Source organism: Hibiscus syriacus, unplaced genomic scaffold, assembly GCF_006381635.1.
Source record: "Hibiscus syriacus cultivar Baekdansim isolate YM2019G1 unplaced genomic scaffold, ASM638163v2 tig00018833_pilon, whole genome shotgun sequence".
Classification (NCBI taxonomy): Eukaryota; Viridiplantae; Streptophyta; class Magnoliopsida; order Malvales; family Malvaceae; genus Hibiscus; species Hibiscus syriacus.
In genome coordinates, this window is record NW_024062449.1 from 3,756 (window position 1) to 129,687 (window position 125,932).

General features: G+C 35.7%; 14 protein-coding genes, 1 non-coding gene and 10 pseudogenes across 17 annotated transcripts; 13 read left to right on the forward strand and 12 right to left on the reverse strand.

Moving 5' to 3' along the window:
- Positions 1 to 1,418: 1,418 nt before the first annotated feature.
- Positions 1,419 to 2,389, reverse strand: LOC120209397 (O-fucosyltransferase 29-like). The gene is made up of 3 exons (XM_039208424.1): positions 2,300 to 2,389; positions 1,883 to 2,211; positions 1,419 to 1,797 (listed from the first exon to the last, which is right to left on the reverse strand). The coding sequence occupies exons 1-3, from the start codon at positions 2,387 to 2,389 to the stop codon at positions 1,419 to 1,421; spliced, it is 798 nt and encodes a 265-aa protein (XP_039064355.1).
- Positions 2,390 to 3,452: 1,063 nt separating this feature from the next.
- LOC120209398 (metalloendoproteinase 1-MMP-like) lies at positions 3,453 to 4,550 on the forward strand. The gene has a single exon (XM_039208425.1). It carries the CDS (start codon positions 3,465 to 3,467, stop codon positions 4,548 to 4,550), a length of 1,086 nt encoding a protein of 361 aa, XP_039064356.1. The 5' UTR covers positions 3,453 to 3,464.
- A 906-nt stretch (positions 4,551 to 5,456) lies between these two features.
- LOC120209399 lies at positions 5,457 to 11,463 on the reverse strand (annotated as a pseudogene).
- Positions 11,464 to 11,826: 363 nt separating this feature from the next.
- On the reverse strand, positions 11,827 to 16,382 carry LOC120209403 (3-oxoacyl-[acyl-carrier-protein] synthase 3 A, chloroplastic-like). Its single transcript, XM_039208427.1, has 8 exons — positions 15,868 to 16,382; positions 14,664 to 14,812; positions 14,303 to 14,439; positions 13,374 to 13,479; positions 13,170 to 13,288; positions 12,892 to 12,956; positions 12,582 to 12,804; positions 11,827 to 12,247 (listed from the first exon to the last, which is right to left on the reverse strand). The coding sequence occupies exons 1-8, from the start codon at positions 16,050 to 16,052 to the stop codon at positions 12,026 to 12,028; spliced, it is 1,206 nt and encodes a 401-aa protein (XP_039064358.1). The 5' UTR covers positions 16,053 to 16,382; the 3' UTR covers positions 11,827 to 12,025.
- Positions 16,383 to 21,463: 5,081 nt separating this feature from the next.
- LOC120209392 lies at positions 21,464 to 22,332 on the reverse strand. The gene has a single exon (XM_039208419.1). It carries the CDS (start codon positions 22,211 to 22,213, stop codon positions 21,464 to 21,466), a length of 750 nt encoding a protein of 249 aa, XP_039064350.1. The 5' UTR covers positions 22,214 to 22,332.
- A 12,640-nt stretch (positions 22,333 to 34,972) lies between these two features.
- LOC120209405 lies at positions 34,973 to 35,497 on the forward strand (annotated as a pseudogene).
- A 1,330-nt stretch (positions 35,498 to 36,827) lies between these two features.
- Positions 36,828 to 40,002, forward strand: LOC120209406 (14 kDa proline-rich protein DC2.15-like). The gene is made up of 2 exons (XM_039208428.1): positions 36,828 to 36,875; positions 39,343 to 40,002. Exon 2 carries the CDS (start codon positions 39,377 to 39,379, stop codon positions 39,764 to 39,766), a length of 390 nt encoding a protein of 129 aa, XP_039064359.1. The 5' UTR covers positions 36,828 to 36,875; positions 39,343 to 39,376; the 3' UTR covers positions 39,767 to 40,002.
- On the forward strand, positions 36,911 to 37,433 carry LOC120209407 (annotated as a pseudogene).
- Positions 40,003 to 41,424: 1,422 nt separating the features above from the next.
- Positions 41,425 to 41,543, forward strand: LOC120209419 (annotated as a pseudogene).
- A 2,728-nt stretch (positions 41,544 to 44,271) lies between these two features.
- LOC120209408 (14 kDa proline-rich protein DC2.15-like) lies at positions 44,272 to 44,944 on the reverse strand. Its single transcript, XM_039208430.1, has one exon. It carries the CDS (start codon positions 44,893 to 44,895, stop codon positions 44,482 to 44,484), a length of 414 nt encoding a protein of 137 aa, XP_039064361.1. The 5' UTR covers positions 44,896 to 44,944; the 3' UTR covers positions 44,272 to 44,481.
- A 2,225-nt stretch (positions 44,945 to 47,169) lies between these two features.
- On the reverse strand, positions 47,170 to 47,619 carry LOC120209409 (annotated as a pseudogene).
- Positions 47,620 to 49,901: 2,282 nt separating this feature from the next.
- Positions 49,902 to 53,798, reverse strand: LOC120209410 (annotated as a pseudogene).
- Positions 53,799 to 58,657: 4,859 nt separating this feature from the next.
- TRNAA-CGC lies at positions 58,658 to 58,730 on the reverse strand. Its single transcript has one exon. It is a non-coding gene; the product is annotated as a tRNA-Ala (tRNA).
- A 627-nt stretch (positions 58,731 to 59,357) lies between these two features.
- LOC120209400 lies at positions 59,358 to 75,773 on the forward strand (annotated as a pseudogene).
- A 1,931-nt stretch (positions 75,774 to 77,704) lies between these two features.
- LOC120209411 (abscisic acid receptor PYL8-like) lies at positions 77,705 to 80,277 on the forward strand. Its single transcript, XM_039208431.1, has 3 exons — positions 77,705 to 77,965; positions 78,746 to 78,961; positions 79,807 to 80,277. The coding sequence occupies exons 1-3, from the start codon at positions 77,819 to 77,821 to the stop codon at positions 80,023 to 80,025; spliced, it is 582 nt and encodes a 193-aa protein (XP_039064362.1). The 5' UTR covers positions 77,705 to 77,818; the 3' UTR covers positions 80,026 to 80,277.
- Positions 80,278 to 84,074: 3,797 nt separating this feature from the next.
- On the forward strand, positions 84,075 to 86,389 carry LOC120209395 (KAT8 regulatory NSL complex subunit 3-like). Of its 2 annotated transcripts, none has more exons than XM_039208421.1 (6): positions 84,075 to 84,579; positions 84,652 to 84,713; positions 84,789 to 84,924; positions 85,152 to 85,218; positions 85,631 to 85,696; positions 86,010 to 86,389. In XM_039208421.1, the coding sequence occupies exons 1-6, from the start codon at positions 84,425 to 84,427 to the stop codon at positions 86,214 to 86,216; spliced, it is 693 nt and encodes a 230-aa protein (XP_039064352.1). In that variant the 5' UTR covers positions 84,075 to 84,424; the 3' UTR covers positions 86,217 to 86,389. The 2 variants fall into 2 exon arrangements, with proteins under 2 accessions (XP_039064352.1, XP_039064351.1); XM_039208420.1 differs by having other exon boundaries at positions 84,090 to 84,579; positions 85,146 to 85,218.
- Positions 86,390 to 87,034: 645 nt separating this feature from the next.
- On the forward strand, positions 87,035 to 88,702 carry LOC120209412 (pectinesterase 2-like). Its single transcript, XM_039208432.1, has 2 exons — positions 87,035 to 87,902; positions 88,009 to 88,702. The coding sequence occupies exons 1-2, from the start codon at positions 87,035 to 87,037 to the stop codon at positions 88,689 to 88,691; spliced, it is 1,551 nt and encodes a 516-aa protein (XP_039064363.1). The 3' UTR covers positions 88,692 to 88,702.
- Positions 88,703 to 92,309: 3,607 nt separating this feature from the next.
- LOC120209414 lies at positions 92,310 to 92,847 on the forward strand (annotated as a pseudogene).
- A 608-nt stretch (positions 92,848 to 93,455) lies between these two features.
- Positions 93,456 to 96,117, reverse strand: LOC120209413 (ubiquitin-conjugating enzyme E2-17 kDa). Of its 2 annotated transcripts, none has more exons than XM_039208433.1 (5): positions 95,997 to 96,117; positions 95,805 to 95,884; positions 95,216 to 95,343; positions 94,051 to 94,155; positions 93,456 to 93,792 (listed from the first exon to the last, which is right to left on the reverse strand). In XM_039208433.1, the coding sequence occupies exons 2-5, from the start codon at positions 95,872 to 95,874 to the stop codon at positions 93,649 to 93,651; spliced, it is 447 nt and encodes a 148-aa protein (XP_039064364.1). In that variant the 5' UTR covers positions 95,875 to 95,884; positions 95,997 to 96,117; the 3' UTR covers positions 93,456 to 93,648. The 2 variants fall into 2 exon arrangements, with proteins under 2 accessions (XP_039064364.1, XP_039064365.1); XM_039208434.1 differs by having other exon boundaries at positions 95,805 to 95,877; positions 95,997 to 96,064.
- A 682-nt stretch (positions 96,118 to 96,799) lies between these two features.
- On the reverse strand, positions 96,800 to 99,319 carry LOC120209416 (BTB/POZ domain-containing protein POB1-like). The gene is made up of 6 exons (XM_039208435.1): positions 99,082 to 99,319; positions 98,839 to 98,985; positions 98,450 to 98,571; positions 98,299 to 98,362; positions 97,793 to 98,072; positions 96,800 to 97,627 (listed from the first exon to the last, which is right to left on the reverse strand). The coding sequence occupies exons 1-6, from the start codon at positions 99,302 to 99,304 to the stop codon at positions 96,814 to 96,816; spliced, it is 1,650 nt and encodes a 549-aa protein (XP_039064366.1). The 5' UTR covers positions 99,305 to 99,319; the 3' UTR covers positions 96,800 to 96,813.
- Positions 99,320 to 102,760: 3,441 nt separating this feature from the next.
- On the forward strand, positions 102,761 to 105,722 carry LOC120209393 (annotated as a pseudogene).
- A 537-nt stretch (positions 105,723 to 106,259) lies between these two features.
- Positions 106,260 to 108,900, forward strand: LOC120209417. The gene is made up of 4 exons (XM_039208436.1): positions 106,260 to 106,555; positions 107,006 to 107,158; positions 107,584 to 107,655; positions 107,867 to 108,900. Exons 1-4 carry the CDS (start codon positions 106,409 to 106,411, stop codon positions 108,533 to 108,535), a joined length of 1,041 nt encoding a protein of 346 aa, XP_039064367.1. The 5' UTR covers positions 106,260 to 106,408; the 3' UTR covers positions 108,536 to 108,900.
- Positions 108,901 to 109,880: 980 nt separating this feature from the next.
- LOC120209401 (reticulon-like protein B3) lies at positions 109,881 to 111,449 on the reverse strand. The gene is made up of 5 exons (XM_039208426.1): positions 111,346 to 111,449; positions 110,650 to 110,829; positions 110,419 to 110,563; positions 110,169 to 110,238; positions 109,881 to 110,067 (listed from the first exon to the last, which is right to left on the reverse strand). The coding sequence occupies exons 1-5, from the start codon at positions 111,447 to 111,449 to the stop codon at positions 109,901 to 109,903; spliced, it is 666 nt and encodes a 221-aa protein (XP_039064357.1). The 3' UTR covers positions 109,881 to 109,900.
- Positions 111,450 to 113,682: 2,233 nt separating this feature from the next.
- LOC120209402 lies at positions 113,683 to 114,365 on the forward strand (annotated as a pseudogene).
- Positions 114,366 to 116,610: 2,245 nt separating this feature from the next.
- LOC120209418 lies at positions 116,611 to 121,647 on the reverse strand. Its single transcript, XM_039208437.1, has 7 exons — positions 121,454 to 121,647; positions 120,239 to 120,280; positions 119,951 to 120,150; positions 119,518 to 119,673; positions 118,984 to 119,324; positions 117,600 to 118,110; positions 116,611 to 117,379 (listed from the first exon to the last, which is right to left on the reverse strand). Exons 2-7 carry the CDS (start codon positions 120,241 to 120,243, stop codon positions 116,880 to 116,882), a joined length of 1,713 nt encoding a protein of 570 aa, XP_039064368.1. The 5' UTR covers positions 120,244 to 120,280; positions 121,454 to 121,647; the 3' UTR covers positions 116,611 to 116,879.
- Positions 121,648 to 125,932: the final 4,285 nt, after the last annotated feature.

Sequence of the window (125,932 nt, forward strand, 5' to 3'; positions counted from 1 at the left end):
GGGGACCTGAGCCTGGTGGAACAAAAACTAAAACTGAACCAAAGGGTAAACGAATGGTTGTATCCAAGCCAAAGGTTCTCAGGTCTCGAAAAGCACCCAGGGTTTCTAGTAGAACTGTTCCTCAGAAGGACAGCTTGTCAAGCAATGTGGGTTCTGAACCTGATGATGCTGAGAATATATCAGGAGAGCATAACACGGAGTTCATATCGATTTCAAGTTCTAATGGAGCACCAGAGGACCGGGCATTATTTTCTTCTATGGCTGTCTCATCAGATGCACCCCCCAAGAAAGCTTCTGTCTCAAATGCTAAATCTGAACCTATTAGTAAAGGGAAACTTGCACCGGCTTCTGGGAAGTTGCCCAAAGTTGAGGAGGAAACTAAAACCGTCTCTGAAGCTGTTGAACCTCGTAGATCTAATAGGAGGATTCAGCCGACATCAAGAGTAAGTAAATAGATGTATTCCTTTGTTCTCTATCTTTGTGCCGCTTACTGATCTTGTTTGTCGTCCACAGCTCTTGGAAGGACTGCAAAGCTCGTTGCTCCTCTCGAAAGTTCCGGTTTCACATGACAAAGGTCAAAGCAAGACTACTAGAGGTGAAGTTTAAATTTCTTATCACTCGGTATTCTTCAATCAGTGTACTCTTTTCCGTTCCTTCCGTCTTGCTTCTCGTTGAATGTTCACCGACCATGCGTGTAATGTATCCTATATAACAGGAAATAACCAAGGTTGAGAGGAAGGCAACTGTTTTGCGACATGGGAATCCAGTCTCTTGGGAAATTGGATGAGCAACAGGCAACATTAAAGAGTGTAATTTATGACATGGCAGATAGAGCTAGGAACCATAATTGCTTCTTCAGTTATTTGGATTTTGAGATGTAGCAGTATATTATATAATATTTATTTTCAATTGTTTTTACCCTTAATTTTGTTTATAATTATAATCTGAGCTCTCATTATCGTCTCGACTCCTATTTGCACCAGCTCTAGTCTCAGCCCGACTTGAACTGACCCAACCCGACTAATTATTTTATTATTTTCATTCAACAAGATAAAAAGATAATTGAAAAGATAAATATAAAGAAAAATATCATAACAATTATCTTTAAATATATATAGATATTATAATAACTATTTCGAGTCAAGTTAGGTAAAAAAATTGTTTTAAATGCAACTCCGTTCTTAACTATTTTAATATGTTTTGAAATAGAATATTTTCTATTTCAATATGTTTGAATTAAAATATTTTGAAATATTGATCTTATAGAGTTGGATCAAGTTATAAATATTAATTTTAAATATTTCGATAATCTCTAATTACAAGTGATAAGAGATCTGAGAATAAATTCCCTATTTAACCAGAAAAAAAAGAGTCAAAATCATGTATCATTGTAGAGCATTTTTTAATAAATTAATCATTCAAATAACATAAATGTAGTTCACTTGGTCAGGAAACACTTCTTCATGCTCATCCTCCTTGGCTCCTACAACTGCCTCTTTTTCCTCCTCGTTGCTTCTCTTCCTGGATCCTTGATTTTCTTTAAACTGTTGAAACCGATGATCTCTGCTCTCGTTGCCGCCGATATCACTTGCCGGCTTCTCGCATATACAAGAATATGGATACTCATGGAATTCACCACGTCCGGCTCTCATCTCATCCGGTTCTCCCATGAATCCTCTTTGAACCTCTCTCACCTTTTCGGCAAAGGTATCCCAATCCATTTGATCCCTTTCCATCAACAATGGACTGAGCCTCTTGGCATTTGGTCTTATGGTCCTCTTGTGCCCCATGTACCTCCTTCCAATCCAAAAACAACAGAGAAATTACACAGAGAAATATAATAAGCTGCTTAAGATGTGACGGGAACAACTAGATTTCTCACCTTCGACCGGCGAGAATCTTGGCCATGTTTCCGTTATTATTGGTGACGAATGCATTGCTTTCGTAGCAAACAATGAAGTCGATGGCTGCAAGGGAAGAAGAGTGAGGAAGAAAAGGCTTCAGCTCTTCATGTGCAAGCGTCTCTTTTGTATACAAGTTTGGAAAGAGATGTCTTAGTGGTGCCAGAGTCTCTTCTCCACCATATATTTCTCCTGATGCAACGTAGATGTATGTGTCGTTTTGGAAACCAAGTGCCCTCAACATCAACCCTACTTCATGGGGAGTAAGCGGACATTTACCTCGCCTTCCCTCTGCAACTGCATCGCTGTCCTGCACGAATACGAGGACAAGTGCAATTTAAGTAAATGCAGGGCAATGTTTATAAATGGTTCAAAAATCGTAAAGGGCGGTATCTCACCGGCAATGTTTCCCATCGTTTTCGTATCTCTCCGAGCTTGTGTCTCTCCTTGTCTCCTCCTCCGAAGTAACAACCGGAAAATGCTAGCATATCTTGTCGTTTTCACGCTCTCAAAGCTTGTTTGAAATGCTGCTGGCTTCCGATATTGTTTATAGATACCTCAATATCAAAAACTGTTAAGTATAACTCATAAATATACCAATAAAGAAGACAGGAGATGGAGCGGGGTGAGCGAAACGAATATCAACTGTCCTTACAAAGAAAGTCTCGTTGTGGGTTACGAATTATGTGGGTTGTGGGTACGGGGCATAGCTCCCGCGGTATGATACAGGGTTGATCTTGTAATTATGTACAGGATTTTATTATAAATGAAGATGTAACTAGACCTAAAATATCATTGAATAAAACTTTAACGCCGCTAACACCGAGGACGTAACACATTGTCGAACTCATAAAATTCTCGTGTTCTTTTTTTTCTTTACTCGTTTTCGTCAACAAAAACTAAAACACAAAAAGAACATGAAAAATTAGAGATTAGAGGGAGAGATGCGTGAGATTCCGCGTGTTTATGGGGAAGTTGATGAACGAGGAAGAAGACAAACGGTTTTTTAAAATATGCCATAATTACGAGGGAAAGTTTAGTTAATGCCAGGGTCAACTTAGTAATATCACTAAAAGCTAATATCATACATTATGTTAAAATGATTTTTTAATCATTAAACTTTTAAATATTATAAAACAGTTATCAAAATTTTTAAATGATTTTTAAATTTTTTAAATTATTATAAAAGATTCATTAAATTTATTAACATATTATAAAAAGATTATTAAACTTATCAAAATTTATTATTATCTATAAAACTATTTTTAACATTTTGATAAATTTAATGTTTTTTATATTATTTGAAAGTTGATGACTAAAGTGACTATTTCATCCTAGTTTAATTTATAGTTTATTTACCCTAAAAACTAGTTTGAATTCGATACATAATATATTTATATTAAATGAATTAATTTTATGTTAGTTGTTAATTTTATTGAAGGTAACTATCCTAAAATTTTATTTGTATATATCTTATATAAATATTTTTTTTATAATTAATATATATGTATTGACCGAGAAAAATAAGTTTAAGTTATCTTGACACAACTAACGACCGAAACTATGCAGTTTTCGTTATTTCGTTACGATTTCATCCTCCTCTTGTTCCTTTTCCTCTGTTTTTTCCCACGTGCTTGTTTTCCCGCCAGAATCACACCGGAGCAAATAACTGTCACAACTACCGACGACACACATACGCACAGGGCCGCGTGGTTTAACTTCACTCGCTTTAAGGACGCCGAAAACGGTAGCCACGTCATCTCCGGCATGTCGGAACTCAAGAAATACTTCCAACGTTTCGGGTACCTCTCGGTCCGAAACGAAAGTTTCACTGGCGCTTACGACACCCAATTTGAATCCGCCGTTATCTTGTACCAGAGAAAACTCGGCTTACCGGTCACCGGGAAGCTCGATTCCGACACGACATCGACGATCATAGCGCCGAGGTGCTGCGTCTCCGATTCCTCCCCCGCGAAGATCCATGCAACGAAACACATTGCCTATTTCAACGGAATGCCCAGATGGAACAACGATTCGGTTTCGACGACGACGACCATGACGTTAACCGCCTTCTCCCCTTCGAACATGATAAACTACATAACCTTACCGGAAATCCGAACAGTTTTCAAACGTTCGTTCTCGAGATGGGCTTCGGTGATTCCCATAAACTTCACGGAAGTTCAAGAACACGAGGAAGCCGATATAACAATCGGGTTTTACGGCGGCGACCACGGCGACGGGGCCTTAGGAGTGTTAGCTCATTCATTTGCGCCGGAGAACGGAAGGATTCACTTCGATGAAGATGAAACGTGGGCCGTAGATTTCAAGAAAGCGAAATCTAAGTCGGCTGTTGACTTGGAGTCGGTAGCGACTCACGAGATCGGTCATATTCTAGGGTTGGGTCATAGCTCGGTCCAGGACGCCGTGATGTACCCGAGCTTGAGTCCTCTAAGAAGAAGAAGGGAACTGAAACTTGACGATGTCGAAGGTGTTCAAGCTTTGTATGGGTCGAACCCTAACTTCGAGATCAGCTCTTTGTTAGAATTCGATAATGTTTCTAACAAAGGAACTGGACTTGTCTGTAGATCGTCAAACTGGACTCTTTCTTTGGTAGTGCTACTGTTCTTCATTCTCTTGGTGATAGTTTAGGTTCTATTTTTAGGGTTATTTATGGGTGAAGAAAGAAAAAAAGTTCACACCCAAACAATTTTTTTGAAAACAATTCTTTGGTCCTTTAAGTAAATAAATTTGTAATTTTATTAATTTATTTATTAAATTGAAGATTTTAAAAAAAATAATACGAGGTGATTATAAGGTATATTTTCTTAATTATTGACAACACCTACGCAATTGCAAATGGAACTGCTTGAATTAATACCTCTAGAAATAACATCTTCCCTTTGATCACATAAAAATGAGATAGCCTTTGATAAAAAGATAAATCAAATGTTAAATCTTTTCTAACTTTTATTCAGTTTAATCTCTAAATTTTTTATGTAATCCTGAATTGATTTTCATTTATTTTTAAATTTTATAATTAATCTAATATGAATATTTATAGTATAGTTAATTTAAACGTAATTAACTATTATTTCTTTCGCTATATGATTCTTATTAAGTTAAAACATAAATTTTATAGTTTTTTGGTTAAAGATAACATTTAATCATGTTAAAAACACGATTTTTTTCATATCGATAATTATAGTGATTTGGAAGTCTAATAATTTATTGACACAACTGGCAATGTTTAAGATTTTTATCCATTTATTAATTACAAAACGGGTCGGTCCAACATTTATTCTTAACAAATACACATGAATTTGATTTGTATTAAACTCATGAATATCAATAAACGCATCAAGTGACCATGGTAAAAGGAGACAATCACAAACCACGCAGCTTCTTTTATCACTCGACATTTTCCATTTCGATCCAACTACAAGCAGTTTCTTTTATTACTCTTTGGTCCCTCGTGAGCTTTCTCATTGCACTCATCTCCCTCCATTTTTGATGGTATGCAAAAACGTTAGACATCATTACATAAACATAATTAATTCAATCAACTTTGATTGAAGCGGCATCTCGTTGTGTGACCCAGTCGGGTTCCAAGTCCCTTTGAGTTTTGAGCTGCTCGAACTGCTGGATCTCTTTCGTCAAATCGCCGTTGTGAGCATAACCGGAGATCATAGCATTCCAAGTCACCAAATTCTTTCTCGGTAATGATCGGAACATAGACTCCGCGTTCTTAGCGTGCCCGCATTTGGAGTACATGTCAATGAGAGCACTTCCCACAACAACAGATGTATCCAAACCACGCTTTATTGAAAATGAGAGACCTGCAATTCCGCTTAGGATGATTGAAAATGAGAATTGTCCATTTGAACATCATTGGAGTGCATTTTATTGAAAAACCGGAGAGCATCCCGTGGTCGGTTTCGATTAACATATCCGGTCAGAATCGAAGACCATGTAGCTGAATTTGGACTCAGTGTATCGAGTAAAATACCGATCGCATCATCTATGTTTCCGAACTGAGCAATGCCACTGATCAATTCATTGTAAGATATAGTATCACGGACCGGCATTTCACTCCATACACTAAAGGCTTGCTCAAGGTTTCCATTATTAGCACAGGCCGCTAAAACCGAATTCCACGAAATAATATCCTTATCATCATGCTGTCAAAAACCAAATTGGCGTCGCCCACAGCCCCGCATTTTACATACGAATCAATCAAGCAATTCCCAACAACAATTGCACATTCAAAGCCAAACTTCAAAACGCTGGAGTGAATTGACTTGCCTAAATGCAAAAATCCAGCTGACCACAAAACGAGTACTCATTGCAACAAATTTCGGACCTATGAAGCTCAAGAAACAAACCCAAAGCTTTACGGAACTTCCCAGTTTGAACATGCGCATAAATTATAGAGTTCCAAGAAATGACACTCCGTCGAGCATTTCAACAAACAGTTTACCCGCTTCATGTTAGGAAATAAACCGAGTACGAGTAATTTCCCTATAACCAAATTAGTGAGAATGCGAAATAAAAGCGGAAAAATAATACCCAAAATTGATAACGGAGTTCAACCAATTGTGCTTACGTCTCCGGGCTGTTGCAGATCTTTTACTAAGAGAAAATTTACAGGTGTTTACACAACACACTTGAGAGAGAACTAGAAGATTTTGGGATGATTTTGAAGCTAAATGAGCTAGGGTATTTATAGTTGAAACTTAAGGGCTAATCTTGTAAATACCATAAATTGCAAAGGACTAAAAAATGCACTTTCCCATTCTTTTTCAAGGCAGCCGGCTGCTAATTCATTAGCAGCCCATGTGCCTTTATAATTTTCAACAATCTCCCACTTGAAGACTGATTTTAATCTGTCTTCAGACCTCGATCGATGCAGCATCATTTCTAGTTTTGTTACTCTAGCATGCCAACTGAAGCTGAACACAACTTCAGTTTTTCCGTGGTCACCGTCTTTGTCAACATGTCTGCCGGATTTTGAGCTCCACTGATCTTTTCAAGTTTCAAAATCTCATCTTCCGGAAGAGACCAGATAAAATGATATCGCAATTGTATGTGCTTCGTCCTGAAATGAAAAGACGGATTCTTCGCTAGATGGATAACACTTTGACTGTCGCAATACAAGACATTGTTTTCTTGTTTCTTGCCTAACTCTTCCAAGAAACTTTGGAGCCAGACCATCTCCTTGCTGGCTTCCGTAACAGCGACATATTATGCTTCGGTTGTGGAGAGAGCAACTATCTTCTGTAGTTGAGAAACCCAACTCACTGGCGGTTCCTCCTAGAGTATAGGCATACCCTGTAGTGCTCCTTCTGATGTCAACATTTCTGGCTAAGTCAGCATCTACATAGCCTGTCAGTATCGTATCTCCACCTTTGAAACAAAGTGCTTTGTTTGTGGTACCTCGCAGATATCTGAGGATCCATTTGACTGTTTCCCAGTGTATTTTGCCTGGATTATTCATGTACCTGCTAACAACTCTCACTGCTCGAGCAATATCTGGTCTGGTACAAACCATGGCATACATCATACTTCCAATTGCTGAGGCATATGGCACCTTCACCATGTGTGCACGTTCTTCCTCCGTCTTTGGTGACTATTCTTTGGAGAGTCTGAAATGAAAACCTAAAGGTGTACTTACTGGTTTAGCATCTTGCATGTTGAACCTGGAGAGTACTTTGTTGATGTACTCAGCCTGTGATAACATCAAAGTCCCCGAATTTGTGTCTCTCTTGATCGTCATCCCAAGAATCTGCTTTGCAGCGCCCAGATCTTTCATAGCAAACTGCTTCGACAATTTTTGCTTCAAGTGTATAATCTCTTGCATGTCTGAGCCTGCAACGAGCATGTCATCAACGTACAATAATAAAATAATGAAGCTGTTGTCGAACCTCTTGATGTAGCAACAATGATGCTTGCATCTGGTAAAACCACTGCTACCCATGAAACTATCGAACTTCTTGTACCACTGTCTAGGAGCTTGTTTTAAACCATACAAGCTCTTCTTCAACCTGCATACCAGGTTTTTCTTACCTGCCTCTATGAAGCCTTTTGGCTGCCTCATATAGATTTCTTCCTCCAAATCACCACGAAGGAAAGCTGTCTTTACATCTAACTGCTCAAGATGTAAATTCTCTGCAGCTACAATTTTCAACATCAGTCTGATTGTAGACAGTTTTACGACTGGAGAGAAAATTTCATTGTAGTCAATACCTTCTTTTTGCTGAAAGCCTTTGACAACCAATCTTGTTTTGTAGCGTTTTCTCCCATCGTGCTCTTCTTTGATCCTGTAAATCCACTTGTTATGGAGCGGTTTCTTTCCTGGAGGTAATTCAGCTAATTCCCACGTCTGATTTGACATAAGCGAGTCCATCTCATCTTTCATGGAAAACTCCCACTTGATTGAATCATCCACCTGTATCGCTTCATCATAGCACTCTGGTCCACCATTGTCAGTCAGTAACAAGTAGTGCAAAGAAGGCGAATACCGTTGGGTTAGTTTAGGAATTCTGGAGGAGCGTCTCAGTTCTGGTGTGCCTGGTTCTTCCTCTTGAACTGCTTCAGGACTGATCTGAACATCATTTCCAGAAATCTCCTCGAACTCAGCAAATTCCTTTGTTTCAGCTTCGGTATTACTTGATTCTGCGGTTGACCTGTCTTTGTACATCACATTTTCATTGAAAATGACATCTCTGCTTCTGATGATCTTTCGATTTTCGTAGTCCCAAAACCGGTAACCGAACTCATCACCACCGTAACCAACAAAGACGCATTTGTTGGACTTGGCATCAAGTTTACTTCTTTCAGCAGAGTTTATGTGTACATAAGAAATACAACCAAACACTCTTAAGTGTGAAAGGTTTATTTCTTTCTTGCTCCAAGCTTCCTCTGGTATTCCGCCATCCAAAGGAACTGAGGGTCCACGGTTGATCAGGTAAGCTGCAGTGTTGATAGCTTCAGCCTATAGAAATTTGGGCAATCCGGCATGTATCCTCATGCTTCTGGCACGTTCATTCAGAGTTATGTTCATGCGCTCTGCTACGCCATTCTGCTGCGGTGTTATGGGAACTGTTGTCTCCATCTTGATCCCATTGTTTGCGCAGAAATCTCTGAATCTACTGTCTCTATATTCTCCTCCATTATCAGACCTCAACCGCTTGACTTTCAAACCAGTCTCATTTTCCACCATGGCCTTCCATTTTCTGAAGATATCGAAGACTTCTGATTTCTTCTTCAGAAAATAAACCCACACCTTCCTTGTTGAATCATCGATGAAGGTGACATAATATAGTGAGCCTGCAAGAGATGGAACTGGGGATGGTTCCCATACATCAGTATGAACCAATTCTAACCTTTCTGCCTTGGGTGTCTTGCCAATCTTTGCAAAACTGACTTTCTTTTGTTTGCCAAAGATGCAATCCTCGCATAGTCCGACATCTACATTCTTTAGATCCCGGCAGCTTCCCTTTTGACAAAAGTGTATTCATCCCTTTCTCACTCATATGGCCAAGCCTTTGGTGCCATAGGTTTGATTTTCCATTAGCATCTGCTGCAGCAATGATATTCTCTAAATTTGAGGTTACATAGAGAGTACCAGTCTTCTTACCACGAGCAATGACGAGTGCTCCTTTGGTAATCTTCCATTCACAGCCTGAAAAAGTTGTGCTATATCCTTCTCCATCAAGCTGTCTTACATAAATCAGATTTCTTTTGAGGCCAGGAATATGTCTTACTCCTTTCAGCGTCCAGGTGGTCTGGTTTGGCAACTTTAGTCGGATGTCTCCTTTTCCGACGATCTTCAAGGTTTCATCATCAACTAGATGAACCTTCCCAAAATCACCACTGACATAGTTCTCCATGATTTCTTGGTACGGGGTGGAGTGGAAAGATGCTCCTGAATCCAAGATCCATGATTCAATCGGACTGTTGACACTAAGAATCATGGCATCACCTGTCTCCTCTGTCACGTTGGTAGATTCCTGTGCACCGGTATCTTTCTTCAGTACTCGGCAATCTCTTTTAAAGTGACCTTTCTTGCCACAATTATAACAGGTAAAATCTTTCTTTCCTGTTCTTGATTTGCCCATTCTGGATTTTGATCTGCCATGATTTGAATTTCTTTATGAAGTTCTTCCTCTAGACTCCGTGTGCAAGGCTAAGGAGGTTGATGCTTCACCCGATTCTCTCCGTCGAATTTCTTCACTCAATACCAGATCCCGAACATCGTCGAATTTCAATTTGCTGTTTCCCGACGAGCTGCTGACTGCTGTAACAGTAGCATTCCAACTGTTTGGTAGAGATGATAAGAGAAATAAAGCTCGAACTTCATCATCGAATTCAATTTCCACTAAACTCAACTGGGTTGTGATTGTGTTTAGTTCATTTAGGTGTTGTGCCACCGATGCCCCTTCCGTCATCCGCAAATTGAATAATCGCCTCATCAAATGAACTTTGTTTGAGGCTGATGGCTTCTCATACATACTGGAAAGAGCCATCATAAGACCGCCGTGGTCTTTTCCTTTGCTATGTTGAAAGCAACATTGCGGGATAACGTCAGTCGGATAACTCCGAGGGCTTGTCTGTCGAGAAGAGCCCAGTCTTCATTCTTCATGCCCTCTGGTTGCTTTCCTGAAAGAGGTTGATATAGATTTTTCTGGTAAAGAAAATCTTCAATCTGCATCTTCCAAAAGCCAAAGTCCGCACCATTGAACTTTTCAATTTTCACCTTCCTTTCGTCTGCAGCCATCGCTCCCACTCGAATATGGCTTCGTTTGGATCGTTTCTGACAATTTCTGCGAACCGCCGTGTATTAGAACACCTCCGTCTACAAACTCGTATCGCCGACTGAATTTCACTATTCACGAAATTCACTATTCATATGAATAGTAACCTCGCAGAAAATTGACAAAATTCACAACCAAAAGCTCTGATTACCAGTTGTTAGAAAATAAACCGAGTACGAGTAATTTCCCTATAACCAGATTAGTGAGAATGCGAAATAAAAGCGGAAAAATAATACCCGAAATTGATAACGGAGTTCAGCCAATTGTACTTACGTCTCCGGGCTGCTGCAGATCTTTTACTAAGAGAAAATTTATAGGTGTTTACACAACACACTTGAGAGAGAACTAGAAGATTTTAGGATGATTTTGAAGCTAAATGAGCTAGGGTATTTATAGTTAAAACTTAATGGCTAATCTTGTAAATACCATAAATTGCAAATGACTAAAAAATGCACTTTCCCATTTTTTTTCAAGGCAGCTGGCTGCTAATTCATTAGCAGCCCATGTGTCTTTATAATTTTCAACACTTCACATAGAGAGTCGATTCGCCAATAATACCTCATCAAAGCGTTACAAACAAACGCATTGGTGGCGACAAACCCAGATTTTAAAACGTAGTAATGAAGCTGTGAGCAGTAAGAGTCAAGACCCAGATCAGTCGAGACCCGAACCAAGTGAACTAGGGAGTAGTCGTCTGGTTTAATGCCGGAGTGGAGCATCTTGGAAGCCTCGTGTAACGTAAGGTCCATGTCGGTGGTGATTTGATAAGAGATTATATGATTGCTGCTGTTGTTTTAGCTGGTAAGGGTAGTTATTGACTCTCCCCAAGAGTGTTCTTCTCATAGCTTTGAATTTATGGCTTGGAAATATTAACAATCTTTTGGATGCTCCAAACCATTTGAATATATCCAACTAATAGAAACATATCCAAAAAAAGAAAAGCACTTTATGATGAAGACATTTTCATACTGTTTCTGATTTAAAAAACTCAAGCAAATGCTGCTGTTTTACACTCAAGCCTATGTTTTGAGTCTAGGGATTTACTAGTACAATGCTCATTATGGTGTCATAAAAGAGGAATTTAAATTATGAGATAAAAAAAAACACGAATTAAAAAGAGAATTTATTTGCAGTGCCAACTACAATAAACCAATTTCGTCCGGACAAAATGGAGCCGGTCGATATTATGCAGGCACAAAATCGCATTATCGGCGAGAGTTTTCGATTGGGGAGCCAGGACCTCGATTGCAGCTCTTTGCGAGAACTTAGTCTTTTCTTTCTAATTGGTTAATGTAGCAGCAAGGCAGTTTTTCATCCCCATCTGATAACGGCAGAACCCCAAGTTAGACCTGCACCGAAACCTGAAGCCGCAATCGTGTGGCCTGTCTTCACCTTCCCGTTTCGAACAGCTTCGTCCAATGCCAAAGGAATGGATGCAGCACTTGTATTGCCATAATTAGCCAGATTTGATATGACCTTTTCCGGTGGGAATTCTAGACGTGTTGCAACTGCATCGATAATCCTCTGGTTTGCCTGCATTACACAAATTCTAGTTAGATTTTTCTGGTCTCTAAATCAAAGGAAGATATTATTCAGATACTGTCCTCGGCTATCATATATGTGAACCAGTAGGCCACAGTTTATCGAAATTCCAATCGCTATGGCTTTATTTGTCACGGTTCATGGCATGATCAACATTTAATATTTTTCCCAACTGTAATGAAGGACAAATCTTGGCACCAGTAATATTGGAGTGTTCGGGGACCCGGTTAGGCCAGCAGGCCAAGTAAATGGCACGACACATTTTAATGAAACTAAAATGTATACCATCTTTGTACATCTAAATGATATATATATATATATATACCTGATGGAGCAGTAACCAGTCAACGTCCGATGCTTTGAGGTCTGCTTTTTCCAAGGCAGACTCAATTGATTGCGGCACACATCGGACAGCAAAGCGAAAGACTTCTTTACCATTCATCTGTACGCAGGTATAAGAGGACCTTTTTGGAGGGAATTCTAATGCCGAACCATTAGAACCCAACAGATCATTGATTTCGTTGTCATTTATGGGGGCACCGAGATGTCTGAAACATCGTGCGACAGCTCAGTCAAATTGCTCAAAAGAAGCAATATAATATTTTTAAAAAATCCGCAAAAAGAGAAGCACATACCTTGCACCTTCACCATCACTATGCAAATCAAAGCTTAATAAACCATCCTCCTCAGAATCACAGGCCTGCAGAATCGTTTGTATCTGGATCAGTGAATGATATCACATTCCATAGCAGAAGAGATGTACATGGTAACTATTTCTTCGGAAGAAACCATTTACCAAATCTCATAGAGCTTAATAAATAAGCTAACTTGAGAAAGAGTGAACTGGTAAAAACTCGACATTGCCTCGTATAGACAAGAGTGGACTTATAAAAAGATGGTATTAGTGTGTTACCTGAACTACGACAGCACCAGCAGCATCCCCAAAGAGAATGCATGTTCCTCTGTCGGCCCAATCAACAAATCGAGAAAGAACATCAGCTCCAATTACTAAAACATTACGCAAGCCACCTCCTGTAATTCACAAAGGTAAAAGTTTTATTCCAAACCACATTAACGGCTTGGTTTAAGAGTTCGATAAAGTGAACAAATTCATTACCCCGAATGTAGCAAGAAGCTGAGAACAGACCCAGCACAAATCCACTACATGCCGCAGTAATATCATGCGCTAGTTGAGATTTTGTGCAGCCGAGCTCTCTTTGGACCTTACGACATAAATAAAGGTTGCCAAAACACAAACAAATTAGTGATCCGTAAACATACACAACCACTGTCTAAATAAGCACGTAGCAGCATCAAGACCCACATACAAAACTGAAGACAAGTGAAGCTCATGGAAAATCAACATCTTCTTGAATTATGCTAACCAAACAGTTATCTAAAGACTCCAAACCAAACCATGTTCTAAAAGTGGTATTTTCAGCAACACTTGATAAAATCAGCTACAACGTTCATGAAAATCACTAGAACATCAGTTACTTCCCTCTCAAAGGGAATGCCTAAACATAAAATCAAAATCTCAGGTCAAATCCCTATTCTTCAACCATAATTCATGTATGTTACTAAGTTTGTAATCTTCATGTAGTTATACTACTTCGCATGAGTTCCCACCACACAAAAAATTCACGGAAACCCCTAATGAAACCCAAAAAGGTGAACCAAAAGAAGTTTTGAGACCAATATAGAATCTACTAATATCAACAAATTTTCTCGAATACAGTGAAGCACAAAAAGCATGCATGCACGTACTCAAAGTTTCTTATAATACAAAAAACACGTATGATCATATGTGGTAATCAAAACAAACAAGTTTGTGAAGATAAATCCGAGACATCTCACTTTTCAATTCTCTCTTTATGTTCAGAATATTTAGAAGCAGTCTTAAAAAAATACATATAATAGAAGCATGCAATAGTAGATTTTAGACATCTAGATGTAGCTCAGAGAGAGAACAAATCATAAAAATTGCTATTTTATTAAAGCATCCTTAAAAGATTCCATGATTAATATTGACCCGTTCCTCCATACCTTGGGAGCATCACCGAAAATATCTTCCGGAGTAGATGTGCACATCAGAATCAGGTCGAGATCATCAGGTTCAACATCTGCCATTTTAAGGGCTTTCCTTGCCGCTTCAACTGCCAGGTTTCTTAAACTTTCCTTTCCTGTAAGAGCAACAGTTAATTGTTATTTCCTCCACAAAGATACAAGGATGGCAAATAAAAAGAGAGAAAATGTAAGCTTCAATGTTTCGTAAAAAAGAAAAATATGCCACAAGCTTTAAGCTAGGGATTTTTATCACATCAATGGAAGTTTGATACAAGTAGGAAATGCCGACAAAAGATAATATTCTACAATTGCACTGTTATGCATTAGACTATGTTCCAACCTGAAATAACCCGTCGGTTACGTATTCCAGTGCGGACAGATATCCATTCATCAGAAGTATCGACAATTTTTGCAAGATCATCATTGGAAACTGAAAGAGATGGCACCGCTGATCCACAACCAACTAGCTTGCAGCCTTTACTGACAAGCCTGTATTTTCCAGCAGTAAAATTGGAAAGTAGAACGTACATCAGGAAAATCATCATCTTTCGATGTTAAACAAGTATATGAAAAAATAAAAGTGAACCAGCATCTCAATTCTGAAAGCCGGACTAGATTTGAAGCACACAATAAATACCACTGACAGGTGTAATCGTTTGACACGATAAATTAGGAAATTTCAATGTCAAAGGGGATTGCAATGTAAGCATTTTACTTCAACTTAACCCCAAAGTCCTGCAAGGCTTCTCCATCGCCATTATAAGAGAAACAAAATGCTTCTAGTGTGAAACTATCGACGGGTCAGGCTCAGAATGAGATTTCTTTATACATATGGCGGAAACTCAAAACGACTAGTGATTTCCTCTATTCCTATTTCATAACCAGAGCAAATTTTACTATATCATATATAGACATGGATAACAACATACATTATTTCAGTATCAAGCTCGATACGATAAGTTGTTCTTGATCTGCCACATGCAGTATCCTAAGCTGATGATTATTTCGAAGTACCATTCTTAAGTTGGATGCCGAGTTTCATTAATAGTTAATTCAGCTAAGAACACTTAGAGCATACAAATGTAAACATCTTGCTCACACCGAGTTTAATAGATACATGCAGAGCTGCCTTGCATACACTAGGTGGATTTGCAATTTCAGCTCATCACTAATTTTCGAGCCAGGATTATAATCCACCTAGCGCAAGCATCACAGTTTCTGAGCAACACAACCAAATGAGAACCTAAACTCTGCAATTTAAACTCCCCCATGGATCTCCAGATGCACATGCATGTGCTTCTCGCTAGTGTGCAGGAACCATTAACCCTTGAACTTCACAACAACTATAACATGCAAACCACAAAACCCCAATAAAATTAAAACTCAATAATTTATCAATTTTATTGTGTATAATAACAAATATATTTGGGAAATCAAAACCGAACCAATAATCATACCTAAATCAATACCCAAAAGCCAAATTAAACGCAAATAATCAACCAAACTAGAATTAAATAAGAACCATATAAGCACGAGAAATTTACTTGGGTACTCGAGATTGAGAAGGGGAAACATGCGTCCCAGAACCTACAACGCCACTTGAGCACACTACCCTCCTAAAGATTCCTACAGAGAAGCAAAACCCAGATCGAGAAACGCCTGTTGAAGGCTGAAGCTTTCTCCTCAGGGTCGGAGCCGAAGGTGTTAAAAAACCCGATGCATTGGCCATTTACACACCTAAAGAAACCCAACTTCACAACAGCAAAAGCTAAAAATATAGCTGGAAAATGAACGGTAGAGAGAGGGAAAGGCAAAGCTTTGAAACCTCGTATGAACAAAAGGAAGAAAGCAATGATCTTTTGGACGCAATAGGAAGAGAAACTCAAACAAATAAAATTTCGGGAATCAATTAAGCAAAAATAGAGTGAAGCATAGGATTCAGTTGGGGTTTGTTTCTAGGTGAAGATCTTTGGAAGGTCCGAATAGTGAAAGAAAAAATAAAGTAGGGATTTTGGCAACCAAATATGAGGAAACTCCAATGGGTAGCCTTGTATTTTTGTCCCTATAAAAATGCGTTTGATTAACAAAATAAAAGATTACACGAAAATAAAAGATTATCAGGAATAATATTATTAGATATATTATATTTTATATTTGGTTAGTTTAACAGTGATAAAAAATTATCGTATTTGGTTAAATGAATAAAATATTATTAAATTGTATATTTTATCAAATTGTACTTATTATATATTTATTTTTTAACAAGTTGAATTTTATTATAATATTACTATAATTAATTTATATATATTTTTTTAAATTTTAATTTATAAAATTTATATAATTTTTTTTATAAAATTAAAAAGATAAATAGGTTTAATGAAAGAATAAAATTTTATTTTAATTCTTGAACTTCATATAAAATTATAATTATGGATTTTTTTTATAAATTTAAAATAGTTTAAGGACAAATTTATAATTTAATCTTCGTGAAATTTTTATTATTCAACGACAGAATAAGGATAATTTTTTTAAAAAAAATTAAGGGCATTTTAATCCAAAACGCCGATAATCCAACAATACCTAATGGAATGGAGGTAATCACATTCTCAGTAATATACCCAAAAAATCACTGTTGATAATAAAAAATTAACAGAAATAAAATTAAACGAGAGAATGAAGATTTCATTAATTTGATAATAAGATATTACGTGAACCAAACGGGGCTTAAAAGTCATTTGTCAGTCATGCAAAGTGGTTCACCATTACCCCAAGATTTTTACGATTCAATTCAAGTTGACTGTTCTTTGCTGGGCTGGAAACAGTTTCAAGGCACGTGGCAAATACCCATTTGTTGATGGTTCGTTATTTTCAAGGTTCAGTTTGCATAGGATCAAGAGTTCAAATCCAAGTTTATCTGCTTGAATCCTTGTTAGGCTAAATTACAAATTTAATCACCTAACTTTACTCTTTCTCCTATTTTTGTCACTAACATTTAAAAGTTTTCAATTTCTTCGATGAACTTAATACATTATGTTTTTTTGTCACTAACTTTACTTCCTCTCCTATTTTGGTCACTCAGTCGTTAATAAAGTTCAGTTACCAAATTTGCAATTTACCCTTTTTGTTTATTAGCTTTTGTATTATTAAAAATTAAAAATTTAATTTTAAAATATTAATTAATTCAATTTTTTTATATTTTTTATTATGCTAAGTTGATTATAAAGTAATACATATTTTAAGTATTCTCAACCATTTGACAATGAACGTTTTATCACTTTACTACAGCCGCTGGTGCTCGAACACGTGACCTATAGGGATAACAACAATTCTTTTAACCACTGAGGTAAGTTGGTTCATACAGTTTTTTATACCTTTTAATTTAAAATTAATGGATTCAAAATGATCAAAATGATCAAAATGAACTAACATCTATAATTTATATACAAATTAATAATAAAATATGGTATAAAAATTTAACTGATATCGTTTGAATGAATCTCAAATTTTTAAATTTTGAAAAGTATAAGGACCTGTGATTGATTTTGATAGTATAGATTATTTTGTTTCAATTGAACTCCGATAATTTAGAGGAAAAAAAAAATCTAATTTACACCTAATTCATATTTAATCAATTATTTAACTCTTTTACCTAACAATTGAAGTTCAAAGTTTGCTGAGCTGCTAGCTTTTCCAAGTATTTTGTCTATTGACTATGAAACAATCAAATCATTTTTATAACATAAGCACTTATTTCATTTTGATTTTATTTCATTCTTAATCTTGTAATTATATTGTTTTTTTTTTCAAAAGATTCTGCTAATAAATAATGTCCACGTGTCATCACCATGGATATAATTGGATTTTTAAGTTGGGATTTTGATTTTATTTCATTTTTAAGCTTATAATAACGTCTTGTTATATATGATTATCTTATTTTTAATAATGCTCGTGTTGTTCAAAAAATTGTTCATGTGGTACGAAGGTTGATTTTCAACTGATTTGATTTAGAATATATTTAATCTTTCGGTCGAGTGATATCATGTGTTACCATTTATACGTGTCATGTTATCATTTCATTGGAGGACTAACTTTATTTTACTTTGATATACTTATTTTTCGCTAATAAGAGGATGACATGTGTTACCCTCCTGTTGAAAGAAAACAAAACAAAATAAATTGGGGCTAAAAGGATTTAAACATGAATCTCTTGAAAATCCAAGCACGTACTCAACCACTAAGCCAATACCAATATTTGATTTGAAATAGATAAAATAATGTATGTATTTTGTATCTTATTATATAAATACTTAACTTAAATTCATAATATTTTTTATATATTAACTTTAAGAAATATGTTTTTATATTAACTTATTAAATATTTTTTTTATTAACCTAATTTAAAAATATCTTAAATTTATTTTTAATTTAAAAATATATATTTTATGTTAAAAGTATGACTAAATTAAAAGAATATGTAAATAATAGAGATCAAATATGTTATTATATCAAAATAGGGAAGACCCAATTTCTTATCTTTTTATTTTAGAAGTCTTGGCGTTGCAATTAGATAAAAAAAAATAGGGAAGACCCAATTTGTTCCCGACTCCTTATCTTATACTATAACATTTACTTCATCTTTTTATTTTAGAAAGGTACAACGACTACAATACATTTTTTATCTTTTTATTTTAAAAGTCTTGGCGTTGCAATTAGATAAAAAAATAGGGAAGACCCAATTTGTTCCCGACACCTTATCTTATACTATAACATTTATTTCATCTTCAGAAATAATTTCGACGAAACCCTAACTGAGCCAATATATATATATATTTTTGCAACGTTCTCCCTCATCTGCTCATATTATGTATTTGTATGAGTATCAGAATAAGACAAAAGTTGATAATAACTTGAAGGGTAAAGTATATTATAAATGATTAAATTATATTTAAAAAGATCAATTCAATCATTAAACTTTTAGAAATTAAAATTATTGGCCATCAAATTATGATTCTCTGTTAAAATTAAAAGAATAAATCATCAATAAGTGATGATACATATTTATTCCCGTCAATACAATTATAACATGAGTTAATAATATGGTAAACTACATAAATGACCACATAACTCTGGTCAGGTGGCGAAATGATCATCATTTTCAAAATTGTGAGAAATATACCACTAAACTATTTAAATAGGTTCAAAATAGTAACACGACGTTAACATTTAACGGGATGTTTACGTGACAGTTAAAAAGATTGGTATAATTAGAGCGCAGGTCCTTGTAAAGTTATGTATCCGCAACTCTGGCACTCTGATTTGTTTTCTTCCATTTTGGTCGCTACATGTATATGATTTGTTTCCTTGGATTTTCATTTAATCCAATTTGATCATTTTTTTTTGTTTTTATTTTGTCTAATGCCTTGATTTGAGTATTAAATTTAAAATCTTTTATTCTAATCATGTATTAAGTTTGTAGATTAAATCCCCTAGATTTTAGAATTAATCAATTTAATCATCAATATTAATTTTAATTCTTAATTTTTAACTAGGTCCTAATTTCAATTTAATATAACAAAATTTTGTTTAATTGGGTACCCGCATACCCAATACCAGGTTTATTATATATATTATTATTTTTATTTTATATTAAATTTTTATTTATGATTCTCAAATTATTTCACTCTAACATTCTAAATCCCTAATTTCTTAAATTTTGCCACCATAAAATTCCAAATTCTTAATTTCTTAAATTATTTCACATTAACATTCTATATATTTTTTAAAATATTTATTTTAATTTTGAAACATTTGAAATTTAATTATAATTTTTGTTTTATTTTTTTAACATTTGTTTCAATTATGTAATTTGATCTTTTAAACTTTTGGTGTGAATTATATATATATTATACCTTTAAATTTTAAATTTTAGAAATTTTCTATATATTTTTTAAAAATAATATAATTCTAAAAAATAAAAAAATTTATAAACCGGGTACTCGTGACCCGAAAATACAGGTACTCGAGTTTTATGGTTACCCAAATATAGTGGGCCGGGAAACGGGCCAAAATTTTGATACCAAAAAATTCTTGGTACCTAGTTTTGAACACCCGTGTGGTAGGACTTTGAAGGAGTAAAGAGAGTGACTAAACTGTAAAACGTACAAAAGATAAGGACCTATATGGAGAAAATATTTCATATGTCAAGCGAATAAAATATGAATTTAAGCATACTTTCACAATCATCTTCTTCCTTTCATATACGTACTTTGATATACATAAGTTTGCGATTTATGCTGGGGAGTGCTCGTGGTGAAGTCAGATAATTTTTATTAATTAATAAATAATATTATATAATTAATGTTTCATATTATTAAATTAATTGAGAAAATGACAACACTTAAATCATTAAAATTAATATAATAGTTTATTTAAAATTGATTTAAGATTTTAATATTTTTAAACTAAATTTACTATTTTCGTATTTATTTTTTAATGATTATATATATGAAATCATTAAAAATAATTTAATATTCAAATTATAATATACATTATATTATAATTAATGATATATATATATAATATTCAAATTATAATCATACATTTGTAACATGTGTCGTAATTTGATTGGAGAAATAAATTTGTTAAATTAAATTGAAATTAGGATTTAATTAAAAATTAATAATTAAAGTTAATCTTAGTGTTCAAATTGATTAATTCTAGAATCTAAACAAAGCATGGTGGCAGTGCCACAAATAAGTAACTTTACAAGGACACACGCCCTAATTATACCAATTTTTTAACTTTCACGTAAACACCTGTATTAAGTGTTAACATCGTGTGATCATTTTGAATTCATTTAAATAATTCAATGGTATATTTATCATAATTTTGAAAATATAAACATTTCATGACTTAATCCATAGTTATGTAATTATTTATGTAGTTTACCATTAATAATAATATATTTATGACACATATAAACTAACGAGTTAAAACGGTGAATCGGGTATTTTAACGAGTTTACAGCAATTTTAGACATGAACAAGGAAACAAAGGTATGCGAAACATATATTTTTTAGAATTCAAAATATATAAAAAAAACCTTATCCATATAAATAAAAAATAAATATATGTATATTTTTACAATTTGTAGATAACAAGAAAGCAAGGCAACACCGCACTTGGATCGAACACAAGCAATTCGCCGTTGTCACCACTCACCGAGTCATACCCAGCTCGCCCATCCATCAGCGATTCGTACCCGAACCCGATTCGCTTCGACAATCGACCCGCAATAACCCGGCAAACCAACATCGCCCTCCTCCCCCTCCCGCTTCCCGCGCTCTCGTGCGCCACGCCGCTCCCGGCGTACGTGCAAACCGCCGCATCCTTCCAGCCGGAAAACATCCACGCGTCGTTCATCCCGCAGTCCCCCGAAGTAGGAACCAAACAACGGAAACGCATGACCTCGTTCCCGTCCGCCACACACCTCGCATCCTCCTCGCCACCCGAACCAGACCCGGACCGAGCCTTGACGGTCTCCCGGTACTCCTCGAACCGCGTCACCGTCCTCGGCCAACTTTGAACCTTGAAAACCTTCTCGATACGACCAGCGAAAGCCTCGGGACTCCAACTCGTATGAAAAATAATCTCCACGACATTCCTCGAAGGATGACCCTCGGGTAACTCGGTCAGCGTTCGGGTAGAGCTGCTCCGCCGAGGCCGTGGCGGAGGATTACTTAAACCGGGTTCGGGTCTGATAACGTCTTTGATGGTCTGGGAACGTGATCTACATCTGGAAGTGGATATCAAGCGCTTGGGGTTTGGGTGATGAACATCTTCGAAAGCTCTGGATTTACACTGCAAAGATTTGACCCACCCGCTTGCCATAACCACTCTCTTTCTCTCCTAAAATCGTGCCTTCAATTTGGTTTCTTGGGGGAGCTTTCATGAATGAAAGGGAATGGACATGGAGGGATACAGAGAGGAGTGGAAATAACGAAGGTGGACCTGTGAAACCGCAGAGACTATAGGAAGTGAGGTTTTTATTACCCACGTGAGCTCTTGTCCTAAGAAGTGTTTGTTTTGGTGTTCGAAACAAAGATTCTTTTACGACAAATGCAAGTTGACTATTGACCTTGACATTTCAACCTCAAAATCTTTTTTCCCTCTCTTATTCCTTTTTTTTAGTAACGGTATCTTAATACCAACGATATTAAACATATAAAAAATTAATATAATACAATATATAAATCATCAGTAGTGACGGATACAAAATTTACTCAAGATGAACACATATTCTAAAATTTGAATTTATTTATATTAATTATCTATTCTATTATTGATGTCTATATTGAAGTTTTTTTTATACTCGCTATTGTGATTATAAAATGTAACGAAACGCTTGCATAACATAATTGTATTCTATGCCATGTTAGTGCTTTATCCTACGGATAACATTCTCCACTTTCATTCAATTTTTTTAGATATTAAATTCAAGTATGCAGTATTATTGTGAAAAGTTTGATGAGTTTTGTTTGCAAAATCAAATGCATGTCATCTTTTAGATGTAATCCAATTCATTTTTAATTACGATAAATTACGTGTTTAGTATTAAATTTATCAAATTTTGTCCATTTTAGTATTTTAATTTTAATTTTTTTTTTCAAAAGTACACTTAAAATTTAGTTTTTGTTTCATTTTAATATATATATATTCAAAATTTAACGTTAAGTTTTGAAAAAATTAAAAGTTTATGTATTAAAACTAACCAAAAATGATAAATTATGTACTAAACGCAATAAGTTTTTGACGATAGTGGTACTAAAATGAAACAAAAACTAAACGTTAAGTATGATTTTAAGAAAAATTGAAAGTTTAGGTACTAAAACAGATAAAATGATAGTTTAGGTTCTAAATTCATAATTTACCCTTTTTATTACATTAATATGGATAGTTGTTGTGTGAATGAAATGATGGGTTCTAAGCTCGCCGTGACACAGCCGTCGAATCCAGCTACAAAATTTTCTCCTACTAATGCCATATGCCAACAAAATTAAGGCTTGTTAGTAGTAATTATCAATAATCTCAGAATATTGCTTTCTCATATTCTTCAAATCAAAATGGTGAATATTGAGAAAGTTAGTGATTTAAGTGGTAGTTATGGTATTTTTGAGGTATTGAGTTGGAAATTAAATGTTGGAATTTTATTGGACTTAATTGTGTTTATTGAATAATGTATGACAAGAGCCCATTATGAATAAAAAAAATTAAGATGAATTTTAAAAGAATTCGAAAATAATAATAATTTTGAGTATTATTATTTTGTAAAAATATTAGTAAGGATACTAACATTGTATTTATAATTGAATATGTTTTGTATGGATGCTTGTGTAGATCGTTATCGAACTCGTGATACGAGCAAAACGAAAGGCAAGAAAAAAGTTTAAAAATAATTGAATTTCGATAGTAAGGCATAATAGTGAGACATACAGGCATTTATCCAGCAGCTCAAAGTGATACCCTACAGTTGGATTAACATATAAAAAACAACCGACTAGCCCTGTTGAACACACACCATAAAACCCCCTCCCCCTTCGCTCCAAGTTCACCATCCTTCAGCACTCATACTTTTAACTATAAGCAAGCCAACCGCAACTAGGGTTTTTGAGATGGCTTCAAAGAGATCAGCTTCCACGGCCCTTCTTTTGGCACTCAATATTCTCTTCTTGTCCCTCGGCAATGCTTCTACCCCCTGCCCTCCCAACAACCCTAAGCCTAACCCGAACCCCAGCCCTACTCCATCTGCACGAGGCAGATGCCCCAGGGATGCCCTTAAGTTAGGTGTATGTGCTAATGTGCTTAACTTGTTCAACGTCGTCGTTGGTTCAACCCCGGTGCAGCCATGCTGTTCCCTTATCCAAGGCCTCGCCGACCTCGAAGCTGCCGTCTGCCTTTGCACTGCACTCAGAGCTAACGTCTTGGGCCAAACATAAGAGTACTCTTAAATAGGGAACAATACACCAACAAGAGACAAAACATTCGAACCAGAAGCATAAACATATACGATAACCAACAAACTCCACCCAAAACGAAAACAGACAACATACCAGACCTACAGGTGAATTCACGAGATAATGTTCTCGATTTTTTTTATTCACGATATAATGCACATTTCAGATTAATTGCTGGTATGGGGTGAATTCTACAGTGATCTCGTAGGACGCCATGCAATCCAGGCGACCTTGTAGGACGCCATGCAATCCAGGCGACATACGGGAGACATACGAGTGACATACGAGCCATACAAGCCATATACTCACCATGCAGACGAGCCATACCCATGCAGACGAGCCATACAAGCCATATACTCACCATGCAGACGAGCCAGCCAACGGAGAGGTCGCCATGCAAACGAGCCAGCCAATAGAGAGGTCGCCATGCAGTCTGGGCGACCTTGTAGGTCGCCATGTAGTCCCGGCGACCTTGTAGGTCGCCATGTAGTCCCGGCGACCTTGTAGGTCGCCCCGGCGTCCACTGCCTCCCGAGACCATGCATGCACATGCAGCCAAATAACTTCACGTGCTCCTGCTCCCGCTGCATGCCTGCATGCATGCCAAGATAACTTCACGTGCTCCTGCTCCCCGCTGCATGCCTACAACATGCCATGTGATCCTAGCTCACGAGACGAGACCATGCATGAACAATAATTGAACCATTGTTGGTGAAATAATTGAGGCAGCCGGTTATATATGGGGTGTGCAAATTGCAAGAAGAAAGATCACACATAAAAGAAAGAAAGAAAGGGAGAAGAGATTCAGCCGAGAAAGAAAGAAAGGGAGAAAGAAAGGAAAGTAAGAAGAAAAGGGAGATAAGGTAATTTGTTTATATTTAAATTAGTTTATTATTATAAATGTTAATTAGTTTATTAGTTTAGGGTTATATGATTGTTAGTTTAAGTTATAGTATACATAAATTAAAAATTATTTAATTAGTATATGTTTGATAGTTATATAGTTAAAAAATAATTAATTAGTTTTTTGTTAATAGTTAGTTATATAAAAAAATTATTTAATTAGTTTTTGTTAGTTAAATAGTTAAGTTATATTTGTTTGTTGATATATATTATATAAAAATTAGTTAGTTTATTAGTTAGTTTTAGTTAGTAAGTTATTAGTAGTATATTATGAAAAAAATAGTTTATAGTTAGTTTTAGTTATATAAAAAATATTTTATTAGTGTTTAAGGGTTTGGTGTTTACGTTTATATTTTAAAAAGTTTAGTTTGTTAGTTTATTAGTTTATTATATTAAAGTTATTATATTAAAGTTTAGTGTTGTAAATTAGTTAGTTAGTTATATTAGATTATATTAAATGATTTTTTAAATATTGTTGTTTAATTTTTTTTACAGATTCATTCCAATGGCTGACCAAATTCCACTGTTGAGGCTTGACAATGAACATATTCAAGTCATTTGGGAATAATGGTGAATAAATATTTGTTTAATGAATATAATTAATAAATATTTGAATATTATTTATGATTGTGATAATTTTTTGAAATATTTAATTGTAGGAGGACGAGCAGCGAGTCCTTCGTCTTCGACTACATAAAGTGCCCAAGCCACACCCACTAATAGAAGAAAATTTGCAAGAGGCTGGATTTTGGTATGTCACATTTGTGCGAGATTACAAGTTGGTCCCAGGTTTGATCAGTGCGTTGATTGAACGCTGGAGACCAGAAACGCACACGTTTCATTTGCCGTGTGGCGAATGCACGATAACTTTGGAGGATGTGGCAATGCAACTCGGGGTCCAAACTAATGGGATGCCGGTGGTAATGTCACATGAGTTTAATAAGGTGGAACAACTTTGCAACTTGTTTCTTGGGAAAGCGCCCGTACCACCAGAGTGTAAAGGGTGGCGGGTGAGGTTGTCATGGTTGAAGAATGAATTTCAACTTCAATCAAATAGTACGGAGCACGAAATTATATGCAACACGAGCATATATATTACAATTGATTGGGGAATTTTGATGCCTGATAAATCCGGTAGTTATGTTCACACTCAGTATCTTCTTTTTTTAACAAATTTTGAGAATTGTAGGCAATATAGCTGGGGTTCGGCGATATTGGCGTTCTTGTATCGTGAGATGTGCAAGGTGTCATTAGTCGTGAATGATAATAATACAGTAGAAATCGGTGGATGTCTGTTGCTTCTACAATCATGGGCTTGGCATAGACTTCCGTTTCTGACACCGATTAGTCGGACTGCGGTTGACTTTCCACTTGCCGGACGGTAATATGAATCCTCTATTTTAATATAAAATATTAATTAAAAATATTATTTTGATTAAAATTATTGAACAAAATGTCTCTATTTTTGTTTTGATTGATATACAGATGGAGGCATAAAATTGAAGGCACAGGGTTGGTGCACAACAACATTAAAGAGTTCAGGTTGAAGATAGACATTAAGGCCAAAAAGGAGGTATGCATAATTTGTATTTTTTAATTATTATTTTAATTAACTATATTATCTAATTTAAATAAATTTTATTGTTTTTGTAATTTTACAGTTTAATTGGAGACCATACATGAATGAAGAATTATTTGCGTTGATACCGCACGATATTTTAGATGGGTTTCAATATTGGTGTGCTGTTACACCATTGATCAATTTTGCTTTTGTTGAGATCCAATTTGGGGATAGAGTGCTGAGGCAATTCCACTTCCACCAACCTATTCCGCGGAGTCCATGGGATCATGACCTCCTCCAAAACTTAGATGGTCGTCGTCCAGTGAATTGGGTTGAGACGCATGACGACCTGCACAGATTTGATGGTCGTCGTAAAGAAAGCGTTAATTGGGTTGAGAAGCATGCAACCTACATTAATGCTTGGAACAATAGGGCTTCATTCATGCCAACTCTTGACGCCATTCAAGACGACGACTTTAATTTTGAGACTTCGGCTTACCTTGCTTATTTTTTGGATAATGGAAAGCCGTTCCTCACAACAATAGTAGAGAGGCGACAATTTTTGAGGTTTAAGAAAAGATTTGGTAAAGCTGAATACTCTCTACCGAGTGGGAGTGGGAGTTCATCTCTACAAACTGAAGCGGAAATGACCGATGTGGATAATAGCGCACCACAATCGTTGCATCACGCAGTTGATGACTCTACTGGCCCGGCATACATACCAGAGTTTGTGCAGCCTGAGGCACCCATCTATTCTCCTACGTTTTCGTCGACGTATGACTTTGAACACATGACAGTTCAAATACCCCCAATGAATGAGGGGGATGAGTACAATACTCCTGAGCCACAACGGCCACAACGTATCAGACGTCCGCCCCGACATTATCATTCAACAACACCCCGACATCGACAACAATTGTAAACTCGTTTGCTATTTATTACAAATTATTTATTGAAATTAGACTACTTTTTTAACCTTAACAATGATGTTAGTATCAAATAATTACTAGTATCAAATAATTAGTATTAAATCATTAGTAATAATTAGTAAATCATTAGTATCAAATCATTAAATATTTAAAAATCATTAATAAATTCGACTATGTATAAATTTAAACTCAGTAATCCACACTTGTACACTACTTTGTTAGTATTCTATAATTATTAGTAATAATTATTAAATCATTATTATAAATAATTACTAAATAATAACATAATAATTATTATAAAATCATTATTATAATGATTATTATCAAATCATTACTAAATCATCAAATCATTAAATATTTAAATCATTATTAAATCATTTTTATAATGATTATTACTAAATCATTACTATAATGATTATTATCAAATCATTACTAAATCATCAAATCATTAAATATTTAAATCATTATTAAATCATTTTTATAATGATTATTACTAAATCATTGTTCATTGTTCATTGTTCATTGAACCAAAAATCATTAGTTTGATAATTTTTTTTATGGTTAATTGAACCAAACATTGTTCATTGTTCAAGTCGTAAATCATTACTATCAAATCATTACTAAATCATTAATATCAAATCATTAAATATTAATAATAAATTATTATTAAAACACGCTGATCATCGTAAAATACCTTCAAATTCTCCAATCTCTTATCAAAATTTGGTCGACGTAGTTCGTATCCTGTTTCATAATATACTGTGTTAAACCGCAATTAAAAAAACCATGTAAAAAATGCACAAATATTGAAAATAAAACTTACCCATGCTGACTATCTCGCTACGAATGTGTGCGTTATGGAATTGGTCGATACTATTCTTGCCAATATGACGGATACAATATGTCGGATATGCATACGGAGGTATCCAACGACTTCCTGGTCGTTCAATTGCCGCCAAAATACCCGTTCCTCTATCGGATATCAAGCAAACTCCATCTTCACGAACGACATATTGACGTAGATTGGTCAGAAAGAAATCCCAAGCCTCTGTTGTCTCTCCCTCAACAATGGCGAATGCAATTGGGAAGATATTTCGCTCACCATCTTGAGCAACTGCCATCAAAAGTACATGCCTATATTGACCATACAGCCACGTACCATCTACTTGGATCATACGTTTACAAAATGGAAATCCTTCAATACATGCCTTGAATGCCCAAAATAGTCTATGAAATATTTTCTTCCCTGGCAGAAGTTGACCTTCTTCGTCATATGCGGGCATGGTTTGAGACTTCACTATGGTTCCTGGGATAAATCGCTTCATTGCTTGTAGCAAATGTGGTAGCTCATTGTACGATGTATCCCAATCTCCATACGTCAGCTTCATTGCCTTCATCTTCGCATTCCACACCTTGCCATATTTTACTTGATATCCAAATTGGCTTCGAATAGATGCAGCTAACACTGAACAAGATATCCTTGGATCCTTTTCAACCATCGCCTTCACGTATTCACATATTACATCGGAGTCCAATAGTCGGTGGTCTTGTTCGATGAAGTTTCACAAACACGTGTGCGGACCATTGTACCTCGTGATGACCCAAACATCGTGCCTTTGATTTTTCGACACTCTGATCTTCCACTTGCACTCTAGGCCATATTTTACACACTTCGCGTATAGGGTTTTCTGGTTGGACTCTGCAACATGGATATCAACATGGCATTTTATGCAGTACTCTTTAATCGCTAGGGTAGCTTCATTTTTCCTCTGAATTGCACCCCAACTGAAAATTCACCAGAATTATCGAATGATGCAGTCATTTGGTATGGAGGTAAATGTGGCATGTCTGGGAATTCAGGTGCCCTCATCGCATCATAGTCTATCTCGTACATGTGAGGAGTAGCTTCATACGGTGCCGGAACTTCATCAATTGCACCTCCACCAAAAATATTTTCGTCGCCGCCCAAAACGGGTTCTTCGGTTTCTTCATCTTCGCTTGAATCATCATGAATTTCTCCCCATCGATTTTCAGCGTCAATATCAACAACCAATTCCGGTATGTTTCTCGTCTCACATTCTTCTGTTGCAGATGTCCCCCGACTTCATTTACACTTTCCAATAGTGCCATAAAACTGTTCGGGAACCTGTATGTCGGCTCCTCAAACTGACTATATAAAGTCATTTCAGATGGATTTTGAGCCACACCTCTTGATGACCCAGGAACATCACATATGTTATGCACATCAACAAATAACTCAATAACTGCTATATTGGTTAACTCATGTAATCGAACCATGGTTCCAATATCATCATCTTCTTCAAGTGGAACTGCAGCATATTTGACTGGGTTGGGGCATATCATAAACCTATACCTCAAACCATCAACTGCAACTCGAATTTTTCTTTCTATCTTATGCTTCATTTCTATAAATGTGATGTCTTTTTGAACATCATATTTATTGGTTTTTCAGACTGAAAAACTACTCCGATCTCATTTTCCATAATCTGTCCATTATAATGGACAATCGTGAAAAAGTTGTTGCTCATTTCCTTTCCTTTCCTTTCCTTTATTGTTTCTTTCTTCGAATCAATATGTACGTGGAAAAATGTTGTGGAATAATGCTCTGTACGTGTAAAAAATTATTTCTTTAAACAACAATAAATTAAAAAAATTAAATTTATATAATCTAATATATTATAATATAACTTAAACTAATAAACTTTTTCTTTATTATAATATAATTTAGTTAAAATAACAAACTAACAAACTAATTAAGCACTAATTAACTTTTTTAATATTTTAACTTAAACTTCAACAAACAACTTAATATACGTTTAAACACACTAACAAATTAATTAAATATTTTTTACATTTAATAACTTAAACTAAGAAACTAATTAACTAATTTTTTATATAATATATAACTTAAACTAACAAATTAATATAATATAACTTAAACTAACAAACTAATAATTTATACTAACAAACTAATTAACTAAATTTCTGTTTTATCCTAAACCCTAAACTAACAAACTAATTATTTCATAATTTCATATTAATAAACTAAATTAAACAATTAAAAATTACCTCACAAACGATATTTGAGCCTTTATCTCCATTTCCTCTTCTTCTTATTTTCCTTTCATTTCCTTTCTCTCGCCAAATTTTCTTTCTTTCTTATGATTCTACCCTAAACCCCTCATATCCAATATATAATGATATTTCAACGGTTGGTAGGTAAGTTGCAATCAATTTGAGCTGTATAATTCACGTTGAAAGCTGTAAATTTTTCAACCGTTGAACGCTGCAATAATACAACACAGCTGATTTTATGCTGCACCAATACAGCTATGATAACAAGAGTGAACAGTCTCGAAGCTATGGCATGAGGGACAAGCTATGGCTAGAAGCTAGGGCACGAATCTATGACACTTTGCAGCTCAAATCATGCTGCAATAATACAGCAGATGTAAGAGGAATCACGCGAGGAGCAGGAGGAATAGGTTCTCCTGAGCAGCTGCAAGTGGAGAGGATTGTATGGCTACCTATCCTGCATGGCCCAACGTTGTTCAGTCCAAGCATGGACTGCATGGTGACCTTTGGCGAGCTGGGCGTGCATGGAGGTCGTTGGGCGTGCATGGCCGTGCATGGAGGTCGTTGGACGTGCCTGGGCATGCATGGAGGTCGTTGGGCGTGCATGGGCGTGCATGGAGGTCGTGGGGTAGGTCGCAGGGCGTGCATGGCGACCTGGTTGGTCGCCGGGCGTGCATGGCGACCTGGTTGGTCGCCGGGCGTGCATGGCGACCTACCCCCGGTACTGTAGAGGACACTACTTTAGCAATTAATCTGGCGATCCCACTATTTAACGAATAAAAAAATTTCAACGCACTATCAACGAGATTTTGCCACAGACAGCCCCTTGCACAATTTTAACAAAACAACTCACACCATAGCTTCTTTAATACTCTTATGAAATTCACCCAAGACTGGGGCCACACGAAATGAGCACACTCGCACAGTGCCAGAAAAGCATAAGAATACATATATGGTTCCTCCACCAACACTCAGCGGAACACTGGTACTTTGAAAATCTTCAATCTCCTTAGCAACTTTAGCAGCTCACAAAAAAAGAAAAGAACCAATGACAAAAGACTGAGCAAAAGATGCAATCTCCCAGCCCACAGTGAAAGAATACTACAATACCACCAGGCTTTGAACAAACTTGATCTCGACATCCCGTCCACTGCTAGCCAAGCATCCATCCGACTAAAGTTTCTCTCAATGAGAGAGAACTTGATTTTCCCAATGCGCTTGGACAACGAATCGATCTCCAAACAAGCTGGCCATAACTTCCACGGGCGATGAAGCAGATTCTCGATCCAATTTAGCACCAACATAGAATCAGTCTTCTCAACCAACTTTTCCACTCCCACACGTCCCGCTTCCACAAAAACCTTCAACGCTAACAGGACAACACCCAACTTTACATGGTCTAGAGCAGCAACCTGAACATTATTCGTGAAAACTGCTCTAATTGAACCATTACTAACATGGAGAACCCCATCACAACCTGCCCGTTCAACACTAAAAATAACAACCTTATCGTCCCGCGGAGACCAATCGGAAAAGCATGGAAAAACATCTCGCTTCAAAACCATGTCATGAGTTTGCTCTTTTAGGACGTCCAACATTGCCTTTTCTCTATCCAGCAGATTCCTAGTAAAGATCCCCTCCAAATGAATCAAACAAAGCTCCCCATTGACTGCCAATTCAGCCACAGAAATCCTTTTACAGCTGCCAGGCGAAACAATCTAGGAAACTCAAGAGTTTAACGGCTTATCTCCACACCAAATATCTAACCAAAACAACACCATTTTACCATCGCCCACAATCCAACGCAAATTGTCATTGTTCATCCACTTATTCACATTCACACTAGCCCAGTTCTTCACAATCCCACGCCAAACCGTAGACACTTTTTTTCAGCTTTGAAGCATTCCACGACTCATTCAAACTACCATACTTCGAATTAATAATCCTTCTCCATAAAGCCTTCCTTTCTGAAGTAAACCTCCAACCCCATTTCTCCAATAGAGCCTGATTTTTTGCCTGCAAATTAATTACCCCTGCACCACCTTTATGCCGCGACAAACACACTCTCCTCCAGCACACTCGAGCCAATTTCTTTTTCCCTTCCGAATAACCCCATAGGAAGCTCCTCCGAATTGATTCAATTTTCTTAATCACCATTTTCGGAATTTCGAAAAGAGACATATAGTATAATAGTAGAGCTGACAAAACTGCATTAATTAGAACAACTTTGCCCGCAAAAGAGAGTTCTACACTTCCACCCGGTTAGTTTAGCACGAAACCTCTCAATAACCGGAGCCCACGTTACCACCTTACGTGGGTCAGCCCCTAAAGGAATCCCCAAATAAACAAACGGGAGGCTACCCACCTTGCAACCACAACAACTAGCCAGGAAATTAACCATACCATCATCCACTCCCACACCCACAAGGCACGATTTATTAAAATTAATACTCAAACCAGAGCTGATTTCAAAGCATCTCAAAATCTTTTCACATTAATCAAATCTTCTTTTGGTTTCTATTGTTTACAATAAATTAGTGTTTTCTTTTGGCAACGTTGTTCTTTAATTTCCTTGCGGGAGTTGATGATGAATAAGTCTATTACTTCTCTTCAAGTTTGTTTTTCTCAGAGATTTATGTATCTCTAAAGGACGTGAAAATACTTGTATTATTTTATTTCTTGTTTCTTTATCAGTTTAGTGATGCTAAATAAATCAAGTTTGAATGAATAAATTTATGCATATGTTTTATATTTACATTTTGTTTCTCAACATATGAAATGTCTTTAGTAATTGAAATATAAAATTTGTCATGCATCTTCACGTTGTGTACTTATATCATAAAAACACAATGCAATCAAGGAAGAACGTAAACCATATTTAGATATAATATAAAAACAACTGTTATTCCTCGTAAAAAAATGGTTAATATTAAATGTAGTGATAAAATATATTGTATATACGAAAAGAAAATTTAAATCCGAATTTTGAAGACCAAAATGGCTCGCCCGTGACACGCCGGTCGAATCCGAATTTTTGAAAAGGAAATTTCCATTAACAACATGCCAAGATCTCAAGACTCTGCACCGAAAAATGCCATATACCAACAAAAATTAGGGTTTGTGAGCAGTATTCATAGAATATTAATAAGGAATCTCCTCAAGCTGCTATGGTTAATGTTGACGACTTTAGAGATTATGATTTAAATTTTATTCGATACGAGATGATAAAATTGTAATGCGACCTGTTTAGTGAATGTAGAAAACGGAAGAACATGAAGGTTGGACTAAGCTTTAGAAGATAATGGAAGACAATGGAAGAACATGAAGGTTGGACAAAGCTTAGCTACCGTCCAATGACAGATTAATTATTTTCATCTTGAATCTGTCATCCATTTTGATTTTGTTTTCGTCCCTCACCTGTTTGCAAGTTGTAACTATCATCCTATTCTGAGAGAACATGGAGCAGCAGGATATTTATTTTAAAGTAAACAACCCAGTTTTTGGATCAGTTTTGTCCAAAAATTAGTTTCATAATGCTCTCAGGATGGATTCTATGGCATGAACTAAGTAATTTCAGGGTCCCATCTTCTTCCATTATGAAAGGTTGTTGGTTTAATATTTCTAATTCTAGACCAAGAAAGCGAGCCGACTAGGGTTTCGAGAGGACCAAAATGGATTCAAAAAGATCAGCTTCCATGACTCAACATTATTTGATGATTTGAATTGTTAGACATAGATGAAGGACTGTTGCAAATAGTATATTTTGTGCTAAGACATATCTGTGGATTGATGATATAGGAGCAGTGGGAACATGGCAAATTGCTATAATTTCAACCTCACAATCACGAACATCCAAACTTCACCGGCCACCTCAATTTGATTATCTTACCATTTGATGATACCTGTTGCAGATCATATAATTTGTGCTAAAGATCCACATGCAGATTGATCCTAAAGGAGCAGTGGGAACATGGCAATTTGCTGTATTTCCACCTCACAATCACAAACTTCCAAACTTCACCATCCAGCTCAAAAATTAATTATCATACAAATCATACACTAAAAAAACAACCGGCTAGCCCTCTTGAAAACACTATAAAATCCTCATCCCATCACCCCAAGTTCCTCATCTCCAAACACTTAGCCACTAGGTTTAAAGAAGATCAAAATGGCTTCAAAGAGATCAGCTTCCCTGGCACTCTTTTTGGCACTCAACATTCTCTTCTTTTCCCTTGGCAGTGCTTCTACCCCTTGTCCTCCCACCAACTCTAAGCCCAACCCGAGGCCGAACCCGAACCCCACCCCTACTCCATCTGCACGAGGCAGATGCCCCAGGGATGCCCTTAAGTTAGGTGTGTGTGTGCTAATGTGCTTAACTTGGTCAACGTCGTCATCGGTTCACCCCCGGTGCAGCCATGCTGTTCCCTTATCCAAGGCCTCGCCGACCTCGAAGCCGCCGTCTGCCTTTGCACCGCACTCAGAGCTAACGTCTTGGGCCTCAACCTTAACATCCCGATTTCCCTTAGCTTGATTCTCAACGTTTGCTCAAGGAATGTTCCTACGGGCTTCCAATGCTAAATCTCCACTCTTCAGTACCTTCATCTTTATCATGGTTTTTGAAATTTATGGTTTTCACAATTTCCAATAAAACAGTGTTTTTGTTTGTAACTTTTGTTGTTAATGGAAGATCTGTCAAGGGATTCAAATTATATGTAAAGAATGTATTATTGTTAATTTGTTATTATTCGAATTATCATTTGATATATTTTTTAATGAAAATTTTAATGTATTATAACGTTTTTTAAATACATATTTAAAGGCACATTATGTTAACATTGTCGAAAAATATATTATTATTTTTGTTGGTATTAAAAAGTTTAGGTCAGGGGTGGCTCTCCCAATCTATGACCATGGTATACCTAATACCCAATTGGGATTTACATAAGAATTTACAGATTGTTCACCAAGAGTGACGGTGATGTGATTCAAACTTGAGCTTAGAAGCTTAAATTCTTGAATTTCAATCACTTGTGCCAATACTCGTTAGCGGCGAAAATATATTATGATTTTTAAAGTTTTCTCTTCGTTAATATATAAGATTTATCGTTAACAACTTTTGATTTAATTATTATAGCATGTGATTTATATCAGATTAATCAATTTTATCTTTGGTAACAACTAAGTAACTTAGGTGTTTAATCAATTTTTTTTATCTTAATTAGTATGGAAATTGATTCAAATTTAAAGGTAAATATAAATAATTATTGGTAGACATATGATTTTATATCAAGAGTGTAAATATTTAAAAGTATATTAAAGATCTAGAGCATACAAAATTATAAAAATTCAAAAAAAAATACAAAAATTAAATCATCAAATGATTATACAAAAAAGTATTTAAATCATTTAAGTACTTAAAATATTTAAGTACTTATATGATTTAAATATTTAAGTACTTATATGATTTAAATATTTTTTATAGACATATTTTTTTTATAGAAATATGGGTCTCATTAAAAATCCCCTTATATTAATCGTAATGAAGTACAAACGTAGGAATATTTATTTAAACTAAAGCAAGAAAAGTTATGGAAAAAATTACAATTCGATCACTTTTGTCCAAAAATTAGTTTCGGAATGCTACCTGCAAAAGATAATACAATGAATCAATTATGAACGAGACGTTAATTCTCTTAAATAATATTCATAGTTTGGATTTTGATATTATGAATGGATAAATTGAATTAAAAGAGGTGTTTCTATAATAAAATTTTAAAATATGTTATTCGGATTAATGCGACCAATTAATTATATATAGGTGATTATATAATTTATAAACAAGTAGTTTATGCCAAGACAGGTCCAATTGAGAGTAATAACATGGCAATGTACTAATTCCCCAGCTCAATATCACAAACATCCAAACTTCACCGGCCTGCACTGAATTGAAAACAAGCAACTGGGCCTGTTGAAAACACTATAAAACCCCTCTCCCTTCGTCCCAAATTCACCATCCTTAAACACTTGTACTTTTAACCCTAAGCCAAGCAAGCAAGCCACGAGGGTTTTTCAAAAAGAAAATCAAAATGGCTTCAAAAAGATCAGCTTCCATTGCCCTTCTTTTCACGCTCAACATCCTTTTGTTTTCCCTAGGCACTGCTACTAACCCTGCCCTCCCACCAACTCTAATCGGAGGCCGAACCCGAATCCATCTGCACGTGGCAGATGCCCTAGGGATGCCCTTAAACTAGGTGTGTGTGCCAATGTGCTTAACTTGGTCAATGCCACCGTCGGTTCACCCCGGTGCAGCCATGTTGTTCCCTTCTCCAAGGCCTCGTCGACCTCGAAGCCGCTGTCTGCCTTTGCACCGCTATCAGGGCTAACATCTTAGGCATCAACCTTAACATCCCGATTTCCCTTAGCTTGCTCCTCAACGTTTGCTCAAGGAATGTTCCTAAGGGCTTCCAATGCTAAATCGCCACTCTTCCCTGTCTTCATCTTTCTTGTGGTTTCAAGTATTTCCAGTGAATCCATGTTTTTCTTTGTAACTTTGTTGTTTTCATTTCCTTGCGGAGGGATTGATACTAAATAAGTGTTTTACTTTTCTTCTAGTTTTCTCTTTGGATTCTTTATCTCATAAAAAGACTTGTATTATTTTTTTAATAAACGTATTTATATTTATCCATCTCAATAAAAAGAAGAACCCCTTCACAGTATAAATCTTATACTATCCCAAGTCAGCGATAAATCCAGAAATTTAAGAATAAAATTTAAAATTTTATTCTTTTCTTAAAAAATAATGGGTATGCATATGACCCATACTAGGCTTAGTGCATCCGCGCATGACCCAAGCTATACAAAGATTATTCCACTTTTCAAAAAGACCTACTTATTTAGTTTTAAAATTGAGAGGTCTAAAATGTCTTTTTACCATCCATCCACACACATATATATTATGTACATTTTTATACAAGCCCAAAGTCATGGATTTTTGTTTGAGAGTAGAGATTAAACTATAAAGTTTTAAGGAGCTATAACTAACAGATATAATAAAAAAAGGTTTAAATTAAATTATTGAAAATTTTACGTTTAATAGAAGGTTAGAAATAACTAAATTTAATTATTAAATTTTAGGAGTTAAAATTGAAATTGTAGCATTTAACCAACTGCTCCGACTTTTACATTAATAATTTTCAAAAAAAAAAAATATAAACATATTAAATGGCCTACGTGATAAAGAGGAATGTTATTCTTCTTTAAAGACTTATATTCGATTAATTATGTTTATAAGATATATATTATTTTAAATTAAAATAATTTTAAATAAATATTATTTTGTAATATTTTTTATCAACCTCGTATGGTGGAATCACAAATGTCAAAAGGGAACTAGGCAAAAGATTTTCCTTCACATTTAGCTTCAGATGTAGAAGTAATAATAATATACTGTGAAAATAAAGATCATAAAAAATACTAAAAATAAAATAGTAGCTAATAATAATTAAATTAATATTTGGTTTAAATTAAGCTAATTAGAGCTGGGTTCAAGTACCACGAGACTCGATTTTAGTTAGTGAGTTATTGATTTTTTATAATATTAAAGTAAAAGACATTAAAGGTCTCTCTACTTTTTTTTAAAAAAAATAATAAAAATTATCATCGTATTATTTTTTCCTTTAATGAAGCTCTTCAACTAAAAAAAACAAACCTAACGTGACTATTTGACTAACTTTTTTTGTCGTTTAACTATAACATTATTGCCGTGACAATTCACGGTATTGACATGTAAGTCTATCTGTCATGTTTAAGTTACCAATTTAAAACATCTGTCATGTTATCATCCACGTTATCAATTATCATGGACGTCACATCAACTATCACGTCAGCACCGCAATAGATAAAAGACGAAAAACTTTAGTTAAAGAACTACATTAAATTTATTTTCTAAATTAAAAGACTACACTAAAAAATAATACTAGTGGCACATTAATTTTTTTTTAAAGTACACTGACCTTTGATATTTTTTTACTAATATTAATTAACATCTAAAAGTTATCAATTAAACGTGAGCGAGAATTGGTAATCTCGTGAATCCAGTGGTCGGTTCTAAGCTCGCCCGTGACACACCCGTCCAATCCAGCTAGACAACTTCCATCGGCCATATGCCAAGATTTCAAGACATAAAAATCCCACGTACAGACAGAATTAGGGTTTGCATGCAGAAATTATCAAGAACTATTGCAATATTAAGGAACAATCTCAAAACGGTGTGTTTCTATTACATGTTTGATTTCTCATATGCTTCAGATTCCATACACTCTGTAAAATTGCAATATTAGGGAGATAATGACGGGAAGAATGATCTTCACTAACACAAGATTCTAAAATTTTACGTAAAAAATTCTAAATGAAAAAAAAAAATCACATTAACCCTAAACCCTTTTGAAAACACTATAAAACCCGTCTCGCTTAACCCCAAAATCCCCCATCCTCAAACACTTGTATTTTTAACCCTGAGCCAAGCAGGCCACTAGGGTTTTCAATAAATCAAAATGGCTTCAAAAGGATCAGCTTCCATTGCCCTTTTTTTCACACTCAACATCCTCTTCTTCTCCCTAGGCAGTGCTTGTTACACCTGCCGTCCCACCATCCCTAACCCGAACCCAACTCCCACTCCATCTGCACGAGGAAGGTGCCCCAGGGATGCCCTCAAACTAGGTGTCTGTGCTAATGTGCTTAACTTGGTCAATGCCACCGTCGGTGCACCCCCGGTGCAGCCATGTTGTTCCCTTCTCCAAGGCCTCGTCGACCTTGAAGCCGCCGTCTGCCTTTGCACCGCTATCAGAGCTAACATACTAGGCATCAACCTTAACATCCCAATCTCCCTGAGCTTGCTTCTCAACGTTTGCTCAAGGAATGTTCCCACCGGCTTCCAATGCTAAACCGACTCTTTTCGTCGTCGTCGTTCTTACGGTTTCCAGTATTTCCGGTAAATCAGTGTTGTCGTTGGTAACTTTTGCTGTTTTTTCATTTGCGCGGAGATTGATACTTAATAAGTCCATTACTTTTATTCAAGTGCTTTTCTTAGGGCTTTTTGTATCTCTAAGGGACATGACGAGACTTGTATTATTCACCTTGTTTTATTTCCTTATTGTTTCCATGTCAATTTATTAATGAAATCTGTATGTGATTCTAAATTAATTGAGTTTGATTGGTATAAAATTCAATGATAATTATCAATTTGTTTGTTATTTTATATTATTATTATTTTAATTTATATTTACAATTGCAATAAAAAAAGCACAAATAAAACACACTTGCAAGTATAGTTTTGTGTCCGTGACTGAGAATTTGTTGAGGAATATCTAAGCATCGTCACGTGGAAAACATAAAAAAGGATTACAAAGAAAACTGGTCATCTTACTGCGCAAAAAGACAGATTCCTTGGAGTTGCTTAATAACTTTTATGTGATTATTGGTATTTAATTTATTAATTAATTTAGATCAAATATTATATATATATATATATTAAAAGTGAGTGTACAATTATTTGTATTTAATTCAATGAGGAATTAATTTAGATCATAACAAATTAAACAATTTCAATGGTTAAGAGATTTTTTGTCACTTGAGGTCTCGGATTCGAGCATCATGTGTATAAGATTATAAGCATTTATTATCAAAGAGTTGATAGTCTTTAAATATATACTATATTTTATTCACCATATACTTATGAAAAAAAAGGTATGATGATTAAAATTACGAAGAATAATTATATTTTAATCTACTAACTTTTAAGTTGAATTGGGAAGTTAGGGGTTGTTTGTTTATTTCAGAATGATTAAGCGATGAATGATTCAAATGCTAAATGATTCAGATGCTCTGTATGAATTAGTTCTGAATGTGGCATGTTGTTTGATAATGGCTCTGAATGATTCAGAATGTACTTTGATGCTGAATCATTCAGCACTGTTTTGCTGAATCAGTCAGCACTGAATCATTCAGAGGTGAGAAACAAACATGCTGAATATTGAAAGGTTCAACATTCAACGCTGAATGGTTCCATTCAGCAGGGCCGGCTCTGGGCAGGGGCAGAAGGGTCACTCGCCCAAGGCCCATAAAATTTTATAATTTTTATACTATATATTTTTAAGCATAGACACATCAACATCGCCATTTGAAAGAGGAACAGAGCCCTGGGCCGGGGCAGAATGGTTGCTATTATTTTTTTTATTTTAATAAAAAAATATCAATTTTATACTATATATTTTTTATATTTTTTTAAAATTAAAGGTTCATTTCTTTTATTTCACCCCGGATCAAAAAATACCCAAGGTCGGCCCTATCATTCAGAGCCAAACAAACAACCCCTAGTATCCCTTGGCTCTAATTCAAACCCGTGAACCATTCTTGTGGTCTGAAATAACTTTAAGACACAATCTTCATTCTTTGGGACATGTCGTCTTCAACTAACTTGATTAGCATTAAAAAGTAGAATTAAAAATTCAATAGCCAATACAAGAAACAATGAAATTTAGAAAATTTTGATTAAAAATGAAAAGAAACAAAGTTTAACGATTTATATATGTTTTTTTTTCTCGGGTGTAATCATACCAGTACTAATGCATCATATCTCATCACAGCTCTGCAGTTAAATATGCTTGGGCGAGGGTAGTACTAGGTTGGGTGACCTCCTAGGAAGTTCTATTGTTGCACCTCTCATTTTAAAAAATTTACTTTTTCCCTTCAAAACCACGTCATTTTCGGTAGGGATGGGCATCGGACCCGAACCAAATCGGGCCGGATTTAAAAAAAGGTTTGGGTCGGGTCAGGTTTTTTTAAAGTTATATTCGGGTCGGGTTCGGGTTTAGGATGAAAAATACCCGGCCCAAAAAATTGTAATTTTACCTTATATATTTATGGATAATTGCAATAATATTCATCTATACATTATTTTATTTCAATTAAATTTATATTTTTATTGAATAAAAATAATATTTTTAAATAAATATATTATTTTGAGTTGAGTCAAATTCAAATTTTATCTAAAAAAATGGGTCGGATTCGGGTTGGGTGAAAAGTGTACATTTTTTAGTTAGATCCAAATCATGTGAATAATTTATAATTTTCGGATCGAATCTAATAGACTTAAAATCTAACCGGATCGAACTCATGCCCATCCCTAATTTTGGGATACACTCTATCATTCAAGATGGGACTCACGCCTTTCTAAATTCTTTGGGATATTTGTTATTTTATTCATTTTATTTATCATTTATACAGTTTGATCCTTAATTTGCATGTTTAATTATTTTATTGTCCATTTTTTTGTTATTTCAATTAAGTCCTTCAGCATGTTCATTTTTATTATTATCTTATATTATTTATTATTGTGGTTGTTTTTATATGTATATGTCATTTTGTTTCTATTTACATATTAATTTTAACAAAGATTTTGTATGTTTCAAATCATACATGAAATTTTAATAAAAATATATATATTTTTAAATTTTTTAAGATAATACTATTTTTTATTAAGATTATTAATGAGATATTTTCTAATTTATTTGAATTTTTTATATAGTCTTAAGTATATAGTGGACCAAAGTGAGACTTGTCTTAATTATATAGTCTTTCATTTTTGGTGCTTTGTATAATTTTCCTGATTGCATGGCAAATTGTTTGAATTCTGTACCAATAAAATTATCATTTTTGTTTTCAAAATAAAAAAAAAATCAATACATGTGATTTTAATTTCATCAAAATAATATAATTCAATTGATTAATAATATATAAAAGGCCAAATTCGCAATAAAATATTTTTTTGTGTGTAATTTATTGCAAAACACATATAAAGCTGTTTTTTTTTAATAAACGCCGTTAGTATTATTAAAAAAAGTGAAAACATCCAAAATTATGATAAGAGTTTATAACTATCATCGTAAACTAAATACATAATTCAGACTTTTCTTATAACATTAAAATTAACCACTTTAGATTATATAAAAACCATACATGGAAAAGGTTAAAACCCCATCCAAGAGACTTGAACAAAAAAAATAGATACGAATAAATCTGATTGCATCAGCAAACGAAACACAAAAGAGAATTAAGCTATTGAAATACCACTGAGAATTGCAGATCAGAGCAAAGCGTCGTGAGAAATTATCCTCAAACGCAAAAACACACATCCAAATTCAATCCAAAGGTCCATAGCAGAGAAGATCAACAAGATTTCAAATAAGCGCCATCTTGATCAGTCGTTGCGTCGTCAAATACAACCCTGATAAAACATAAATAAAAGAACGGACAAACGATCGAGAAAAAAAACTGAAAAACATGCCCCAAAGACAGAGATAAACGTGCAATACAAACAAACATAGATAAACATGTAACACATGCATAATTATTCATATTTAAAAACAAAAGAAAAATAAAAATAAAAGAGAATCGACGATCGACAACTAACATTAAAGTTGATACCGTCTCTGGTTAAAGAAAAAATTGATATAAAGCTAATTAAATCTTTGGATTCTTGGAATTGTTGATATGACATGAATTTTTCAACCTTTAATCCCTTCAACTTGCTTTTTGCATCATATACCCACAGCTATAGATTTGAATCACAAGATTTTGAAAACCTCATATTGCTTTCCAGTTGGCTTGACAAAAACGGAACAACAATTCAAGAATGTGATAAAAAATTAAAAAAAAAATATTCCCCTCGTCCCATAAAAAAAAAATTTATTAACTTTTAAAAAGGTCAAATTTTTTAAATTTTGACATGATTATTTTAAATATTTTAAATAATTAAAATTTATAAAATATATATTTGAAAACTACTTGATTGAAAGTTTTTAAAATATATTTTTATCAATAATAAATTTTAAATAATAATTACTCAAAGTTTTAAAAAATTTAACCAAAAAAATCAATAATAAACATCTTTTATGAGATATAAGGTGTAACGATTTAGATAATCAACTATCAGTTAAGGATGATAAGTCAATAAAAAGTTTGAATTAATCGAGTTTACAAGTTCAATTTGTATTTTCATACTATGTTAGAAGTTTCAACACATGCAACTGATAAAATAAAGGGTAAAATATACGTTTAGTACCTAAATTATCAGTTTTGCTCTGTTTTAATACCTAAAATTTTAATTTTCTCGAAACCAGACCTAATGTTTAGTTTTTGATTCATTTTAGCACCCCACTATTAAAAATTTAATGCGTTTAGCACCTAAACTATCAGTTTTGATCCGTTTTAGTATCTAAACTTTCAATTTTTTCAAAACTTAACGTTAAATTTTGAACACGGATACTAAAATGAAATAAAAACTAAATTTTAGGTGCGATTTAAAAAAAACTGAAAGTTTAGGTGTTAAAATGGATCAATATTGATAGTTTAAGTATTAAATGTGTAATTTACCCTAAAATAAATTCCATTGAGCAAAGCTGTTTATTTATTGAATGTTGAACTGAAATTAAGGAACACAAATTAATTAGGATTAGAAGGCGAGAAGCCTTCTTTCCTACCAGCAAAACAAGTACACAAGTAGCACTTAGTGAATGATTATGGCATACCAAAACTCCAAATTAAACACACCCAAAACATGATAAAAGAAAATAAAAGACCCAAAACATTGGAAGTGAGCTTAATAAGCACATTTGTAACCGGCAGGCAGTTTCTTTCCACAGGCGTTGAGCAGCAGGGACAATGAAACGGGAACATTGAGGTTGGTCCCCAACACATTGGCCTTGATCGCAGTGCAAAGGCAAACGGCGGCATCGAGATCAGCCAAACCCGAGATGAGACGGCAGCATTTGGTCCTCGGTGAGCCTCCGACGACGTGCACTAGTCCACCCAATAAATCATCACAGACGCCCAGTTTGAGTGTATCTTTAGGGCAAGTGGCTGGCCTTTTAGGCCCCGAGGGCGAGCCCTTGGGGGATGGCTTGGGGCTCTTGGGCGGCGGGGGGCATGGCACGTAGGTCGAGCTCGCCAAGGTGAAGAACAACAAGTTCAGGGCGACGAGAAGCGCAGCCGATGCGACGGTTTTCGAAGCCATGATGTTTTAGAATCACAATAGTTGTGAGTATTGGTGTGATGAAAATGGTGAATCAGGGCTAGGGTTTTTATAGGCGAATTAAGGAACTGGTTATGGCCATGGGCACGTTGGAGTAAAAATACCCCATGTGGGCACGTTGGCAGGGATGGACACAGGGGTACTGGTGCTGTCACACCCCTTAGAATTTTTAAATTCCCTTATATTTTAGATTTTATTTTTGTATTTTCTATTGATTATCTAATTTAACACCCCTAAAATTTTATAGCTTTACATCTCTAAATTTTTTTAATATAACTTCTTAAGTTTGCGCCCCTAACATAAATTTATGCGTTATAAGCTTTAAAAAATTGATGAAAAACTATGGATTAATTGTTCAATTATTCACCATCATAAAGTTGAAAGATAGGAATAAAAATGATCTATCTCATAAACTATTTTTGTTTTCTTGTATACTAGTTACCATGCTACTAGTAACATTATCATAATTTGTACATCAGACTAATGGTTATTAAACTGAGATAATCTTTCGAGTCTTTACCGTACTATTTGATCTGAATTATTTAGTCAATAAATTAAAACACTGATACATTACTATACATGTACACAAAAAGAAGAGATAATTGTGGAACCAAAATGAATGAATGAAAAGGACGAGTAAATAAGCACATGCATGTGAATGCTGATGAGGTAGCTTTGTCTCTTAGCTTTCATGGTGAACTGGAAAAGCCAGAACAATTGATGGGGATTTGCAGATGTTTGAGAAAGGAGGGGAATTAAGCACATGGGCCCTAATAATTACTTCCATCAATTCTTAGTTTCACTGTTCCTCAAGCTTTGATCAAATTGCTAGAGATTTTTTCTTTTAGCTAGATTCATACTCTATTAATTTTCTTTTGAGTTTTCTGGTTTTCTTCTTTTCGTATTTTCCCGGAAAATCCAAACTGAAGCATGTAAGAAAGCAACATCTAATGGAAACAAAGCAGCTTGAGAATTAAGCTTCCTTATTAATATCCTATGATTACTGATTACAGACCCTAAATTTGTTGGTTGTGCAAAGTCATTTAATAAATTTAATGATATTTTATAAGATGTAATATCATTTTTAATATTTTTAAAAAGTTTAATAATTATTTTATTTATATTTTTAAAAATTCAGCAACCAAAACCATACCTGAGCATAGTCAAGTAATCTCTAATGTAATTTATTCTTTTCAAATTTTCCGTATATTTAAGGGTAACGTAAAGCTTATTGTCATGCAGGGATTCAAATAGCGGTCAGATAACGGTATCGCGATCGTTATATCGTGGTCGCGGAAAATAGCGGTGTAAAAACATAATCACATTAATAATGGTAGATTGTGGCCTTAATTTAGCGGATAGTGGCCAATCGCGGCAATAGCGGACTGTTATTCTTTATTTTTCTGTTATTTCATTTTATTTTTTGAAAAAATTAGTTTCTTTTTAAAAAATAACTTATTTAGAAAAAAATTCACGATCACGATAGCCGCAATGACTGCAATAGTATTTATTATATTTGAAACCACGATAAACGTAACACGACTGAAAACGCAGTCGCAATCTCAATTTAAATCCATGTTGCCATGCATGCTTTTTACCTTTTTCATGTGGGTATAATTGCAACCGGTTTATGCTTGTGCTCCTCGTACTAAGCCACATCCTATGCCGTAACGCCTTCCAAGCTCACCACGCAACGGAGGCGCTCCCAAGCTTGAGCCACCATTATTGAATGATAACTGGGTTTGACCATTAATGGTTATTAGTTTGCATTTCAAGAATTCTTAATTAAGGTATAGAACCAGTGGCGGAGGCACAACTTGGTGAAGTTGGGCACGTGCCTATCCTAAAATCTGAATTTTCTTCGATTATTTATTTATTTTACAGACGGTACCCACCTTGAAATTCTATTTATACTCATCTCATTTAAAATTTTTATGTTTTATATATATATATATATATATATATATATATATATATATATATGTATATATGTTTATCTTAAAAAAATATTTATGGATCCGCCACTGTATATAACTATTATCCAAGCGGTTTGCCCACATTTTGCATGTTGAGCGAAAAATACAAACATAAAAATATAAATAAATAGGCATCACATAACTAAATCGATAAAGAAACAACAAGGAAAATAATACAAGTCTTTTCATGTCCCTTACACTGGGAAAAACACACTTGAAGAATGCATCAATTCCCACTAGGAAAATTTAAAATGCAAAGTTGCCAGAAGAAAACACTGCTTTATTGGAAATAGTGGAAAACATAAGGAAAATGAAGATAGTGAAGAGTGTCTATTTAGCATTGGAAGCCCGTAGGAACGTTCCTTGAGCAAACGTTGAGAAGCAAGCTAAGGGAAACCGGGATGTTAAGGTTGAGGCCCAAGACGTTAGCTCTGAGTGCGGTGCAAAGGCAGATGGCGGCTTCGAGGTCAGCGAGGCCTTGGATAAGGGAACAGCATGGCTGCACCGGGGGTGAACCAACGACGACGTTGACCAAGTTAAGCACATTAGCACACACCCTAACTTAAGGGCATCCCTGGGGCATCTGCCTCGTGCAGATGGAGTAGGGGGTGGGGTTCGGGTTAGGCTTAGGGTTGGTGGGAGGGCAGGGGTTAGAAGCATTGCCGAGGGAAAAGAAGAGAATAATGAGTGCCAAAAGAAGGACCGTGGAAGCTGATCTCTTTGAAGCCATCTCAAAAACCCTAGTTGCAGTTGGCTTGCTTAGAGTTAAAAGTAGGAGTGTTGGAGGATGGTGAATTTGGAGCGAAGGGGGAGGGGGTTTTATGGTGTGTTCAACAGGGCTGGTCGGTTGTTTTGTATATGTTAATCCAACTGTAGGGTCATCACTTTGAGCTGGCTGGTTTGAAGAATATGAGAAAGCAGCATTCCATGAGTTTGGCTGGTGAAGTTTGGAAATTTGTGATTGTGAGGAGGAAATTATGCCACATTGCCATGTTCCCATTGCTCTTATAGGATCAATCTCTAGATCTTTCTTTATTATAGATTCCCGTAATTTAGACCATTACTCGTATGGGAAATTATAGCACATTGCCATGTTCAACTGCTATAATATTAAATTGTGAGGAGGAAATATGTTAACCGCTAAACGTGCTATAATATTAAATTACAGTTGCGATGTTTATTACACGATATGACTAGTATTATGGTAACTTTGAAAACTATTATTGTGATGTGAACTTTACATACTTGTAGAGCAGCCCAATATTGACGCAAATCAAAGGAATTGCTAGGAAAATGGTTTGCCAAAAATTTCTACAGCAGCCAGGGGGAATCTAAATCTTCTTTCCTTGTGAGGAGCAGCACAAAGTAAACGCCGATTCAAAGGAAAATTTTGATTCCTTTGAAAATGATTCACCGGAAATGCTGACTCGCACACCAAGTTGCACGTTGATAACAAGAGCTTTGATTTAGACCATTACCATACATTACACCGCTCCCCCAAAACAAATCAGCACATGCAGACACACAGTTTGAGTGTATGTGTAGGGCAACTGGCTGGCTAAGCTTTCTAGGTCCCGTCCCAAGTGCATGGCACGTAGGTCGTCGGTCGACCTCACCAAGGTGAAGAACAACAGTTTAAGGGCGACAAGAAGTGCAGCTGATGCGACGGTGTTCGAGGCCATGTTTTACAGGCAACGGAAGGACTGGTTAGCCATGGGGATGAAAGTACCCCACGTGGGCACGTTCTGGCGGACCACACAACATGCAGGGATAACCCTAAAAAACTGATGAAAAACTACGGATTTATCTATGTCATCAATTATTAGCAAATTAAAATAAATAAATATAATAATATCAAGATAAAAGAATCCAGTTCAAGTGATATGCTAGCCCTAGGTAGTTGAAAGAACATCTTCGTGAATGAATGTTGGGCACACACACATACAAGTGAAAGTTCATTTACCAATAAAAGGGTTAATCATGATGGGCTTAGGTCCCATTCCATTTTGTTTATGCCTTGCACTTGTGTAGGTAAAATTGACCCAATAAGTTAAGCAGGAGATAAAACTAGCCCATTAAATCAACTTTGAAATCTACGACAAATACTACAGTACAGTGTAAACTCATCACGTACACATGACGAGTTTGTCTAAATAATATTTTTTATTCAAACTTAACACGTTGACGTGAAGAATTCCTATAAAATATATTTTTTAATTAAAATTTATTATGTCTGAGTGATATTCTAAAAATATATATATATTTTATTAAAACTTATCACACGTAACTTATACCTCAAAATAATTTTTGAAATAACCTAATGAGTCAAATTTTTTACGTCAATTTTACCCATGTGTGTATCCACATTGGGCAATCGCCCATAGTTTTGGGTAATATCAAGACTCCATAGCTGAATACCAATTTTACCAAAGGGAAGATGAAAGATGGCAGGAAGATTGAGCAATGTAGCGTCAAGGATCATGCGCTGGAACAGCATCTTTTTGCGGTGCGGCGTCTCCTTTCTCCGACTCCCTTCCGACATGGGTATACCAGTATGTATCAAATTATATATTAATATATACAACCAATATGTATCAAATTATCCACGCTTTTTTTGTACGTAAAAAACTCTTTATTTTTAAACTAAATCATTAACATATGTTTATCTAATGATCATAAATTAATATAAAACTAGAGTTTCATATATTGTAACTGGATCCATTACTAATGCCAAGAAATGTCACCCTTCTAATAAATAAAGGGGAGAATGAAATAAGCTTATGACTTGAGGATTCTTGAATAATGGCAAGATAATCGCCTAATGAATATGTACAAATCGAACCCCCCTACAAAGGACAGTGAAGCTAACTAAATTAGTGGGAGCATTATAAGCTCTAAGCAGCTACAGTCATGGATTATACTGCCAGAGTACATTTCATATTTACAAGCACAAGAAACACCAATATCATAGCCAGAGGACATTCTCATGGTCCTAGTCTCTTATCCCGAACTAACTCATGAATAATTCTTGCTTCTTTCAAAACCAGATGATGATGTTTAGGTCAAGTGATTAGGGTTCATCAATTTCACTCAAAAAAGCTATGCGATGTACCAGCAATAAACAAACAGGAAGTGAAGGATGAACGGGTTCTTATTTTTCGGATGAGTATGAGCTTATTATCGTCTCTTCACCTTCAATGGAAGCCAGGGGAAGTTTGCTTCTTCTACTCATCTTTTTCACATCCTGGCTTTAACAAATAAATATTCTTCTTACCATGTTGCAAAATTCCCTGCATGAATATAAGATAAAAATCGATAAATGTCTGAATTCTAGAACAAATAATCATATATGTGTGGAAGACTTGAGGCATTATCGGGCTACTTACGGCCATGGATCATCGCCTACCAGCATCATATCCCCATCATCATCAGTGTAGACAATCTCCCACTTAGTCCAAGGGCGAAGCTCTCCCTTAATGCCAAACATCTTCTCTAGTTCATTTATAAGCTCATCATAACCCTCGAACATGGCCAAATCCACAGCGCGACCTACAGCTATTCCCTGCATCCGAACCTGTTCACATACACAGACGCCAAAGAAAGATTACTGGAAATTCTTCGAAGTAAATAATTTATCCAATTGGAGGAATTAATGTTTGCAAGAATATATCATTTTCAATACCTTTGTACGACTTCTTGTAAAGCTAGATGAACTTTGCCTGCTCTGGATCTCTTTTGTTGGTAACTGTTGCCGTTCCTGCTTCTTTTTAGAACTTTTGAAAGGTTGGACTTCTGATCTGAATCAGTAGAGGATAGGGTGCTTGGGTCAAGTCGTTCGGTTAAAACCATAGTCATAGTAGAAAGTTGTGCAGATGTCCTCTCCAATGGTGTTGAGCTTGCAGAATGGTTTATCACCTCAATACCAAATAATCGGCAACTAGCAGCTGTCTCTGATCTGTTGAACTTTTCAATTGGATCAAAGGTTGGATTATGGTTGAGCTGTGGATTTGAAAAACCTGGAGGAATATGCCAATCAGATAATCTCGTTTTCTCTTCTATTGTATCAGGAAACAGATGATGGGAAACGCTAAAGCCAGGAGAAGACAGCCAACTTCCTTCATTTGGAGTCTCGGTAACAGAGCTGCAACTACTGCTCATCTCAGTCTGAATTCGGTGCCACATGACAGGATTTTCATTTGCTTTTGCTTCAGCAGGAATGTTTTGTGGCGTTAGATCATTAGAATGCATAACTCCAGAATTCCAAGGAGATGATGCTTTTGAAGATATATCTATATTATTCAAATAAGATGGGATGAGTTGGTTATAAAAAATAGAAGCAAAACAGAAGAGGCATCAACAAGGAAAGCACGTCTTCACCTATGGCAGGAATTTCAGCAGGTGGTCGAGGCCTTTTTTTCTTAGCTGCAACCGGTTGTGCCAGAGATGGTGGAACGTGAGTAGAAAAGGGTTCTATCTCTCATGCTGAAACCCTGTCACGTCTTGGAATAGAGGCAGGTCCATCCCATTGTACCTGTTGAAAAATTGGTAATTATAGCCCTCGGCCTTTCCCCAGCCTCTTATGATTATGGCCATAGCGGCCCGAGAACAACTGCTCCTAAACTGCCAAAATAATTTTAAATTGAAATTGAACAAAGCATATAAGAAGAAGTTACCTTCAATGATCTCCATTTTGAATCTTTCCAGTGAGGAGAAAAATCTTCAAACCCTACGATCGTGCCAGCAAACCTTATCAATCAAGATAGGTTGCGTACGAATTTACAGAAGAGATCAAATAATCATCAATTCAAAGCAATCACGTGGTTAAGTTCCACTACCTTCTCTCAGGAGAATCCTCCTCTTCAAACCTCATCTTAAATCTAACGCCAACAGTAAACTTATTTGTAACAGCCTCCAAATATTTGTTCAACCCAATGATGAACCTACTCGTCCTGATATTTTACACAAGAAAATGTAAGAAAATGTATCATTTTTACCTCAAATTTTGACAGACCTGCAAATATCAAACCTCGGCTTATAGTAGACAACAAAGAGGGTTTGTGTTGAAACTGCATGAGATGCAGTTGCAAGCACTCCAACATGCATACTCAGACTTGAAATCACTGACGTTGGCATGATGCTATGTTGCCGAACAGCACGCCTCACTCCAACACGTAGCTCGTCCTTTTCCCCTCTAGATAACCAAGTGTTAAAGAAATAGCCCATTAAAAACCCGAGAATGAACAAAACCACCAAAGGCCGGAACATGTTCAAGGTGCACAAAAACAATTAGAAAAAAAACCAAAAATGATCTACCTCAAAAAGACGAAAGAGTCACCAGCTACTAATCTCTTTGAAGTTACAAACGTACTCCATCCAGTTGTGAGCAAATGCCTCCTTGGTTGGCCTGCTCATTTAATCAGATACACATAAATAATGTGCCACTTGATGATTGCTGGAGGTGTCTTTTACACCAAGAGTAAAAAAATCTGGTGAGTATATTACCTCTGAAAATATGCTTAAAACGCCATTCATAGCCATGAAGATCCTTAGCAACCAATTTCTGGGTCGGGTTGCCTAGAGCATGTCCTTAAAGATATCCATGTATAGAAATCAGCAAAAAGGGTACAACAAAAAAAGATGAAAAAGGCCAAAAGCTAGCAGGATCTTGAAACTAGTACAAGTTTAGGAAGGCGTGGCATGTTTGCGAAGAACAGAAAACCCTCCATGGGTGCTTGTATCTGAGGCAGTTAACACCTTGCTGAATGAATGGACAGTAGGTCCTTGAAACTCAGGGGGCAAGGATCAGGGGTTGTTGGCTCGGATTGCTATAGATGAGAAAAAAGAAGGAAATCACTCATTTCAAGATCAATTCAAATATAAAAAATACACAACTCAGCAAGGAAGAAAATTGGTTCTTACATTTGGATCCGGCAACAAAGTTACTTGTGCATAAACCTCATCAGTTTCTTTTTCAGCCTACATACAGAACAGATCCATGAAATTATGCCCAAATCAATCATGTTGACAGGATAATATTACGGTCCACCAAGACTACATACATCTCTTACAATCTATCTGAAACCCCATTTTTTGAGCAGGAAAACCAATTACTAAAAACAAAAATTAATTATTTATAGCTTTAAGGTCTAAGTCCTCTTCAAGATCAAAATAATAATAGGACCCCAATAATTACTCAAGTTCATTTTTTTATATCTATTTTCCCGGGAAACAAACAACACAATTAAGAATCATAGTTGTTAATATTACCAGCAACCGAATGTGAACGACACGGCAAAGAATCTTTGATGGAAGGTTAAACATTGGAATCCTCTGATTGAACTCCTGATTCGTGGACGCTTCCAACTAAAACAATCCCCCACCAAAAACAGCAGTATTTCAATCAACAAATCCAAGAATAAATTAATCATTTACATAAAAAAAATTAAGGAGAATTTAAAATAAAAATATGAAAATGAAAAATAATCATTTCCGTAAAAAAAATTAAGGAGAATTTAAAATAAAATATGAAAATTGAAAAGATATTTACCTGTTCCATATGTCCTTGAGGAAAATAATACACTCTCTCGTTAGCTCGAGGAACCTCAACCAGTGGTCCGGCACATAACTTCCATAACTCCGTGTACAGATCATCGCCTCCATTTCCTATCAATCCAAAGAAGAGAAAAAAGTTTCAACGATTTTCCAGGAAAAGGCAAACAAAAATAAAAGAAGCTGCCGATTTGGGTTTTCTTTTTACCTTCAGGGGAGACATTATTTGTCTGCGAAAACGACTCTCCCAGATTCGCCATCATTGAACTGTCTCTAACTCTCCAAGTCACAACAAGCAGCAGCGAATTTCAAAAACCTCCAAAGTCCAAACCGATCTGATCCTTCACTTAATATATCGTATCGTATTAGTATACACTTAAACGATCTAATTAACACGATTCGACTGCTTGACTCTTCGAAACTTCACTTCTAATTCACTCGTCTCCACCTCTTCGCAACACGTTAACAATCGCCAGATCCAAACACCGTAATCAAAAATCGCTATCACAGTCACAATACCGCATTGCTTCACCTCGCGAAACCACTTTCAGCTAAGGAAACGCCGTTGCAACAGAATCCCAGAAAATCGCTTTGACTCTGATTCTTTCGCCTATTTCTTTCATTCTTTATGTATTTGGTTTTCTCTTATTAAGCATCGTCTTATGACTAACTTAACCAACTCTGGATGAGGTTTTAACCGGGGAATGGAGGAATATGTTAAATATGACGGACCATTTTGGCGGTGGATTAATGCCGTTTCTCGACTTCGTTTTACGTACGGGGGATGATTGGGTTATTATTGCCTGCTATTGGGAAGCGCGTGGTTTGGCGTTAACGGAGAGGTGTTAGGTGGGATTGCGCCGTTTGTTGCCGTCTCTTTCGTTGTCTGCTTCGAAACAGGCAACAAAATTGGCTCCATTTAACCCAGCAGAATTTTTTTGGGTGAAGTAAACTAGAGGTCCCTAAACTAGTAACAAATGTTTGTTTTCACTACTAAACTTTCAAAATCTATAAAATAATTATTAAAACTATCAAATTATTACAAAATGATCACTATAACGTTACAAATGATTGGCTCTTCTCTCTCTCTGACTTCTTTTAATAAATTTAGATTTGGACTCGTTTGAGTCGTATAGTATACTAAATATTATTCTTAAATATGTTTTAAGAAAGTTATGTTGGTTATAATTCAAAAAATATATATTTTTACTGAGACAGAGAACAAACATAATAAAGAAATAATAAATACTTAAATTATATCAATAATTATTTCAATAATTCACAAAAATTAATCAAATAAAAACTCAATACATATAATTTCATAAAATCAAAACCATTGTGCCCTGAATAATACATGCTTTGATTGGTGAGGGATGTCATTAAAACTCCAAATGATTGGTCAAACTTAATAAGCGCACCACTAAACTAAGGTCAAATTCCATGTTATAACCTTTCCATTGGGTTATTTATTTGTATAAAATTTTCACCTTTTCCTCAAAACCCAATTTGAACCCTATTGGCTACCAATTTAGTGCTTCAAATTAGGCGGAGGAGGAATCCCATTCATACACAATAATAAGATGCTTTGATTTGCCGTCTCGAAGTGTTTGTCTATACTACTAAGCATTTGAGTAATCGATAAGATATTAGTTAGTTCACTAATAATAGAAATTATTATTTAAAAAAAAGTAAGTATATCACATGGTTTCTCCTTTTAATTATAAATTTATTTTTTATAGTACACATCTAAGGGTGGTTCTGATAAAAAAAAATGACTATTGTTCTATTAAAATGATCTGATTTTGAAAATTTATCTGCAAAAATGTATAATTCACGCTTGAAATAACTGTGAGACGTACAAGACCACAAGTAGATTGTGTATGCTCCATGTGTTTATAATCAAATAACACTTGATGAGATGAGATATCAATAAGATAAATTTATATATATATTAGAATAAATTAACAAAAATCAATTATTAATTAAAAGGCCTAAATTTATTATTAGATTTTTTAAGGTGGTATATAGGCCCGTCCTAAAATGGCGTGGATGCCCTGTGCTATTTTTAAAAATGAGACCCCTAAAATATTTTATAATAAATATTAATTTGTCAAAATTTTGAAACTATGAGGGATCTACAAGGTTTTTTTTACCAAATTCATCATGAAAAACGATTAAAGATATTGTCAAAATCTTCGTTTACAATTTTCTCGATCATTTTCTCAAGAATCAAACAGAAAGATTATTTTTCCTTCGAACCTAAATATCGTTAGAACACAAATGTTATACATGAGTGGACCTAAATGGCATTCATGTGTAGAATCCTTAAATTTTTTAGGTCTTGTGACGTATCATATTCTATACTTATCATTAGACGGGCACGATGATATATTGAAATAGTTGCATACATATTGTATGTATAAGCAACAACTTGCAAAGGGTAGATACACTACTAAGCACCATGCTTGCTTCCTCAATGAGCATCATAATTCAAAAACTCTTAAGCCCAACTCAATGGGCCTAACCATGAGCACTAAAGACAAGTTGGACAATGTATTAATCCATTTTCATTACATTTCCCACACCGTTCTCATTTTTCAGCCCCACTCGACGTCACTTTGTAGTTTCCTCCGCACTCCAGTCCACACACGGCACGAACCTCGCTCCGCCGCAGCCGCAGCAAGCCAACAGCCCTACGCCTCTCTCGACGCGTCCCATACTCAGTATCTACCCAAGTTTTCTCGTCTCGTTCAACTCGCTCACCTCTTCGGCTCCGCCAAGGTTCCGTCGACCCTTAACGAACACCCTAATAACTCCCTCGACTCGTGCAAGAACTCGCCATGCAACGACACGTCCCGCTCATCGAACACCACGCGTTGGACCTCGAGTATCCCCCGCAGCTTGTTGCAATCCTCGAACGTGTGGCGGACACTCCTCAACGACGTCGAGTAAATCACCATCGTGCCTTTGTCGCTTTGGGGGGCATATATCCAATAACTCTCTTAACGGGTCTCGTTTGCTCATTATCTTATCGTAATTCGCCATCCTCCCTTCTTTCTCCCGCTCTTCACTGTCCTTTACTATGAAGGCCTAAATTTTAACTTGAACGCTCCTGACTGAACTGAAAGTCGTGGCTCCGGGTTCCTTGGCTCTGTTGGCGTCGTTTTCGTCTCTTTTCCCATTGACTCGATTTCCCTTATATCTCATTTGCAGCTGGTTTTGGAAGACCACTTGTTATCGTTGTTGTTAATGGTTGGCTTGAGATCTTCAAGGGTTTTGCTAACTTCTTCCCAAGAGTGAGGAAAAGCACCCAACTTCCAAGGCGTTGAGCTTCTCCAGAAGCACAGCCGGAAACATGCATGGGCTTCTTCCCTTGGTTCTCCTATTGGCCTTGCTCCGCCTTGACCCACGGTTCATCTATGGCGTTTATGTCGAACACCACAAAGCTTGATGGCGGCAGACGGTAGTAGTAATCCACGGTGGTAGGTGGCGGTGCTGCTTTTGGAAGCTGAGTGATATTTGTAGGCCTGTAAATGAACTGAACGTTCAACGAACCGTTCGTGAACCGTGCGGCGGGAAGTTTGTTTATGTGCGCTTATTTATTAAATGAACGAACATGAACAAGATTTTGTGTTCGTTTAATTAAATGAACGAACATGAACATAGGTCTCGTTCGTTCATTTACGTTCGTGAACGTTCGATTATGTTCGTTCGGTTATGTTCGTTTATGTTCGTTCGGTTATGTTCATTTATGTTCATTCATTTATGTTTAACCCAATCTTCTTAAATCAATTTTGGTGACCAATTTGTAAGTATCTTAAAAATATTAATTAATCTGATATTTTGATGACCAACTCCATAATTAAGCCAATTTTATTTGGAGATTAAATTCAATATGTTAACCCGTGAGGCACCTCGCACCGATATTCATTTCCCCCATTTTTTCCCCAAACTCTAGTGTTCACTGGAGAGTGTAGACGATTGCTGAAAGCTTCAAAACAAGTTATATTATAGTGCAATCTGAAGTTTTACAGATATATTTTCATCTCTTTCTCTGTTTTATTTGACTTAATAGTTGATATATATAAAGTTATTGCGGGTATTTTCACATCTAAAACTCAAGAAAACATCATATTTCTTTCTAGAAATAGATAGGAAGATAAAGGTAACAATCGAAAATATATGAACATCAGCAAAGAGAAAAATATATAGAATTTGCTAGAAAACAAAATAAAGGTTTCTATGCAATTTATGAAAAGAGTGTAATAGCTGAAGTAATGAGTTTTCTAGGAAGAACCCATTAATAAGTAGAAAATACACTTTAACAATGAACTTTTGTTTTCATAGTTCTTGTGTGACCTTTAGTTGTGGAGTAGACTTTAGGTACGTTAAAATTTTGAATGGTGGTTTAGCAATAATATCAGTTACGATATGTAGCATCGAAGGGATTTCGGATCTATGTTATTGCCTTGTAGTCCAATTTGTACCGTTCGAAATCTTCATGCTGTTAAATTTTCTACTCTGTCAACGGAAATGACCATTATTAACAAACCTCACTAAAGTCTGGTATTGATGTCACAAAACTTTTAGCCGATGAATTTATTAGAATAAAGTAGTGGAAAATGATTGTTCATATATAATCATGGACCACTAAGATAAATGTTATAGCGTTAGATTAAAGTCATGTGAATCATTTAATATCTTTAAAAGATCGATCGAAATATTTGATATCTTCAAACATTTCATTACTGCTAATCAGCTCTTACGCTATTTATCACTGTAGATTTGGTTGATTTGCATTGTCGACTATCTTTCATGAAAGAACAATGGAAGGTAGGGTCTCCAACGTTTATGTTCGTTTATGTTCGTGTTCATTTATGTTCGTGTTCGTTTATGTTCATGGTCGTTTTTATGTTCGTTTATTTATTAAATGAACGAACATGAACAAGTTATATTCCTTAATAAACGAACATGAACAAAAAAAAATTTGTTCGTTTATGTTCGTGTTCGTTTATGTTCGTTTATTTATTAAATGAACGAACATGAACATACTTCCGTTCATGTGCGTTCGGTTCGTTTACAGGCCTAGATATTTGTACCTGTTTTTATGGAGGGAAATGGTGTTGGGAATTTGTGTGGCAATTAATAGGGAAAAAAAGAAACGTTAAACGAAACGAATCATTGCATTTAAGAGATTCTCGCATAAATATATACAGAAATGGAGGTGCGGGGAATCGAACCCCGTGCCTCTCGCATGCGAAGCGAGCGCTCTACCATGTGAGCTACACCCCCATGTTGATCTACGTCTCAACATATCTATTATATTTAATATTTTTTTTAATATCTGAGAGACCTGCAAATCTGAAGAAAGTGTTAGTTGAAGGCAGATTTAGACGAAAATCGAGTGAAAATGGCATTAAGACTTGTATATAGACGCAGGGGCTGGAACTGTTGGTCGTGGGCTTTGAACTGTTGGTTCATATATAGACGCATTCCAAAAAAGCTTAGTATGCAAATGAAAGTTTTACATTTATTATAACATCGTAGGGATCAATTTACAATAGCTAAAACAATTTAATGATCATTTTATAATTTTTAAAAGTTTAATAATCAAAATAATCATTTTAACATATTTAAATGATCAGATTTCAAATAATTTACCCTTATTTATATTAATATGCTTTTTTATGACTAAAGGCCATACAAAAATAAACAAAGCTACATTCTGCAGTCCAAAACGTTACAAACCGCCGCCTTTTGTTTTGCCGATCACACAGCCACGGGTACCTCATTTCTTTGGCATTATATATATATTTACAAATTCTCTTCGTACCTATATAATAATCTAAGCGATTGAAAGAGAGAGCATTTAAAACAATTCAGAGTTACGAGGTTACTGATTCGAACCATTTTGATCAAATGGCTGATCAGCAGAGTTATATTATAAAGGTTGAGGAAGCGACGCCCGCCACTAGTGAGAAACCGTCGATCGGCCCTGTTTATCGGAGTTGGTTCGCTGAGAATGGATTCCCTGCAACGATTCCAGTAATGGACAATTGTTGTGATATTTTCCGGTTAGATTTTTAGTTTTACCTCTCTGATCTTTTTCTTTGGTTGCTTTGAAAATAACGAGAACGTTACATTTACGGATCATAAGATTTAATTAATTATTGGAATGCCTGATGTTTGAAAATGTTGGATTTTAAACACTCGTATGGATCAAGGTGTTGAGATTTACATGCTTCTAGTTGAATGATCGGTGGCTTTCATTTAACTCAGTGTAAAACTGCAGAAATAAGATTTATATGTTTAATTATAGTAATTATTGATTTATATGTTCAATTATGGTAATTATTTCAATTTTGAAGCTCTCTGTTGATGCATGATTGAACGTGTTAGCTAACTAACGCAGCTCGTATTAATTATGCGACAAAAAGTGATTCTTTTGTAAAAATCTTCCTTTGTGACAATGATTCATATTTCACCTTCTCTTAGCAGAATCTCAGTTGAGAAATATCCAGACAACCCAATGCTTGGTCGCCGGCAGATTGTGGACGGGAAAGTATGCTGCCAGCCTTCCACTGCCGATTCTCTTTTTTTTTATTGCTTTTGCATTCTCCTTTTACCCCTAATCTTGACTTTTAGTTTGTGCTTCTAAAATTATGTGCTTTCACCGCAGGCTGGAAATGTGTGTGGCAAACTTACAAACAAGTTTATGACACAGTAATAAAAGTGGGGAATTCCATCCGGACTTGTGATGTTGAGGAGGTAATACACTAACTTTTTGATCTTGTAAATGCTTCTCTCCCAAAAAATCAATGCTTCTGCAATCATTAACCACAACTGCAGTTTATGTGTATGTTTCAAATTCTATTGTTTTTATTTTGTTTTACAGGGAGGAAAATGTGGTATTTATGGTGCCAATTGCCCAGAGTGGATAATGACCATGGAGGTATCGTTATAAACTGAGTTTCTCCTGAGCACACTCTTCAGTACCAAAATGCTTGTTCCCCAAAACGTTTACTAATGCCCCAGCATTGATGCAGGCCTGCAATGCTCACGGAATCTCTTGTGTTCCTTTATATGACACTTTAGGTATTTCTTCTTGATAACCTATAAAACCTGTTTTGTATTTCGTAGAAATCCTATGTGTGTAATCTAGCCTTCTCATTTTTTAACTTGGTCTCAGTTGTAATATCTTTAAACTTCCTCATTAGCATACTGTTAATGATTGTTTGATCCTTTGTCATCTATATTATAGGTGCTGGTTCTGTGGAGTTCATCATAAGCCATGCAGAAGTTTCTATTGCTTTTATAGAAGAAAAGAAGATTTCTGAATGAACCCTAGGATTGTTATGGGATGTGGGAACAAGGGGGAAGACAATTTTTTTTCTAGGTGTAGACACCCGTTTTTGTCCGGGTCTTTTTTATATATTATTATTATCGTTATTTTAATTATTATTAGCATTATTATTATTATTTTATTTACATATTACATTCTGTTTCCAGGTCCAGTTACAAGACCCAACAGGCAGTCCAGACCCGGATCCGACCCAAAGTCGACCCAGTTTGACAACCCTCAAACCCATCCAACCCGAGGCCCAGCTCCAGACATGTTCAGTGACCCGGATTGCATTTAGGGTTTTTAAACCCTAAATGCAGTAGACCCTTCGTAGACTGCCACCGCCGCCGTTGAATCTCGAGCCACCTCCGGCAGCCTCTGACGCCGTTATCACCTACAGTGACACCCACAGTGACCAAATCAGTCAAAGGACAGCATGCATCAGAAAACCCCAAATAAGAAATAGAAAACAAATCTATAGGATATCTACAATATCACATATTTGAATAGGATAATGATATCCCTTTTGTTTCGGGAACCCAGGTCATCAAATCAACATGCAATCAGAGAGAGAGGATGGATTCGGGGTTTTAAAAGGAAAAACAGAAAATACCAGAGGGGGGGAACGATATTTGGGAAAAAAGAAAGAAAATAACATAGAGAGAAGGAAAAGGGGAAGTCTTACCCTTGTAGATCTATCCCTTATCAACCTCACCAGAGCTTGAAAAACCCTAAATCGAAGGTAAAACGTTCTTTTTTCTTGAATCTAGGTTTGGAATTGAAGGGGTTCTCGGTTTTTTTTTTTGTGGGGTGAAGGGTTGGGTTTTCAAAGGAAATGAGGAAGAAGGAGGATTGAGGGTCTTTAGGGGTCGGTTTGCTCCCCATGGCCACCGATACGGTGGCCGGGGAGCCTCTGTTTTCTTGTTGCGGCGAGGGAGAAGGGAGATTAGAGAGAGGGAAAGTCAAAAAGAGGCTGAGAGAGGGGTTTGAAAATGATTTAGGGTTCGGTTGGTAACCCTTAAATTGGGATTATATCCCAGCTTCAATACGGCGTCGTTTTAGGCCTAGGGAGGGAGACCAAGTGTTGGGTTTAAGGGTTAATGTCAACTTTGGTCCTCGTTATTTTGTAATCTCATATGCGTTTTTCCCATTTTCGGGGTAAATTACAGTTTAAGTACCTTGAGCTTTGTAATGCTTGTAATATGATCCTTAATGAAATTTCATCTTTCTAGTTCGATCTCTTTATTTATTTCGTGTTTCGTTTTAATCCTATATGATTAGTATTATATTTTCTAAGTGTTTAGATTTTGGTTGCTTATTTTGTATAGTGTTCGTTTAGTCATCATTTACATGTTTTGTGTAATTATTTGACTTTGAGCCTTTATCTTTACACTGTTATAAACTAGTCACTATTCATGTTTTATATCATTTTGTCTATATTTGATTCTGGTTTTAATATTTTCAAATATTTCAATTTGATCACTGATTCAATGTATTTTATAATCTTTGTGTTATTCGAATTTGGCCACTACATTTGTAAATATTTTATTTTAGTCATTGTTTTAGTTTTTTTTGTTTAATTATTTTTTAGTTCTCCATGTTTCTGTGAAATTTCATTTTAGTCCTCTATATTATTTTGGGTTATCTTCATTTTGATACATGTATTATTTAATATTTGTAATTCGGACTTTGGTTTTTACTGTTTAGTCCCATTAGTTTCTATTTCTTTATTTTGGTCCCTAAATTTCTTTTTCTTCTATTTTTAACCTATTCAGTTTCTGTATTTGCTATTTACTCCCTTAAATTCTTGTATTTACTATTTTAGTACATCAAGTTTCTGTTTTTCTTCCTTTTGATCCTTGTAATTACAAATATTTACCTTTTGATAATCTTATCTTGGTTTATAATATTTTCTTTTTATTTTAGTCATTTATGTATGATTTTATTGCACTTATTATTTGGTTATTTGTATTATGTAAATAATGTTTTTAATTTCATTTAATGTAAATATTTTATCTTGTATTTGCAATTACATTTGTTTATATTACGTTTTTATCCATGAATGATTTTTGATTTTATTTTCAAGTACGTATGCATAGAATGAGCGTGGAAAGTACCACTTGATCGAAGTGGTGTGATCCGGTACGGCATTTTAATGACATAGAAACTTGAAATAAGTCGAGTATATTTTGCTAATTAATTTGTTCAAACGATGCAATGTGTGTTATTTTAAGTGACAATTTATTTTATTTTATGTGAATGTAAATTTCAAATTTTTTAATTTGTATTCAATTCACGTTTTTAGTTAATCAATTTACTCGTATGTAAACATCGTTTTTAGTTATATTTGATTCGCATTTTTTTTACATAATCAATGGTAGAATATTCTTTTACAAATGAGAAATAGTTGAAATAGCTTTTCCGACGGAGGATTGCAAATTTCAAGATTTCTTATCGAGTTAAAGGATTTTCTTTAAATAGTTAACTCGAAGTAAATTAATTAAATTTCAATAAATGAATCGTAATTTAACTTTATATTCGATTTATAATTTCCATCATCACGACGATATGTAAGCGATACAGTACCAATTTTGGGCGCTGTGGGGGTGCTAATCCTTCCCCACGCGTAACCGACTCCCGAACCCATCAAATCGATTTTCTGGTAAATGTAGACCCCTTTTGTCTTTAAAAATGATTTTTCTTAAAATTATTTTGAAAGACGTTTTTAGGTATTCGACCTGCTTAATCTAAAGGTCGATGGCGACACCTTTTCCAATTTAATTCAAATTAATTTCAAATCACCAATTTTCTAAATTAAAGTCATAATTGTTTTTAAAATAATATTAAATTGTTTTTTTTGAAAAATGGTTATGACAGCTTGGCGACTCCGCTGGGGACCTTATTTTTTAGAGAGTCAAGCTGTAGGTCGCTTACACATTGTCGTTGTGGTCGAAATTATAAGTTCAAATCTTTAGTTAACTTCTGATCCGTTTATTGAAATTTTAATTGCTTCGTTTTTTTTTCATACTAATATTTTATTTTTGGCTTTCAGCTTTGTCAAGATTTTATCATTTTTTTCCTTGTTTTGTTTTCCATTTGAGTCGAAGGTAGGTATGTTCCTCCTCACACACATCACTCGCATCTGCATAACATAAGCTCTAGACACGAGCTTCGATACAAATTAGTCAGGGTGAATGCTTTACTCTCGTAAGAATTTATTCTTCGTATGAGTTTTAGCAAATAACCCATGGGATACATACCTTATACCTTCGTAGGAATTTATTCCTCGTATAGGTATAAGACGGTGAATCCCCTTAAATTGAACTCGTTCCGTTTGAAACCTGTAATGGGTGAGGATCGAGGGTCTGGCAGCCCAAGGGGGCACCAACATCAAGGACAATTCGAGTTCATTTTCCTGTTAGAGTCGATTCCATTCATATAGTGAGCTGTAGAGCGGTCGCCCTAGGTATAGGTATATCGAACCTCTGTCCGTCAGTAGATACCCAAAATAGGTGTACACAAAGGAGGAGCATTTTTGAACATTTTCTTTTTGCTTTAAATTATGTTGAATAAAGTATGCGAAATAGATACCATGCGGTTAGAATCATTTTCTTGAAAATATCATTTTGGGTAGATAGCATGTCCGGGTAGGAATGTTATTTAATTAAAGCATGTTCGGGTAGATATCATGATTGGGTAGGTGCTATATTTATCTGTAGATAACATCTTTTAACTCTATTGATTATCTTACTTGTACTGACTAATTTCTTTTCTTTTGTTTGTGTATACTAACTCATTTTTTCTCATTTGTTTGTCATTTTTTTTTCACCATCCTTTGCGTTGCATTGCATTGCATCATCATGACATAATGCAAAAATGTTGATCAGCAAGGAGATATTCGAGAGAAAATTTTTCACAAGAAGAGATGAAAGTTTTCAATCTAGCAGTCTCGTATACAGACATGCACTGAGGGTTCAAAGAAGCTCAAAATACAAGAATGAGGTTTGCTTGAAGATCGTGCATCATTCGAGACTAAAATGATGATCCACTAATTCGAGGAGTAATCTTGCAGGGGAGTTTTATCTACAATCATGTCATCACTAGTCATCAAAGATCGACGTACTGGCTTCAATACCGCCGATGCATTAACAGAGTTAGTTTATAGAACATTGAGGGGCATTAGTTCCAAATACGAAGATCTGAGACGAAGCAATGATCCACTCCATACTCAAACATCTAAACGAAGACATGTCTGTAAAGTGGACTGTCTTGTAATGTGAAAACTTTTATCTATGGTGAAAATTGTTCTAAAATATTCACCGTGGGGATCAACATTTCTGCATTTACATTTGCATCGTTGCATTTTGCACAACATTCATTTAAACATGTTTACATACATTACTCATACCTTGCGGGAAACTTTGAGGAAGCATTTCTAACTGTGCAACTGCATTCACACAGTACTGAGAATGGATGCAAAATTTGAGGTATTGAAGAAAGAGTTGAACGAGAGTTTGCAAAAGATACAAGCTGAGTGGGAGGTTAAAATAGAGCAGATGCAAAAGACTACCGTGGATCGTATCTTGCAAAATCAAAGTGACCTGGTGGATCAAATGGTAACAAAATTGACTGAGCTTAACCAAGGAAAAGGCAAAGAGAAGATTTCCTTGACCCGTGAAACCGTTAAATGTGTGAAAGCACAGGCTAGTTCGCAACTAATTATCTCGCCCAACGGGATTCCTAGTCACCTAGCGACGAGAAGAGCCAAGAACGAGATCCCAGATAATTTGAAACAGTGGTGCAGAGAGACATTCCATGGAATGAGAGGACAAAGCTCTCATAACGAGATGGATGCAACAGAACTAGTGCTAGTTCCTGACCTGGTGCTTCCGCCCAAATTCAAGATGCCCGACTTTGAGCAGTACAGTGGAATCAGTTGCCCTAATGTCCATCTCACGATGTTTGTTCGAAGAATGACTGGGTACACAAACAATGATCAGATGTTGGTCCACTGCTTCCAAGCCATTTTAATTGGGCCCGCTTCTAGGTGGTATAACCAACTGAGTCGTTCTCAAGTCCGCTCTTGGAAAGATTTGGCTAGTGCCTTTCTGAACCAATACAAGCACATGATTGATATGATCCCTGATCGAATAACACTGCAGAATATGGAGATGAGGAGTGATGAGAGTTTCCGACAATATGCTCAACGATGGAGGGATATTGCATCTCAAGTGCATCCACCAATGACTGAAAGAGAGTTCATCACTCTATTCATAGATACATTACAGTCTCCTTATATCGACTACATGATAGGGGTTGCCACTAAGAGTTTCTCTGACATTGTCATGTGTGGAGAAATGATTGAAAGAGCTATTAATAATGGCCAGATATGTGGTCTAAGCCATACTGGCATTGAGGAAAGAGCTGAGGTCAGTCTAGTGGATTTAACTAATCTGGGGACCGTGTCTCATAATGTTTTAGTAAAAAGACATGCATCAATCCAATTCCGATGACATATGAGGAATTGCTCCCAGCTCTAATTGAGAACAACCTGGTGATTCCAGTTCAATCCAAACCAAGAACTGACCCATATCCTGAAGGCCATGATATTAATGCCATATGCAGCTATCACATTGGGATCTCAGGGCATACCACTGAGAATTGTAGGGCATTAAAGTGCAAGGTCCAAGATCTGATCGATTCAGGGACATTAACGTTCAATGTGTAATGGGGCAATCTGATCGGAAGTCGGTCGGGGCATCCATCAGGAGATTTTTGTTGCATTCTCATCTTGTTTGAATTTGTTTTTCTTTTGTTCTTCTTATGTTTAAATTTTTGTAAGTCACTTGACGTTCGAACATTGTAAATAAAATACTTCCTTTTGAAAAAATGACAATGAGCAAATTTTAATCCTGAATTCTTTGAATATTATTTTAATTAAAAGCTTTTTAATAACTGAGGTTGTAAATCTTTGATAAATGACAAGATTGAACCCTGCAAAACAATGACCCCTTGATCATAATCCAGAGGTGCACCAGAATACATACCATTTTCTTGCAGGGACCGAGCTAGTTTTCTATTCACATAAAAGAGTCAATCAAAGGGTTTGGCATTCAGGTATGTGTTAGGAGCGGATAAAATGGGGCAACTAGCACATGAGATTGCAAAACTAATTGGTTATGACGTTCAATGATGATCATAATCTTCTCAGATGGAATGGTCAAGTAGATGAATCTAGTTTAGGTCAGTTGCTTGGGAATTGAACTCTAACGATGAGATTTTCTGACCTTCAACAAACACCGAGACTATAACAGGTTTTCCTTAGCAAGCTTAAGAAATGGAATCCGTAAACAAACAAAAAAACATATATATGTATACAATAAAGCTGAGCTATTCCGCTAAAGCAATTGGTAATAGAGGAAATTCGAAAGCCCTGGCTTTATGAATAGATTACATTCAAACCATGACATTGATCGGGTACTTGGCAATCCGGTGTATGCTCCACTGTGGTTGTCAAGTCGAAGACTTTGTGATGACATGAATCCTTCAGCTAGCTTGATAAAGGCAATTATAAAATATATGTACAATAAAGCTGAATTCAGCTAGCCAAACAATGGCAAATTAAATCAAATTTACTAAATAAGGAGTTTCGGTGAATATGGACTAAGGGAGTTGAGGAACGCTTGTTATAGTCGACTTCACACGAGCACTCAGAAATCTCGTTTTTAGACCGATATTTCTGCACTACCTTGACTAGGTAAGTCTACGAAGCTTGAACAAATGGAAGATTTCAGAGAGCTGAAATAAAAGTGTTCTAAAGAGTTTAGCAAGTGACTATGCTAGTTGGTCATTTTGTTCGCCTCCGATTAAAATGCCAAATCAAGAAAGAGGGGTACGTCATTATCTTCACGATGACCAAATAGAGGAAACAAACCCTAGAATTTAGGTTGCTAACCTCTAAAACAACATTTCAATCCGGTTATTTGTCAAAGATTTGTAGCTATCAAAGATTAAAAGAGCATTTGATTTTTGATATTCAATGAATTTATATTTTTGTGATTTGTCAATTGTGAAACCTAGAAAGGGACAATATTTTCAAATCTTTGATTAAACGTCTTTCAGAACTCATCCAATTGATATTTTCAAACTTTTGAAAATAAAAGAAGAAGAAAAACATTTCCAAACAAGATAATCTCTCTGGAGGCATATCTTGGTATTCGACAAATATCTCTCCGAAGCTCAAGATCGAAGCTAGGGCAAGAGAAGACAAATTTGTGGGGCAAAATTTGATGGGGCAAATAAAACAATTGGTCTCAGGTCAAGGTTTGCAAAAGTACACCATGGTGGAAATGAAGACAAACTGAATCAATGATAGAGTGAAGACTGCTCTCGCAACCATTCTCCTTTCAGCTCGAGAAAAAACATACATCAACATATATGTACATACATACATACACTAACATACATGTTACATAAGTTTGCATCTTTGCATCAAACGTTTATCATCATGTGCAATAAACACTTTGAGTTTCCCTCTCTTGAGGACAAATAAAATACAAACTTCATCATGACATCATAACATCAAAGATTAGTCATTCATAAATACATCATTTTGATCTCTCAGGAAATCAAAGCTCGGAAATGACTAGATATCTCTAATTTGAAGAAATAATGACATCCACAGATTTGACTTTTTGAAGTCAACAATCGTCTCTTCTGAAGATATTTCCATCAGCAGGAATAAGCAGATTATCAGTATCCTTTGAGCTGTTTTTTTTTCCTGGAAACAAATATTTGTCTCTTGAGACAATTTCTTTAGAAAAAATATTTGAGTTTGTTTCCTTTGAAACAAAATTTTGTCTTATTTAAGGTAGTTTCCTTCGAAAACAAATTTTGTCTCGCTTGAGACAGTTCTTGAAAAACAAATTTTGTCTCACTTAAGACAATTTATCTTAAAACAAATTTCGTCTCTCTTGAGACATTTTGCCTTTGAGATACAAATTTTGAATTTGCTTCACTTGAAACAAAATTAATCTCACTTGAGATTGTTGTTTTTTAAAAACAAATTTCGTCTCGCTTGGGACATTTTTTTGCCTTTGAGAAACAAATTTTGAATTTGCTTCACTTGAAACAAAATTAATCTCACTTGAGATTGTTGTTTATTTCAAAACAAATTTCGTCTCGCTTGAGACATTTTTTTCTCTGAGATACAAATTTAAATTTGTTGTACTTGAAACAAAATTAATATCACTTGAGATTTTCAAAGCTGATTCGTCTCGCGTGAGACAGTTTCCCCTTTAAACAAAAATCCTGAAATTGTTTCATTTGAAACAAAATAAACACCTTTGAGATTGTTTCCCTAGAAATAAAATCGACAATCATTGAATCTTTTTCTCTTAAAACGATTTTTGTCTCTTGTGAGACAGTTTCTCTTGAAATAAATCTTTGAGTCTGTTTCTTTTGAAACAAAAATCTTTGAGTCTATTTCTTTGGAAACAAAATTTTGTCTCTCTTAAGACAATTTCTTTTGAAAAAATCTTTGAGTCTGTTTCTCTTAAAATGAGACAGTTTCTCTTGAAATAAATCTTTGAATATGTTCCTTTTGAAAAATCTTTGAGTTTGCTTCTCTTAACAAAATCATCTTTGAGTCTATTTCTTTAAAAACAAATGTTGTCTCTCTTGAGACAATTTCTAATGAAAAACCAACATTTGAGATTGTTTCCTTTGAAAAAATTCGTCTCACTTAAGACGTAACCCATCTGTGAGTATGTTTATTTGGAAATAAAATTTTGTCTCTTGAGACAGTTTCTTTTGGAAAAAAATCTTTGAGTTTGTTTCTTTGGAAACAAAATTTACCATCTTTGAGTCTGTTTCCCTTGAAACAAACACCGATCTTTGAGAACGTTTCCCTTAAAACAAATTTTGTCTCGCTTGAGACAATTCCCTTTAAATGCCATCTTTGAGTTGTTTCCTTTGAAACGAATTTTGTCTCTTTCGAGACAGTTGCTTTTGAAATACATTATCTTTGAGCTTGTTTTACTTGAAACAAAACTTTGAGTCTATTTCTTTTGAAACAAATCTTTGAATCGATTTCTCTTGAAACCATGATCCCTAAAGATGGCCAGTCGTCCTCATCACGTAGGAACCGTGTCATCCCTCGACCAGATCTCTTCATCACGTAGGAGTCGTGTCACCCCTAGATAACTAGTCGTCCTCATTGCGTAGGAACCGAGTTATCACCATTCCTAAAGATGGCCAGCCGTCCTCAACACGTAGGAACCGTGTCATCCCTCGACTAGATCTCTTCATCACGTAGGAGCCGTGTCACCCCTAGATAACTAGCTGTTCTCATTGCGTAGGAACCGTGTTATCACCTTTAGATGGCCAGAACTCTTCATCATGTATGAGCCGTGTCATTCCCCGACCAGATCTCTTCATCACGTATGAGCCGTGTCACCCTAGATAACCAGTCGTCCTCATCACGTAGGAACTGAGTTATCATCCACCCTTAGACGACCAGACCTCTTCATCACGTATGAGCAGTGTCGTCCCCACCAACACGCATATCCAATTTATAGGAAAAAGAAAGAGAACCGGACAAAAACGTGTTGTATTGTCGTCTTTGCCCTATTCTCGTTAACACAAGAATGTGCAAAGAGGGGCAGCTGTAGACACCCGTTTTTGTCCGGGTTTTTTTATATATTATTATTATCGTTATTTTAATTATTATTAGCATTATTATTATTATTATTTACATATTACTTCTGTTTCCAGGTCCAGTTACAAGACCCAACAGGCAGTCCAGACCCGGATCCGACCCAAAGTCGACCCAGTTTGACAACCCTCAAACCCATCCAACCCGAGGCCCAGCTCCAGACATGTTCAGTGACCCGGATTGCATTTAGGGTTTCTAAACCCTAAATGCAGTAGACCCTTCGTAGACTGCCACCGCCGCCGTTGAATCTCGAGCCACCTCCGGCAGCCTCTGACGCCGTTATCACCTACGTTGACACCCACAGTGACCAAATCAGTCAAAGGACAGCATGCATCAGAAAACCCCAAATAAGAAATAGAAAACAAATCTATAGGATATCTACAATATCACATATTTGAATAGGATAATGATATCCCTTTTGTTTCGGGAACCCAGGTCATCAAATCAACATGCAATCAGAGAGAGAGGATGGATTCGGGGTTTTAAAAGGAAAAACAGAAAATACCAGAGGGGGGAACGATATTGGGGGAAAAAAAAGAAATAACATAGAGAGAAGGAAAAGGGGAAGTCTTACCCTTGTAGATCTATCCCTTATCAACCTCACCAGAGCTTGAAAAACCCTAAATCGAAGGTAAAACGTTCTTTTTTCTTGAATCTAGGTTTGGAATTGAAGGGGTTCTCGGTTTTTTTTTTTTGTGGGGTGAAGGGTTGGGTTTTCAAAGGAAATGAGGAAGAAGGAGGATTGAGGGTCTTTAGGGGTCGGTTGCTCCCCATGGCCACCGATACGGTGGCCGGGGAGCCTCTGTTTTCTGTTGCGGCGAGGGAGAAGGGAGATTAGAGAGAGGGAAAGTCAAAAAGAGGATGAGAGAGGGGTTTGAAAATGATTTAGGGTTCGGTTGGTAACCCTTAAATTGGGATTATATCCCAGCTTCAATACGGCGTCGTTTTAGGCCTAGGGAGGGAGACCAAGTGTTGGGTTTAAGGGTTAATGTCAACTTTAGTCCTCGTTATTTTGTAATCTCATATGCGTTTTCCCATTTTCAGGGGTAAATTACAGTTAAGTACCTTGAGCTTTGTAATGCTTGTAATATGATCCTTAATGAAATTTCATCTTCTAGTTCGATCTCTTATTTATTTCGTGTTTCGTTTTAATCCTATATGATTAGTATTATATTTTCTAAGTGTTTAGATTTTTGGTTGCTTATTTTGTATATGTTCGTTTTAGTCATCATTTACATGTTTGTGTAATTATTGACTTTGAGCCTTTATCTTTACACTGTTATAAACTAGTCACTATTCATGTTTATATCATTTTGTCTATATTTGATTCTGGTTTAATATTTTCAAATATTTCAATTTGATCACTGATTCAATGTATTTTATAATCTTTGTGTTATTCGAATTTGGCCACTACATTTGTAAATATTTTATTTTAGTCATTGTTTTAGTTTTTTTTGTTTAATTATTTTTTAATTCTCCATGTTTCTGTGAAATTTCATTTTAGTCCTCTATATTATTTTGGGTTATCTTCATTTTGATACATGTATTATTTAATATTTGTAATTCGGACTTTGGTTTTTACTGTTTAGTCCCATTAGTTTCTATTTCTTTATTTTGGTCCCTAAATTTCTTTTTCTTCTATTTTTAACCTATTCAGTTTCTGTATTGCTATTTACTCCCTTAAATTCTTGTATTTACTATTTTAGTACATCAAGTTTCTGTTTTTCCTTTTGATCCTTGTAATTACAAATATTACCTTTTGATAATCTTATCTTGGTTTATAATATTTTCTTTTTTATTTTAGTCATTATGTATGATTTTATTGCACTATTATTTGGTTATTTGTATTATGTAAATAATGTTTTTAATTTCATTTAATGTAAATATTTTATCTTGTATTTGCAATTACATTTGTTTATATTACGTTTTTATCCATGAATGATTTTTGATTTTATTTTCAAGTACGTATGCGTAGAATGAGCGTGGAAAGTACCACTTGATTGAAGTGGTGTGATCCGGTACGGCATTTTAACGACATAGAAACTTGAAATAAGTCGAGTATATTTTGCTAATTAATTTGTTCAAACGATGCAATGTGTGTATTTTAAGTGACAATTTATTTTATTTATGTGAATGTAAATTTCAAATTTTTAATTTGTATTCAATTCACGTTTTTAGTTAATCAATTTACTCGTATGTAAACATCGTTTTTAGTTATATTTGATTCGCATTTTTTTTACATAATCAATGGTAGAATATTCTTTTACAAATGAGAAATAGTTGAAATAGCTTTTCCGACGGAGGATTGCAAATTTCAAGATTTCTTATCGAGTTAAAGGATTTTCTTTAAATAGTTAACTCGAAGTAAATTAATTAAATTTCAATAAATGAATCGTAATTTAACTTTATATTCGATTTATAATTTCCATCATCACGACGATATGTAAGCGATACAGTACCAATTTTGGGCGCTGTGGGGGTGCTAATCCTTCCCCACGCGTAACCGACTCCCGAACCCATCAAATCGATTTTCTGGTAAACGTAGACCCCTTTTGTCTTTAAAAATGATTTTTCTTAAAATTATTTTGAAAGACGTTTTTAGGTATTCGACCTGCTTAATCTAAAGGTCGATGGCGACTCCTTTTCCAATTTAATTCAAATTAATTTCAAATCACCAATTTTCTAAATTAAAGTCATAATTGTTTTTAAAATAATATTAAATTGTTTTTTTTTTTGAAAAATGGTTATGACACTAGGTATTTTCAAAAATAAAATATCTCTATATGAAATAAATTTATAGTTTTCTATTAGTTTGTCTTCATCTGATAATTTGTAGGTACATAGTTCTTTTCTCATGTGAGGTTTCGTTTTTCCCTTTTCAGCTATTTAAAACATTTCCAAACTCAACAAAGTACATGAGAAGTAAGTTAATTCTTTATTTTTTGGTGGGAGGGGTGGGATATTTTTATTCTATTGTGTTAGAAATAATTTATGTGCATTTGCATTTGCTATGCAGCAATTGTTAGCTTCGGGAAGGTAACACCTGATAAGAAGGCAGATGCTGAGAAGCACGGTTTGGCAAAATTTTGCTTGGGAAGAATTTTTGCAGTTGGTTGGTTACTTTCTCTGTTCTTCTCCTCTTCAATTATTTGATAACCATGCCTCATGTGATCCATCTTCGATAAATGTTAAATTAGAATCTTAATTTAATTACACAGTACCCCACTTTAACATGTAGATGAGCAATGATTCTGATGTAAGTTCTTATGCATGTTTCTTGCAGGGAGAAAATAAACAATATGATCTTCCAATAAAGAAGAAAAATGATATCTGCACAATAATGTATACTAGTGGAACAACTGGTGATCCCAAGGGGGTATTGATTTCAAATGAGAGTATCATTACACTTCTAGCAGGGGTTAACAGCCTGCTGGAGCTCGTAAATGACAGGTTATCTTTTAACATGTCTGTCCTATTTTTCGCGCTAAAATTCGGGTATGAATTTTCCCTCTTTTCCTTTTTTTTTCTCCTTCCCATCACTAATTTGTTCATTTCTTGTGAAATTTTACAGTTGAGAATTAAGGATATTTATATTTCTTATCTTCCTCTTGCACATATCTTTGACCGGGTGATCGAGGAGTTATTCATTTCACATGGTGCCTCAATAGGATTCTGGCGTGGGGTGAGCAAGATTACTTGAAACTATTGATACTGGAGTATATTCCAATCGGCAGTTGCTTATTTGTTGCATCTTCAAGACGTGAAACTATTGGTTGAAGATCTTGGGGAGCTAAAGCCAAGCATCTTGTGTGCTGTTCCTCGCGTGTTGGATAGAATATATTCAGGTAATTCTTAGATTTTTCAACGTACTGCTGAGATTGATTTCCAGCTTTCTTTCTAAACATGCATAAAGATATTGTGACAGATTCTAGAATCTGGTAGGCAATTTCAACGTACTACATTCATTCTCCTTTATATGCTGTTTTCTTTCAAAAAAAGAATCTTGAATGCATTATCAATACCAGCTTCAAACCTGTCATAATTTTTGTATGTGGTCAGGTTTACAACAGAAGATTTCTGAGGGTAGCTTAATAGCTTATTGAAAAAGACATTGTTTAATGTAGCATACTCATAAGTTAACTTTACATTTTGCTCATGTGAAGCAGTTCAGTGTATCTTGCTGGTAGCTAATTGAGAACAAAGCACATTTGCCTTCTGGATTGCTGTCTGGTTCTGACATCTATGATAACTTCTACAGCAAATTCTATAACATGAGGAATGGCTCCAAACACGGAGAGGCATCTCCTTTTTCTGACAAAATTGTATTTAGTCAGCTGATTAAAGTCTTATGGAGATTGAAAGCCAATAATGTTCAGCACTACCTGCAACAGGAACCCTGTTTACTTCTTCAATCTCATCCATGTTCATGATTTTTCAGGTAAAAGAAGGATTAGGAGGGAATTTACGGATTATTCTGTCCGGAGCAGCACCTCTTTCCGCTCATGTGCAAGAGTTCCTACGAGTGGCGGCATGTTGTCATGTCATGCAAGGATATGGTATACTGATTGTGTGCATACTTGCTTCCACATGAACACTAATCTATTTTATTTTTTATCCGAATGTAGGTCTGACGGAGACTTGTGCGGGAACTTTCACCTCGTTACCAAATGAGTTGTCGATGCTCGGTAGCGTGGGACCTCCGGTACCGAATGTAGATGTCCGCCTAGAATCTGTTCCTGAAATGGGATATGATGCCCTTGCAAGCACACCACGAGGTGAAATTTGTCTCAGGGGAAAAACGTTTGTAAATGCGAATTTTGATGCTCATTTCATGCATAGAGAAAAGGAGTCATGGTCAAGGGTAGTGATTCGTGACAATAACGGGTTAATATTGGGAGCATGCAGACGCAAAGCTTCAAGGATTACTTCTGCTTTCGCGGCTGAGGCAATGGCACTGGTGCATGCAACCGAACTCTCGGTGGACCTGCGTTTTCGCTGGGTGATTTTCGAAGGGGATGCTCGAACGGTTCTTCAAAAAATGGAGATTGTGGAACCAGATCGATTAGAAATAAGTGCGATTACTTGGGAGGCTCGCCATCGTGCCAAAGTGTTTGAAGGCAGTCGGTTCGTCTTCATTCCTCGCTCAGGCAACCAAGTGGCTCATGTATTAGCGACTGATTCAGCACTTGATCAGGTGGATAAATACTGGGTTGAGGATGGTCCACAACAGGTTTTACAACAAATGACAGTGGATAATCGTTGGGTAGATCCTCCGTGAACTCTGGTCTCGATACGGGGGTGGTGTTATAAGGCTCGCGTTTCTTTCTTTTTTCTTGTCCTCTCGGCTGTTGTGCGCTCATTGTTTCTATGTTGAGAATCGAGAGGTCAGATGGCCAGGGCTTTAGTTTGGTTTGTTCATTTATTTCCTGTTTGCATTACAACTGTTTAGCATTTCTCTTTTTCAGACTTATTTAGTTTGAACCTTAATTGGTTCTTCCTTTATTATTTAATAATATTTGCCCGACGGTTTTTTTTTTCAAAAGAAGTAATTACCCAAGAAATAGTTGACAAAAGAGAAAGGCCCATTAAGAAACGTAGGTTTAGTAATAAAAAAATAAAATAAAAATTAAATATTATATATGATTTTAAAAAATTAAATATTTAAAATATTAAAATAAACTAACATTAATAATTTAAATACTAATATCTTGGTTGCTTTCCTGGATAAGAAAAACATTACCTTAGAAAACTTAAACAAAACATTGGGTTGACCAAGTAGTTCGGTAACAAGTGTTGCATCACATTTTCACTTTCCTTGTGAAAGAAAAAACCAAAAAGAAAAAAAAAAGGAATAAATTTTAAAAAGTCAACTAACGTATAAAACACTGTCAAAAGATAGTTGACTTTTAACCCACAGTTAGGTTTGTTTCACATGCAATGCAAAATCAAGCCTTATACATTGAGATGGGCACGGGGCCGGCCGGATTTTTGGCTGCCCCGACCCGAAAACATATATATATATAATATAACCCTTCCCGTTATGAGAAATTTTGAGTTTTTTTCCCTCTAAGAATTCGACTCGATTTTTAGATTAAAATTTTGATCTTGATTCGATCTTATCCAAATATATTAATATTTCAAAATAATTAAAATAATATATTTTATAAGAATATATATATAATTATTTATTAGATTTAAACTGTTAAATTAATATATTTTATAATATTTTTATATTTTTAATAATTAAAAAATTATATATTTTAATAATATAAAAATATTTTTTTTAAATATTAATTATAATATATATAATAATCAGATCGGGTCAGGTCAGGTCAATGATTTTTCACCTTAAACCCAGCTCTGCCCCGTCCCTAGCCCCGAAAATTAAAAAAAAATGCCTCTAATGGGTTGGATCAAATCTAGACCCGTCGGATTAAGGTATTTTGACCATCCCTATTATACAACATATATATAGCTTGCAATTTATTTTACTTTTGGAGATTCATATATTCAGATAATTTTTTTATTAATTTAGAGTAAATATAAAGTAATATATGTTTGAAGATAACTCTCAACCTCTTGACATTAAACGCTCACACTTCTTACATTCGGATAATTTGATTTACAAATTTCATGTCAAAAGAGAAAAAATATTATTATAATAAAAAAAATTTGAGTTTTAGAACGAGTGTCATTTCAGGGGTTGGGTATTTATAAAACTATTCAAATCTATGACCTTTAAGAATAATATTACTTCTCTTGATCACTGTAGTCACTTGATGAGTTTCGATTTCAAGTTATTTATAATTAAATATAAATATTTTAATATTTTACTCAAACAAATCATAAACTAGTTATATTCTTTTATTTTAATAAATATTTTTATTAAAATTTATATTTAAAGTTTGAGTTTAAATAAATATTAATCATATTTTAAACATTTAAATTTTGAGTCAAATTAAAATTTGAAATTAAAATCTGATTAAATTCAAATTGATTTTTTTTTAAATAATCGAATTTAGAATCTTAGAAAGTAGATCATTTGGAAGAATACCTTGGGCTGCCCAACAATTCAAAGACCCAGAACAAAGCTATAAATAAGCAGCCGTTAGATGTTTTAGACTTTAACCACGTCCGTCCAAATTCCTTTTGTAAGGAAACGTTTCGCTGTTGATCGTGTACGGTGTCGTTTCATTTCGGACCTTTCCGTGACTCCCCTTTAACGGTACCCGAACCCGCTAATTCGCCCCCTCTTTCCCGCCGTCGGTTACTTTTTCCTCCACCGCACTTCCCCGGGCTAGGGTTTCTGCTAAAGTTACCTCGATGGTGACCAATGATTATATTGCCATGAACGGGAACAAGTTTAGTAAGGTAGAAGAAGAGTTCATCAAGAAGCACCATAAACACGACGTTAAAGAAAATCAGTGCAGCTCTTCCCTGGTTAAACACATCAAAGCTCCGGTTCATCTCGTATGTTTTCTTTTTATTTTTCTCGATTTCAGTAGTTATTTCTTTTAATAGAATCAATTGAATTCTTATTTCGTGTTAGATCCGTACATAGATCTGTGAGGTTAGAGCCTTTTCTTGCTTAGTCAGTTAATTTTCGTTTATTTTTCATTTCATGCTGGGAGAATTCGTAGGAGATTGAAATTAAAGTTGGAACTGATTAGAATTATGAAGTTATCACTAAAAATTTTCAGACACATTATTATGTATCTCGTATTCTCGTTTGAACTGTTATATGATGATGTACACATTTTGTGAATCAATTGAAGTTACGGACGATTTGTGTTTACTCTTTGAACGCGAACTTCAGCTATTTTATAGCTAATGATTTTAAGAGATAGAATGTAAAATACTTGATGACTTCTGATTGGGGATTGATTCGTATAATTCACTCTCTAAGATTGTTGTTTTCTTGTATAATGAATTGTTAAGTATTTTCTTTGTTTGAATGGATACAGAACTTAAGACTTCTGTTAAATTTTCATTTCTCTAAGTATGGATTATGGAAATGATAACTCGAGGTTCATATGTTTCATCTTCAGGTTGTGATGAACTTCAGGTTGAACTAGTTTAATTTGATACCAATTAATATAGCTACAAATTAACTTAGCCAATCTGATTTTCATGTAGTTACAAATAAAGTTACTTTGAGATTAAGTTTCAAGTTTTAGTTGCTTTGATCGAAGGCAAACTTGACATTATTTTGTTCACTAATGAATGATTATTTGGTTTTTGATCAATCAGGTTTGGTCTTTGGTGAGGAGATTCGATCAACCGCAGAAATATAAGCCATTTGTTGGCAGGTGTGTTCTGCAGGGTGACCTTCAGATTGGAAGTGTTAGAGAAGTCAATGTTAAGTCAGGTTTGCCGGCCACAACTAGCAAAGAAAGGTTAGAGTATCTAGATGACGATGAGCATATTTTGAGCATGAAGATTGTCGGAGGAGACCATAGGTTGAAGGTATGAGTTTTCAATTTGGTTGAATTTAAAACACCACACTTAACTTAAAACGACTACTCTTTGAATTCCTATAGATTTTTAGTTTTTCAACGTTCAATCTTGTCTGAAATATAAATATTAATCTTGAATTAACTTATCTTCTCTTTATTATATGATATTCCTCTGTTTGTTGTGTGATATATAAATTACCTGAAAATGTAACAAGGTTTTGGATATGGTAACCTGTAAGATGTAGAACTGAATATGCTAACTTCTGTTGCCTGTCATACTAAATTGAGTACAAATTGCCAAAATCATTGTTTAATCTATTAATTCTTATTTGATCCTTTTAATGTTTATGACACTTGAAATTGGAGTTCTAAAACAAGGAAATATATATATCATTCATATTGACTTGTGAAATCTATTTCTGCTGAATTTGACTAGTGGCATGAATGAGCTTCTTGCCTGCACTCTGCCTGGGGGGGAATTGTATACCTTATGTGGCCTTAATCAAATAATTTATGGTTCTTGTGCTAAGGGAACATTTGACCTGGACCCATCTTATTGCGACAGCCAATGGTTTCCTGGCTCTTATTGCATGTAATGAATCTGGTATAATATAACATTTTTAGTTTATACACATGAGTAAGCAATGATGTTTAACATTTTCGTCAAAAGATGTTTTAGTTATTAATTCTGAGATATTTTATACTGCCTCCTTTTATTTCCAATAATTGAATTTACCTGATTGTACCAGTTCTACATTGACCTCTCTCTTCGGGGTCAAATTTTGAACTTTAAAATGTCCTTAACTTTTATCATGATCTGAAACTGCTAAATTGTCCTTATGTGCAAATTGGCAGAACTACTCATCCATTGTTACAGTGCATCCCGAGGTCATTGATGGCAGACCAGGATCATTGGTGATCGAGTCCTTTGTAGTGGATGTACCAGAAGGGAACACCAAGGATGAAACATGCTACTTCGTCGAGGCACTGATCAAGTGCAACCTCAAGTCACTGGCCGATGTGTCAGAGCGCTTGGCTGTTGAGGATCGGACCGAGCCAATAGAAAGAATGTGAAAAATCCAGGCCTGTACCGACACCACCAAGGTAATCGTTGTGGGGGTGATAAGTGAGATACTCTTGTTATCAGAAGCTGAATAGACAATTTGGGCTTTCCTGCTAGCAGAGTGAACAACTATTTCCTTACATTTTTATGCTTCTTGTTTTGATTAGAACAATGATCTTTCGGTGTCTTATGTTGATAGTTGCTGACAATTAAACTCATCCGCAGCCTACGGATTTAGTAAATGATGAAAAACGGATCGAAAATTTCTCTGTGGTGTTTGTCTAATGGGGGTGGTGAATCGGTATTTGTTTGTAAATATGTAAGCAGGATGGATACCTTTATGTTCATATCTTTAGTTTTGCGTGTTATATAAGAAGGCAGGTTTTAGTTGAGAGTTTGATTGGATTTCATTTTGACTAAAGGGAAGTCTACATAATTATGGGCTCAACATCCAGAGTTCTTGGAAAAAGAAAGGGTGAAGTATATCAAAGGTTATTGAACTATGTTTATGTTTAAATGATTGTTTTGATTATTAAGTTCATAAAAATTATTAAATAATTATTAAATATTTTAAATGGTTATAAAATATCAATAAATTTATTGAGGTATTATAGAATAATTATTAATTTTTTATAATGTCAGATTATTTTGTACAAATTTAATGATTACTTTATAGGCTTTAATTAAATTGATTGGATATAGATTATTAGATTTTTTTATAATGTCCATTAGCCCTTTTTGTATAATATTAAAGTTGTGGAGGCCAACCATTCCGTTAATACATTACACGTAAAGAAAACAAGATTTAATCTCTGAGGTAACAACAAAAACATACGATCCAGCACTGTCCGTCGATTAACAGGGTCATCCCCGTTTGCCGTAATCACGGTGGGAAGTGAAACCTCCGGCGGAGTGAAAAACGTTTGGGCCGGATAACATAGTTCTTTACAACCCCGGAATTGGTGTTAACCTCAAGAGAACAAAAAACCAGGATGGGCGAGGATTTCCATGGATTCCATTTCTCGGGAGCCTCATAAAACGTCAAACCAAGTAATTACCATTTACCACCACCATTCCCACTCAAATGTTCGATACCAGCAGCATGAAACAACGCTATCCAATCTTTCAACCCCTTGGATTGAAGAAAAAAATAACAAAAGCATGTATGATTGCCATCAACTCTGCCTCATCGGAGTCGCGTATTGTTCATCTTGCGCCACACAGAGAATCCTCGCTAGGTCTAGTTTTGCAGACCCCAATAGAGAACATGGAGACCGGTTCAGGCCAAGGCCGAAATTCAATCCTCAATACCACGATGATCGTAGAGCAGGTGATTCTTGTGAAGTTCATGGGCCGACGCTGTCTCTAGAGGAGGTTTTCAATGCGTCCGTCCGTGTTATAGGAGAGAACAGCCGTGGTTCGATCCAAAAAAACGGTGTTACTAAACGGTACACTTTCCGTTCTAAAGAGGAAAATACTACTACATGACCTTTGTAGATGATTACTCGAGATACACAAAGGTTTATCTCCTTAGAACTAAAGGCGAGCCTGAAATCTTATTCCTTATTTATAAGGAGGAAGTTTAGAATCAGTTAGATAGAAGAATCAAATGACTTAAATCTGATAGAGGTGGTGAATACAAATCAAATTGATTAAAAAGGGTGTGTGAGAATAATGACATAATTCATGAAACTTCATCCTCTTATTTTTCTCAACAAAATGGTATAGCCGAAAGGAAAAAATAGAACTTTAAAAGAGATGATGAACTCATTGTTGATAAGTTTCGGGTTATCTGTAAACATGTAAGGGAAACCATTCTATCGGTAAATCATATTTTAAACCGAGTACCTTATAAGAAATTAGATTCTACTCCATACGAGTTGTGGAAATGATACGCTGCAAACCTACAATACTTGAAAGTGTGGGGGTGTCTGGCTAAAGTAGGATTACCAGATTTTAAGAAGTCCACCATCGAACCTAAAATCGTTGATACAGTGTTCATAGGGTATACTACAAACAACGTCGCGTAAAAATTCATGCTTCTACAAGACTATTCTATTTGTGAGTCGAGAGATGTCATTTTCTTCGAAGATTCTTTTCCTTTAAAGAAATCTAAATTGAATGAAGAAACGCAAATAGAAAACTTTTCATCCACTTCTTCTAGTGTACCATCTAGGTCTACTCAAGAAATTGAATTCGAACCTATAATAAGTAAAAGACAAAGAACCGAAACCTCTTTTAAACCAGATTTCATAACTTCCTTTTATTTCTGAGATAAATGATTTAGACTCTCTTTTTGATCCTATAGCTCAAATATTTCTATTAGATGAGGATCTTAAGACTTATGAGGAAGTTATACGATCTATCGATGTTAGTTTCTGGAAAAGCGCTATCAATGATGAACTAGAATCGATAATGTTTAATCATACTTGGGAATTGGTTGACTTGCCTATGGGATTTAGAACTATCAGCAACATATGAGTCTTTCGGAAGAAGCTGAGGCCAAATGGTTTTATTCAACAGTACAAGGTAAGGTTAGTCGTCAAAAGGTTTACTCAAAAGTTCGGTATACACTTCTTCGATATCTACTCTCTCGTAACGAAAATTTCAACGATTCGAGCATTATTTGTTTTAGCTTCCATTCACAAGTTGCAAGTATATCAAATGGATGTAAAGACCGCATTCTTGAACGAAGACTTAGATGAGGAGATATTTATGGAGCAACCTCTTGGTTTCGAGGCACATGGCATGGAAGGCAAAGTATGTAGACTTAAAAAGTCGCTTTACGACCTCAAACAATCTCCTAAATAATGGTATGAGAATTATCACATAACTATCCTTAGTTTTGATTTTTTTTGTGAATGGTTCGAATGCATGCGTGTATTAGAGGATGTTTGGTGCTTATTGTGTCATCATAAGTTTGTATGTTTATGACATGTTGATTTTCAATACTAGCATTGAGTCCATTAACAAAACAAAAGATTTCTTGTCTACTAAATTTGAGATGACCGATTTGGGAGAAGTTGACGTCATCTTAGGAGTCACAGTCACCAGAACTGAAAATGAATTTTCTTTAAATCAATTACACTATATTGAAAAGGTGTTAAAAGAAATTTGACAGTTTTTACGTTGTCTCTGTTTGAACTCCTTATGACCCTAGCATACATCTCTTTAAAAATAAAGGAAGTAGCGTTTCTCAAACCGAATATGCTAAAGTGATCGGGAGCCTAATGTTCTTAATGAACTATACTCGACCTGATATTGCCTACGTTGTGAGAAGACTTAGTAGGTATACCAATAACCCAAGTGGTGAGCATTGGTTTGCTCTCAAACGTTTACTTAAGTACCTTAAGGGTATAATAGACTGAAAACTTGAGTTTGTTAGCTATCCTGCAGTACTGAAAGGATATTGTGACGCCAACTGAGTTTCTGACAATGATGAAGTAAGCTCTACAACCAATTATTGCTGAACATTGTATAAGCTCTTAATTATTTCAAAACCCGCCACTTTCCATTATGGTGCTCGTGCTCGTGGCTCATGGCAATACGTGTCTTCGACACGTCCGTGCGGTTGCTATATTTTTAGAGAAATTTCGTAAGGAATTTTTCTCTGAAAGAACAAATATCAAATTTACGCTTTAATATATGAAAATTAAACATGTCAGTTTCGGAAATTAAAATTCAAACAATGAAACGTTGGATGAATATGGATGCTTTTTTTGGATGAATTTGGATGTTTTTTCAGGTGTGTTCAAAGCTATTTATTGTGTCAGTAATTATAAGAGTTACAAAGTTAATTACCTGGAGTTATAAAAGGCTGAGAGTTACTACATGAACCTAGACTGATTTAAGGCTAGATTCATCTCTGAGGTTGCAACGATTTCAGACAGAATTTCAATGAAGAAATTAAATCAGAATTATATCTGATTTATGATGGACCATTTTGCCCCTGCTTAGGCTATTCTAGCTTCTCAATTCACCAATTCACCAAAAAAAACGTATTTCAATACTCTCAAAGCTTTCTAAGCTTCTGATTTTTTCTAGTAAGGAGCAGTACCATAAGCAATCTACTCCAGTTCCGAGTGTACGATATTCGGTGTGACCATGTTAATCTCGGAGGATAATCTGTCTATTGGAGCGATTACACACATCGAGACGACTTCGTTTTTCCCCATTGCACAGTATAATCCAGCAAAAACCCAAAATCGAGAGGCGTCCACTACGCGCAATAAAAGCCCAAAAGGCTCTAAAATGGTGTTGGATGTGTTGGCGAAGCTGGGAAGTTCTTAGAAATGGCGGGGAACTAAAGCAGCATTTGGCGCCAAAGGAACTTCATTTTTTTTAATATTTGATAGGATTGATTATTCGTTCAATTTGGGAAAACGAAAAGGAAGTGAAATCGTTCCGGCAATGGCTTCTTCACCGCCTTCAAAGCGAAGACGGAAAGGGCAAACCGTGGTTGGAGAATCACCGTCAAAATCAACGTCGACCCAAGAAAAATCATCCCCTGTGGTAGTCTTTGCACATGGCGCTGGTGCTCCTTCCTCTTCTGATTGGATGATCAGGTCCTTTTTTCTCCCTTTATAAGGTTAATCGTGGGGTTTTGTTAAATGGTTAAGTGAGTTGAACCTTTGCAGGTGGAAAGAGTTGTTGAAGAAGGCGTTGAATGCTGTTGAAGTAGTGACATTTGATTACCCTTGTAAGTTCTCTTCTCGGCTTAATCCTTTTCTTTTCAAATCATTTTGAATGTAAGGGATTGTTGTGGTATTTGCAGATATGTCTGGGGGAAGAAGAAAGGTTCCACCCAAGGCAGAAAAATTGGTAGATTTCCACTCAGGTGTTGTTAAAGATGCAGTTTCCAAATATACTGGGCATCCTCTGATTTTGGCTGGCAAATCAATGGGTTCAAGGTACAATACAACTGTGCTGCCATTTGTATTCGGCTAATGTCTGCGCTTGGTGAACTATTTAAGGTTGGCTAATCTATTAATTTTATAGAAAAGAACATTGCCAATGCATTCTGTCATATGGATTTAAGGGACACTAATGACTAATCCTGGTGTTGATATTCACATTTTTCTTTAAGATTGCTTGCTTGTATGTCCTATTTTAAGGCCATGTTTCTTTGTAGAGTGAGCTGCATGGTGGCTGCCCAGGAAGACATTGATGCATCATTAATTGTTTGCCTAGGATACCCACTTAAGGTTCGTCATTTTCTCACACTGTGGTGCTGCTCTGGTTTTGAAATTTGCATACATGATATCCATGGTTTGTTTTAGTGTATCTCATGAAGACATGCAATGGTTTTATCTGTTTATATCGGATCGATTCCGTCTTCTGTTGTAGGTTTCCCAAGGTTAATCCGACAAGCTGTTTCGGTTTATTCTGTTGATCTTTATAAAGGTCTTTCACAACTCATGAACACAGTACTCAATTAGAATGTACAACTTTACAGTATGAACAATGGGGGTTGTCTTTATGAATGAGGATGGGGTCCTTTTGGACTAGGGCAGGAACCGATGGCTTTTACCCTGAGGAGTCGTATTTTAACTTTTGTGATGCAACTTGGAAACTGAATCGGACTTTATTGACGATAAATTCTTGCTTAACTGTCAGGGGATGAACGGAGCAGTAAGAGATGAAACTTTACTTCGACTTAAAGTTCCTGTGATGTTTGTGCAGGTACTCTTCTCACCTTAATACCTGGTTCTTTACATGAATGATGTGGTTGTCTTCATATTTTCATCTTTTTGTTGTACAAAAAATTCAAAGAGTTTGACTGATAAAATGACACTTTTGACTGATAAAATGAAACTTCTAAACTCGATTAACTTGAATTTTTTCACTCAACTTGACTCGATCGAATACTCATCCTTAGGTACGTTGATATGGGCAGCATGATATCATCTTTATCAAATATGCAGCATGGGGTTTATGTAGAGTGGTTTTAAGTTATAATGCTATAACTTATTTTGGCTTTGGAACATGAGCTTAGGGTACCAAAGATGGTTTATGTCCATTGGAAAAACTAGGTGTACAGAAGAAAATGAAGGCAATGAGTGGGTTGCATGAGATTGAAGGTGGCGATCACTCCTTCAAGATTTCAAAGAAGCACCTCCAAACTAATGGATCCACCCAAGAGGAAGCCGAAGATGCTGCCGTTCAAGCCATCGCTTCATTCTTCACCCGCTCTCTCAGATGAAGCCGAATCCTTCTGCTGCTTTCTAAGTTACTTTTTAAAACCTTTAGCCTGCAAGTCCCAGGGTTAGGTTCAAACGCTCCCTTTTCCCCTTGGCCGTGTACAATTTTAGCAAAGCCATGGAGCAAGCCCTACTCTTTCACATCTACTGTATGTAATTGATGTGTAATTTTAAAATCCAGACATTTTTCAGTTAAACTGGATTAATAATAAGGCTGTCGGAATCTAGACATTATTCATGTTATAGAACTTAAACATCGAGTACTAGGTGGCTTTATCATTTTCAAGCTTCATTATTTTGTATTTGTTTCTTTTTTGAATGTTTGTACTAGCTAACATTTGCTTTGTGACATTTGGGTTGTAAAACGAGTATTGGACTACTAGGGTAAATATGTGCATATTAATATACTAGCATGATGGGTAACATAAATGGGCTTTAAAGGGATTCGAGCTTGATAAATGAGTCGAGTTTGATATAGTCAAATTTGATGGTGTAAAGATATGATAAGGTGACATGAATATAAAATATAATCTTATTCATATTTGATGATACGAAAATAAGATAAGGTGACATGATTATGTGATATGATCTATTCATATTTTGTGATACAAAAATAAGATAAAGTGACGTGAATATAAGATATGATCAAGTGACTCGGATTGGTGTAAAAGTTACTATCTGTTAAATATATGCATATATATTGACATTTAATGAAGATAAAAAGCTTATCAAATCAATATAATAGACCTATAAATATTAGTTGTAGTGTATTGTTGTTCTACAAGAAGTAGAAATAGAGAGTTGTAAAATAACATCATTCATGGCATTAACACATTCTCAAATCTTCATAGCACTCTTGATTGTTTCTTGTTTTGTTTCAACTGTTGTGTTAGGGTATAGGACCAACGATGTCAAGTGGTGGTGCGGCAAAACTCCCAACCCAGTGCCGTGCGAGTATTATTTGAGCAAAAATATGATGATCAAAGATGAGGTTCATTTCCTCAAAATCTCCATGCAACTGGCCTTAGACCATGCCATTCATGCCCAAAGCAACATTCATTCATTGGATCCCAAGTGCCGAAACGAGCTCGAAAAGGCTGCATGGTCCGATTGTTTAAAGCTCTATGAGCTAACCATACTTGGTCTCAACAAAGCTGTAGACTTCAGCCCCAATGTGCAGAGACACGACCGTCAAACATGGCTTAGTGCGGCTTTAACCAACCTCGAAACGTGCCGGGATGGGTTTATCGAACTAGGTGTCTCCGATTACCTTCCTCCCATGATGTCAAATAACGTGTCCGAGCTAATCAGTAACACCATGGCTCTCAACAAGGCACCTTACAAGGAACCGACGTACAAAGATGGGTTCCCCACGTGGGTGAAACACGGTGACTCAAAGCTGTTGCAGTCATCATCGTCGCTGGCTTCTCAAGCTGATATCGTAGTAGCGCAGGACGGTTCGGGGATTTATAAGACGATAAATGAGGCGATATCGGCCGCTTCTAGCCAGTCCGGGAGTGGAAGGTACGTGATATACGTGAAGGCTGGTACGTACAGTGAGAACGTTGAGATAGGAAGTGATCTGAAAAATATTATGATGGTGGGCGATGGTATGGGGAAAACTATTATCACAGGGAACAAAAGCGTTGGAGTTGAAAAAATCAGTACGTTCAATACAGCCACTGTTGGTGAGTAAAATTCTGCATGATTTACTTATCGCTATATAATTTTTTCTCATACCTTGCTAAGTATTAATAGAGCAATTACATTGATGAGATTTGATCTGCATTTCAGGTGTTGACGGAGAATCGTTCATCGGTCGTGACATTACGTTCAGAAACACCGCCGGTCCTAATAACGGACAGGCAGTGGCTCTCCGTTCAGGATCCGATCACTCGGTGTTCTACAGATGCAGCTTTGAAGGGTACCAAGACACTCTTTACGTTTTTTCCCATAAACAATTTTACAGAGAATGTGACGTCTACGGAACAGTGGATTTCATATTTGGCAAAGCAGCTGTTGTGCTACAAAACTGCAACATATATGCTCGGAATCCACCGAGTAAAATCAACACCGTGACCGCCCAAGGCCGGTCCAACGTCAACGACACCTCTGGAATTACTATACAGAACTCAACAATTACTGCAGCCTCGGATTTAAAACCTGTGCAAGGCTCTGTCAAAACGTTCCTAGGGAGGCCATGGAAACAATTTTCCACGACTGTTATCATCAAAACCTTCCTGGATACCCTAATTGACCCCGCCGGTTGGATGGAATGGAATCAATCCCTCGACACGCTGTATTATGCCGAGTACATGAACACCGGCCCCGGTTCCTTCACCTCCAATAGAGTCAAATGGAAAGGTTATCACGTTCTTACCAACGCAACCGAGGCATCAGCGTTTACGGTCGGGAATTTTATCGACGGGAATTCTTGGCTGCCTACCACCGGTGTGCCTTTCACTTTGGGGCTTTAATTTGTATTATGAAACTGCCGCCGGTAACATAAATAAGCGGTAACTGTCCAATATGTTATACTAAAATGCTTCATTTATGTACTTTGTAATAGTTCTCTCATCGTTATTATTATGAACAAAGAGATGAGACATTAAATATTTTAAATAAATTATAGAACTTAAAGCCTACTCTCTTCCAATGTATTATTTTTGGCACTCTTTAAGACCCTATAAATTACTCTAAGATTGTTTTCTTTATTATTATTATTATTATTATTGAGATCATTCAATGGATTATGGATGCTATGCTAATTCATTTCATTTGACAAAGTTCTCGTCTCCAGCCCTCCAAAGCTTGTTTTCCAAAACACAAAAACAGCACAACAAAATCCAGACATTAAGCAGTTACACTGGCATTCTCGTATTTACATTTGGAATTACAACAACAAAAAAACAAAGTTACAGAACACATATCATCCTACTCGTCATCGGAAGAAAGCTTCTGTTTTTCCATTTATAAGCGGCTTCTAAAATCTTGAGGTTCGTCGCCTGGTTTTCTTCGGGGAATACGTAATCGATACATTCTTCGTACCTGTAAAAGCCAAATGATTCAATACTTAGGGGTTGTTTGTTTACTTCAGAATGATTAAACGTTGAATGATTTAAATATTCAGAGACTATGTATGAATTAACTCTGAATGTGACATGTTGTTTGATAATAACTCTGAATCATTCAGAATATACTTCTGTGTTGAATCATTCAACACTGTTTTGCTGAATCATTAAGATGTGAGTTCCAGCAGAATACAGACATGCCAATACTAGTGGAAGCAAAGTAAATGGTGCGACTGCGAGTTACGTACCCAGAGACGCCACCTTCTTCACTCGTTATTCGCTTCCTCTTTTTGAGTTCCTTGGGAAACTTAGACTGGACCACGCTTACGTCACCAAGCTCCCCAAAACTGCTTTCCGTGTTAAGCCACTCTTCCAGGAGCATAGCACGATCTTCTTTCAATTCCGGTGCCGATGTTCTATAGTAGTTGATTGCTCTTTCAAAGACTCCTAGTGAAAAATATAATAAAACAGAAGGTAAGAATTTATTTTACTACTAATAAATCATCAAAGTAGATGTGATTGGATTGGTCCGGACTCTCACCACTCGCACGCTGAGCGCATCCCTTCTTTGCACATCCAGATCCTCATCATTCTCCTTCGCGTAGGCTTAAAACTTGGCATAACTAATCCACACCTTCAAACTTCGCGTAGATTTCGAGTCTTCATTTTTCTTAAAATATTCGTATTCGACATTCAAAAAAATTTGTCAATGATCAGAAAACCACATGTGGACGACTGGATTTTATGTTATTTACGATTATCTTAAGCTTGAAATGATTAAAAAAAATGGAGGAAACACGTGGGGAATTTGGCCCTTAAGAACCTTGACAAGGCATTAAGATAAGAAGAATAAAGTATAGGTGCTTAGGCTTCTATCTTTAGCCATGCATGAATGTGATTTGTTTATCCTTAATGTCAACGCTAAGATTAATTCTCCATTGACATTCCTTTGCCTTTTAATCTCTAAAACCACTTGCATATCTTGCAAATTGGACAAAAGGGCCAGCCTTTGATACTGGAATTTGTGCCTTTTTTTTCTCCCCATTGCACAGTATGATCCAGCAAAAACCCAAAATCGAGAGGCGTCCACTACGCTCATTAAAAGCCCAAAAGGCTCTAAAATGGTGTTGGATGACGTGTTGGCGAAGCTGGGAAGTTCTTAGAAATGGCGGGGAACTAAAGCAGCATTTGGCGCCAAAGGAACTTCATTTTTTTAATATTTGATAGGATTGATTATTCGTTCAATTTGGGAAAACGAAAAGGAAGTGAAATCGTTCAGGCAATGGCTTCTTCACCGCCTTCAAAGCGAATACGGAAAGGGCAAACCGTGGTTGGAGAATCACCGTCAAAATCAACGTCGACCCAAGAAAAATCATCCCCTGTGGTAGTCTTTGCACATGGCGCTGGTGCTTCTTCCTCTTCTGATTGGATGATCAGGTCCTTTTTTTCTTCCTTTATAAGGTTAATCGTGGGGTTTTGCTAAATGGTTAAGTGAGTTGAACCTTTGCAGGTGGAAAGAGTTGTTGCAGATGGGTTTTGATTACCCTTGTAAGTTCTCTTCTCAGCTTAATCCTTTTCTTTTCAAATCATTTTGAATGTAAGGGATTGTTGTGGTATTTCCAGATATGTCTGGAGGAAGAAGAAAGGCTCCACCCAAGGCAGAAAAATTGGTAGATTTCCACTCAGGTGTTGTTAAAGATGCAGTTTCCAAATATACTGGGCATCTTCTGATTTTGGCTGGCAAATCAATGGGTTCAAGGTACAATACAATTGTGCTGCCATTTGTATTCTGCTAATGTCTGCGCTTGGGGAACTATTTAAGGTTGGCTAATCTATTATTTTATAGAAAACAACATTGCCAATGCATTCTGTCATTCAAGTCAAAATTTTCTAACTGGAATGTCTGTTCTAATTATGATTTTGCTCTTAATGGAAGGATTTGGGTTCTTTGGAGGAAAGGAATAGACTTATCTATCATTCAAGTCTCTGACCAGAGTATCACTGTTCAAGGTTCTTTTTCTTGGAACTCCTTTGTTTATAACGACTATTTATGGCAGCAATGAGGGCTCAGTCCGAAGACAACTTTGGCAGAAGTTACAAGAAGTGGATAGAATTATCAATCTCTCTGGGTCCTAGGAGGGGACTTTAATGTTATTTTGCACTCTAATGAAAGCTCGGATCATGAGTCTTAGGTCATTATCTTTCTTCTGATATGAAAGATTTCCAAGACATCACTCAAGAGCTTCATCTCCAAGATCATCTTTATTTTGGGCCTTCTTTTACTTGGAGTAACAAGCAGCAGTAATTTTATCTCGAAAGGAAACTTGATAGGGCTAATTCTTTTACTTGGATTAACTCATTTTGGGCTAATTCTTTTCAACATTCTTTTGTCGAACTCCTTGCTCCAGGAATTTCGACCATTGTATGGCTGTTCTTTGGCTCTACAAAGAGCTTTTAGTTAATAAGCCTAAGCCATTCAAATTCTTCAATTTTTGGACCCTTCATCCTAGCTTCATGATAGAGGTTAGGCAATCATGGCATGATTCTGCTCAAGGCAACCGTACGAAGGTTCTCCTTATTAAATTAAAGAGACTTAAAGTCTGCCTAGAGAACTTAAATATTATTAATTACAGTAATCTATCGGCTCGGGTAAAACAAAAGAGAAGTGAGTTGGATCTTCAACAACTTCTTACCTTAAAAGGAAAAAATGTTTTCAGTAAAATAAATGGATCTTTAATTATTGGGAATTAATTAGAGAGAGAAAGGGAACAAACACATGGGCGAATCCGAACATAAGCAGATGGCGCCAACCAATATGACAGGCTATATAATTAATAATTATATTCTTCCGGTAATCATAGAGTATTTTGAAACGAACACAGAAGTATTGTATTTTAAAACTATTTTTTGTTTTAATATAAATTTTGAATTTCATATATAATATCAGGTTCAACCCTTTCTCGCCAATCGTTTCAAAAGATCAATTCAGCCTCTCTTTCTCTCTCTGCTAGGCTGGCGAGCCGTTGCTCTTTGAAACATTCGACATTCGAGGGACAGACACCTGAGAGAGAGAGAGAGAGAGAGAGAGAGAGAGAGCATTTTGTTCGATCTTATCTGGAAAGGAAGAATGGCGGTTTCCAAGGAGTCTTTTGTGGCTGGTTTTGCAGCTCTTGTTTTTGGCTTTTTGCTATAGCAGCCTTGCCGTTGACGCACAGTCCTCTGCTCCCGCTCCTGCTCCTGCTCCCACAAGCGACGGTTAGTTCTCTGGTTCTTTCTTTCTTTCTTTCTTTCTCTCTCTCTATTGCTCTTTAGATCTGACTTTCCATATCAAATGCCATTCGATTGAATGATTTCTTTTTCTGTTCTTTTGAAATGCTTGAATGGGGGCGACAGGGACGTCGATCGATCTAGGGATTGCTTACGCGTTTATGCTGGTTGCGCTGGTTCTAACCTACCTCATTCACGCTGCTGATTTCTGCTTTAGCTTTTGAGGGCTTGCGTTTCAATTCAAGATTCTTTGTGGTTTTCGTAGATTTGGTGATGGTGTGAAACCATGATTCTTTCAGATTTGGGTCTAAGCTGCAACTTTAAGAGAATGATGCGATTTTAGACGAATTAATTGTTGGATATTGATAATGTCATTTAATGTTTGGTTTCGTTATCACCCATATTTTCTTTTCTTTTTCTTTGTCATGTCTTCCATTTTTGTCTCAACTTGTCTAGCGACTCTCCATGTTTGTTATTCGAAAGCTGTAATATTGCTGTTTTAGCAAGACAGGCCATGTGGAAGCAAAGGTGCAACTTGTTCACTCTACATACAGAAGGAAAAGCATATTGCAAATAAAAATTAAACTCATCATTTTCAAAAGGTATATAATTCTTTGCACCATACAATAAACACGAAACCTTTCTTCCTCCGTCCCAATTGAATCTGGCAATTTCAGAATTTCAAATCTCGTACTAAAATTTCACTAAGCCGCCAAATCAGTCTAACATATCAATCATCTTTTCGCGAACAAACTCGATAAACTCAATGGACTTCAACCAATGATATCTTAAACTTTGCGGAGAGCTGAAGCCGGAGTTATAGCATCTGAACCTGATCAGCTTTTTCCACAAGGAAAATAAACGGGGGGAAGGGACCGAAAACAAGGAGTATGTAGGAGAGTGGGGGCTTTAAAGTTTGAAATATAATTTCCATACAAACAAATAAAGCAGCAAATGTGTTTTAAAGAGGGCTTGGTTCAGCACACAAAGTGCAGAGACAGACCACACATACTGATTCATTGATTTATACATATTAATTTAAAGATCAAAGCCACATGGAATAAAAAAAGCCCTCCTCTTACATACATATTAAACACTAACCCATAGCATACTTCTGGGTCCAGCTCCGAGCAGTTGTCTCATACTTGCTCCTGTCAGTCTTGTACATGTGGGCGATCTCGGGCACCAAGGGATCATCGGGATTTGGATCCGTCAAGAGTGAGCAGATTGAGAGCAAGACCTAGAATAAAAAATACAAAAAAGAAACAGCCCCACACTTAAATACCAGTGAACCAAGACAAGAAAAACTTGCATGATATAAAATATATATTTTAACTCGGGGTGACCTTAAACAAAATAGCACTTACCCACGATTGCAAAGCAAACTACTTGGCCAGTAGATGAGATGCTAAATTTTAAAGGCTTATTGTTGATAGATGGCATAACGGAGAAATCTATTATTAAAATCAAAAGATGTATATAAACATGTTGAACAAACCTTGGATATGGTTAGGGCAGGGCTCCACTGCTCCTTCAAAATATCCAGGCAAATGCTACCGTTGCTGTTAATATTAGGGTGAAAGACCTTTGTCCTGAACGCAACCTGAATTGAAGGGAAAAGAATTTTAAAAAGATGCTACGAGGAGAAATAGAAAAGGATAACTGAACAAAACTAAACAAGAAATTTGCTGGTAAAGAATCGGCTACAAAACGGGTAAGTTATAAAGCCATTAAAGTGGGGGGAGGGGGGAATCATGAAACAACTTCATGTAATTACCAGTAGCAGAACTAGTTGAGGATTGATAAGCCATCGTTAATTGGTTACAATTATATTTCTTTCTAAAAGTAAATTTAATGCTATTCTATCTCAATTCTTAAATATACGAACATCATTATTATCGCATAAAAAGTAAAATATATTCCAATGGTGTCCATGCACAATAATTTGTGCTTAACCAAAAGGTATATGTATGAGGAGCCATAATGAAATATCTATATGCATGTAATAGAGAAGGCTTACCTGAGGCTGTTTACAAAAGTAAAAATAACAATAGATCATGTAAATTTGGCACTGAAAACCACCTAATAATAGCCTTTCACATATAAACTAAACCATTAGACACATAGCATGCATATGCATCCACCAACAAAATAAGCTAAAAAAAAGCTAGAAGGAATTAGCATTTACAGAATAATCTATCAAGTAGAATTAGCATTTACTCATTTCAGTGCCAAGCAATGTTTGCACAAGCCACTAACCCTGTAAAGACAATCATGGTCACAGATATTTACAGTAAGGAATTGGCTAAATAACATGGAGGCTAATCTATATCCCTCTAAACGTAGAAATGTAAATGGGAGCAAGTAGGAACATTGACCACATTAAAATAACAGATGTATGGATTTCAGAGGAGAATTTTGCCTGCAGCACTTGTATATATGGTTATTAAAAAAAACATTTTATTGGAAAAAATGAACATGCAGTACACAAAGTGCTATGCCAATTTTTCCCAAGATATTTAAAATGGCCTATTTGATGTTTCTAAAAAGAAAAGGGGCAGTCAGTTACATTTATATGAATAGTCAAGAAAAGTAGACATTCGCAATATGCATTAAACCAGGAAATAACGAAAACTAGAAGGTTAAGGAATTAGATTAAGTGCCTTGGGTGGTTTAAATGGATAGTCCGGAGGGAAATGAATGGTCACTAGGAACACTCCACCGGCATATGGACTGTCAGGAGGACCCATAATAGTTGCTTGCCAATGAAACATGTCTTCAGCAACAGGGCCTTATTTCAATAATAAAAAGAAGTGAAACATCGGTTAGACAGGGCAACCAAATTCGCAAGTAACATTTAATTGAAATGATGACGCATCAGAAAAAAATCTTCTGCAAAACATGATCAATTCCTCACGAATTCACCCCCAATAACAAAACAAAAATGGATATGAATATCAATCAATAAGACAGGCAAAAAAATCTTCAACAATCTAGAGTTAACTAGAATCCAATGATGTGAACCTAAAACCATAGAAAATAAATATATTGCAGTTTGACTCAATGAAACCATCATGGTCAAAAACATACCCCTAATGACAAGTATATATCCATGATATACAGAAATAATTTTCTAATGCCATGAATAAAAAGAAAAGAAAAGATAAAATAAAAAGGATGATATAAGCAAACCAACAAGAGATACGAAACCGAGGCTAGAAAGAGAGGGGGAGAAAAAGGAAGAAATTGAACCTGCGCTGCAAGAGGTAGGAGGATCTTTTTGCAGATCCTTGAGCTCCTTCAAGATCCGCTTTGAAGCCATCACCTATACCCTAAAACAAACAAACAAAAAATATCAAATCAAAGCTGAATCGAATTCCTCAACGAAGTTAACTCGAAAAACGAATAAAAATCTAAAATAAAGAGCAAGGATTAGAAAATTACAGAGCTAATTGGAGAAAATTGAGAGAAAACGTAGCTGAGAGATCCTCCTGTCCTGGACTAATGTCCTTGTTTGGTGGTAATCGCTGAAAATAGCTGAAACAAAGTAAAGAGAAAAAAAAAGCTTTAAAAGATTAAACTATGCTTTTCATCACTTAATGTTTTCCATTTTCCCGCTTTGACTACTTAACTTCATATATTGACAATTTAATCACTAAACTTTCAAATTTAGTGATAGATAATGTGATGTGATTTACATCATAAGATGACTTTTCTACTTGTAATAAAACTGTAATTAGATTTCACATCAAATTCTATCAAAATGTTTATTTTTAGTCTTTATATTCTTTAAGTTTTAAAACATATACATAACACAAGAACTAATAACAAAATGTGATTTGCACAAACCAAGTGACATTGGTAATAAGGAAGTAAGGAATTGTTGTTATTCCTTGAAGTCTCGATCAGTGGTAAATGAATTGTTGTTATTCCTTGAAATCTTAAGTTCGAGCATCAGAAATACCATGAGAATAAATACTCAATATCAAATGATTGAGAGTTATCTTTGAACATATATAATATAAGCCCATTGAATTTACATGCATTTAGTGCTATCTTTGAACTTAAACATGAAAGATGCTATAAGGCTTCCATGAAAGCTCTGCTTCCAACTCAAAATGTCATTTTTTAATTGTAATTTGGAACCTTGCAAGTTGTTAACCATCCCACATTTGAATCCAAGGGCTAAATTCCAAATTTATATTATAAATTCCAAATAAAGTAACAGTGACCATACAATACTTAAACCTAGCTCACAATCTCATTTTCTAAGTGTTAGTTTGGCCCTGATATGGAGAACGCCATTAATAAAGTAATTGCTCTCGTCGGACATGAATAGTGTCCATGGTATACCAAACAGGTTACGATAGCCAACGGCCTTTCTGCCCATGAATTTGTAATAACCTTTGTGCTTAATTACATAATCCTCTGTTGGTTTTGACCTTGCTGCAAACTCGTAGTTGACGGCGAAAGTAACGGATCCCCTTTCTTGCATTCCCAAAAATAGTCCAAAGGAGTGGAACGAGCTTTGCTGGTCCATATTGCACTGTGCGGAAAAGAAAAACCCTTGTCCGCCAAGATGAAACGCTTGTGAATAAACCTTACCAGCCGGAAACAGATGCGCACACTCCTCGCGCTTCAGGTCCAGGTATACAATGCACTGCTGCCATGGCTGTTCAAACTCTACAATCTTGACCGGGCGGTGCTTGTAAGCCCGCTCCACATAGTGACTAAAACTGACATTGGCGGCCTCTGATGTGATAGCACGCTGTCGGAAAGATGCCTCAGCCTTGAAAAACAGAGCTTCAAGCACAACCTTGGATACAGTTTCTACATCAAAGTCGTTGCAGGTTAAAACTTTTTTCAGCTTTCTGCAAGTCATATACGGAAAACGGATTAGACAGACAAGACGCGTAGTGAGAACTTCACGTCGTTCTTCCAGTTCTGGATAATGAGTCCGAGCCCACTTCAGCAAAAAGTCATAAACAGCATCCTCTGAAGCTACCTGGAGATCATCACTGGAAAAAACTGCCTCTATACCAGCAAGAGGCAACTTGAGTACCTCATCCTGGAACCTGAGGAAAAAAGAGCAAATTAGTTGATACAATAACTAGAAGTTTTGAAGGAAAAAACTAAACACTGCATATGCATTAATGTATAGCGTGGAAAAAACCCGACATTGTTGACACAGATAACAAGCTACTCAATCATCTAATATAGTAGATAATGACAGCACTCACTTGGCCAGGTCCTTGTAACTTGCGGCAAGAAATTGCTTTGCTACATCTGTCAGTGGCTGGACGGTATCTGCCATTAAAATGGTAGAAGGAAGATCCAAATACAGTAAGGCCGATTCACAGGTCATTGGTAGGTTTCGTAACAATCGACCACAATATCTCATGCATGATGCAACCTTGAATTTGTCAGCAGCCATCAACACATCTAGCACGGCAGTAGGTGTGGTAGTTGACAGTGAGTTGCAATACATAAACTTAAGAAGATCCAGGAAAGCTGCTTCTTCTGCTCAGAGGGGGGAGAGGTACAAGGTCATATTTATGGTTTACTGTGTCAATAAGTACGGTACTAACTCAATAAAGAATATAATGACATTTAGATCACCAGCAAATTCTTAAATATTAACAGTTCTTGCATGAAAACTGTTGAAGTTCATTGGGTTCATAGCAAGAGGACAAACAAGAAGAAAGGTACGATAATAGGAAAAATACTTAATACTCTTAACATTTACCGGAGGCATGAATCCGGAGTGCTAGATGTTGCTGCTCTGACTCCCTCGTTCCATTTGAAAACAACTGTAAGCATAAATCAGTATGTCAACCATGAGTACGACAATCAGTAACAAGGAAAAAACCAACCAACCGGCAACCAGGATCCCTTACCTTGTAAAAGAAGGGGCTTTTTGCTGCTAAAATTGGAGAACTAACATGCACTATATTGACTCTTAGAACTGTCGAACAATCAATATTCCAAGATGAATCATTGCTATTAACCATATCATTCCCTACAAAAGACCATATGTGTGTCAAGTTTTCATTCCTTGCAATACAAAAATAACTTTCTTGAATAACAGAATCCAAGATTTTACTCTACCCATTTTCTTATTTCCAGTCAAATTCGACTTCAAATCATACTCTTTTGTTTTGTTCTTTTAGCAACTTATGAAGATACGGAGCATAAACAACAAAGGATGGCATTTCAAGGAAGAAACCCACAATACATCAAGATTAATTGAAAAACCGCACTTTATTTGATGAAATTTACTAGTTACCAATTAGATTGCAATTCAATCCAACACCAGAAGGAGACTTTTCAGTCATTGCCTTGGCATCTTCATCTTGATTTTCAAACGTCTCGCCATCCTCATTGTCCGGGAAGTTACAATTCAATATTTGCTCCTCACGTTGCACGGAAACATCTGCAAGACCGGAACACACCAAAAAAAATCGTCAAAGCCTAAAACAAACACAGGTACTGTGATACACTAATAATGTTGACGGTAGAAAGAACAAACCAATTTCTTTCCTGAAATCCTCTCTCCGCCTCTTTCTATTACGTGCCCAATCCGCGATGGACGAGCAACTGTCACCGTCAGATTTTGCCTCCGGAAAATCCCGAACGACTTCAATCCTCAAGACCCGATCGGAAAAATTACTGTCGTTAAAAGCAAAGCCGAAGTCCAGTTCAGGGTCACCAGAACCGGAAGGTTCGCCGCGAAAGAAGTCCGAGAATCTCATCGTTTGCTGATAAAATAAGTATCAGCGTTTAACACTCTCAAATGACCAAACCTATAAACCCTAAATTACTAACAGAGAATAAAATATATGATATTATATATGTATAATATATATACATATAACAAATAATAAGCAGATTCAAACTTTCAACAAATTGGAGTTAGTTGGAGAAGAATCTAAAAATCTAATAGTTTAAGGGTGTGAAACGTTCGCTATGAGTGGTTAGTTTCGGGGTTTAGAGTCGTATTATTCACATATTATATGCTTTGATTTATCAGGAAAACTACATTACTAGTCTCTAAACGTTTAAATCATTTATATTTTGTTCACCTAACCTTTAAAATTTACATTATAATCATTGCAATTTTAATTCATCTTTATTAAGGTCACTGTCATCAACTTCTTTTTCATTTCGTCATTATTCGTCATTATTTAGACTATTAAATAACTTAATATTCAATTATCATTATTTGCGGATCTAAAAATTTAAGAATGAGGTATAAAATTTTATTTTTTTTAAATAATGAGTACATAAAATTTTTTTATCTTAAAAATTAAACTAAATTAAATTATTTTTTTTAAATAATGAGAATGTACTTGACACCTATAGAGCTTAGTGCATCCACCCCTATCTACAATAACAACCATCAATGGTAATTAATATAATTTTAAAGTTTATGTATTGATTATTAATTTATTTAACGATATATGATGTGAGATCTCTTTAATTAAATCAAAAGTTCGAGTATTTACTTTATGAATAAACCATTATATTTAAAGTGTATATTTAAACATTTAAAATACTTATCAATATGATTTTTGCTATGCGGGAGTTGCAAATTTTCTTGGGCAGTTTTCAAAAACTCTACTTTCATGGTAGTGGTGGTGGTCCTGTCATTTTTAGTTATATTTTATCATATTTACTATAATAATATTCTTGGTCCTTTTTCTAATAAAGAATATTATAGTTATTGATATTTTTGGACTCTCGATGCATGTTTTTTATTGGTCTTCTTCTAGGTTTTTTTATTTTCATTGAATACATGGTTGTTGCTTTCCCGATGCATGGTTTCTTTGTTCGTTTGTTCAAGCCGGTTTGTTGGTTACAACATCTATATGTCGGATGGAATTGATGTTAAGGGGATATCGCTTTTTCCGTTAGTCATTTTGGTTATTCTTCAAGTTTATCTCTTCCATGTTTATTGCTCCGAGTCGTTGGTGTGTTCAGTTTTTGTACGTTATTGCTTCATTTGTTAATGTTTTGTTTATATGTTATATCTCTAAGTGATCATTGTTATATTATATTTTTGATAGTTTCGACTGTATTTGTTCAGTTTGTTATTGGCATGTTGTTTGTTGATACGACTTTCGATAAATGAAATATATTAATTATTTAAAAAAACATTTAAAATACTTTATATCTACATAATATGATATTTGAGAAACTCATGATAAAATCTCACATTATTTAGATAAAAACTTTTTCAAGTGTATAATTATAGCATTTTAAATGTGTATTTATTGAGTAAAGATAATTTTTTAGGGTAAAGTATACAAATAATCATTCAATTATATGATATCATTTTATTAAGTCTATTGACTATTAAAAGTTACAAAATGATCCATCAACTATAGATAGTTGTTTTATTGAGTTCATTGACCATTAAAAGTTGTCAAATGGTCACTCGAGCATTCATTATATTCCAAACTCATCATTTTTTTCGTTTAAAAAATTAACGATCATTTTAGTTGGACATTAACATGTTGACTGAGATATAATAGTCGTTTAAGATTATGAGAACAAATTTTATCATATCTCGGTTAGCATGTTAACATACAATTCAAACGATCGTCAAATTTTTAATAGAAAATGACGAGTTTAGAACATAATAAACAATCGGGTGACCATTTTGTAACTTAAAATAATCAAAGGACTCAACAAAAAAACTCTATATAGTCAGAGAATTATTTTATAACTTTTAATAATTGAAGAATTTCATAAAACAATACCCTATAATCAATGAACAATTTTTGTACTTTACCCATTTTTTTATATGTGTGTCGTTGTTCAGTCTATACTTGTGCAAATTCATATACTTATCCAACCATTTAAGCTGGATTAATAGAATGGGTTAAATCTGTCCGTCGAAATCAAAGTTTTCCTTAAACCATCCCCCTCTTTCATCAATTATAAAATGGTTAAATTACACCATTCCTCCTTAAATTCTACTCTCTCTTATTTTTCTCATCCAACTTTTAATTTTTCTATTTTGCTCATTAATCTTTGACATTGCTCATGTCTTGGTCATCATGCCGTTAAATAATTAATTGCATTACGACATGGCACACAACATCAAAACGACATCGTTTTAAAAAAACTAAATTTACACCAAAACGTCAACGTTTTACATCCATATAACAACCCAAATTTCCTTCATCTCCTTTTTTTTCCTTGTTTTCTTCTCTTCTTTATCTCTTTCATTTTCTCTCAACGTGGTAGAATTTTGATCACCATTTGTTGCGATAGAACACGACATCGGTCGCTGTTGACAATGGCCAATAAGCCCCAAATTTTTCCACCAAACTTGCTTTTTTCCTTTGAACTCAAATCTACTGTCAATTTAACATAAAACCCCTTAAAATTTATGGATCTAACATTAAATCTTTCAATTTTTGTTCTTTGGTCTTTACTGTTGGCTGTTGTTAAAGTCATGCATGTCCATGAGATCAAAACCAAGCAATTATTCCAAAAAAAAATGCAGCAATTGGTTTATGTTCTTATTTCTTTCTTTTTTTTTTGCATTTCAAAGAAATCATGGTTTAGGGTACATACGCATTTGTTCAAGCAATCAATTATTTTGGCGATTTCAGGGTGTTGGGTTTGCTTCAAAAACAGAGACTAAGGGTTTGGTTTGAAAGATTAGATTTATTTAACCATTTATTTTCTTTGTAAGATTTTGTTGGAGGGGTTTCTGATGGTGAGCCCCGACGAACCCAACATGGAGTGCATTGGTGGGTGGCTTGGTTTGGGTTCGACGCAGAAACGGTTCCTGGTTCTTGTAATTTGGGATAGACAATGGCAGACAACGACGATGGGAGTTGGAGGATGAGGGTGGGGTGAGATAGTAATTTGAGATTAAGATTTAGGAATAAAATTAATAATTTTTATTTTATCAAACATTACACGTAAAAATTAAATATTAATAAAATATATCATTGTTATAGATTAATAAAAAAATTCATGTCATTTAGTTATTATAAATTTAACGGTCGAGTGAGTAAAATAATTTAATTTATAAAATTTAATGAGTAAAATAGAAAAAATAAAAGTTGGGTTAGAAAAATAAAAGAGAGAATAAAGTTTTGAAGAAACAGTGTAATTTACCCTTAAAAAAATTATTATATTCTAATTTTCCTACGAGAAAGAGAGACAAGTATATTCCCTTCTGCCTCACCTCCTTCGCTTGCCCCAACTCAGTTCTTTTTCAATAATGGGTCATCGCGACAGTCTCCCCATCGCCGATGATCGGTTCCGACCAGACTCTAATTCCGGCGGTAGCCACCGTAACGGCGCCAACGCTAAACCTGCCGGCCCTTCATCGTCAAGACACCACAAATATTCAACACACCACCACCGCCACCATCCTTGCTCCTCCGCCTCCAGAAACCGCCTCGCCACCCCCAACATTCCACCCATCGGCCGTCCGATGGAATACATCCGGTCTATTTACGTCTTCGGCCGCGAGCTCGGTCGCGGGCAGTTCGGTGTTACCTACTTGGTGACTCACAATGAAACCCAGCAGCAGTTCGCTTGCAAATCAATCTCCACATGTAATATTATCAGCCGCGATGATATCGAAGACATCCGCCATGAAATCCAGATCATGCATCATCTCACCGGTCACAGGTTTCCCCTCCAAAACAAACCTTTTCTCTAAATTCTGTTTAGTTTTTGATAATTTTAAAGGTTCTAAGTAAATGGGGTTGATAGGAATATTGTTGAGCTGAAGGGAGCTTATGAGGATCGGCGCTCGGTGCATCTGATCATGGAACTGTGTGCTGGAGGAGAATTGTTTGATCGGATTATCGAGAAAGGTCATTATTCAGAAAGGGAGGCCGCTAATTTGTGTAGACAAATCTTGATGGTGGTGCATAATTGTCATTCCATGGGGGTGATCCATAGGGACTTGAAGCCTGAGAATTTCTAGTTCTTGAATAAGGACGAGGATTCTCCATTGAAGGCTACCGAATTTCGGGCTCTCTGTATTTTTTAAGCCAGGTGAGAATTCATGGTTTACATAGCTTGAACTTGTCTATGTTATTCGATCTCGAGCGTGAACATATGTCGAACTTTCTCTACTAATGTAGGAGATGTTTTCAGGAGTCTTGTCGGAAGTCCTTATTATGTTGCTCCAGAAGTATTGCACCGACGATATGGACCTGAAGTCGATATTTGGAGTGCCAGGGTGATTCTTTACATTCTCCTCAGTGGGATGCTGCCATTCGATGGAGGTAGTACTATTGTTTCTTATGAAGACGAGCAGTTCTCGTATAATAATGCAATACTGTCACAACCATACCTTTTCATAGGAGTTTGAGCATATGTATGAAATAAGAGCTAATTTGTAATTACAATTGCTATGTCGTGGATAAGTGAGAGGGTCTCGTGTTTCTGCTTTTGGTTTCGTATGCAGAATCTGAACAGATTATCTTTGATTCTATTCTTCGGGGACATATCGATTTCTTATCGGATCCATGGCCTTCTATTTCCGACTGTGCCAAAGATCTTGTGAGGAAGATGCTGCGAGAAGATCCTAAGGAACGGCTTTCAGCATTTGAAGTCTTAAGTAAGTTGGCTGTAAAGTTCATATTCAGAATTCTTGTTTGTCTCACTTCAAGTTTATTGGCAATTCTGTGAAAAAAAGAAATAAAGCTTCACTACTGCAGATCATCCATGGATGCGTGAAGATGGCGATGCATCTGATAAGCCTCTTGATGTTGCCATTTTAACTAGAATGAAGCAATTCAAGGCAATGAACAAATTTAAGAAAGTTGCTCTGAAGGTGAATTGCTTTCCCCGTCATGTATAACATGTAATCTACAAAAATCCATTAATTCGAAAAGAAGACACTATACTTGGGGATGAGCCATTAAATTATAACATTATGAGATGCTATCTCGCCCTGGTTCACTAACCTGTCCCTGGCGCTCATCTCCAAGTTCGAGTAACCTAGATTCGGTGTTCTAACCGAAATGTTTGGAAGCTGGGAATGCAAAAGATTGTAAGGATCCATTTTCAAGAGAACAAGCCAAAGATGACCTATTACTTTCTGGCTATTAGTTAATGGTAGCAATGCAGCAACACAATCTTCATGCATTTTTTCTTACTTTCTTTCTCTTCTTCCAGGTAATTGCAGAAAATCTATCTGAAGAAGAAATCATAGGTTTGAAGGAGATGTTCAAATCCATGGACACTGATACCAGTGGAACAATCACCCTTGGGGAGTTAAAAGCTGGCCTTCATAAACTTGGTGCTAAGCTTTCCGAGTCTGAAGTGTGGCAGCTAATCGAAGCAGTATGTTTCCGTTGTCTTTTATATTATCACTGTGCTTTTAAATGGAAGCGGTATGTTTCCAGGCTGATGTTGACGGAAATGGAACAATTGATTATGTCGAGTTCATAACAGCTACAATGCACATGAATCGAATAGAAAGGGAAGAACGCTTATATACTGCCTTCCAACACTTTGACAAGGACAATAGCGGGTAAATCAGTCTTATCATTTTCTTATATTGTAAATAATAGTTTCCGTACAAACCGAATCATATAGCCTCGTTGTGATTTCTGAGCATATTTGTTCAACTTGGTTTAGGTACATAACAATGGAGGAGCTTGAACAGGCCCTTCGGAAATATAATATGAAAGATGAAAAAACATTAAGAGAGATCATTGCTGAAGTTGACACAGATAAGGTCTGCTTATTCTATCTCTTTTCAGATGTGTATGTATGTATGTATGTATGGTATTTAAACGAAATTATTGCAATTGATGCACTGGAAGTACATTCCAACTGTTATTTAGTTTCTTTGACCATTGTAATGGGATCTTCATGTTTGATGTACCTGTTGCTCCTTGCAGGATGGAAGAATTAACTACGATGAATTCATTGCCATGATGAGAAAAGGCAACCCGGAGCTGGTTGGAAACTGGCGACGTAAGTAATCTGAACGCAACTTGCATATCTTCTGTTCGGTGCTTCAAATTCATGTCCCGACTTGTTTGTTAATTTACACATGCTGTCACTCGGTTTACATGCCGGAATTGTGAACTCTGTGCTGGGAAACCTTGTTAGGTAGTCTATTCCTGCCCCTGCCATAGAAATGGACCAAGATTGCATCAAACTGCGGCAGAGTATTTGGCTAATATGCACTTTAGCTTAACTATGATGTATTGTAAATTAAGAGGGAATATCGTAGATGAAGAGAGGTAGAAATGGTTAGATATTCGTTTCTCTATTCAAAATTTATCTTTTTAGTTATATTCGAATGATCTTTTTAGTTATTAAATTTCTAAATTTTATAAAATCATCATTGTGTTACAAGGTAGTCATTAAATTTATTGAATTATTATAAAATGATCATTAAATTTCTTGAACTATAACTATCTTGAACTTTATGATTATAAAAGTATCATGGTAATCGTTTTGTAATAATTTGATAAATTTAATTATTATCTTATAATTTAGAAAAGCTCAATGGTTAAAATAATTATTTAAGCATCACTTTTGGACCTCTCGTACATTTTACCCAATTGACTTTTGGACGGAACGCATTGAAATTCGACGTGGAAAGGTCCACAAAGAAAATTTATTATTTTTCAGAAAGAAAATGTGTGGAAATTTCCCGAAATTATCATTACTTAGAATAATAAATTCACCGTTTCCAAACACTCCCCGAAATCCTCTGTACCAGAAAAAACCACTCTACCAAACTTGAATCGAAACGAAAAATCTCAAATTAGGGATTTTGATTTACAATTCCCAAATTACACGTAAAAGTGTGCGTTTTTAATGCAAATCATTACGGTTATTGAAATTAGGGCCGCATGTTGAGTTCCTACTGTTCCCACTCCCTCTCTCAGCGCCCAATTCTTGCTCCTCTATTCAAATTTCGGGTTCCGAACCGGCCCTATACCTTTTCTCTAGACCAAAGCTCTCGGATCTTTCAACCTATTCCCAAGCTCTCAAATGAGGTTAGATTAATGCATAAGCATTTTTGTGTTTTGCATTATGTTTTCTGTTTCGCTAATTTCTTTCCCATGCTAAATTTTTGTTTTTGAGAATCCGAAGTTGGAATTTTGAAATGGGTTATGTCTGGCTAACAAGAAAATGGGGGAAGAAGTTACAAAATTGGAATCTAAACGCAAGCTTTGTTTAAAAGTTGTTTTTTGACCCTGAAGCTGCATTACAGTTATTTAGGTTCTGCTTGGTTGGTGAGAAAATGGGGGAAAAGGAATTATGTATCTGGAAACTTGATTAGTCTGCTTAGGCGTTGATATGGAAATTTAGTTGCTATATTAATTGGTTGAGTTTTAGAGTTCAACTAAGCATCTCGTCTATTGTGGTTATGTTATTGAAACTATGCCATCTATACTATTAATTCACAGGTGTTTTTTGGTTTGGTTTTTTTTTTCAATTTGCAGAACTGGAAAATTTCATGCTTTAGGCATGAGGGGTTCTCCCCGGAAAACCCAAAATCTGAAAATATAGAACATTTTCTGTCCGAAGAATTAGTACAACCTGAATTCAAGAAGCCTAGTGCCGGCAGAAGAGATTGGAAATCAACTCTCCAGGAGGTAATATTTTCCTTTAATTAGTTCAGGTTAATGAACCTCTAATGTTTATTTATTTACATGTGCAATAGATTGTACTTTCAGTTTAATCTGTATGCCTGTTTTCTGTTATCGGTCGTTCATTGAGTCTATTACAATCAGTCTCTTCATTGGTTTCAACAATTAATTTGTTAACTAAAGTTTAGTCTTGTATTGTATTTATGTCCATCGGAGGCAATTTGAATGTTGCTCGTTTGTGGACATTCAATCTTCACACGTATAATGCCGGTGATCCTACTTCTCTCATTTCTTTTATTTCAAGTGATTAAATTGGGACCGAGACGTTTAATTATTTTTTTCATTGTCTTTTTAGAAACTCAAATGGATTATTAATGTAGATAAAATTATAATTTTCAAACATGTCAACATGTTTGCTAATCTCTTTGCAGGCTGCTGATGCAGTATTGGGGGCGGTTGGTAGCAGGTGGACCGTACCATGGACAGCAGAGACCATTCTGCAGGTTGGTTTGTTAGCTTGCTTTACTTGAAATGATCAGATTGTTTTACTTTGGATGTATTACATGCATGAACCAATCCTGATCATTTCCACTAGAGACTATAAAGATGGATTGAACTGAGTAATGGCATCTTGTATTACTGTCTCATTCAAACTCTGGATGAATTACAGACGGGTCAATCAGTTGCATAATAATATTTTCTTTGTTCGCATAGGTTATGCTTCTCTGGGTAGCTGCATTCTGGTTCATCGGGTCTTGGATGATTCCTTTTGCTGCTCACATGTCAGGGTTCAGCAAGGAATCCTTAACATTCAGAGGACAAGCATTATTCAGCCTTGTGACCGATGTAACTGAAGGCCTTGCCGGGATTGCGATACTCCACCGCTGTCTGTCTCGGTTTCATCCCCTACCATCAGACTGGTTTAAATTTAGCTTGAGAGGGAAGTGGCTTTTCGATGTTATGTTGGGATGCCTCATGTTTCCAGTCGTCAACCGATTATCACAGTTCAACCTCAGCTTATTGCCCCTTATGCCTTCTACACCCGCAACCCTTTCAAGTGTCGAGCAGTCAATTTTAGCAAGGGATCCAGTAGCCATGGCATTATATGCAGTAGTAGTTTCTGTTTGTGCTCCTGTATGGGAGGAAATTGTTTTCCGTGGTTTCCTTCTCCCTTCATTGACGAAGTACATGCCCGTTTGGTGCGCCATACTCGTGAGTTCAGTTGCCTTTGCTCTGGCACATTTTAATGTACAGAGAATGTTGCCACTTATTTTCCTCGGAATGGTGATGGGTGTCATCTTTGCTCGGTCGAGAAATCTATTGTCATCTATTCTCCTACACAGCCTCTGGAATGGCTTTGTGTTCTTGGATTTAATGAGATGACACCGCCTCTGTTTTCTCATATCAGCTTTATTTTGGATCGACCGTACGGGACAGGAAAACACGTTTCAGGTCAATTCTCTAGGGTATACTTCTTGACGATCTATTTCACCGTATCTTCAATACCAATTGAATGCCTAGAAAACTTGTACAAGTCCCATCAACTAAATTATAACATGCATAATGTAGCATGTTCCCCTTATCCCATTACATATGGGAACAAGGGACAGCCATAATGTAGCATGTTGATAGGCCATTAAGTTGAATCCAGCATAGCTTAAGAGAAATTGCCTTCATCGATTCTGTTCGTCTTTGATTTTACAAGGAAACTGTAAAAGAAGCAACAGAGAGAATGAAGATCATATATTTCACTTTGGCCAAATGCAATCTTCCATCTTGGAATTGCAGGTTTACTCATGCAGGGTCAATGCCTATTTTCTTGATCACTGAATATGTAGGTGCTAACGAGGTATTGGCTTTGAGTCTTATAAATAGAAAAATAATGTTGGAAACACCGCTTCTTTCAATCCACACTTCCTCGGCTGTTTCCTCCCTTTTCCGGCGACTTATTTCTATGGAAACATCACCCTCAAAAAGTCACCATCTAATATAAACCCTGAAAGGGGTATACGTACGTGTACCGAGTCTGAACAGAAGGAATCTCGCAAGAGGTTGATAGGAATTTCCTATTTGGTTTCCGAAACGAAAATTCAGGAAAAATGCAACTTTGGGCTTTAAAAAAATCTGACCCGGGGATGGCTTCGGATGAGAGCAAATGGTTTCGGTTGAATCAGCTGGCATCAACATGGATAGGACGGAGAAAAAAAATATCCCCGTCCTCGATGAAGCATCATCAAGCGTTTTGAGCGGGAGGTACTAGTTTTCACCAATAGCACTTAACTACATAATTATCTACTCTTTACGTTTCACATCTGCAATCTTTTGCTCTAATTAAGAACTTGAGTAGCTTAGCATGCAGATAGTGATCGCTGGAACCAATAATCTCCTAAGTACAGAAATTGCTACCGGAGAATCAGAACCGATGAAATCGATACAGTGAACTTTTCCTCTCATGTTCTAAGTTTTTTCTAAAATCCTGGTGGGTTATTTTAGAGATATATTACCCACTTCATTTCTTTCAAGCATTGTGTTATAAACTACCATTTTCAGGGAACTCAAAGCAAAGTGAATCCAGGCAGATTGAACCCAATGCACCAATCAACATGAAATATGATAACATATTGTCACAAAAGGTTACCATGTGGCAAAACCCATATTTAAAAGAGGATCCCATATTCATCAGCATTGTGAACACATCTACCATAAGTATGTCGGAACCTACCAACGGCAACTTATTGGCCGGATAATTTAATCCTTCTTCTTTTCTTTCAATGCCCCCTTCGGAATCTTACTTGGAACTTTTGCATCAAAGACTGCATACTGCTTAATTTCATGCATTGCTTTCTCGGCAAATGGATCGACCTTGTCCTCGTATTTCTCATAAAGCACAGCTACAGTATGAAGTAGCACGAAGACTGTTTTGCAAAACCATTAAAGTAAATCAGAGAATCACAATGCTTATAAGGTAAAGGAGGGGAGCACAAAGGGGCAAAGCGCTTGAAGGCAACTCCGATACCTATGTAGAAAAGTGTCAAGAAGTTGCACCAATTTCCCACAATAGACAAGACCCACAAGCCAGCAATCCCCTGAAAAATCACGACGACATTCCAATACGATTGTCGGAAACAGAACAATACCAATAAAATCTTCAGGAACTGAGGACAGCAAACATGTATGCAGCCATTGCATCACTATATTAATTACGAGTTCGATGAAGAATTGAATCATGCTCTGTCAGAAATCTAGTAAACAAGTAAACAACATACGGAGAGGAACTTTTTAAGATCTCTCCCCGATGCTGTATCCCGCAGAACAACAAAAGTCCGGTTGATCTCAAACCTAAGTGCTTCTGCAAACTCTAAAACAGGGTCCTTAGGTATGTGAACCTCGGGAATAAGCGGTGGAGACGTACTCAAAACAATTTACATTAGCATGAACAAAAAGAAACCTGAATCCAAATATAACCACAAAAGCAGACAACAGAACCAACAGCTTACTTGTAGATGAAGGTAGCAGCATTCATCCACAAGAAAAGTAATGCAAGAGCAAGTATCGACAAGTGACACACTAAAGTGAGAAGGTTGTATTCTAGCAATTCGAACAACGCCCAAATCCCAGTTGCAACACCAAGGGCTCCGGCCGAAACCTTTTTGTTCCTCCACAGGAAATGTCGGCGACTGTTACACATACAATTTCACTACATGAGTATGCATTACACGATAGGAAATTGAGGCAAGTGACAATAATTACGGATGAGAATCACTTAAAAGTATCAATAATAATACGATTAGCGTAAAATTTAAGATAATCCCGGAATTTTTTTTGCTCTCATGAAGCAAAAGAAGTAAACTTTACTAGATGTAACCCCATCAATTCTCTTAATGAACTAGAAAATGCCTGGCTTCATTATTCATGCTAAAACAGATAATAACAGATCAAAAGCCATAATTAAGCTCAAACAACATCAATCATAGCAAAAATCCGAAGCTTGAGCTAAACCACTGAAACAGATCTAACTACGATTTAAAACGGAAATAAAGTATCTAAACAGTCGATATTTCTAAAAAGGAACTCAAATGGAACAAACTCAAGAAATGAAAAAGAAGAGGTTTTAGTAACATACGTTTGCCCCCACCGAAAACGTGGTGTTCGGGCCTTTCTCTTCCGAAGAGGCGGGAAACTTTGGCCTTCACCGACGATTCCGATGGCTCATCGTCGTCGGAATCCGCGATGATGATTCATGGCCATGGATCTTCTCAGCTATCTTCTCCATCAACGTTTCCTCGTGCTCCGCCATTTTCCTTTGAACACTAAACCCCTAACTACTCGTTTCGAAGAAATTTGAAATTGAAAAGCACAAGGAACGTGAAGCTCGAGAAAAAAGCAAAAATGGAATCTTCTTAGCTTTTACTGCTAAGTGCTCACTACGCTCTGCTGCTTTGGTGTGGCAAAATAGATTTAATCAGGGCCGTTTAATATCAATGTTTTGATCTGTACCGTTGAATCTGAGTGTTTTTGTAATGAAAAGCCGAAATCTGAAAAAGCTAAATGTATGGGACGTACGTTCGTCTCATTGGTAAGAGGATTAACGGGCCGTTTGATTTTGACGGAGATAGATTAGGGTAGTAAATGGTACGAGACAAATTACGAGTTATTCGAGATCGATTTGGTCAAAACTCGATAAAAACTCGACTCGATCTCTACTCTAGTTCTTAATGAGTCGACATGAGTTACTTGATACTTGACTCGAAAATATTACGAACAACTCAAAAATATAATACAATAAGATTTTTTTTCATTTCGAGCTTTTACAAGCTCCAATTCAAGGTTTCGAGTTCAAGTCGAGTTTAAAAATTTTATGCTAGCGAGTTTTTGAATTGAGTTGAGCTATATTTTAGAATTTTCAAATCGAATCAAGCTTAACAATATTCGAACTCAACTCAAAGTTAGATAGTAACCCTTTCATTTAGATAAATAAATCTATTGAAGATTGTGAAAGTTATTTAGAATTGTGATCCAAATTAACTAGATTTAAAGATTTTATAATATAATTTAAGATAAAGTACACAAATGGATCATGATTATAGTATATTATTTTATTAAGTTCATCGACTATATTAAAAGTTACAAAATAGTAAATCGACTATTCATTATGTTTCAAACTCGTCATTTTTCGTTAAAAATTGTCTATCGTCTGAGTTGGATGTTAACATGATCACTGGGATATGATAGTCGTTTGAGATTTTTGTATTGAGTTTTATCATATCACAATCCATTTTGTAACTTTTAATAGTAGAGAGACTCAACAAAATAATATTCTATAGTCGAATGACCATTTTATAACTTTTAATAGTCAAAAGACTCAATAAAGTATCACCCTATAACCGGATACCATTTGTATACTTTACCCTATAATTTTTTTGATGAAGAATTAAAATAAAAAAATAAGAATATTTTATTAGTGAGTGTACGCATGAAATTGTTACCCAACCTTTCTAGATCTGTGGCAGAGGTGATACGACTGTAATAGGGTGTTTTAAACAAATGGTGGAACCAGAAAGACAAATCTAAACCCGAATAAAAGATTCCCTGTTTTATTTGAACAAAACAAAGATTTGTTGAGTCTACTGAATCTTAATTGAAAGGTTATTTTTTTGTTTCTTTCTGACAGAAATAATATGGCTTCAGAATTCGGAACCAGAAAGTTTGATAAGATAAGTAATGGTCGGCCACCGCCCATGGCCAACTTATCATGTTCAATATCAACGTATTACGAACTGGATGAATCAAATTATTTCAGTAATTAAATTGATATTTATTATTTTTAGTGGTTATAAACTCGAGAACTAACGATTATAGTGAGATGATTGAACGTTCATTGTCAAATGATTGAAACTATCTAAAATAGATATTACTTTATAATCATCTTAATTTAGAAAAATAATGTATCATGGATCGAAACAATGGTCATTGTTTCAAACTGATAATATATACTATGTAAATATAACTGTTTAAACTTAAAATTTCTAAAAAAAAATAATAATATTTTCTGTCTAAATGACCAAATGCACTTTGACCATGGTGATCAAAGGAGGACTGATTTACTGGAAAAACAATGTGCCAAGAAGGACACAACTCACCGGTCTCACCGTTTACTATTTTGTTTTCATTTATTTGACGTCGACACAGCGTTTTAGCCAATGGAATCCAACTAAACCCTACAAATCCGTGAATGTTACAGATTCCAAGACGAACAACACTGAAGATTATACAACAGGGTATTAAAATAAGCAAAAAAAACCCCCATCATTTTCTTAATAATTTTTTCCGACAAATTCCCTCTAGAAAACGAGTCACTGTGAGTTGGGTAAAAAGCTTGTCTGTTGCACAATTTGCAGGAAAAAAAAAACACATAAAAAACGTCATAGCTTAACTAACTTCAACAATGTAGGGGTTATAGTCTTCACTGAACCCTATAAGTATACGTTCCCATGAACTCAACTGACTTAAAGAAAAAGAAGGAGACATGTTAAGAATGTTTCTTTCCTTGAAATCCTTGTCGAGATCGGTCCAAGAAGAAGAACATCGTCGAGGACGGCCGGCCTTGGCCGAATCGTCGAAAACCCGACGCGATCCATACACATCACTAACCGTGTGGAGGAAATCACTTGTGATAAGCTGCAATGGGTTCAGTGTCATTGATTCCTATGGAGATGTTGTTTATCGAGTCGATAACTACACCGGTCGACCCAAGGAACTCGTTCTTATGGACGGTTTGGGAAAATCGATCTTGGCAATGCAACGTAGCAGGGTACGTACTTAATTATTATGTTATTCCGACTCTTCGTTTTTATCGAAACACATTCGGAGATTAATTCGGCGTTGTGTCATGGACACAGAACCTTAGACTGTTGGATTCATGGCTTGTCTACGGAGGGAAGTAGGTGATCATTGTACATCAACAAAGGAGCCGATTTTCTATGTAAAGAGGTGCATCAACATCTTGCATGGAAACCCTAATGTGCTCGCATACGTATACCGGTGCCGGTCGTCGGAAAAAGGGTACGCGTATATGATCGAAGGGTCGTACTCGCATCGATCGTGTAAAGTGGTTGATCAGACAAAGAGGGTAGTGGCTGAGATCAAGAGGAAAGATGCAATAATAGGAGGCGTTTCATTTGGTGTAGAGGTTTTTATTGACCGACTATTATAACCTACTCGAATTTGACGGGCTGATTTTTATATCATCAATAATCGAATAAATTGGATTAATTTTATTATTGAAATCGAAATAACTAAATAAACTTATTTGATTTTTTTCTTTGTAAAATAAAAATTATCACCATTAAATTGAACATGTTACAATTAGTTAAATAATTGAACTATTCTATATTTGAATATTTAATTTCATAATTAAATTCATTTAATTAAACATGTAAACACGATTTTTTTATTTAAAAACATGTTCGATTTAAATTTTCAAAATCGAAAACTAAATTTAATTAACCGTCAAAATCGAATAAATCAAAAAAAATCTGATTAATCAACTATTTGGCCACTTCTACTATTAGTAGACTTCTGTTTTGTTTAATATAAATATATAATATTTTAATAGTAGAGATAGTGGGTTCAATATCCATTAGGAATAACAATGTCTTGAGATAGGAATTGATAAAATATAGTTTAACTACTTCAAATACCATTCATCTTTAAGTTCGAGTTTGAAAATGTCAATGACATTTCAATTTTGCCAATTCTATCACTGACATTTATGTTTCACTGCAATTATAACACCCCACTGTTAATGACTTAACGTCACGATGACATGATATCTTCGCGCCGTGACATTGCTGAAGTGGAACCCTCACCAAAATGATGTTGTTTTGAAACAACTTTTTTGATGTTAAAAAAACTCAAAACAACGTCGTTTTGTTAGAATCATTTGATATAAAATTTACTTTCCATAGGATTCGAACCTATATACCTTCAAATATTAATAGTAAAAATCTAACCACCAAACTAACTTAATAATCTAATATATTCTTAACAAAACTAATATATATCTTAAATTGCAGTTGTATACTTCTTCTCCCCTCTCTTTCTTCAACGTCCGTCGATCTTCTTTGCCGCTAATGACATTAAATATATTGTCATCCATTTTGTTATTCTTCTTCTCCAAAATACGAGAAGATTCACTCAAGGTAATGCATTGAATCAAAACAACTAACGCCGGGATTGTCTTCAAACTTGCCATACCGGTGAATTTTCTTTTTATTTTCAGACGTGAATATACAGTACCCATGTACATACATATACCAAAATTTTATTCTAATCCAACAATGAAAAGGAATCCCTTGTTGTAAGAGGAATTATATTTATGCGATAGAATCAGACCTTTTCCTACTATCACTATATTACTTTTTAGGAAAAAATATTATTTAACTAATTAGAAGTGAAACCAAAGTAAGCAGTTTAGTAGCAGTAGGAATGGTTAGTCGGAAGCAAATAACGGATGAAATATAACATAATTTTAGGTACATTTACCTCTGAGATCTAAGTTTTGGTCATTGAATAATGAGCGGTTGCATCTCTGTTTTGAACAGCCTGTGACCAGATGCCTGGTGACGAGACTGTCGGTGGTGATGCTTTCAACACATTTTTCAGTGAAATCGGAGTTGGGAAGCGCGTATCTCGTGCTGTTTTTGTAGATCTTGAACCCACTGTTATTGATGAAGTGAGGACTGATCCTTATCGTCAGCTCTTCCACCCAGAGCAACTCATCAGCGGCAAAGAACATCGACGGACGTTGAAGTATACAACTGCAATTTAACAAATATATTATTTTTGTTAAAAACATATCAGATTATTAAATTAGTGTGGTGGTTGGGTGTTTAGTTCGAAGGTTACAAGTTCAAATCCCATAAAAAGTAAAATTTTATTAAATGATTCTAACAAAACAATATAATTTTGGGTATTTTTAGCGTTAAAACGACGTCGTTTTAGTGAGAAAATCACAATAGCAATGTCACGGCATGGAGATGTTATGTCATTGTGCCGTTAAGACATTAACAGCGGGGTGACATAATTGCAGTGAAACATACGGTCAGTGATAAAATTTACAAGATTGAAACATCAGTGGTATTTTCGAACCTGAGATTAAAGGTGAGTGATATTTAAAGTAATTAACCCTAAAATAAAATAATACAACCTCAATTTAAGAAAGGGTAAACTACAAAAATATCCCAAACTTCTAGAACGCTTATATTTTGGTCACATAACTTCTAAACTTTTACAAAACCAGTTCACAGCAGTGACGGTGGTGATAAAACGAATTAAAAGTTCAATACATGTAATGCACATTTTAAAAGCTCAATGACCAAAATATAAGTATCCTAAAAGTTCAGGGACCATTTTTTTGTAGTTTACCCTTGAAGAAAAACAAAGGTCAAAAGCCAAAGTGCGAGAAACTGAAACTTCTATTGCCTCATCAATTGCTCTATACAATATACAAGGCAAAGAATTCACCTGCGGTATTCTACAACTATCCCTTGATACTACCATTGTAACATTTTCCCCTTTTTCAGCAACAACACAGCCTACAACGTGATATATTTACATACAACCAGGAACACCGATTTAGCCTCACGGAGGGGTTGATAAATAGTAATATTTATGGAATGCAAACTTCTACATCAAAAAAAAGAAAAGATTACTTGATTAGTCGAGCCTATCTCTCCCCCCGTTTCCAGTCTACGGGCATTAGCTTCCGTAACTTATGTTGACTGTTGCAAGGCTTATCCAAAACCGTTGCCGGAAGATTCGTACATGGCATCTTTACTACATTGGCAGTGGAATGTCTTGTATCACTCACTGTTTTGCCAGGCGATGATCTACTTGATTTAGGTGTAGACCAAGCCATCTGTGCTTTTTTAACACCATTTTTGTGATTGAGATCCTTCTTATTCTCGACTACAGAGAGCTTAGGCCTTTTCGAGAGAATTATATGGTCCGTGTCGCATCTCAACAGTTTGTCAGATCCCAACAATGAAGAAGTCGTCGCATATACTCCATCCGATTTCTCAATTGATTTTGACTTGCGAGCTTTCATGGCCTTTTGTGAAGGCTTCTTTGGCCACCTTATAATGCCATCTGGGTTCTGCCTCAAGGGTTTTGTCGCAATGTCACATAATGTTTGAGCTGCAGCCAATATTTTTGGACAGTGTCCAACTATCACCAAAAAGGAAACAACAAATGAGAAATGACAGACAGAGAACCGAAATGGCAATAAATTTGTCTATGTTAAAACAATAGAATGGCAAAAATATATCTCAGGCCACATGCCCTACATTTCGACCTAGAGTTTTTTAGTCCCAAAACTTCTACAGAAAAGATCAGCATATCTCTAGGCGGGGACAGAACAGGAAGCTACCCTTCAATAAATTGTTACCTTGTGGAACATTAAAAGCCTTGGCATAAGTTGCAAGAGGTTCTGCACGCTGTTCACATAAATGAAGAGTACCAGATGGCGATGCTATTTCACCTTCTGAATTACCAAATTTTGGAAAGGAAGGAATCAGGCTTGGATCATAGGCAAGTGATTCCAAGTTGGAAAAACAACCAGTTGCAGTCTCAGGTGAACTGGAAGTGTTTGGTACTTTTCCCCATCGCCCTTGGCACATGCACTTGTTTGATAAGAGCTTAACCGCATCAGGATTGGTTCTGCACCCATTAAGAGTATGCGACCAAGGAAATGGTGGCAAGCTAGCTCGGCGGAGCATTTGCTTGCCTGAACGAGTATCAGAATTATTCCTTGTGGATGTTGAAGGCTTGGTTGCATCGAGAAGTAAAGAGTCCAGATCTTTTGGTGGAGGTAACGCCAAGCGCTGTAAAATATCTTTGGGCTGATACAATGAAAAATCCGAAGGACTGGCAGGCATTTCACACTTGCCAGATGAATCCTGTGATTGGAACAAGATTAAGTACAAAGTTAATGACCTGTCAGCATCCATAAATTTTAAAAAAAAAACCTTCCCGTAACAGAATGTAAAAGAATTTCTGAGCATGGTATGGTTAGGCCATCTCTAGCGCATCGCTGGAGTAAAGAAAATCTCCACTTTGGAGTAGAGAAAGTGCTCCAACTATAGTAAAACGCTACAATTGGCGTTGCACTGTAGTTGCGCTACATTTTTTATTTTCTGATTTTTGGTTTTTATTTTTTTACTTTTTTATTTTCTTTTCCTTTTCTGTGTTACATTATTTTCTCTTTATTCTATCTTTTATTTTTTTATTGTAATTTCTACACAATAAAATAAAAATAATATAATAAATTCAAGTAGATTAAATTACAAGATCTTAATTTTCCAATTGTAGAAGGAAGAGATCTTAATTCTCCAATTTTCTCTGTATTTTCGCAATGTTATTTATGAATGTTTGATTTATGTTTTTTATCTTGACATTTATTAGAAATGTATATGTTTTATTTTATATTTGCAAAATCAATATTATATTAGTTAAATATTTTGAATAAAGTAGAGTTGGTGGTAATGTAGAGATAGTGCTGGAGATGAATTATTATTTCATCTTTAGAGTAGAGATAGAGATGCTGTAGAGTAGAGATGAGGGTTGGAGATGGCCTTAATAGTCAAATGACCTTGACACCAGGAAAAGTTGCAAAAACTAAAGAGATAAATAAAGGTGGAAGATGAAAATTACTAAAGGCTCCTATCAATAGGGCAGGAGTGTTTTATTGTGTATCACAGGTATCGATATCTTTACTTAATTTATGGTTGATTTCAGGATCAAATATAATAGATTTCTGCTCAAAAACTCACCTTGTTGCATGGTGATGGGTCTACAGAACAAGTGTCTTCTTTATCACCATTAACACTACTTGCCGGAACAGAAACAGAGCTCAGTGTACATGAGGGCATTTTCATGTGGGAAGAACTGTCTATATCCGCAACATTGTGGCATTGTGCTCTTCGTAGCGGAAGAATGGAGAACACCTTTCTAACAGAATGTAGAAAATTTTCAGTTGTGTTAGTTGCTTTCCTATCCTTCTCACCGCCTAAAATGGGATGCTCGAATCTACCATCAAGGAGTTCATTTAATGATAAATCCTCTACAAGCTTGGAGACATCATTTATATCATCAGACTTCAGTCCATACAATCCTGAAATTGGTTCCCAAAGGTGAATGGTGCAAAAAAAAAAAGACAGAAACATGCAATCGGTAGCTAATTTAAACGAAATGCATAGATAATATCATACAACCAATCACCAACAAATTGGTTAGGCTTGTACCAAACCCAGCATTAAAAAAGTGTACATGTTAATAAAAACCATTTTTTGGTAACAATGACATACCAAGGAAGTTGTTCCCACCAGAGGCCAGAGTAAAGCTTGCAAAACCACCCTTCTTGGAGAAAGAATCAGATTTCGGCTTCATAGGAACTTTGAAAATTTTCCTGTCACCTCTCTTGCCACTAAAGCTGTTCTTTTGTCTCAGCATTTGTGTTTTATCTGGAATGTATTTTACAAAAAAGAGAAAACAAACAATCAGCATAATCTCCAACATTTGACTCCAATAATTTCAACTATAAAAAAGGAGCCACATATTCGGAAACTAAAATGCAACAGAACAAAAGCATAAAAGAATCAGATGAGCTCTGGCAACTTGACCATTAACCAACATTACGGGGACAAAAACCTTCTTGAAGATCAGACAATTATCTAGACTGAATTAAATCTACATCAAATTAATGTGATATTTCCAAACAAGGGGAAAAAAAGGTACAACCTGATAAGTTACATTTTGTAGAATTACACCCTGGCTTATCCTTTACGTCATCAACTCCAGTTGAAATCATAATGTCTTCTATTTGACCAACACGTGTTTTCTTAGAAAATCCACTACTACTACTACTAAGCATTTTTCCGGCTTTTCTTGGTGTGCTAACAACATCGGAACCCAAATTTGGTAAGGGAAAACTGCTGCCCCTCTGATCATGCAGTTCAGATGATTCTTCCATACGAAATTGGGGCAGCTCACTAGCATGCCATCAAAGTTCAGCACAAGGAATCTTACTCCATGAAGCCAACTTTAAGGTAATAAAAATGCCAGTTCCATCTGCAAAATCATATCTTATTAGAATATATGTCAAAGATCAATTTCAGAACAAAACATTACACACCAATGACCAACAAATTGAAAAAAAAGTAGGGATAAGATTCCAACCATAAAAACCGTATGAGCGAAAGATAAAAGGCACCACAACCAATTATTGAAGAGAGAAAATAAGTTACATAAAATATTGCATCAAGAGAACAGCATTCTAGAATTGGTAGACATTTTCACCTATTAAACAGCTACTACTGTATCATCACAAACAATTTTCTTTTAGTAAAATAACATTCTCTGACTAAGGAGAATATGTTGTTTTTCATGGTTAGTTTGGGAAAAGGGTAGGTGGGTGTTATTTAGTATTCTCTTTTGGATGGATGAGAGTGTGATTGAAGATGATAAAGAAGGCTGGTAGGGGTCAAGAATGGGAGGACCAAAAGGCAAGTTCAGCTGACAGAAGCTCAGATAAGACAAATTTGAATTGCCTCCAAATATAGCTTCTTAGTCAGCCGATCTAGTGTTTGAAACACCAATCAAGATTTGTGGTAATAATTAGTAGTTTAAAATCTTCTATTTTTAGAGAAAATAAAAGGAAAGGAACCAGGTTGATATAAATTCGTATGACTGATTCTTGATTTTTCTCGTAGTGCCTTTTTAATTATTTTATTAGGGGTTTAAGGGTAGTTTTAGTTTATTGTAATAATTGAAAGTGAACATTTATGGATGCCATCATCATCAAACTCATGCCAAAGTTTCTAACTTCCATGTGTAATAATATTACTGAATTGGATCCTAAATGATTCTGTTGACTTGGAGAAAGTAACAAAGAAACAATAGAGGATTGTGAAGTTTAAAGCGTTACTTAAATGGTTCTTGGCAATACGTTCCTGAGAAATAACAACCAAGACACTTCAGCAATAAAAGGCTAAGAACCAAATCAGAGATCCCGCTTCTCTAACGCATTTCATAAATAATTTCTATGATGGTTACAAGAGATTCCATGTCTTAGACACACCACATAAATATTAGGGTATTGCATTTTCAATTAGAATTTTTTCAAGAATTTAACTTGTCTCAGCTGAAAACCCAAAAACATCTTTAGAAAATAGAAACATAAAGCCAAAAGGAAAATACTTAAGCTAAACAAAACGAAGTAAATCAACATATACACACACCTAACGCAAATCTGAAGTTATTGCCTTGCCGAATTGCCGCTGAACGAGTTCTGAATCAACCTTCTCTGGACGGAGGCGGTTTCCGGAGTCGGGAGAGAAGTAAGGAGCGGCGGAGGATAAAAAAACAGCTACAGTTGGGAAGAAGAGCAGCAAGGAGGCGCGGGTGGGAGATGGAGCTTGGGGGAAGAGGGAGAAAAATTAGGTTAGGAATTAGGATTTTCAAGTATATATATATTATGGGTAAAATAGTAAATTAAGGGAAAAAAATTTAAAATTTGGAAAACGTATTAATTTCGTGTGGAAATTTTAAGTAGATAAGAATGGTGGTCAAATGTTTATATTAGTCCATGGACTATATTTAAGTTATTAACTTAGCCTTTATACTTTCATTTGATCATTTTTAGTCCATCCATTTTTTTAAAGTTTAATTTTTAATTTAATTTTTTTAAAATAACTCTTAATCATTTAATATTAAATGATCACCCCTAAAATTATAATGTTTGAATCTAAAATCTTAAAGAATAACAATAATTACTTTACCAAACTCATTTTGTTAGTGCTTAAAGTTTAAATTTTCGATAGTCATGTTTTTATTAAAAATTAATTCATAGATCAAAATAGAAAAACAACACGCTTAATATTGGGAATCTTAAGAGAAAAAAAAAAAGCCACGTGCTGGTTTTCAGTTATACCTCGTAAGATACAGTTCACTTTTCAGACAAACTGCAAAGACCAAAGCTCATACAGAAACCTCAACAAAGACCATTTCTCTCTACTACTACAACTAACTACTCGTACAAATCAAAAACAAGTATTTGACTACCGGAAATCTAATCTCCGGTGACAATGACGGTAGAAACTTCACCGGACTGGCTTCCCCCTGGCTGGACCCGAGAGTTCAGATTTCAAAAGACCGGTCGCCGAATCACGGTTTGTTAGTTATTACTCGGCTAGTTTTGTGTGTGTTTTTGTTTATTTATTGTTTTCTGAAGAATGTTCAGTGAAGTAAAGAGAAATGGACTGATGAAGTATAAGACCAGAGATTACAGTAATCTGTATTAGTCGATGATCGGCTGTTTTTTCAGTTGCATGTGAAAGAAATGAAGTCGAATCTCGAATGATAACTGCGGATTGCTTCATGTTGAATTTGGGGGTTTGGTGAATAAACGAGGGTTCTATTTTGTTCGAATTTATGAGATTTCGAGGCCGAAGGGACCGATTGAGGTTTGATTCTGTTGGTTTTGCATTTTGGGGGATATATATTGCATGTGAATGGGAGTTCTTCGAAATGCTGGTACTAGGTGGTAAAGGCGCGTGACGACAGGTTGATTTCGTTCTGTTCAAAGATCCTTTTTAGACATTGGAATGTTCTTCTTGTCGTTTTTTACACCGGAAGACGTTTCGTGGCACCGAAACATTGATTTCTTGGTACATGCTTTGATGATTGATGATATGGTGACATAAATTCGATGTTTTCGATCGGTGTCGATTAACGTCTATCTGGGGAAATTATGTGTCTTGTTTCTTTATGTAGCAATATCTGAATCCGGCAAGCGGTCAAAGGTTATTTACCAAGGGTGATCTTCTCCGATATACCAAAATGGAAAGAGCTGCCAACTTCAAGGAAAAATATAGTCATCTGCAAACGATCAAGCGGTTGTAAGTGTGGTTAGTTAACTTTACTTTTCGTCATTCGTTGCATATAGACGTTAATCCATCAGCTGGATTTGGATTGTATTCCAAGTCAGCGATGTATTCGGGTATCTTAACAAGAGAGAAATAATCAAGGCGACATTTCAAATAAGTCATAGCCTTCACTGCTTCCTTCTTTATTCGATCTGGATACTACTAAGGATTGGCTCGTGGAGGTGAAAACCCGAAAGAGTGGTTTAACTTCTGGAAGACGAGTCGAGGTATATGGAATTAGTGTTTCTTTTATGCATAGGAATCACGGTGCATTTCCCTCTTCTTGTATCGCAAGGAATTTGTAATACTGTATTTTCATGGATTTGCTTTTGCCTACTGCATCAATGTCCTGTCCTATGTCTCATAGGCATCTGAATTGTATCTTTCTTACCGACACATGAACGAACAAGATTGCTAATAACGATTTTCTTTTATGACTATGCATTACTAACACGAGGAAATTTAAACTCGTTTCTTCTCTTTGTAATATTCAAGTTTAGTTTTATGAACTGCTTTCTTGTTGCAGGTATATGTTGATCCGTCAATGGACTTAAATTCTATTCCGAGCAGGTGTTACGATTTCTTGGCATTGAAGTACCGAGTAAGAGAAAACCCTGAGCAAAAGAAAAGAGATTCCCGCTCTAGAAAATTCTCAAAAAGTTGTACGTATTTAGGATATATTTTACGGAATAAAATCGTATTATTCTTATAGCTACTGAATAATTATGCTGTCTTGATTTTTCTAAATCTCAGGTTGTAATCGACAAATCAACCGATGATGATTTACCATCAAGGTGGATTAAAGAAGTTAAGAGTAGAAGGAATGTATATGGAGTCCGAAGATATCCGGTATGATATATCTTTCGAATTCGAATCCGCACGGTCCCCTAGAATATTTTATTTTATTTAATCATACTAGGACAAGTCCAACTTGGCTCATGCCCTCGATTTTGTACAAATACCAAAAATAATTGTGGTGATATCTTGTGCTCATGTTGCCTAAAGCTTTACCTTGATAGTATAATAAATTAACTGCTGCGAGAGTTAAACATATAGTTCCTTTAAACATGCATAGTATTTTTTGATGTTGATCGGTAATAATTACGACGGCTACAGTATTACACCGATCCAGTCAGCGGCTATTTTTTTGCTCGAAAATACTGTTCTTCGCTATCTAGAAACTGGAAAGATTGCTGAAACTGCTTTTTTACCAAAGAAGGACAACGATGGCAGATTTTTAACTAATGCAGATGAATCAGTAAGTTTGTACGAAGCTTCTGCATTTCCTTGCCAAAGTTTAGTTTCATCCGATTCCGTTATCATTTCACTTGGTCAAATTTTCACATGCTAGATTTAAATTAAATAATTTCAATGATGCTGCCGCTCAAAAGTGAAATTACGATATCATTTTATTAATGATAAATCCTGTATTTGACGAGTGATTTTATCCTTGCGTCTGTTTATAATAGCAACTCCCAGCAGCTAAGAGGAAGAAAGTGAAAGTGAAAACATCTTACCGACGGGTGGAGCTCGCTATAGGTGAGGGGTGGAAAACTATAAACCCTTTTAAGTTTACCAACCAACTTGAGAATTTGATTCGGGAAGCGGCTTACAAGCGAAACATTTCTGATTTTCTCCTGCAGGTGGGGAGACATCTGATAGGAGTATCTTACCCGACCTAGATACCGAGACCTTTGAGAAAGGACAAGTAATGATGATTACGATGAAAATGAAACGGAAAAGAAGAGCAGCATGGACTCTAAGATTTCGTGCGAATCTAAGAATAAGAAAGAGCTCGATTTGCCTCAAGGGTTATCGAATCAGCTTGACCTGCTTGAACCTAAGCAGGTGGCTAGTGGCCTTGAACATGTGAAGCCATTGGTTCGTGTGTTTTAGATGACAAATCACATCTGCGGTTAAACGTTCACTCCAATCCAGAGGTGGCAGCAAAGCAAGCCTATGCTTCAACAATGAAATCATTGTGGCTAACGGAGATGATTATAAAGCCGATTGAAGACGCAGATATCTCAGAAAGCAGCGACAAAGTTGGAGAGTGAGAAGACCAGCGACAGTAAATCAAAGTACAGCCTTTGTTTTCTTCAGAGCAATGCCAGAACTTTCAATGAAGACTCTTAAAGGTGGGGTTACCACATAAGGATGCTGCCGATGAAGGACTTGTTTCAACTCCAGCTTCGAGTGTCCTGCAAGAGAAGAATCTACGTAAAACAAGAATGGAAAGCAAGAGAAGCAATGTAGAAACTAAGAACTCGAGCAAGTTCAAGAAGTTGAAAAAGCTTGACATGACTTGTCGGTTTTCAACACACTTGCTGTCCTTGAGCAAGAGCAGGTTGTCAATGAAGTACAACATTTTTCTGCCGATCCATGCTAGACGGGTGCAATCCATTAGAGGAAGCTATCAGTGAAGGGCTCGTTAAAACGTCCATTGCTAATGTCCAGCAACAGAAGAGTCTAATTGAAACAAGAACTGAACATGCATCTGTAAGAAAATCTTTTAGCTCAGTTGCGTATAAAAACAAAGCGCGGGATTGCAACAAGGATCTTCAAAACAACTTGTCGGGCACGCAACTGATCTGGTGGCAAATTCTTGTCCAACAAAAAATTCTCGACTTTGCAGCTGGAAAGATTTATGATAGCAAAACCATTTGATATGTGGATTGACAGTGAAATCATCAAGCAAGATCGAAGAGCTAAAAAAAAACCAAACCGTTCCCACAAAATGAATGACGAGATCCAGGGCAGCTATCAGCAATTCCATTGGGAGCTCTTGGTCTGATTG

Coding starts and splice junctions, on each gene's coding strand:
- LOC120209416 (XM_039208435.1), bottom strand. CDS start 99,304: ATGAGATTCTCGGACTTCTTTCGCGGCGAACCTTCCGGTTCTGGTGAC. Junction 98,986..99,081: donor GGATTTCAGGAAAGAAATTG/GTTTGTTCTTTC, acceptor CCGGTCTTGCAG/ATGTTTCCGTGCAACGTGAG. Junction 98,572..98,838: donor ATTGAATTGCAATCTAATTG/GTAACTAGTAAA, acceptor GGTCTTTTGTAG/GGAATGATATGGTTAATAGC.
- LOC120209418 (XM_039208437.1), bottom strand. Junction 118,111..118,983: donor ACCCATCACCATGCAACAAG/GTGAGTTTTTGA, acceptor TTCCAATCACAG/GATTCATCTGGCAAGTGTGA. Junction 117,380..117,599: donor GGCTTTTAATGTTCCACAAG/GTAACAATTTAT, acceptor TTTTGGTGATAG/TTGGACACTGTCCAAAAATA.
- LOC120209403 (XM_039208427.1), bottom strand. CDS start 16,052: ATGGCCAATGCATCGGGTTTTTTAACACCTTCGGCTCCGACCCTGAGG. Junction 14,813..15,867: donor TCTCAATCTCGAGTACCCAA/GTAAATTTCTCG, acceptor TGGAAAATACAG/GCTTGTCAGTAAAGGCTGCA. Junction 12,248..12,581: donor ACTGGTTACTGCTCCATCAG/GTATATATATAT, acceptor TGTGTAATGCAG/GCAAACCAGAGGATTATCGA.
- LOC120209397 (XM_039208424.1), bottom strand. CDS start 2,389: ATGCTAGCATTTTCCGGTTGTTACTTCGGAGGAGGAGACAAGGAGAGA. Junction 2,212..2,299: donor AACGATGGGAAACATTGCCG/GTGAGATACCGC, acceptor GTATTCGTGCAG/GACAGCGATGCAGTTGCAGA. Junction 1,798..1,882: donor AAGATTCTCGCCGGTCGAAG/GTGAGAAATCTA, acceptor TTGGATTGGAAG/GAGGTACATGGGGCACAAGA.
- LOC120209408 (XM_039208430.1), bottom strand. CDS start 44,895: ATGGCTTCGAAAACCGTCGCATCGGCTGCGCTTCTCGTCGCCCTGAAC.
- LOC120209406 (XM_039208428.1), top strand. CDS start 39,377: ATGGCTTCAAAAGGATCAGCTTCCATTGCCCTTTTTTTCACACTCAAC.
- LOC120209412 (XM_039208432.1), top strand. CDS start 87,035: ATGGCATTAACACATTCTCAAATCTTCATAGCACTCTTGATTGTTTCT. Junction 87,903..88,008: donor GTTCAATACAGCCACTGTTG/GTGAGTAAAATT, acceptor TCTGCATTTCAG/GTGTTGACGGAGAATCGTTC.
- LOC120209417 (XM_039208436.1), top strand. CDS start 106,409: ATGTTGAGTTCCTACTGTTCCCACTCCCTCTCTCAGCGCCCAATTCTT. Junction 106,556..107,005: donor TTCCCAAGCTCTCAAATGAG/GTTAGATTAATG, acceptor TTCAATTTGCAG/AACTGGAAAATTTCATGCTT. Junction 107,159..107,583: donor GGAAATCAACTCTCCAGGAG/GTAATATTTTCC, acceptor ATCTCTTTGCAG/GCTGCTGATGCAGTATTGGG.
- LOC120209392 (XM_039208419.1), bottom strand. CDS start 22,213: ATGGCAAGCGGGTGGGTCAAATCTTTGCAGTGTAAATCCAGAGCTTTC.
- LOC120209413 (XM_039208433.1), bottom strand. CDS start 95,874: ATGGCTTCAAAGCGGATCTTGAAGGAGCTCAAGGATCTGCAAAAAGAT. Junction 95,344..95,804: donor TCCTACCTCTTGCAGCGCAG/GTTCAATTTCTT, acceptor TATTGAAATAAG/GCCCTGTTGCTGAAGACATG. Junction 94,156..95,215: donor ATCCATTTAAACCACCCAAG/GCACTTAATCTA, acceptor CCTTCAATTCAG/GTTGCGTTCAGGACAAAGGT.
- LOC120209395 (XM_039208420.1), top strand. CDS start 84,425: ATGGCTTCTTCACCGCCTTCAAAGCGAAGACGGAAAGGGCAAACCGTG. Junction 84,714..84,788: donor AGTGACATTTGATTACCCTT/GTAAGTTCTCTT, acceptor TGGTATTTGCAG/ATATGTCTGGGGGAAGAAGA. Junction 85,697..86,009: donor TTCCTGTGATGTTTGTGCAG/GTACTCTTCTCA, acceptor ACATGAGCTTAG/GGTACCAAAGATGGTTTATG.
- LOC120209401 (XM_039208426.1), bottom strand. CDS start 111,449: ATGGCGGAGCACGAGGAAACGTTGATGGAGAAGATAGCTGAGAAGATC. Junction 110,564..110,649: donor GCTGCTACCTTCATCTACAA/GTAAGCTGTTGG, acceptor AATTGTTTTGAG/TACGTCTCCACCGCTTATTC. Junction 110,239..110,418: donor ATCTTAAAAAGTTCCTCTCC/GTATGTTGTTTA, acceptor GTGATTTTTCAG/GGGATTGCTGGCTTGTGGGT.
- LOC120209411 (XM_039208431.1), top strand. CDS start 77,819: ATGGTGACCAATGATTATATTGCCATGAACGGGAACAAGTTTAGTAAG. Junction 77,966..78,745: donor TCAAAGCTCCGGTTCATCTC/GTATGTTTTCTT, acceptor TTGATCAATCAG/GTTTGGTCTTTGGTGAGGAG. Junction 78,962..79,806: donor GAGGAGACCATAGGTTGAAG/GTATGAGTTTTC, acceptor GCAAATTGGCAG/AACTACTCATCCATTGTTAC.
- LOC120209398 (XM_039208425.1), top strand. CDS start 3,465: ATGCAGTTTTCGTTATTTCGTTACGATTTCATCCTCCTCTTGTTCCTT.